At 45.0% G+C, this 127,996-nt stretch overlaps 13 protein-coding genes and 1 non-coding gene across 17 annotated transcripts; 4 read left to right on the top strand and 10 right to left on the bottom strand.

Moving 5' to 3' along the window:
• Window positions 1–6,952: 6,952 nt before the first annotated feature.
• On the bottom strand, window positions 6,953–14,251 carry LOC117856960 (heme A synthase COX15). The gene is made up of 7 exons (XM_034739414.2): window positions 13,895–14,251; window positions 13,036–13,352; window positions 8,842–9,067; window positions 8,525–8,770; window positions 8,306–8,416; window positions 7,763–7,894; window positions 6,953–7,526 (listed from the first exon to the last, which is right to left on the bottom strand). The coding sequence occupies exons 1-7, from the start codon at window positions 14,135–14,137 to the stop codon at window positions 7,356–7,358; spliced, it is 1,446 nt and encodes a 481-aa protein (XP_034595305.1). The 5' UTR covers window positions 14,138–14,251; the 3' UTR covers window positions 6,953–7,355.
• Window positions 14,252–14,903: 652 nt separating this feature from the next.
• Window positions 14,904–19,698, bottom strand: LOC117856959 (CRS2-associated factor 2, chloroplastic). Its single transcript, XM_034739413.2, has 6 exons — window positions 18,857–19,698; window positions 18,055–18,182; window positions 17,127–17,352; window positions 16,222–16,349; window positions 15,921–16,101; window positions 14,904–15,604 (listed from the first exon to the last, which is right to left on the bottom strand). The coding sequence occupies exons 1-6, from the start codon at window positions 19,626–19,628 to the stop codon at window positions 15,165–15,167; spliced, it is 1,875 nt and encodes a 624-aa protein (XP_034595304.1). The 5' UTR covers window positions 19,629–19,698; the 3' UTR covers window positions 14,904–15,164.
• A 9,443-nt stretch (window positions 19,699–29,141) lies between these two features.
• On the top strand, window positions 29,142–33,248 carry LOC117857327 (pto-interacting protein 1). 4 transcript variants are annotated; one of them, XM_034739944.2, is made up of 7 exons: window positions 29,142–29,402; window positions 29,965–30,061; window positions 31,178–31,428; window positions 31,509–31,635; window positions 31,813–32,219; window positions 32,347–32,433; window positions 32,802–33,248. In XM_034739944.2, the coding sequence occupies exons 2-7, from the start codon at window positions 29,971–29,973 to the stop codon at window positions 32,967–32,969; spliced, it is 1,131 nt and encodes a 376-aa protein (XP_034595835.1). In that variant the 5' UTR covers window positions 29,142–29,402; window positions 29,965–29,970; the 3' UTR covers window positions 32,970–33,248. The 4 variants fall into 4 exon arrangements, with proteins under 4 accessions (XP_034595835.1, XP_034595834.1, XP_034595832.1 ...); XM_034739943.2 differs by having other exon boundaries at window positions 29,143–29,402; window positions 29,960–30,061; XM_034739941.1 differs by lacking the exon at window positions 29,142–29,402 and adding an exon at window positions 29,435–29,590.
• A 594-nt stretch (window positions 33,249–33,842) lies between these two features.
• Window positions 33,843–38,761, bottom strand: LOC117857326 (probable receptor-like protein kinase At5g18500). The gene is made up of 8 exons (XM_034739939.1): window positions 38,382–38,761; window positions 36,962–37,655; window positions 36,722–36,826; window positions 36,408–36,530; window positions 35,869–36,039; window positions 35,657–35,786; window positions 34,473–34,682; window positions 33,843–34,339 (listed from the first exon to the last, which is right to left on the bottom strand). The coding sequence occupies exons 2-8, from the start codon at window positions 37,630–37,632 to the stop codon at window positions 34,208–34,210; spliced, it is 1,542 nt and encodes a 513-aa protein (XP_034595830.1). The 5' UTR covers window positions 37,633–37,655; window positions 38,382–38,761; the 3' UTR covers window positions 33,843–34,207.
• A 7,708-nt stretch (window positions 38,762–46,469) lies between these two features.
• Window positions 46,470–52,150, top strand: LOC117858070 (suppressor of mec-8 and unc-52 protein homolog 1). Its single transcript, XM_034741056.2, has 15 exons — window positions 46,470–46,630; window positions 46,957–47,320; window positions 47,419–47,467; window positions 47,702–47,785; window positions 47,886–47,989; window positions 48,583–48,669; window positions 48,746–48,799; window positions 48,913–49,008; window positions 49,486–49,613; window positions 50,409–50,535; window positions 50,625–50,684; window positions 50,778–50,885; window positions 51,402–51,502; window positions 51,604–51,655; window positions 51,809–52,150. The coding sequence occupies exons 1-15, from the start codon at window positions 46,590–46,592 to the stop codon at window positions 51,905–51,907; spliced, it is 1,554 nt and encodes a 517-aa protein (XP_034596947.1). The 5' UTR covers window positions 46,470–46,589; the 3' UTR covers window positions 51,908–52,150.
• Window positions 52,151–54,171: 2,021 nt separating this feature from the next.
• Window positions 54,172–59,122, bottom strand: LOC117858966 (uncharacterized). The gene is made up of 7 exons (XM_034742127.2): window positions 58,962–59,122; window positions 58,722–58,796; window positions 58,586–58,643; window positions 58,053–58,108; window positions 56,596–56,658; window positions 54,935–55,000; window positions 54,172–54,717 (listed from the first exon to the last, which is right to left on the bottom strand). Exons 1-7 carry the CDS (start codon window positions 59,046–59,048, stop codon window positions 54,472–54,474), a joined length of 651 nt encoding a protein of 216 aa, XP_034598018.1. The 5' UTR covers window positions 59,049–59,122; the 3' UTR covers window positions 54,172–54,471.
• A 1,771-nt stretch (window positions 59,123–60,893) lies between these two features.
• LOC117858074 (protein transport protein SEC23 A) lies at window positions 60,894–65,640 on the top strand. The gene is made up of 5 exons (XM_034741060.2): window positions 60,894–61,660; window positions 61,891–63,711; window positions 64,358–64,474; window positions 64,949–65,020; window positions 65,187–65,640. Exons 1-5 carry the CDS (start codon window positions 61,211–61,213, stop codon window positions 65,322–65,324), a joined length of 2,598 nt encoding a protein of 865 aa, XP_034596951.1. The 5' UTR covers window positions 60,894–61,210; the 3' UTR covers window positions 65,325–65,640.
• A 619-nt stretch (window positions 65,641–66,259) lies between these two features.
• LOC117858073 (protein translocase subunit SECA1, chloroplastic) lies at window positions 66,260–77,083 on the top strand. The gene is made up of 19 exons (XM_034741059.2): window positions 66,260–66,742; window positions 67,486–67,765; window positions 68,211–68,314; window positions 68,410–68,589; window positions 68,909–69,127; window positions 69,978–70,091; window positions 70,347–70,460; window positions 70,802–70,969; window positions 71,517–71,692; window positions 72,391–72,457; window positions 72,603–72,749; window positions 73,502–73,597; window positions 73,686–73,754; window positions 74,016–74,117; window positions 74,876–75,127; window positions 75,239–75,306; window positions 75,431–75,548; window positions 76,035–76,274; window positions 76,647–77,083. The coding sequence occupies exons 1-19, from the start codon at window positions 66,341–66,343 to the stop codon at window positions 76,755–76,757; spliced, it is 3,027 nt and encodes a 1,008-aa protein (XP_034596950.1). The 5' UTR covers window positions 66,260–66,340; the 3' UTR covers window positions 76,758–77,083.
• LOC117858075 (pectin acetylesterase 3) lies at window positions 77,014–80,950 on the bottom strand. Its single transcript, XM_034741061.2, has 11 exons — window positions 80,550–80,950; window positions 79,788–79,870; window positions 79,438–79,567; window positions 79,260–79,333; window positions 78,784–78,870; window positions 78,567–78,697; window positions 78,358–78,472; window positions 78,101–78,178; window positions 77,911–78,016; window positions 77,652–77,803; window positions 77,014–77,551 (listed from the first exon to the last, which is right to left on the bottom strand). Exons 1-11 carry the CDS (start codon window positions 80,830–80,832, stop codon window positions 77,450–77,452), a joined length of 1,341 nt encoding a protein of 446 aa, XP_034596952.1. The 5' UTR covers window positions 80,833–80,950; the 3' UTR covers window positions 77,014–77,449.
• Window positions 80,951–96,416: 15,466 nt separating this feature from the next.
• On the bottom strand, window positions 96,417–97,880 carry LOC140222794 (uncharacterized; the record flags this gene model as incomplete). Its single annotated transcript, XM_072293927.1, has 1 exon — window positions 96,417–97,880. A coding segment is annotated over one exon (1,035 nt), but the record flags the coding sequence as incomplete, so codon positions are not given.
• Window positions 97,881–97,896: 16 nt separating this feature from the next.
• LOC117859071 (pectin acetylesterase 3) lies at window positions 97,897–102,769 on the bottom strand. The gene is made up of 10 exons (XM_034742244.2): window positions 102,322–102,769; window positions 100,065–100,147; window positions 99,815–99,944; window positions 99,662–99,735; window positions 99,276–99,487; window positions 99,033–99,147; window positions 98,742–98,819; window positions 98,525–98,630; window positions 98,247–98,398; window positions 97,897–98,145 (listed from the first exon to the last, which is right to left on the bottom strand). The coding sequence occupies exons 1-10, from the start codon at window positions 102,584–102,586 to the stop codon at window positions 98,044–98,046; spliced, it is 1,317 nt and encodes a 438-aa protein (XP_034598135.1). The 5' UTR covers window positions 102,587–102,769; the 3' UTR covers window positions 97,897–98,043.
• Window positions 102,770–107,209: 4,440 nt separating this feature from the next.
• Window positions 107,210–107,281, bottom strand: TRNAH-GUG (transfer RNA histidin (anticodon GUG)). The gene has a single exon. It is a non-coding gene; the product is annotated as a tRNA-His (tRNA).
• Window positions 107,282–107,559: 278 nt separating this feature from the next.
• On the bottom strand, window positions 107,560–112,552 carry LOC117858915 (protein ABC transporter 1, mitochondrial). Its single transcript, XM_034742069.2, has 8 exons — window positions 111,962–112,552; window positions 111,590–111,818; window positions 111,325–111,477; window positions 111,016–111,174; window positions 110,405–110,564; window positions 108,624–108,733; window positions 108,320–108,436; window positions 107,560–108,211 (listed from the first exon to the last, which is right to left on the bottom strand). The coding sequence occupies exons 1-8, from the start codon at window positions 112,498–112,500 to the stop codon at window positions 107,822–107,824; spliced, it is 1,857 nt and encodes a 618-aa protein (XP_034597960.1). The 5' UTR covers window positions 112,501–112,552; the 3' UTR covers window positions 107,560–107,821.
• A 3,303-nt stretch (window positions 112,553–115,855) lies between these two features.
• LOC117855404 (uncharacterized) lies at window positions 115,856–117,953 on the bottom strand. The gene has a single exon (XM_034737745.2). The coding sequence runs from the start codon at window positions 117,789–117,791 to the stop codon at window positions 116,208–116,210; it is 1,584 nt and encodes a 527-aa protein (XP_034593636.1). The 5' UTR covers window positions 117,792–117,953; the 3' UTR covers window positions 115,856–116,207.
• Window positions 117,954–127,996: the final 10,043 nt, after the last annotated feature.

Raw genomic sequence — 127,996 nt, 5'->3', positions numbered from 1 at the left:
GAATAGAAAGGGTATATATCTAGACATAAGTATAGATCTAAATGCATAGCTAAAACCATACACTTAGACAAGCTAAAACGATTCTATAGAGGGAGTATGAATTATGAACACCGACCATCTTCTAGCTGTGGAGTAAATATTTAGATTCAGAGAAAAGAATTATATTCCCTCACTTTTTAAATACATAATTTTTACATCTAATTAGTTAGTTTATCTTATGCATTTTTTTAACGGACCGGACAACAGAGCTGCATATTTTGTATTAAAAAGAAGAAGAAAAACAAATTGAGGATAAAATCAAATCAAGACTCCAAAAGTTGAGCAACAATAATACCAAAACAACACCACTAGAAACAACAACAGCTAAATTAAGCACCTCGCCGAAGGCGGAGCACCTCCCAAACCACCGCAGCAGCGGTCCGTCCCGATCCCCGGAATGACAGCTGCCATGGAGGGGGGCCAACAGCCGCGACGTGCGCTCACCGGACCAGGGAGCCGTGCACGTGTTTGGCCGGCTAGTTTCTTCACAAACTGAGTGAAGCAACGCACGCAAGTGTGTTGTTTTTTTTTTCTAGTGAGATTTCACTAAAATGACAAACCTTCCGCAAAATGAAAATACCATGGGACATGTCAGAGGACGTCGTCTGGCTGGTGAAACATGGTCCGCGGCGCCGACGGTGTGGTTCCTGATAGGTGGTCCCGTACAGGCGTCATCGTAGTACCTGAGCCTGTTCGCTTCATCTTATAAGCCGGCTGAAAAGCTGAAACGGCTGATTTGTTGTGAGAGAAAAATACTGTTTGGTGGCTGATAAGCCAGCTGAATAAGCTGAAGCGAACAGGCCCCCTTACTTCAGAAATAATATAGTTTCACTCCACCAACTTCATCCTTTTGCAGCTCCACCCCACCAACTTTAAGAAAACGTGAAGTTCCTGTACGTGTTTGGCTGATTGCAGGGCTCCCGCTCCAGAAATACGAGAACTTGCTATGAATTGTCTATTTTACCCATTATAAATGGACCCACATGTTAGTCTCTTCTCTTCTCTTCCCTCCTCTTTCGCTCTCTCGTGCACCTCCCAGCCAGCATCCGGAGCCACGCCGCCGGCGACACCTGCTGGGGCCGTCCCTCTCATCCTGCTCCTCCTCTCGCACAAGAACAGAATCTAACAACAAAGTGAAGGTCGATTTAATTCTCACCAAAAAGAATAACAAATAATAATAAAATCGAATTACAAGAGCCAATTATTTTAGATGCTGTCGCTAGCGGCAAGCAATCTTGAAATCCTTTGCTACGCAGGCACGAGCAAGATGGACAGTACCAGAAGAGCAGCTCGCCCGCCGTACCACCACTTTGCTCTCTGGCGCACGGATCCATTCGTTGGATTTTGACTTAAGCGGAAGACGGCAGGAGTGGCACATGGCCGGCGGTGAGCAGGCAGTGCCCGATAGTCGGCAACGCGATGGCGGGCATGGGTGGCGCGGCCCGTCCGGCGATGGTGACCCGACGGGTAGGGACGGCATGGCCATGGTGGGCAGGAGGGAGAGGAAGGGAGTGACGGGAGGATGGGAGCTATTGTTTTGTTTCGCGAACTAGAACAGGTAAGTTGTGCAATGAGTGGTAATAGCGGGTGATTACACCACAACTCTATAAGGAGATCGAAATTCACTGTTTTTGGAGCACTTTTTCAGGTACTCCAAGAAAAATATGGATCTGACCACCTGCTTCAGTTTTTTTGGAGCTGGAGTTTGTAGAGCTGGACGTGTTTGGCAGTAAGTTTTATAAAGTTGGTGGAATGGATCTGTTTTTTCTGAAGTGGAGTGGTGTCAAATACCCCCGCATCCACTCGCATTATCCACGTACTTCCAGCAGCTCGGATCATAAATCTTTTTATTTTTTTAAAAACTGGCATGGAACACGCGTCTTGTTTTTCTTTATTGTGAGGACGCGAGCATGTGATTGAGTACTGTACTGGCATCCATTCGTGCTGCGACGATAGATTATGGGTTACAATATATCATATTATCATGCTGCATCGCGTGCACCGACGATTTTGTAGCTGTAGGGAAATATTTAGCTTCCATCAGAGTGTGGAGAAAAAGAATGTTACTATGTCTGTTTAAAAAATACTCTCCCATCCCAAATTGTAGTTTAGTTTGACATTTCTACATTCATAACTTTTGATATACATCTTAGATATAATGCTATGTGTCAAGATAAATAGTAAAAAGTTATGAATTTAGAGCTGTTAAAATGAGCTTCAATTTAGAACGGATGTCAAAATGGCTTACAATTTAGGATGGATGTCAAAAAGCCTACAATTTAGGATGGAGACGATGTAATTAATTAACTTATCCTAAATATTATAGACTTAAAAATAAATATCTACGTCAATTCTCATTTGATTAGATTGCATTGGAGTCAGGCACCTATATACCCTCTTGGCGTGATCACAATAATTATATTGAGGACGCAGATATTCTTGAGAAAACGACTCATCTGTTGATGAAGACGACTTTTACTGATTTTAATTTAGCGACCACATCTGCTAACTAAGGAGCTCACCGACATTTATTTACTTCGCTTAATATACCGATTTTCCCCCTTTTTTTCTTTCTTCATGGTCAAGTCAACCAATGCAAGACAGTTGACTAGGTCAGTTGGAATTCAATTGCCCCAGTGAACCCAATTGAATACGGTTATTTTTTCTACAAAATTTTATTTTAAGTTCCTCGAACTATCTATGCCTCTTTTTTTTCCCCTCCACATACATTTCTAATTTCCTCATACTACGTACAAAAGCAAACTGGAAAACTTTGACGCTTATTTTTGTATATTTTTCTTATACAAGTTTAACCCTCGAATGCGACAATGATGAAATGACAAGACCGAGGCCGGATCCGAGTTCAGGTAGCGCGTTTGGCCGACACGGCAGACTTTGCGAGTGGTGGCGTGTTGGTTCCACTGAGCAGTGGCCCCGTACCGGCCATAACCGCCATGCGACCCCATGCACAATTGCTCTCGCTCACAGTTGTAGGTCCATGTCCACCAGCTAAATCTCATAATTCTCTGCGTCCATGGAGGCACATGGAGCCTGCCCTTCTCATTTTTTAATGGTGAAAACGCAAGCATGATTTAATATGATAACATCATGCATCCTGCACCATCGTAGGAAAATAATATATGAGGTCCCGTTCAGTCGATGGCCTACCAATTCTCTTGATGTCGGTGACCATAAAAATATATCGAGGGGGCTACTACCACGCGAAGAAAGGAAACGAAAACAAAACAACCGGAAGATTACTTGAAATCATGTGGTTCGCCTCTTCACTCGTGACCTGTAACTTTTGTTCTTTTGGGAGCCGTTCACCGTCACTCTAAGGCTATGTTTGGCAAAGCTCCTAGAGCTGATTCTCTTAATCCAGCATGAGCTCTGTCAAACAGTTTTTTAGAAAGAAGTGATTCTCTGCTGATTTTGTGAAGTGATTTTCTGAAATGAACTAAGAGGTCAGGAGTTGGAAAAAGTAGCTTCTCCTAAATTTGTGAGGTGATTCTCTATCCTGATTGTAAGAGTTTATACTAGAGAATCAAAGAGAATCACTTTCAGCTATAGAATCACTTCTCTCTGAGAATCAGCTCCCATCGAGAATCAGAATCAGATGGAGCTCTACCAAACAGACTCTAATTATACCAGAGCATATAGATATTATTTTGGGAACAATTCATCCAATTCCTAATTATACCGGAGCATATAGATATTATTTTGGGAACAATTCATCCATTGGAAGTGAGAGCCAAGTGCCACTTGGATGGATAGCAGAGGTGTACCATATATGTCCACCAGAGATCAAAATCTAGCTATGTCTGTGTCTCACAAGGACTATTTATTTGATGGTATGCGATGTGCTCATTGACAACGACGCGTCCACATTATGGATTTTGTGGATCTTAAGATTTTGTAGAGGAAAACTCATTTATTGGAAATGCTCTTTACTTTACTAAATTTTTAAGGGGTGTGTGTGGTAGCAAGATCTATAAAAATACATGAATCTGACTTAACGCTGATACTCGCATGGATTTTTGTACTTCTCATACCTTTTGCCCTCGTTGGAGAAGAGCTTCCCTGAACCTAATTTAATTCTGGGTTGCTGCATCAAATCCAAGTGTTACAAAAATAAAATAATTTGGGATTGAAAATCCGTCGACCAATAAATAAACAGATTATGTTCACATTGACCTTTCCCCTCCCCGCGCAGAGGAAGTAGACCAACCACGGCAGACAAAAAAGGAGGATGAAAATTCGACGTGGTGGCGACACCCTCTTTTCCTCGTTGGAGAAGCACTTGTCTGGCCTAACCCTGTTGCTTCTCTGAAGCATCTCTCCCCGGCTTGTGCAGTGCAGCTCAACTTTGACTTAACAACTTTTCCTCGTCAACCCCAAGGGCGAAGCTAGCGCTGAATTGACCGTGGTGCACTGCTTTGATGCACTGCTTAAGAGATTTGAAAATTTTTCTACAATTATATGATAATTTTAAGCCTAATTAGTGGTATAATAAAAATGTTACCTGGTGCATGTGCACCGGGGAGAGGCAATATGGCTTCGCTCCTGTCAACCCTCCTCCGATGCCGCGAGACCCCAACACGTCGTGCGCCTACGTGTGCGAGGCACCGAGAAAGCGACGGCCGCCACGCACCACCACGACGAGGAAGTAGGGAAGCATGCATAGGAATCAGGCAGCTGGGAAAGCAAAGTCAGGCGCGGGTGAACTAGTGCGCCGTTGGTGGTGGTGCGTTGTTGAACTAACCCGCGAAGCTGCCACATGCACACGCGGGTGGATTCAAGTGGAATGAGCTGGCCACCGGCCTTGACTTGACCAAGAAAGAGTTGTGCAGGCGCAGCTCAACTCCAGCGCTCTCCTCTGCCTCCGGCCTGTTCGCTTCAGCTTATTCAGTCGGCTCATCAACCACCAAACAGTATTTTTTCCTCACAACAAATCAGCCGTTTCAGCTTTTCAGCTGGCTTATAAGCTGAAGCGAACAGGCCCTCGTCTCCAGCTACTAGCCCGTCTGTTCTTTTCCTCTTTTTTTTTTTGAGCGCGAGCATGTAATGCACGTGACCAAACGTGAGAAAATTAAAACTTCATGCGACACGCCAAACGTGTCAAAGCGTCGCATTGCAGTTCGCTAGATGTTAAGACAGCTACTCCCTCCATCGCAAGTTGTAGGTTGTTTTAGCTCTGCATTTGTTTTAGCTCTGCATCTAGACATCCAAAACGGTCTATAATTTGAAACGGAGGAAGTAGAATTTTTTTTATGCCGCATTTTCTTGTTTGTCTAGGCTTCAATCAGCCAGCTCGCCACTGTAAGTGGGCGTTTTCTTCCGCTGATTTATTTTTAGCACGTGTCACATCGAATATTTAGATACTAATTAGGAGTATTAAACGTAAATTATTTACAAAACCCATTACATAAGACGAATCTAAACAGCGAGACGAATCTATTAAGCCTAATTACACCTAATTAATCCATCATTAGCAAATGTTTACTGTAGCAACACATTGTCAAATCATGAACTAATTAGGCTTAATAGATTCGTCTCGCCGTTTAGATTCGTCTTATGTAATGGGTTTTGTAAATAGTCTACGTTTAATACTCCTAATTAGTATCTAAATATTCGATGTGACGGATGCTAAAAATAAGTCAGTGGAAGAAAACGGGGCTAAGCTTTTAGCTACATGCATTTAGCCCACTGGACCGGTCCTGCCAACTTGGCAAATACCCAAAAGCCCAGGCTTCACCAACCAAATAGTAGTTGCGCCGCTTCTCCAGAGTGAGCCTACCGAAGGATGACTACAGCACCTGAGGCATCGCTCTATTCTTCATAAAAATTCACGGGGGAATTCAGAAGATAGCACCGGTATGTCTTGGTGTTCAGGAAACAGCACCAGTTCTACGTGTCTTCATAGAATAGCATCACATGCTAAGCGATGGTTCATGAAACAACACTACTACTTATTTCCTCTTTTATTTCAATATTTCTGTTCTTTTCCATCGAAACTAAAAGGCCAACTTGCCCTTCCTCTTTCTCAACTCGTTACCCAGCACGCAAACTCATTTTACTTCGAGCCTAACCACATCCGAGATGGTATGGCCGCTAGTGGCTGCTAACAACTCTAACCCCTAAAATGAGATCGGAAAGAAGCAGCGACGTGCATGGATAGAGTAGGATGGGCGATGATTGCATGGGCAGTGAGCGGAAGTGTGCTGGACAACACAGGCGCCCATGGGCAGAATGACGCCGGTAGCGCACGCGGTTGTGAGATTGATGACGGCGGGATGGTCAGGAACATCGCAGTGGATGGTGATTGGTGGAAGATACACTACATCTGTAGGATGAGTTCACATCCCGATCTTGATCTGAGTCTGTAGTTTTGGTCTCAATTGGTGTGTCAGCCTCAATTGGTGTGTAGGAAAGACGATGAGTTTACTTTGCATGCTTAGATTTCAACCTATATACAACTATTCTTGATGATGGGAGTAGAGTTGAGTTGGAGGATAACTATTCTTGATGATGGGAGTAGAGTTGAGTTGGAGGATAAAGAACATGTGTTGTTTGTAAATATTGGCGGTGGAAAGTTAATCTAACATTTAATTGATGATCTTTGCAAGGAGGTAGAAAAGGGAGGCCAGCATACTTGAAATGCAGCAGGGGCAGTTTGATCTATTTGCAAGTGAAAAAAGGACCCGAACCAAATAAAAGAGTGAGAAAAGTTGATGAAGTGCTATTTGAAGATTTATGTGGCAAAACCAGTGTTGTTCAATGAATTCATAGGTTTGTAGTGCTATTTCCTGGACAATGTGAGAAATCAGTGCTATTCTCTAAATTTCCCCAAAAATTCACTTGTGCAGAGGTTAATCACATAAGGTATTCCATTATATACAATCTAAAATTCTGAAGACATCAACATGGGCAAGCTTCGTTACAGCCAAATGCGCTGTGATCAATCAGATAAACATCTAGGATCCAGATCAGCCTTGGCCTGGTACATAAGAATACAAGGGAACCGTGGCTGGCGTATAATCTCAGGGTACAAATCCATCCGCTTCCATGGGTACAAGACTTCAAGAGCTCACAGCTCAAAACAGAATGTGCCAGAAAGGAAATGTTAGAATATGAAGAAAGAGTCTGGAAATGTTTCTAATATTTGGCACTGTAAAACGTTAACAACACTTTATTAAAATAGTAACATACTTTTTCCCGGCAAAAAAGTTTCAGTAGTCAGGCAGTGCGAAGAAACTAGGGCACCGATTCATGTTAGTAGGGTAAATTGTCGGATGAAAGATTTTCAAGGCATAGTATCAGGTTGATTTCACAGCAGTTGCAAGTGATTTAAGAAGAGCTGGTGATGGCCTTCTTAATGTGTGAGTAAGAAGTATCATCAGTGACAATAGAGTCAATGCTCCAGCTTGGTGCGCTGTGCCCAAGGAGGTAGGAACATACATCAACAGTGTAGATATGCCCAACGTAACCTGAAATAAAACGTCTAACATTGTTAGATGTCCTATGCACAATGCACTAGTATAGGTCAATCTATCGAGTAGTTTTTAGGTGTTGATTGTACTCTTTCATATGCCTAAAAAAAATACACTCTTGTGCTTCATCTGACATACAGATTGGATTGCGATCATCAATGTGTTACATCAGTTATGTGCAGAAACTACCAAAATATCACCCTTGCATAAACTCAAGGAGCTGGATTTATTACCTGAAGAGCAGCCATTCCAAATGTGCTCCCGATCAGAGACTTGATTGCTGGATGCATGTCAATTTTCCTGGCACCCAGCCATAATCCACCCACAGACAATAATGTGGCTGTTGCAAGGATTCGGTGATTGAGCTACAAAAATGGGAAGAGCTTGTTAATCCACAGGACTGGATGAAGAATTCTTGACTGACACAATTCTTGTGATCATGCACTTAAAAATTTCTTGTGATCAGATCACCAATGCATGAACAAAAGAATACGTGGCAAGATGGTGATCTGATAACAAGAAATTAGTGTCTATATGACAGTTATTGCAAAAATTGTCAATGAATTTTATTGAGGAAGAAATAAACTGTTTGGGTTAGTGTAAAATCTATTGGCTCTACTCAGAACGAACTACTGATTACAAAGCAAAGAGACTGAACCTGCAAATCCTAAGGAATAAAAGGCCTCACACAATATGATCTTTTGGAGCGGAACTTTTTTTTCCCCAAATGAGAACATGAACAGATCTGTAAAGTTATAATTAGGAGGAGAAGATACCTGCACAGTAGATGTATTCTCAAAAAAATTGCGTACGAAAGGCTCCATGCTAAACACATCTTCAGGAATCCAGGTGTCACCCATCTTTGGGAATGAATTGTATGCATGCCCCTAGTCATTGCAATAATAAAAATTAAACATATAAAACAAAAGGTATACATAGTTTTCAAGGCAGAAAACACAACACATATAGAGAGGAAGGGAGGGAGAGCGACGTACTGCATCATTGCCTGCAACAAATGCTCCAGATATGGCTGTAATGCCTACGACAGCACTGACAGGAATTGCCAACTTCCTAATTTTTGCTGCACCATTTACCCAACTCATTGAACCGGTTGGAGGATCTGGCATCACTACTGACAAAGCAGTCCACAATATACCACAGTAGATAGCAAATGCAGAGGCTAGATGAGTTGCCAACCTGTAAGGGCTAACCCTTGGCTGAACATACTCAGATGTTGGTTCCTGAGGTGGAAAAGAATTAGCGAAGCTCCAAGCCTCAAATTAGTTCAACATAAAAGACGTTGTATAAATACCTCAAGACCACTTTTCACCATCCACCAGCCAATCAGTCCTTGCGCACCACCAAGTGCAAAAAGTGCCGAAAGCCTGAGCCCAAGTTGGCGGGTAACATACCCTTTTGCAATAAAGTATGCAAAAGGACCCGCAAATAGAAAGCCCAAAGCCCTTCCCCACATTCTGTGTGCATACTCCATCCAGTATATAAATTTGAAATCTTCAAGGCTCATTCCTTTGTTCACCCTAGATATTTTCACAAAAAGCCGCTATTGCATTAGCAGAAATATGATGCAAAGCAGTATCTCGCAATGGAGGGAACATACAAGGAGCAAATGAAGGAAACACATATGGGATAGTTTTAGTTGTTGAAGGAAAATAAATAAAGATTTTTGAGAGTCCATGTGAATGACTTTTCGTACATGGCTACCAAACTCATCAATTCCTACAAATGCTGACCATTTTGTTTTCTTTGATGTGCTGTGTTGTTGATGACGATGTTCTACGCTTTCTAAAATTTGATAATATGTTTTGAAAGCAAATATGGCTAGGGAAATTGTAGATTGATTATGGAGGTGCATAGCACATACACATATATAGGCAAGGGTCCTAGGGGTTGGTTTATAGAAACAGCACCAATCAAGGAAACCCTTGCCTATCCTACAAGAAACCCAAGGGGGGTGCGCCTAGCCAGAGGCCGGCGGCACACCACACGGCCCAAAGGGCCTAGCCGGGCACATGGCCCTCTAATACATTCTAACACACCCCCGCAATCTAATCGTCAGTGCCATGAACGTTTAGACTGGACTGAAACTTTGTGAATACAGATGAAGGCAACCCTTTGGTGAAGACGTTCGTGTGCTGTGAGGATGTGGGAATATGCAGAACACGAACATCACCCATGGCGACGCGCTCTCGAACAAAGTGAAGATCAATCTCAATGTGTTTGGTGCGCTGATGCTGAACCGGGTTGGAGGACATGTGGACCACGCTTATATTGTCACAATAGACCAATGAGGCGCAGCGAAGAGGGGCATGGAGCTCCAGGAGGAGCTAGCGCAGCCAAGTGGCCTCAGCGACAGCGTTGGCCATGGCGCGATACTCTGCTTCGACACTGGACCTGGAGACAGTCGGCTGACGCTTGGAGGACCAAGAGACGAGATTGTCACCAAGGAAGACAGCATATCCGAAGGTGGACTTGCGTATGTCGGGACAGCCTACCCAATCTGCATCTGAGTAGATGACCAGTGAATCCTGGGCAGAGCACGATCGCAACAGAAGGCCGAGGTGAAGAGTGCCGCGGATGTAGCAAAGTATACGCTTCAAGGCAGCGAGGTGTGGCTCCTTGGGATCATGCATATGGAGACACACCTGTTGGACAGCGTATGCAATATCAGGTTTGGTGAAGGTCAGATACTGCAAGGCCCCAGCAAGACTGCAAAAATCCGAAGCATTCGTGACTAGAGCACCGAAGGACGCTGAAACCTTGGGATTAGCGTCGACTGGAGTGGAGTAGGGCTTGCACTTAGACATGCCGGCACGATCCAAGATGTCCACCATATACTGGCACTGGGACAAGAGAAAGCCACCACCATCGACCAGCTGAACACACATACCTAGGAAGTGGTGAAGAAGCCCAAGATCCTTCATAGAGAACTCCTGCTGTAAGGCCTGAATAATCTGACGAAGTAAGTCATGCGAAGAGGCCATGAGCACAATGTCATCAACGTAGAGCAGGAGATAAGCTGTCTCAGTTCCCCGGTGATAGATGAACAAAGAAGTATCTGACTTGACCTCCACAAAACCGACAGACTAAATATAAGTAGCAAAACGACTGTACCAAGCGCGAGGTGCCTGTTTCAGACCGTAGAGGGACTTGTTGAGGCGGCAGACGAAATCCGAGTGAGCAGAATCCTCAAAACCAGCAGGTTGTGCACAGTAGACTGTCTCTAAGAGAGTGCCATGAAGGAACGCGTTCTTGACGTCAAGCTGATGGACCGGCTAGCGACGGGAGAGGGCCAAGGATAGCACGGTGCGGATAGTGGCCGGCTTCACAACGGGACTGAATGTCTTGTCGAAGTCCACGCCGGGCCGCTGGGTGAAGCCGCGAAGTACCCACCGTGCCTTGTACCGATCGAGAGAGCCATTGAACTGAAACTTATGCTTGAAGATCCACTTGCTGGTGACAATGGTGGCGCACGACGGACGAGGAACAAGATCCCAAGTGTTGTTTCTTAGAAGCGTTGCATGCTCATCTTCCATAGCCACCCACCAATTGGGGTCGGCAAGGGCGCTACGGAAGGACTTCGGGATGAGCGATGACAGCGCGGTGTGGAACAGGGCGGGAAGACGAAACCCGAGCTTGGCGCGCGTCGTCATGCGATGCTGATTGACGACGGGCGGGACGACCACCACCCCTTTGGGCGAGCGGAGGCGAGGGCCGTCGATGCGGAGCGTGTACTCGTGATGAAGCGCTAGCACAGCAGGGTCGGCCGCTGCGCCGAAGCCTGGAAGAACCCGTGGCGCAGGGGCCACGGGAGATGGAGCGCCGGAGGCCGCACGTGGCGGTGCAGGAAAGGAGGCCGGCCCCGTCGCACGCTGCAGGGCAAGGGACAGGGCGCCTGAGGACGCCTGGGCAGGCGGCGATGGTGTGCCGGGTGAAGAAACGGGCGCTAACCCAACCGGCGGGGCATCTGGAGAACCTGCAGGCAACAAGGTCTGTGACGGTCCTATGGGAACCGGTACAGGATCAATGACATCCTCCAAAAAATCATAGGCCGCTAAGGGGGTTGGGGACGGGAGCTCAGCAAAAGGGAACACGGATTTGTCAAAGATGACGTGCCGCAAGATGATGACTCGATTAGAGCGAGGATCAAAACAGCGGTGTATCCAAGGAAGACACGAGGCGGACCGGGGCGCCAGTTTGTGGCTGGCAGTGGCAGACATATTAGGATAACACTTGCAACCAAAGACGCGGAGATGGTCATAGGACGGCGATGCGCCATACAGGGCCTCGTGCGGTGTGGAGAAAGCAAGGGTCTTGATTGGCAGGATGTTGAGGAGGTATGTCACGGCGGAGAGAGCTTCAACCCAGAATGTGGGGGGAAGACTCGCCTGGAAGAGGAGGGAGCGGAGAATATTGTTCGTGGTGCGAATGATCTGCTCAGCTCTGCCATTTTGAGGGGACATGTATGGGCATGACATGCAAAAGTGGACGCCGTGTGTGAGGAAGAACGTGCGGGCGCTGTAGTTGTCAAACTCACGGCCATTGTCGCACTGGACATGCAAAAGTGGACGCCGCGTGTGAGGAAGCAAATATGGCTAGGGAAATTGTAGATTGATTATGGAGGTGCATAGCACGTACACATATATAGGCAAGGGTCCTAGGGGTTGGTCTATAGAAACAGCACCAATCAAAGAAACCCTTGCCTATCCTACAAGAAACCCAAGGAGGGTGCACCTGGCCAGAGGCCGGCGGCACACCACACGGCCCAAAGGGCCTAGCCGGGCACATGGCCCTCTAATACATTCTAAGATGTTTAAAATTGTCAAAGATTCGGATATGAGAACAATGGAGATTTTTGGTTTGATGCACACGGTATTACTAGACTTTGGCAACTTTGAACAGGTTAGATCTTCATTTAGTTTGATGCCAAACATGATCCATTTTATTTAGCTCTTAATCTCATTCTTTTAGTCAAGTGGACATGAACATGGGCAGCCGATGCCAGTTTCAGTGATGGTCAAAGTCACGGCCATAACAATAAGAGGTCAAAATGGAGGGGGATAATTGGATTGGATGGCAAAACTCAGTCAAACCTTTCACAACTTCTAATACCATAAATTGTGTCAGTTAAACAGGTCTGGAGAAACATTCACTAGTAAGAATGTGTCTTTCCATACATTTCCAGTGACCCATCAAATTTATTATGCAATTTAGTAGTGTTATTTGTTTATGGATTCCTCAATTAACAGGAAAGTTGTTAAAAACTGAGGCAAAGTGCAGTACAAGTTCAGTAGCACCAAATTCTTGAAGGTGGTGTTCCATTGAGATGCTAGCATCATCTGAAAGGATAATTAAGTAGAATATGCAAGAAAAATTAAGTCGTTGTGCACCATGCAGCAGGCCATTGCCTAGTTTCACTAGTGTACATCTATAATAGCAGAGAAAAGTAAGGCAATATATAAACAAATGGCCGCAATTGCATCCTAACCTCTTGTACTCAGGAGACTGCTTGTATTTCTCAAATTCCAACTGCCACGCAGCGTCTGACATTGGAGGTATTTCGCCTGTGAACTTCCAGTCAGTCATTGACAGCCCAGAACGTGTGAGGCGAGTAATCCCTCCGAGTATGACCAAGCTGAACACCCAGGCAGCACACCCAAAGAGCCATATCCCAACTGCCTTCTGGGCTTGTGGCCCTTTTGTAACAAGCAACTTCAATCCTGAATTTGCTGCTCCACTGGCCACTGTTGAATTCAGTGCTGCTGCAGTAGTTGACATTTTTCTTGTGCATTGGCCGAACAAGGTCTACAATGAGAAAAACATTTGAATTCGCTGTAATTTTGAAAATTCCTTGCAACATGCCAAGGTAAAGCAATGAATGCTATATTGCACTGCATAACACATTTTCCAAAAGATCGAGAAATGGATTCTATAGATGATGTGTGAATTTCAAATATGAAACAAAATGGCACCGCATAAAAAAGTTCATCAATCATTTGTATTTGTTTAGGAATTGGAGCAACCGAGGTCCGAGGCAACGCTTCCTTTGGAACATTTCCTTGTGCAGAGGTTAATCATATGCGCTATTCCCGTCCAATCTAAAAACGCTGAAGACAGACATGGTCAAGGTTCATTATGGATAATTCACTATATCAATGAGATAGACCTCTCGCCCAAGACGATCATATGCTAGTCGAGAACATAAATTTGTCAGCCAATATATCCTCACAGGGTGGCGGCGCCCCGAGCCATTTCCCGCGAAAACAATCCAATCACAGAAGGGACGGCAATTCCTCGAAACTGACGGCATGGAGAGAGGCGTGAGGAAAGCAGATAGGCCCGCTCACCTTCGGAGCGAAGGAGCGGAAGGCGTGGAAGGAGGCGAGCCGGGAAGCGGTGGAGCAGGCCCCTGCTGGCCCCGGCCTCGGCGGGAGGAGGCAGCCTCCGCCGCCGCCGCCGGAGGAGGAGGAAGTGGGCCCAACCCTAGGCGGGGCCAGAGCGGGAGCGCTCCTCGGAAGGCGAGGCGCCAGCAGGGCGGACGCCTGTTCCCTGCCCCGCCGGAGCAGCGCCGCGGCCACCCTGCTCCCCATCAGGCGGGCGGGCGCGGGTTCCGGTGACTGCCGCGGCGGCTTTGCTCGCCGGGGTTTAGAATTGTGGCGTGCCTTCTGCAGTTGCGCGTGGGGTTTAGGGGGGCCCACGTCTAGGAGGCGATTAACTACTTGCGGTGTCACACACGGTTTTGTGCTAAACTCGGAGGTTAACCAACTGAAAATCTGTGATCTGTTGCAGGGCGGGAGAGGAGCCCACAGGAAGAGCGTCGGAGTGGCCCGCTCGAATTTTCTTTTATTTTTTTTATTTTTAAATGACTTACAATTTGAAATGGATGGGGTATTTCATAACTCTGGAACTAATTCGTTTAAAATACATTTAGGTATTCTAACAATCAAGTGAATTTTTTTTTGACATGCTGCGCTTTAACCGGAAATAGCAGCAACCTCTACAAAAGCAACAAATCACGCATTAGCTAGCGATACGTTCAGCGGCATGCTCCCAATCGGGTAGCTAATAACAGAGAAAGCACATCACCTTGAATAAATCAGAAGACCTATCCCAGCCTTCTCTCCTTTTGGTGACACATTCAGAAACCTCATCTCAACTCTCAGCTCACTACATTACATGGACTGATGGACCTTAGTACTCTACTGAAAACAGTCCACAAGTATACATGGTCCTCTAATCCATGCCCAACTGGCTCTAATTTTAACCAAGGTGACTTAAGCGATGGCATCCATAGTATTGGAGTCGCAGCATTTAACACAATTGCACAGTTGAGACAATCACAAATTTGTCACACAATTGCACAGTTGAGACAAATCACAGATTTGTCATTGTCATTCATTATTGATGGTGATGATGGTAGGTGCAGCCGGTTCTTTACAAGTGGTGCATACGCACGCCACACGGCTAAAGTTAATTCCTTTACATCATATTGGCTGGCGAATCGCTGAAAATTCTCTGGAAACGGACTGCGATTGGAGCACAGAATGCTTATACAATCCAAGAATGCAATTTGATCATCAGCAGTTAACCCCCAACGTACTGGACTGCTATTCCAGTTCACTCACTGTTCAGCTGCTCTATCATAGTGTCGATCGGCAGGGATCCCAATGGCACCGATGACTCCAGACGCTCAAGCATGTCGAGTTCAAAGTGTTCATCGCTGCTGAGATCAGGTGATTGCTCAAGCTGTTCCTCTTGGTTTCCAGCAATGCTTGTTTCAGACTCATCGTTTATGTATTCTGCACTTGGAGATTCGGTGTTCACCTCACAATTGGCCACAAGCAGAGCTGGAAATGAGTGCTCCACTGCCTGAGATGTGACGCTGAACTCCTCAACCCTCGTCAGGAGTGAATCGGGTGTCAGATCATTTGCTTCGGCATCATCCAGCAGCAATGCCAGAGACAAGTCCACTGCACTCTCCCACAATTTAAACATTTTGGGCCTCAATACTTCTCTTACTGTGAATTGAGTGTTGGCATCAGTGGCTTCATTGACATCTGCAAGCAGTTTGCCTCATTATATTAATTCCAGAAGTACTAATTGATAATATCAACAGCTGGAGAAACTGAAATTGTTTTTTCGTGTAATGAAAAAGAGCTCGAAAAAGAATGGGCATCCCATTTTGCCATGCTACAAATCTGAGTGTACGTTTGAATAAACAGCATTAAGCATCTGACAAAATAAGTGCAGGAAGATATGCAAAACGCAGAGACCTCATAAAAATCAATGACCAAAATGCTCCTCCGAACACAAATGAGCATGGATATTAAAGAAGCAAGAACAAGGTAATCCCCGAGGGTTATGAATGCATACCTGAACCACTTGCATCAGAAGACATTGTCGGATTATTCTTTGGAACTTTTGGTGTCGGATTATTCTTTGGAACTTTTGGAATGAGAGTCAGAGGCTTCGAGTATCTGGATTTCCATTCTTTGCCTCTGTACATTAATATCTGTTCATTATCGAATGATAAAAGAACACAGGGAACAAGATCCTGCAAATATAGATATGTGAACAATTTTAGCTAAGGGGTCAGAAAGAAGATATATACAGGATTCACTTCCATGATAGGTAATGAAATGAAAACTGTGAAATTCATGGGGATGAATAGGACCCTTAGTTTTGCTCCTATCTTTTTGTAGTCGCTTGGATTCAAACCCTCACAATCAATCTTCACCAGGTCATTTCCTTCAAAAGCATCTCGCACATCCTTGACAAGAGTGATATATATTCCATTTTTTGCTGCAAGATGCAGGATACAAAATAAGATGCTTTGGCAGTAGCATCAGCATATATTTTTCTATGTTCGTTTCAATATGGAGTTAGATGCAAATAATCCTTCTTTTTCAAGAATATAAGGACAATTTCGACAAGACACAGTGCCCAGTGAACAACTTGACAAACACTTTAGTACTGTAAATCAAAAGAATAAAATTGTTACATTTATAAAGTACTCATTGGCGCTCTAATGATACTATTTTTCATGAAAAAACTCTAAAAAAATTAGTCCATATCAGCGATTGAAGCTAAGGAAGTTTGAATGCTAAAATAAGTCATATATTTCTAAAGGAGGGCCTAGCACTTTTAGTATTAATTCGCATGCTCAGGAACTTCTGTCGAACTAGAGAACAGGTTGAATAGAAATCTTAGCATTAGCCCGTAGCCACATTCCAGATATGCATGGCATAAATGGTACAAAATCTTGCAAGCAAATACAAAACAAATGAAAAATCAGGAACCATGTACTAGAAGCCCATCCTAGACGATTAGGTTTGTATTGTGGCACTTGGTTATGCTTAAAATGTAATCTAGTACATGGTGCAGAGCAGGATTCAGGTTCCTACAACGAATAGGCCATTCCCCATACTGCTTTTTGGTCAGAAACAAGAAATTTGTAAAAGACATAAAAACAAATAAAAAGGCCATCTGGTTTTGCAACAAGTATGGCCTGGTCACTTTGCCGGGTTTGAGAATCTGAACAATTATCCATAAGAATCAAGTGGACCAGTAAATTAATACCTAGTTTACAAATTGGCGGCAGATTCCGCCCTTTGCTTCTCATTTCATCTGCTTCTTCTTTTGTAAGCCCTTCTGGAGCTTCCTTGATGAGTTTTGGATATACAGGAGTAGCAGGTTTCCAGAGCATCAGGGGATAGCGAGGACGAGTCCGTGGGTCATAATGTCTTCCTCGATATAGAAAAACAACGCCACCTACTCGGTGAATGACCTTTCCTCCTGACTTTTCCTGGAACATTATAGATGCTACTATGTATGACAGTGCACTATAATAAAATCCATATGCTTGTATAATTGTATTGGAAAAAATACATAAGCATGCATACATGACAATTGAGGTCTTGTTCCATGAGAGGCCAACAGGTATACATCCCTAACAATAGACAAGCTCTTCTTAGTCATTAACTCATACACTGGTCTGGTCAAAATATAAGTATAGTTACACTACTATACTCTGTTGTTTTGAAGGCTGTTGGAATATAAGTGAATTCCCCACCTTTCCCAGTTAGCTCAGTGCATGCAACTCAATAAAGGTATACCTATTGCTCGTATTGTCCTACTTTCGTACATTATTGCTAACCAAATAAGAAAAAAGAGAACAATGTGTAGTCTAAACAAGAAGGAACTCACTATGATCCTAAAAGCTTTCACAACTCTTGTGTAAGTACCATTTGAGTCATATGCAAGTTAGAACAGAAATAAAACAGGACATGCTACCATTCTTTTGAAATCTTTTTTTAAAAAAAAACATTGTAGCGTACTGGATACCATATTTTGCATTCAAGTACACATTACAGAATTTAGTCTACCTTGTGCAAGGGAAAATAGTTTTGCACGGAGCAATGGCATCTCCAGATGCCTGGGATGCAGGAACACATGTGGATGTGCACAGTTGAACATTTATGTACAATAGCAAACTGCAAATAGATACCTCAAGGTGATAACAGAGATTGTTCATATCAACAGTTGGAACGCCTCGGCATCTAACTTTGCAGACTTCCTGCCGCCTCCAATGACAATGTATCATTTCCAACATGTTGTGAGTCAAGCCATCTCTTCCTACAGGAAATTGATCAGGAAATGCATAATTAACTCTACACTCCATCAGCAATGAAATTTATTCCCAAAGGAAAAGAGAGATGAAGATTTGAAACAACCAACCCTCCCACAAGCAAAAGACAGTTATAACCGAATCTGTTCCACACAGTGCACCACGTTGGATACAGACAGGCCAAAACAACTCTCACTGGCTAAATAAAGCTAATAGTACTGCATTTCAACATCCACTTTACAATATCTGTACCATTCCCTCACCAGGAACCAGCCCCATTGCTGGAAAACTGCCACCTGGACTACAAGATTCTTTCTCTAGAACCATCTAACCAAAACACTGTCAATGACCGCCTACAATATGAGCCTAGGGATTTGACTTCAAATCTTGCAGAAGAGTTGAGAAGCCACAAATTTAGTTGCTCGTGTTTAAGTATGAAATACATTGCCACTTTTTGAAGAGAAAAAACTACCCATTCAGGTTATTATTGGTGACCTTTGCTTCAAAGTCAGCTTTGAAGTGTATTTGATCTCATGCTATCAGAGACTTCTGCGGTTATGCCTGATTCTCCCATTACACTCTCCACATTGGCCAATTTCAGTCTAATCTTAAGTCTAAACGAATAGAGTCAGAAAAAATCAACTGTTTTATCTCTTGGAAATGGCAGTCAGTGAAGTTGTACCAATGTTGAGCTGTCGGTTGTGCGAGATGTGAGGCTTGACGAGCGCACGCACCTCGGCGGGGGTGAGCGGCTCGCCGAGCACCTCATCTCTAGTCCTGCCGTCGCCGGGGCTCACCCTTGCCAGGTCCATCTGCCTCCTCCCCCTGACCTCCATCATGATCCCGTGCGGGCTCACCGTCTGCGCCGGCTCCTGCCCGAGCGGCGTGTGCAGCCGCACGCCCCGGCGGCGCGCCTTCTCCTCCTTGGTCAGCAGCGGCGCCTTGCCCGTCCAAGGCCGCGGCATGGTCGGCGGCGCGAAGGGCAGGAACGCGGGCTCGCGGATGGCGAGCGGCGGCGCGCGCGGCGCCTCGGAGTAGCTGAACTGGAAGTCGAACGGCGCGCCGGGTAGGCGGAAGGAGAGGCCCGAGGGCCCCACAACGACGGCGCGCCCCGAGGCGGCATCGGCAGGGTCGGCGGCGAGGAGGGCCTCGCCCTCGCCGGCGGCCGCGACCGGGGGCACGGGCTTGCGGTACGCGGTGCGGAGGTGGGTCGCGCGGAAGGCGGGGTTGTTGGTGGTGGTGGTCGCTCTTGGACCGCCGTCTGTCGGCTCCTGGTCTTCGGAAGGCTGCTCGGCGTGGTTCTTGGGGTGTCGGCGGCGAGGGGGGACTGGCGGGAGGGGAAGGGACCGGTGCTGGGGGTACCGGCGGTTGGAGAGTGGAGGAGGCGGGGCGGAGAAGAGGTTGACGCGGCCGGCGCGGGAGGGAGCTGGCCGCTGCGGTGGCGGTGGCGGCATGGCGGGAAGTGATGCGGCGGTGTCGGGGAGTGGAGGAGAAGACGACGAAGGAGATAACGAGTGTAGATATTTTTTTTGTATATTTCCTCTGTTTCAGGGGCTTTCTTTGGTTTTCACGGAAAAATGGATCCTGGTGTCCATGAAGTAACGGTACAATTGGCGTTTGATTTGAAAACTCAATAACTTATCCCTTGTGAAAGCAAAGTTCCCTTTTCAAAAAAAAAAAGAAAGTAAACTCTCAAAAGATTTTATCACTTATATAAATCATATGTTATCGTCATATATTTTTCTTATGAATTTATTAGTCCCAAACATTTAAGATGCAATGTACTCCCTCCGTTCCAAATTATAGATCGCTTTGGTTTTTTAAAATTTAGAGACTTTTTTATGCACTTAGATATGCCCTATGTATCTAGAAAAGCTAAAACGATAATATCGATGATCACCCCTACCTGGCGCGCTAGATGGTGTCTAGACTCGTCAACCTACCAAGGGGTATCCCGATGTAGTAGATTGGTTGGTGGTGGATCGCCGGACCTGAAACTTAATGGTAAAAGCGAAGATACAAGACACATATTTATAAAGGTTCGGGCTGCCAGAGTAGCGTAATACCCTACGTTCTATTTTGGATGTTGTATATTACGCCCTCTCTTGAGTGTTGTTTGGTGTTCTTGGTTTTGAGGATGTCCGTCGATCTAGATACCCCTACCCTCCTAACAGCAGGTGCCCGCATCATGCCATGGCGCATTAAATGTGCACCATGACGCCCCTGAACGGTCCACATGTAACACCCGTGGAAATCACCAACTAAAATCACCCGTTAAAAATCGCTTTTAAAATCTTTTTACCGTTGAGCTCTCGGAAATCGAAAACCTTCCCGGCGATTCCGCCGCCCCGGCACCCAAGCCGATCTTTTTATCCGTACTCGTAATTTCCGCCGCGTGCCGTCGTCAGACGCCGCGCGCGTGCTCCGACCGTGTGCCGCGAATGCCGCCGGTCCCTCTCTTTTTCTTTCTCTTTTCCCCTCCCCTTTTCCTTTTTCTTTTTCCTTCTTCCTTCCTTCTTCTTCTTTCTTCTTCTTCCTCCTTTCCTCTTCTCTCTCCTCCTCTTTCTTCTTCCTGGCACCCGGCGCCACCTTCCCCTGGCGCCACTCCTCCTGGCCGGTCCCAACGCCATTACTCCGGCGCCCCACCCTCCTGGCGCCATACCCCTCCGTCGCCCGGCCCCTTGCACGCTCGAGCCCGCGCCGCCCGCCTCGGCCCCGCCGGCCACGCCGGCGCCCTCGGGCCGCGCGCCGCCCCGCGGCGGCCCCGCGCCCCGCACCGCCGGCACGTCCCTACGCGGCCCGCCGCCGGCCCCTACCTCCCCGCTCCCGGCCCCTACCTCCCCGCCACGGCACGCCACCGGTGCCGTGCCACCGGCCGCCGCCGGCCCTTGCCAGTCCCCTACCGCCGGCGCCCTCCCCGCCGCCTATAAAAGCAGCCCGGCTCCCCACTCTCCACTCACCAACACCACCACCCACCACTCCCCCTGCTCCCAGCCGCCGCCGCCGCCAGCAAGCCGCCGCCCGTGCTCCTCCGCCCGAAGGCCGCCGCCACCCGACCACCACCGGCCGCCCTTCCCCACCTTCAAGATCGCACGGTAATGGGCAAGATGGAGCCCCCCTTCCTTTCCTCCGCCTCCCCGGCCCTCGGCTCGCCGCCGGCAGGCCCGGCCGGCCGGCCGCCGCCGGTCAACCCCCCACCTCCCTCTCCCTCTCCAAGTTCCTGGAGAAGGAGATAGGATTCCCTATATTCCCGATTTGACCTCCAAATTTTCCCAAATTACACATAGGTCCTTCCACCTCTCTCAAAGGCTGTTTCATAGATCGACCCCTCCACCTCCAAAAGTATTCACAAATAGGTCCCTGGTTTATTACAAATCAGTCCTAAACCTCCTGTTTAAGCCCCTAATTCATGCTTAACCCGTCATTTCATACGCCAAACTTCCTCCAATTGATCCCAAATTTTTACCACGTCATCCTCCGGAATACTTTCGCCGATCCATATCCAAATTTCCCAAAAATAATCTTTCTACCTATTTTCCGTTCATGTTTTCTGTTCGGAGCTCACGGTTAAAAACCGATCTTTCTTTTATTTATTTGTGTGTCCGTTTGTGTGTGCCGTAGATCGCGGATTGCCCGAGGAGGATCTCGAGGAGGAGTTTGACCACGAGCCCGAGCCCGAGGACCAGCAGCACGAGCCGGAACTCCCAGAAGGCTTTGAAGATGGCAAGTCCAATCTCACCCTTTGATGCATACTTAATACCTAGTTTTTCAACCACAACCTATTGGCCGGTTTTACAAAATGCATATTATTTCATCGCAAGACATGGTTGGATAGCCACCCCTTGATTGTTATGAACATTCCTTGTTACCCTATGGTTGTCTCTAAATATGACTCGCTCTATTAAGTCGATAACCACCGCTAGAATGCTTAGGAAATTATTACTTAACTACAATCATTATTACAATGGTGTATTCGGAAAATAAATGTGTGTGTGTGTATGCAAGTGAGAAAAATGGCTTTCCGGGTTCAAAGGAAAAGGATGTGTAGACAGGATGGATGGGTATTCCTTGTGTGGGATGCCAGGGTGTTGTGCTCGTACCTTGGTGGTTGAGCAATGTCGGGAGATATCCATCTTGTCGTGGTTAAGGACCGAGTTGATGTGTCATCTTGCCTAATTCAACCATCGTGCAACCACTCGACCGTTGTATGGGCAACGGCTTAGCATAAATCCCACTAGCTAAACTGTTAGTCTTCAGGGGTGCTGGTGAGCAACGGGAGCCCATGGAAAAGGAGTAAGATCTTTGTGACTTAGGTCCCGGTTACGGTCTCGTGGATGAACCGTGAACCCCTTGGGTGCTTCCGTGAGAGCTAGCCAGTCTTAGCTAAGGTGGGTAATGGCTTTGTTAGGATCCGCACCGGCACTAAGGTGATCGTGCTACGGTACCCTACTTGTGGGAAAAGTGTACAACCTCTGCAGAGTTAAAACCTATCCGGGTAGCCGTGTCCACGGCATTGGACGAGTTACGGCTTGGTCACATAACTAGTACTTGGGCATGGATGGTCACAGGTGTGTGTGTGTGTGTTGGGTTTTGGAAGTGTCCGGCAGTTGTGCCGTGAGCTATGACGGACAGGGAGTCCGATAGTAATAAAACTTGGATCCTTTGTGTAGGATCAACCCCACTCCATGTTCGGTTACCAAAGAAAAGCTTTACAAAAATTTGTTTGAAAACGAGCCTATGCATGTGTTGAAAATCTAGCTTTACTGCAAATAAACTCTAGCCTATCCTTGTTTTATCCTGTGCATATACTTGCTTGCATCCCCCTCCGTGGATGGGGTTGGACTTGTTGAGTACGTTCGTACTCACCTTTGCTTCGTAACTACAGAGGAAGACCCGGACTTCATCGCCGAAGACCTTGAGTAGAGGTTGTGTCCACACCCAACGCTGCTTGTGGTGTTGGCCTTTCCAAGATGCTGCTGCTGCCGTGTAGTCCCGAGTGCTGTCTTTTGGCAGTCGCTTGGTTAGTCGTTGTTGTTTATTTACTTCTTATCGATGTGTGGCTTTCACGCCCACTCCCCCGGGAGTTGTACGGTAACTGAATTATCTGTCGAATAAATGTGTTATCAGCCTCCTGGGACTGATATTTGTATCACATTTAGTCTCTACTTATGTGGGGACGCTTCAACCCACCTGCGTACGGGAACGTGACCGAGAAGGGAGGCCGACCACTGTCCAGAGGGTCCAAGGGTGAGAGGGCCTGGGAGGCCACACCAGGACGACATAGAAGGGCGGAGCCACCACGGCCTGTACGCACTCCTGGAGCAGGACGCCCAGATGTCATCATGACCATTCCCCATGTAATGACTCATCGAGGTCAGGGCGAGGCAGTCACAGCTGGTCTGGTACAGACCTGATTGCAAGGTGGGACCCAGAACTTGACCTCACGGCATTGAGTGGCCATGAGGGCGCCCAACAGGTCGGGAAAAGCTAGGATGGATGGCGCGCCTCATCCTATGCCGTTGACTCAGAGTTTACCTACCCACTCTGGGTACGATCGTCAGCTACAGCGCCCGTCCGTTCCCTGCCACAGGGTTAGTAGGCGGGATGGAAGCTCATTCCGGCTCTGGCCATGCCGGGCGTGAGCACTCCATGCCGCACAGGAACTGCGCTAGCCGTACGGGCCAAGGACCAGCACGGAGGAACAGAACAAGTGGGCCCCAACGGAAGAGGTCCACCACCGGCACTAGCCCGAGCCCGCCTCCCGACCACTTCGCAGGGTCGGGGGGCCCTCCTTTCTTCAAACTGTCACCCGATCCCTAGTCTACCCTATATAAAGGGAACCAGACCTTCTCCTCTAGTCTCTCGACCCTCAGACACTCGCACACGCACACACATCTACTCACCCACATCACTCGAACGCTTGCTTGCAAGCACCCCGTTGTAAGCCCCTTGCACACTTGAATCAAAGACTCCTGCCGAAACTGAGTGTAGGGATCATCCTGAACTAGTATAAACTTTGTGTTCTTGAGTGCAAGCCATCGAGAGTGAGGGAAGCGTAGCATACAATCACTAGTTGGCGGTACTAAACACCGACACTAACATTACTCAAAGCCTGGTCTTATAACAATTGAAATTGATAGTTATTCTAGAATGTTGAGGTTAACTTTGAATTTTTGACAATAACTTTGAAATTTTGATGTTTTAGAAAATATACTTCCATAATATGTACCTAAATAGTAAATACACTATAATAAAAAATATATAGTTTTCAAAACTGTAAACTATGTTATTCTCCAAAACATTAATCTTTTGTGACTAAGGAATTTAAGTATTCAAAGGTTAAGTTGTAGAAGGATTTTTCAATTGCGATAAAAAAGCAATCCAGATTTAGATATATCAAATGCCATAGGAAGCCATCATCAACTCCAGTAATTTTGACGTAGGACAAGAGGGAGTCTTGCAGAATGTTCCTTCAACTCCTTTTCAATTGTGATGGTCAACATTTTAATTTGAAGTAATTAATTTAGATTGCAAATAACTACTTCAAGTTTTCAGTAAAAATGATCAAAATGAATGAAACTCTTGTTGCTGTAAGAGGTAATATGCGAGGCAAGATATAGCGAGTACCATGTCACACGAACTGTGCCCATACTTATTTCCCAAAGAAAAAAAGCGTGCCACTGTGTGGGGTGGCATGTGTGTTTTTCTTTTGCGATCTTTTACCTCAATTTTGAACCAATTATCTTTTGCGGGTAAAAGAGAGCTTGATTAACGAGACATGAATACGTGCTTATTAATTTTGGACCAATATTTATCAATAATTCCGTTTTTGTCCGTGGCCATTGTAGCTGGTTCATAAGCCAACAGTGATAATCTATCACATCAATTTCATCAACTAAATCTAATGACTCAAGTTAACATCACCCATCGCGTAGCACTAGCAGTAGCAGGCGGTCGTCCCAATCACCATCACCTCACAGTCCTCACCTAATGAGAACCATGTGTTACACACATAACCAGATTTTCTTTCTTACTTACTTACACTTGTGTTGGGTGAGGCTGTACTGTTCATTCAGAGTAGCAATCCTGGGTGTCCATAACTATGACGACGAGGTTAGTCTAAAGCCTACGGCACATATTTTTCGTCATGTGTCTCACACTCTCACTCTCACCATTGTCTTGCAATTTTAACTTGCAAGGAAGGCCACCTCTGTTGCAAAGCGAAGCAACCAAAACCTAACAGATGCAGACCTAGACACCAAACCTGCGCGTCCATCTGGTGCAGGCCCTTCAACTTCAATTCAATCTGTTGATTGGTCTTGGTCGTACGTGGATAGCACTTGCAGCAGAAGCGGCATGGGAGTTGTGCATATTTCCTTTTCTTGGATTGCAAGTGTGCATTGAACTCATGTCAAAAACACACAAAAAAGGGTTCAAGAGATGGTGTATCTAGCAACTAATAATCAAGTCAGGTAGCACTGCAATGCAAGAATGTCAAGAGATGCATGAGCTAGAAAGGAACAAGAATTTGCCCACACCAGTAATAATATGCACTCGTTCAAAAATTATTTTCTCTTGAAAATCATATATATTGTTTCTCTTCTTTCCTCTTGATTTGGATTAAAAAAATCTTGTCTAAACGATGTGATATCCCTAGCAATTCCACTGATGAACTAAAACTTAGAGTACTACATCCGTAACCAATCAGATTTTCAACAAATCATTTATAATTATTAAAATAAACACATGGCTGGAGACGTAGTTGTCAAAAGTAAGCGGTTTTGATTATTTAGAGTTTCAGAAAGAACCTGGAATTACAATCATTGAAGTGATTTGCCAGTTTTCTATTGCTTCAAGAGTCAACGTGGAGGACGGTTTCTCCTATCCTCCCTTTTCTTTATCTTTATCCTCCAGGACATCAAGAAATTAACAAACCTACCTAAAAGGTAGAGGACAAGGTACGAACAAATCTTCATCAACTTTGCTGGAGCACGTAAATAAACAAACTAGGACATTTCAGCTGCTGCATTCAGAATACATTCCTCGTCATTCTAATTAAGGAGATGAAATCTGATGTCTGGTGCTGCACCGTTACGAAGAGCAATGCTTGCATTTGTTTCAAGAAAAGATCAGGAGAAGGACATCCATGATATAGCTTATTTTTAATGCCGAGTAAATTAATCAATAATCATGTAATTAACAATCAAGGCATCAAGAAATTAGTTGTCGCGAGGAATAAAGGTCATCATTATTGTGATCCTTTTCATACATGAACCTTTAGCAGTGAGATTTAGTCGGCGTGCTTCTATGCACTTCATAAAAACGTTCTCACATATGTAAGGTTTCAAATGAAAAAGACAATGGGCAAAAATGAGTCCAAATACATTTGATCAATCTGTTAAGAGGCATTGGACAATTTCATTTTTTTTCAGAATTGCAACTTACACGTGCTGCATGTAACAAATGGCACCCAATTTTGTGGAAACATATTGATCGAGAAGAAGAAGTGACCAATGGAAAATCATAAAATTTGCAAAACTTCATCAGCGTGGATGCTAGTTATGCTTGAAAATAGTTTGAAACTTTCAAGAAAGCAACTATATGATCTTAATATTCCAAAATGTGCAACAATAACCACCTTTATAGTTTATACAACAATTAATACCAAGATAATACTCATATATGAACAGAACATTTGAAGACATGCCTCATTAAAAAAATAGGAAAAAGTCTAAATTACTACCCTGAACTCTGAGCAAAGTTCAGATAACCCCTAAACTATCAAACCGTTTATTTAACCCCTCTGATTTGCAAAACCAGTTCATAATACACCTTTTGTCCCTAATCAAAACCGGTTTTATTGCTTACGTGGCAGTAGTTTAATGCCACTTGGGTCAATTAATCAATCCACGTCAGTTGTTCATCTTCTCCTCCATTACGTTCCTCCTTCCTCCTCTCAGCCCATCGCTCTTGGCCTGCTGCCCCCGGCCCTTGCTCGCTCCCATTGCTGCACCGTTCTCCAACCAGAGGTGGCGTCCTTGGCCCGCAGCCGAACGGAGCCGCCAGAGCAATCACGACCATTGTCTGCCGGCTGCCGCAGCCGCTAATCTTGGCCGGAGCCCGAGCTCCGCTCATTGCTTCTGCCTTTTGATTTTCAGTAAATCGCGTCCAATTCATTTTCACATTGCTTCTGCCTTTTGATTTTCAGTAAATCGCGTCCAATTCATTTTCACGGTGGAGTATCAAAGCTTGAAATGATTCGTATCAATGATTTTCTCACGTTACATGTCAGGAATTAGATGCTTCTTTTCTCTCTAAAAAAAAAAAGGATGCTTCTCATACTGCTTGTCTTATCTAGGTACTTGACTCCCGATCCAATTTTATTTGAATTAAAAAGCTTGTCTTATCTAGGTACTTGACTCCCGATCCAATTTTATTTGTTCAAGAGTGAAGGCTCAACAGCAAGCGACAACTCCCCACGGTCGTCGTTGGCTTGCCACCCCCGGCCCCTGCTCCCATCGTTGTGTCCCATTCTTTAACGCGAAGCGGCGCCCTTGGTCCACAGCAAATGGAGCCGGAACAATCCCTACCAGAGCTCGAGCTTTGCCTGCTGCAACCGCTAGTCCTGGCCAGAGCTCGAGCTCCGCTCCATGCACTTGCAGCTCCTTCGTGTGGAGTTTGAGATCCAAACTTGACGACATCGAACGGACGCCACTCCAACCCCGACGCCACCGTACGCGCAAGATCCGTCCACCTTGAGCTACTCCCCGCTTGCGCCAATTCATGGTCACTTTCGCCGGAATCAAACCATCACTGCTGGATTCATTCACCTAGCACCCCGATTTGGGCTGCCGCCGCCGCAAGATGCTCCTCCGGTCGTGACCTCACACCGCCCCGAGAGCTCGCACTACTCGAGCGAACCGGCTATGGCGCCGCCGATCGTGTCACTATAGTGTGCAGAGCTCGCTCCTGGAACTTTTTCCACATAACGCAACTGAGGGGAACCTTTACTAGCTGACCGAAGACGTTGATGAGGGCCTTGAGCTCGACCACTCCACCCTGCCCTTGCACGGCGAGCTTGAGGAGGTGTGCATAGGCTGAGGTGCTGGCTTGGAGTTCGGGTCCTAAGGATGGAGGCGGAGGCGAGAGGAGGAACGAGGAATGGATGACCAGCAGAATCTATGACGTGGATCTATTAATCGGCCCACATGACATTAAATCTGCCACGTAAGCAAAACCAACTTTGATTCGTGCTAAAAGGTGTATTGTGCTGGTTTTAAAAACCATCTGAACTATGCTCATAGTTTAGGATAGTAATTTTGACTTTTTCCAAAAATACTAGTACAATAATCAACTATGCTCCAGCTTTTGGTGAAGACAAAGGGGTAATTTCAAAATATCTCCACCGCCAAAACTAGAGAGAAGCCACAAAACGATTTACACTAAAGAAGATGAGCCAAAAAAATGACTTTATCGGTTTCTCCCTTGAAATCTTCAAGCATTAAGTGATTTAAAATTATTGCCATTGAGAAATCATTTTACCAAACATTTTTCCAAACAGCTTTAGCTTCACTAGAGAAGCCGCTTCACCGTAGGAGTCCGAGTTGGAGCTCTATAGGAACGAGAGATAAAATTGGTGCAAGATCTGGCCATAAATTAAGGAGGAGTTACTACAAACGAGAGAAGGTGTGAATTATACATAGACAAAAGAAAATGAGGTGAATCGGATTAGAGAGATGTAACAAATGTATTATTTTGTCTTTTTGTCTAGCATCAGTCTATGCGACTGTAGTTTTTTTAGTCCACGGACTACCGGAGTTGTGGCAGTACATGCACGCCAGCCAGCAAGGTGCCAGATCAGCAGCAGTAAACCTTTTGCATGTACAGATGTGACTATGCGAGGGATGGCAAGAATAGCAAGAGAGCGAGGGCATTCCAATTGGCGAGCGGTGGTAGCGGCAGCCGAGAAGCGGGCACACAAATAATAAAAACGGAAACGGCCGAAGCGGAGCCAACGAGTAAAACCACCCGGAGGCCAGGCCGGGCCAGACAGGCAACCGCGCAACAGAGGAGAAGGGGAAGGGCGGCGAGGGAGGCCTCCGCGTCGTGTCCCTTCCTCCTCCTCTCTCCTCCGATTCGCCATCCATCCATTCCCCTCCATTGTTCTTGATTCGATCCGGTTCCAGATTCCCCGAAGGACGACACAAGGTTGGAGGAGAAGAAGAAAGGTAATCGTCATCATCTTTTTTTCTCGTAATGGATTTTTTAATCGCGCATGTCAACTGGTGAACTCCGCCGGATTTTATCCCCTCGTACCAAGACTTTTGGGTTGTTTTCGCTCATTGTTCGTGCTTGCGGGATTTTGTCGCCGTCGGCCTGGGCGGCCGACCCTCTTCTCCTCGATCTCGCCGGAAAGGTGGGTGATAACCGTCGGGTTCTTCAAATGGTGATAGGGCTTGAGGAGGAGGAGTCCCCTGTTTCTTGCTTTGCTTTTCACCTCATCGTGTTCCCAGTGATGGCTGTTTAAAGAAAAACCTGAGTGAATTCGTCGCATGGCAGATTCCGTCAGTGTATTCACATCATAATCGGTGCTGATCTTCCCCTTGTTTTTCCCCCTAAGATCTTCTCTCTCTTTCTCTTCTCGTTTCTTCCAGCGCCAAATGTCGAATCTTGCCTGCAGACGTAATCAAGATGCAGATACTTTTGAAAAGACGTGAAATGCAAATGTTTTGCTCGTTTTGATTAGATACAGGAGTGATCTAAATGTCTGTTTGTATAATTCAAGGATAGGGATCCATGGGATGCTTTTCATGCTGCTCCGTGGTGGACGACGATGTTGGCAAGAGGAAGAAGCACGACGATGACTATGTCCCTCTCCCTGCTCAAGGTTGCCACTTCTTTCTCTCTTTTCTTTATGTTATCAATTTCTTGCTCCATGGTTGCAGTGGTTCATTCGTGAAATTCTGTTAAAGAAATGATTAGTTTTCATAGAACCAAGGCAGTGATTTCACAAAGTATTGTGCTATTTCACTCTCTCATCGAACAATGCATATAGCAATCTTGTAGTGTCTGTCTTCCTTGACGTAACAAATGCAGAAAATTCTTTGACGTAACAAATGTAGTTACCTGCCCTCACATTAGGTTGCTCAGCTTTCTCCCTTTCTTATAAAGAAATGGGGAATGATAAATATAGCCTGGCATGTTGCTGGGTCGTCCACCTAAGTCTGACTCTAAATTTATCATTGCTTAATTATTACAATTGACAAAGGCTTGGTGTTCCTTTTGTATTACATTAGTTGTCTAATAGGTCGCACAATTAACTCAGCAAGGTTAGTCTAAGAACCAACACAGTGCGATGCTCTTTAAAAACCGTGTCCTATTTAACCAGCTAGATGTTATTACAAACTCATAGCAAGTCAAAATTTCCATACCATCTGTGTTTTATCCCTACTGCTTTGTGGTTGTAGTTGACTAAAAACTTCTTCTGGTGTGTCATGGGCAGGCGAATCATAAGGATAGGGATAGGAGAAGAGGACTGGGATATTAGATTGATTGCTTGCCTTTGATTGATATATCTCCTCTCTCTCTCTTTATATACAAAGGTTTACTGACCCCTAACCATTATATCTAATCTTATCTCTAACCCCAGCCCTAATTGAACCAAACCCATAAGGCCTGGTCAGGCCGACTACCCATAACTGTGTCAATTGGTGTATAAGAAAATCTATGTGAACCAGCCTGTCGTACTGAATAATTCTGCATGTGATTGCAACTATTTTGACTGGGGTACTTATGGTTTACTAGTGCCCTATGGTAAAAAAAAAAAATTGTGCCTCCTGAACACACAAGATGTTTTTTTAATTTATTTTCTAGGTATCATTTGATTTAGAGCAAACCTAAATGACACGTGAATGAACTTATTTGGTAAAGTAACACCGAGAGACAAAAGATTTCTTGAGCACTTAGCATATTCTAATCTTTATTTCAAATATTCCCAATGCAGTCAATAACTATGGACCTAGCCGTCCCCCAGCCCCAACCTATGTCACCCCCACAGGAAGAGCTCAGCCAATTGCAGTGCCAGTCATTCCCCTGGAAGAGATGAAGGAAATCACAAAGAACTTCAGCAATGATGCTCTTATCGGAGAGGGCTCATATGCTAGAGTCTACTTTGGTGTGCTGAAAGATGGAATGAAATCTGCGGTGAAGAAGCTTGACTCCAGCAAACAGCCTGATCAAGAATTCCTTGTGCAGGTTCTGTTTCCATTCCTTTATCTCAGATAATATATTTTCTCTTTCAGATGTCCCAATTTTCACTCCTATTTCTATTGCAGGTTTCAGCTGTCTCAAGATTGAAGCATGAGAATGTTCTTCAACTTGTTGGATTCTGTGCTGAAGGGAACATCCGAGTTCTTGCTTACGAGTACGCAACAAGGGGCTCATTGCATGATATCCTCCATGGTATGGAAAATAAAACCTTCTATTTATTGTCATATAAGCTGTATTTCATTGTGATTACTTAAAATTTTACTCATGTAACATTAGATTATACATTTAGATATGATGAACCTGTCGCTGATGTGCAAGCCAATCAGACTTAGCTTAATGAGCTGATATGTGCATGATTCGTAATCACAGGTAAAAAGGGTGTCAAGGGAGCCCAGCCAGGGCCAGCCCTGTCATGGATGCAGCGGGTGAGAATTGCCGTGAGCGCAGCTCGTGGGCTGGAGTTCCTCCACGAGAAGGCAGAACCTCGCGTGGTCCACCGCGACATAAAGTCCAGCAACATACTGCTCTTTGACAATGACGTCGCCAAGATCGGAGACTTTGATGTCTCCAACCAGGCCCCTGACATGGCTGCGCGACTTCACTCCACTCGTGTTCTTGGCACCTTTGGTTACCATGCACCGGAGTACGCCATGACTGGACAGCTTAGCACGAAGAGTGACGTCTACAGTTTTGGAGTCGTGCTTCTAGAGCTTTTAACTGGCCGCAAGCCAGTGGATCATACTCTGCCACGTGGCCAGCAGAGCCTTGTGACATGGGTATGTGCCTCTTCATTCATCAATGAAATGCCTTGTGTTTCTTATCAAAATAAAAATTTCCTATGTTTTTTTACAATGATGAAAGATATGAAGCTAACAAAGTAACAAAATTGTTGGTTATATGAAGGCTACACCAAGGCTTAGTGAAGACAAGGTGAGGCAATGCGTTGATCCAAGGCTTGATGGTGAATACCCTCCAAAGGCTGTTGCCAAGGTAATAAACACTTATTACTCCCTCCGTTCCAAATTGTAGGTCGTTTTAGCTTTTTTAGGTTCATAGATACTATTATGCATCTAGATATAGTCTAAGTCAAAACGACCTACAATTTGGAACGGAGGGAATACCAAGTTATTCTACTTATACAAAACTAATGCTATTACCGTGCAAACCTGAAACTGAAATTTCACAGCATGGTACTAATCCTGCTTCGAAAAGCACTGAAAAAGAGCATTAGCTATCATCGAAGAACTTTGTTTCTAAATCTTTTTGCAGTATGTTGCTTTGATTGACAGAAATTTATCACAACAAATTTGTATGCTATGATAATAACCATGTTACCCATGTTTTTCCTTGTTCACCAGATGGCTGCTGTGGCTGCCCTGTGCGTTCAGTATGAGGGTGACTTCCGCCCCAACATGAGTATCGTCGTCAAGGCCCTGAGCCCCTTGCTGCACAGCCGGTCGGGCAACCGGCCCTCTGGCTCGTCGGCCTCTACTGCCGCCACCGCTGCAGAGCGCCCTGGACTGTGATTCCTCGCTGCCAACGGTCGCCACGGATGTGAAGATCCCGTGATGTGACGACATGGGTTCGGGAAGGAGACCATTGCATTGTTGTGTCTTGACTCAAGAGTCTTGGCGCCGACTAGAGCCTCTGCGGCTTGTGCTGTATATTGTTGCCAGCGATCGATCCCCTCTTGTGTGCGTGTGCCTTGTCATCAACATGTTGTAGAAAACGGTGAGCGATGGATGGATGATATACACTGTTTGGTCTCTTTTGGAATGCAAAAATGTAGCACTTGGCTTCCTCTATCTGCAGTTTCTCTTTGCTCTGTCATCTGGTAAATTGGCCTTTTCTCTAGCATATGTAACAGAAAAGCACGCAAAAAAACTGAATTCCACTTCAATTAGCTAGTGTATCGACTGTCAACACAAGATAAATGTTCTCTATCGGGTGTTTCTTTAGCTTTCAAGTACAAGTCAACTCAGATGTGATGTCTGTAAAAGTAAAAGAAACACATGACAAATACAAAGATTGGTAAAACGAAGAACAGGCAACATTAATAACAAGTGACAACTGCAGTTGGTTGTTTGGCGTTGCTGTCCAATGGATGCATTCTTTTAAGGATTATTGCAATGAATTGCCAAGAATTTTGGCCACACAACTGTACATGCTTAATAAGCTATAAAGAGTGACTAATTTCTTGATGCTACCAAGAATTGTAGTACGTCGATGATTCACTAGTTTTAGCGCAGTTTCCTTCACGGAGACATGGTTCTTTTAATAAGGTACTGAGACATGGTTGAGCCACCCAAGATATCAGTACTCTGACTACTGCCCTACTGTGACCTGTTTCGTATTTCTTTTTATCTTTTTCGATCGTTTTGGCCAAACTGACAATAATATTGTGCGCTCAATGGGAAGGATGCTTTTAATTGCAACATTATCATTACAAATATTACGGGTATTCCGCCAGTATTCATGATGCTACGCCTGTACACACTGTTAAGAACTTACAGCAGCAATTGTCGAGATCACCAGTAAGTACATATAAATCGATAAGTAAAAAAACAATACCTTTCTCTACAAATAAATCATAAACCGTTACAACCAAGAAAAAAGGAAAAAGAAAAAAGTAGATCTTCTTTCCTGAGCTCTTGTGTATTCAAGCTTCAGAGCCTTCAGTTACCAATTCGTCAGCAATGTAAAATGGAAGAAGTCTGGTCCATGCAATGTACCAAAGAATGTAGTACGAGAAATGCCAGTGCGCTCATTTTGATGATGATGCTCTGCTCCTGCTTGGTTTGGAATCCGGATTATCACTCTTCTCCGTGTCGGAGTTGTTGTCCCTTTGCGAATCCATTTCTGTGCTCCCTCCACGGTGGTGCTTAGATCTTCTGTCCTGCTTGCAAGAATTTGTATTTTCAGCATGATAAGAATCAAGGGTCGACTAATATTATATATGAAGATTGAACCAGCATTATATGAACTATGAACTAAAAAAGGATCTTGTTTCCTTTTCTGATAGTACATACCCCTCGAGGAATTGGATCATCTGATTCCAGCATCCGGACAACTTGACCCATCTTCGGTCTCTTCTCTGAATCTGGATCCACACACCTCAGAGCAGTCAACAGTGCACGCTTGAGCGCTCTCGTCGAAGGTCGTGTCTCTATGGTGGGATCGACTACTTCCTCTGACCGCCTGCTAGCAACCATCATTTTTAGCCAATCAACCAGATTCACCTGCAAATGGCAAAAGTATCATATTTGGTTAGAAAATTAGAAGATATGATTTTCATGTTTTCATGAAAGAAACTACATAATGGAGGGGAAATAGATATGTCCTTTGTCCATTGTAAGTTTTTACTGATGTTGTGAACCACAGTTTAGCCTGGATGTGCTATTTAAGCATTTATGACCTCTAAATGTTACAATAATATATCCATTAATAATGGTTACTGGTAATATTAGTATATGGAAACTTACTAGATTAAGTTGGTTCTATCAAGAAAATATTTGCTATAAGTTGGTCTTTGAGATTTGACACATTATACCTAGCTACAATGATCTGGTACACTGACTCAACAATCTATAACATTGCTGGTAGTTTTTCCTACTCTAGGATAGCCAACCACTTCCTCTGAACCAAATAAGTTAAAGATGCCAATTATGTAAAATCAGTGGCAAGCTAGCAGTTCAAACAAGAAATATGAATGACACGATGCATAATATCTACATGACGAACCACAAAATTTGTGTTAGAAATTTCTTAAAGTAACATCCATTTCAGCAGTAAGCTATCTTATATGCCATGCATCACGCATGTCTTTGAATGTTACCACGCTTTATTCAGAAAAAAAGTAGAGGACGATGACCGAAGGTTCAGATGAACGAAATAACAAATTTTAAGTCTAGTTAACATCACAGCTTGAGTGCCAATGACATAAAAATTATGTTCTACCATGAATCATGAGAAATATAAATAAGAAACCACAAATTGAATTACAGGGGAATAACTGAATGTGCAGAACAATTTCTTAGCCAACACTAAGCATTCCAAATCAAGTGTTAAAGAAACAAAATTGAACTTTGGGTATCACTCAATTTGGTGGGATAAGTAGCCTAATGCTTCAATCCTAATCATACCTAGTAATTTAAGCTAGGTTTAATGTATAGATTAACACTAAAGCAAAGTATATTGACTAACTTATCAATACCTCATTTGCTGGGCGACCATAGTCAACGGGGTCCCTTCCTGTAATGGCTTCTAGGAGAACAACTCCAAAGCTGTAAATGTCACTCTTTTCATTCAGGAGTCCAGTGTTTGCATACTCTGGCGCCACGTACCTGCAATCATTCAATACAGAACATCATGACTTAGTACTAATATACATTCGTGGAAATCTTGTTCACGAGTTACGCAACATACCCAAAGGTTCCCATAACTCTAGTGGTGACATGACTCTTTCCAGCACCGAGAAGCTTGGCTAAACCGAAATCTGATACTTTGGACTCAAACTCATCATCAATCAAAATATTGCTGGATTTGATATCACGGTGCACAACTTTAGGTTCAATCGCCTCATGCAAGTAAGCAAGCCTGTGGACAGGTACGAACAATTGTTGCTGTCATTTCAAGCATTCACATGAAAAACTGATGAGTAGAGCAAAATGTTTTCATTTCTGAATTGACAATAGGAGAAAAACATATGATGCAAGTGTGAAAACAAATGAGGAAATAGAGATAGTGTTTGGAAATTTGCAGCTTAATCTCAGTTATACATTAATACTCATTTTAATAATATTGAGTGATATTATGATATAGTGTAATTACTATAACAGAACTACCTCCAGGTAGAAAGCTACTGTGATTTGGAATCTTTATAAAGAGACTATTCTAAGTTGGATTGAAAAGATAATGTGAATGATACAAAAGTAGCAAAAAGTTAAAGAAAAATGTGCACTAACGCTTTAGCTGTCCCAAGAAGAATCTTTATGCGGGCCTCCCATGTAAGGGAGCCACGCTGACTCATAGCTCCATGAAGCCATTGCTCTAGGTTTCCATTGTTCACATACTCATAGACAAGCATCCTGAAAATTCCACTAGGAAGTTAGGAAGGATGCCATAAAATACCACATAATTATTGTATTGAAAGATTCAAAATTGTAAAGTGCATGAAAAGGCATGGAGATTTATTTTTGGGAAGACATGTAACAGGGATCTATGAACAATGTGGATGGTAGTTGTAAGAGGAACACAAAACTAAATTACAAGATGTTACCTTTGAGTACCCTCCACACAGTAACCCAGAAGCCGGACCAAGTTCTTGTGGCGAACATGACCAATAGCCTCAACTTCTACTCTGAATTCCTTCTCAGCTTGACCTCTATATATTCACAAAACATCAATTGGTGAAACTAAATGCACTATTGAAGTAGAATGATAGCTAAGGAAGACAAGATGTGGGGAGCATAAACAGAGCAATTGAACTGACAACTTAGATTAGATAAGCAAGGCTTACAGGTTATTGAGAAGCTTTTTGACAGCAACAGGAGAACCATTGATGAGCTGACCACGGTAAACTATACCATATCCACCCTCACCGATAATGTTGTCCTTTGAAAAGCGATTGGTAGCAAGTTCCAGATCCCTTAGTGTGAACCAGTGACCCCAACCAAGGTATGAGAACTCCGGCAGACCAACCAGAGGTGAAGGAGCGGTTATTGCATGAGCTGAAGCCTGACGAAACGTCCCTGAGCCCCCTTCCTCAGCTGATTGGAATCCTGCATCCTTGTCCATGTAGCGGAACGACCCCGAGTGGCTCTCATCACCGCGCCTCGATTTGCTAACGCCAAGATGGGCCATGGCCTTGTCCGAATCACGGTCGCTACACTTGTCTTGGATAGTCAGGAGGACTCCATCATGGGCTGCGAAGTCGCTTGCTGGCACTTCCTCCACCCTCACCTCCTTGATTTCCTTGGAAATGGCAGGGATTTGGGTGATTGGGATATTCGCAGAGGCCCGCCTTACCCTCTTCTTACTCCGGATTGTAAGCCACACAGCAACAAAGAAGACAACCACCATGAAAACTCCCAAAGCAATGCATACAACCTCCCATACTTTGAGATGCAAGGGGCCTGTGGGCGCGGAGAGATGATCCTTCAGAGTAGGGGAGGCTGTAGGCGACTCCATTGCAGGATGCCAGCTTCCTGCTCCTACAGACGAAACAAATTCAGTCAATCAAGTTAGCTGCCCATCTAGCCCAACAAATCACATCACAGAATGCAGGGAAACGCTAACGAGCTTACGGCCCTCCTAGCCTAGGATCGAAATGCAAATGCATGCATCTGCAATCCACGGAACACGCATATAGGAAGGACAGCTTTCCTTGCTGGACTAAATGGGAGCAGTTAAGACGAGCAGTACAGGGGGGGAGTACATCATCGTGGGCTGGAAGGGAAGCAAAGACAAGGTGTTTACTGCAGCTGTGCTCCAATCCAGTCCATTGGTGTACAGGGGATAATAAATTCCCGCGATGGCGATCACAGTACGGGTCGTGTACCGGCACACGCAAGGATCAACAGCTAGCACATTTAGTTCCCCATCGAGTTTGCGGCTGTGGCGGCGGTGGGGAAGCCACCACGAAAAATAAAAAGATCCTTTTTCATTTCTTTTTGAAAAACAAGATACACTAGCACCTCAATTTGGTCCCAAGAAGCCGAATGGCATGAGCTATTGGTGATCTTGAACGCTGAGGAAGAAGCAGAAGGGCCTAATCAAACCATGGATGGAGCCCTTGCAGCACCAAAATCAAAAATAAACTGAATGGGGGTAGAGGGAAGGAGGGGGGAACGAGAGATTTGGATCTGACTGAGAACAAGAACTGCTAGCAGAGCAAGGGAATAATCCGCCCAAGATTCCAACAACGAAGGCCAACTTACCAGCAGAAAAAGAACGTAGCCGACGCCCGAGCGGCCGGATCTCCGCTCCAGCAGGCGACAAGAGGCCGGAGGATCCAGCGGCTCGAGAGAAACACACACACGCCTCCCAACGGCGGCCTCCTGGCACTGTGCGGCGGAGGGAGGGAGAAAGGGAAACGGAGGGAGGATGGAGATATGCTTTTTGCCCGGTGGATGGACGGATTGGAGCGGTAGGTGAGTGGTATCTGTGGAGTATTTCGGCGCTCGCTTGCTTGCCTTTTCCTCCAAAGAAATCCGCAAATGGCGATGGCACAAAACGCAGGCGGCGAGGGTGGTGAGCAGCGCAGAGGCAGCAGGCCAGCAGCAGGCAGGCAGGAGTTGGTGCTGGCTGCTCCTTTTGTTTCCCTCTTTGCTGCTTGTTTTTTTCTTTCCTAAAGAAATTGCTAAAAAGGTGGTGGATTAGTGGGGGATTAGGGAAGAGGTTAAAAGAGGCAGGTGGTGGCGCGCGGATTAGCGACCGTTCTTGAGCTCGCCTGTGACGTGGAGTTTCGGGGTCGGTGAACGGACCCCTACGGACAGCTAGATACATGTTGGCGTGGGAAGCGGAGCCGGCAGCCAGCAGGCCGCGTGACATGGCGCGGTGCTCGCTGTCTTTTCACGTCGCCTCCCGCGTGCGTGGAAACGCAAATGTGACCGTGACACAGGGAAAACTAAGGGCCAGTCTGTCTCTGCTCCAGTTTCGACTTATCCAGAGCTCGAGCTCAAACTCTTCGATAAAAAACGGCTCCACTCCTACAGAGCACTAGCCCTACCAAACTGACTCTAAAGCTTCAAATACATATAAAAACCTATTAAAATTTCTATGCACTAGATTTTTTTATGTGTTGCTATCTCTACCGCAAAAGAGTTTTGCACCCTAGGTTCCATCCTATAGTTCTAGGAAAGGTAAAGAAATGCGGAAATAAATGAGGTAGAGAAAGTAAACTCCTGACATGATGACAAGGTGATTTTACCACTAATCATCGTAGTTGGAGCCTCTCTGAAAGTGAATGCCCGTACAAGGGCGTAAACTCCCCGGTCAAGTAACTCTGTAGGATAGTCGATGGGCTTTCCCCACATGCTAGTGAATCTCTGCCTAACCTCTCCTAGATGCTCCTTGCTGCTCTTCACTTGGCAGAGCTTCGGCAAAACGCCTAGAGCCTCTCCTCCCTATCACAAGCACCGACACCCACTCCACAAACTCGGTTGGAGGGTCCCGCAAGACTTACAAGCCCCGGATTTACAACTCTTTGTGTGCACAACCACCGATACAAAGAAGGTGTGCAAACCTCACCTAACTCTAGGCTAATCCCTAAAACAATGCACTAAAAGGCCTAAACTAGAACTAATCAAGACCTAAGCCTTATGCTAATTGTCCTAACCTTCTCTTAAGCACTTTGGTGGATAGAGCACTTGTGTGTATGTGAGAACCAAGCCTATAGCTTCGCCAATCTCGAACACACTTGAAATGACCGGGCAAAGGGGTATTTATAACCCCAAACCAAGAAACTAGCCGTTGCAACTTTCTGAGCATCACTAACTCATTCGCTACCATGGTTAGCGTAATCACCGCATAGATGGGTAAGGTCCAAATTTTACTTCAAACCTTCTAGAGCTAATTTTGAGCCGATGCTGAACCGAGCTGACGATCACCAACTGATTTGATGATGATTACTGTTACCAGAGTATGAATCGGTGGTAACAGTGTATGCGCTCTCAAGGTGACTCGGCAAAAATTATACATGTAATCTAACCGTCAGCGGTCCATCCCTCGTTGCGAATCATCTTCAACTCCCAGCTCACAAATGTTTTCCTAAAGAAATTTCATGCTTTCATTCAACAAAAACATGCTTTGAGCTGCACATCCTTTGTTTTTCAAACGGAAAGTGACTTCCATTACCCAACAGAGCTATCCATTGTCATCTTCTACAAAACAAGTCGCAAATTATCATCTTTTCTTTTGCAGAAGCATTACTGCGAAAACATTAAGCACTAGCAAGAAGAGTCATTTTGCCACTTGTAGCTCTATGCATAGTTAGTTTTACCCTATGTTGCACAGATATGGATGCGTGTATCGGTATTGCCTGATACGGATATGGGATACGCGATTTCCCCAAAACCCGATAGATACATTTTTACTATTTTTAAAAATAATTAATATAATACTTGTAATAGCAGAAACTATAAATAAGCTTGTGATTATATTGTTTTGCACTAAGCACAAGCACAAAACACCATTAGAGCACAACGCTGAGTCAAGAGGCTACACGAGGGGATAACAAACAAAAAAAAGGCAGAGGCAAAGCAATAGGTGAGGGAGCAGCTCAATGTATCGTGGCGTATCCATGACGTATCGGTATCGGATACGTATACGGATATGGCACCTTCCCTAACGTATCGGGGTAGCAGAGGTTTTACCTGTGGTGGCACTGGAAAACAAAGCTTTACATTCTTAATTAAATTCCGTCAAAACAATATTTCTTGACAAAAAACTATAGAAAATTGCATATTCACTCTGCAAATTTGGTGTGTAATGCTGTACACTGTTTGACACCCTTTTCCTCATAATGGAATGACAGGACGTAGCTCTACGCATTTAAGAAAATGAACTAATAAATTAATATAGACACTCATCGATCTGTCATATTAAGGAAGTATAGGTTTGGAAATAGTTAACTTCTATTTTAGCGTCAACCTTATTAAGAGAGAGAATTATTAAGAAACCACATTCTGCTTCCCACGTGACTTTTCCTTGATGTCTGATCTCTTGCTGTTAAATATTGTTACAGCTTTATTAAGGGTTGCAATTTAGTGCGCATCACATATACATATTGCTATCAAAAGAATAGGATGCTTGTTTAGGCAAATAACAGTACTTATTAGATGGGCGCGGCTATAATCCTTAAACTCATGGGAGCCCGTACAATAACAGTACTTTTCAGTCAGGGTTAGTTTGTACCATTGCATCGCAATAACAATTGAGGAATATAATGACTTCTTTGTCGAAATGCTCCCAAGATTCCTTTAAAAAAAATTGAAAAAAAAACTTTCCACTGTCCTGAGCTAAGGACGGGAAGGTAGCGCACCTTTTGGCTTTTCCCCCAATAAAACATGTAGAAAAAGAACACACCCGCGCGCACCTAAATCCATCATTTTCCTTAGGAATTGAAATGAAATAAGGACAACACCACCCCCAACTTTCTTGAAGGATGATGAACATTTCCAGCGATACTCCTTTGAAGCCTTTTCTTCTATATTTATTTTACTAAAACAAAAACTTCTATGCCTAAATCTTCATTGAAAAAGATAATACATTTCTTGAAACATTTAATAGATTACTTTTTGGATTTTTGGTGATCTTGCCCCTACTTTGAAGTGCAATTGTGTTTTTATCCTTATTTTTCTAACTTTGTGATTTTGTCCTCGACTATTCATAAGTCATTGTGATTTTGCCCTCGGTCTTTGCATATTTGCCCCTGTTTTGACGGTTAACTAGGGGCAAAATCACATTGACTTGTGAATGCACAATAGTCGAGGATAAAATCACAAAGTTAAAAAAAGAGCAAAATCACAATTGGGCAAGAACGCTCCCAACTTTTTCAGTAGGTCCTTGCATACCATGAATTTAGAGCAGTAATTGATCCTACAAATAAATCTAGACGCGCTCTTGATCTCTATCATGCATAATAAGCAATGTTAATCTTTATAATACTGTAGTTTTTAAAGGAAAACATCAAGATGTAGCCCATTTAGCTTCTATTTTTTGTGTAAATTTTAGAAAATTATCAAGAAACCACATTCCACCTCCGGTAGTCCGGTGTGGCTTGTTGCTAGCTGCAGTTCCTTGATACCTTTTGCTCTTCAACGTTCTAACAGCTTTCTCGTATCATAAGGTCTGATATATAGCACTTAAATTTTACCCGCAAAGAAAAAAAAAGATATATAGCCCTTAAATTTATGGGAGCCCATCTCACAATTGAAAGAGACAATAGTGAAAATTAATGTAAAGGAGGGGAAAAAATGAGGCTCATTTTTTTCATCATGGTTCGTTTGTACCAAAGCATAGCAGTAACATGAGATACCACTCTAGAAGAGCTCGGGTCGGAGAACATAACTCCATTGTTGAAATTTTTGGGAACCTCATAAAACAAAAAGGGGAAAGCTTTGGGCGTCCTAAACTAAGGATGGGGGAAGCAAGCCCTCCTTTTGCCTTTTTTTGCCCAATAAAACATGTTGAAAACGGAAACACGCATGCACCCACCACCTAGATCTTTCATTTTCCCAAAGGAATTGAATCGAAATGAAATAAAGACAAGAACAGCTCCAACTTTCCTCAAGGATGGCCAGCATTTCCACTTTGTATGCCTGTTGCTTGGATCATCGGTGGTGAAAACGACAAACTTTCCTGCCGGTCACAACGAGTACTACTACTATGCCGGGGTCATGCTTGCAGCCAACCAAATCATTGCCGACAGCAAGCTTTTTTAGCTACGTTTGTAGCTCAATAATCTGCAGGTGGCTGGTCATGATCATCCAAGGTGATTTTTCTCACCCTCTTTTTTGTGTAAATCAAACATGTGTTGCTTCCTCAGAGAAAAGGGTTAGTTTGAAGCCTTGTGCAAAACGAGACGTATAGATGCTTGAGAGAATCTACCTGCCAAGTGCCAACATCACATGGTGGTGGCGAGTTTGATCAGCCGGAACTAACTGCGCACTATCATGTTGGTTAGCCTGTCCGTCCTCTTCGTTTGCTAAAAAGCCCCCGGTTGAGCTGGGATCGATATGGTGGTGCGTGGCATTATCACATCTGGTCCAGAAGAGACTAGGCACCACAAAAAACTTTTGCTTAGCGTACGTACGTGACCTTAATGAACTGTACCTTTCTGCTGCGGCCTTCTTCGTTCCTAAGACTCTCATCCACTATGGGCTTCTCTACTGCGCTCCTCTCCCTCCACTAATTAATTGTACACTGTCTATTGTCAATTGTTTTTTTTCGGATTTTTATTGGTTGGCGGGCGAGAGTTATTAGATTGGAAAATTCATATGCTCGCCTATCTATAAATTTGGCATATGAAAGCTCAAAAACGTACGATAGCTGTTGCAGATGATTAATTTTAACTCAACGAGCCATATGCTAGATGCAAAATTAATCCAATTTCTGTTCCCTTGGCAATATATATCGCACAAAAGAGAACAAGACTCACTTCAGCTTATTCAGCTGGCTTATCAGCCACCAAATAGTGTTTTTCTCTCACAACAAATCAGCCGTTTCAGCTTTTCAGCCGGCTTATAAGCTGAAGCGAACAGGCCCAAAAATGCTAGAGTGACCCACCATATATATGAAATGAAGTGTCCATAGATGGTATTATTATACTCCATCCGTATTGAAATATTTGTCGCTGTTGACTTTTTCTTGCGACGTTTGATCATTCGGCTTATTCAAAAATTTGTTGCAAAACTACAAAAGAATAAGTCATGCTTCAAGTACCTTTGATGGTAAAGTAAGTTACAAAGATTTTGAATAAGGCGAATGGTCAAACGTCGTGAACAAAAGTTAACAGCGACGAATATTTTGATATAGAGGTAGTACAATTTACCTAATTATTAAGCAGCAAAAGTCCATCAATGTTAATGATGAAGAAACAAGCTAAAGCAGAATTCCGCAATGTTGTTCTCAAATTAAAAGAATCCAGAGAAGCTGTTTGGTAGGTTGATGGGGTTTAATTTACTTGCTCGCTGAAGCCAAATTATAAAAAGTACTCCTAAGCGGAGATCATGCCCACGTGGCACGCGTACTGTCAGTCCATGATCTAGACCGATCAGACGAGCCGGCCCAAAACATGTGCGAGATGTGAATGGTGACCCCGGCCCGATGATGGCTAGTTACAGGTCAGACCGTCCGAGGTATCCATCGGTCCGGACGATCGATCGATGATGGTGATTAACCAGAAGATCCATCGGTTAACCTGAAGCATTATATTGACGCGGATAATTAATTAAGCGCGAAGCGGATAATTAGCTAGTGGTCGATCAGCTACTCAGCTCTGGTGGGGAAGAAGCAAGTGATGGGTAAGCAACAGCGGCCGGCCGGCCGGCCGTCCTAGCGCTACCAGCACCATGCATCAGGTGGGGGCTCGCGTGGCAGCGGCAGGCCGGCAGCCAGCGTTGGTGGCCGGAGCGTTTGTCCACAAGCCAAGGCAGCTGACGGGCGGTCGGCAACGGCTGCAGCAAACGGAAGAGGGGCCGAGCTGTGGGGCATGGTAACTGGACGCGGAGAGGCACGTCACCGCAGCAGCAGGCTGCACTGCTGCGTAATGGACTGGGACGACGGGGCCGGGCGGCGGATGGCGAGGTCGCAGCGGAACACGAAAGCTACGTGCCTTGTTACTTGGCCTTTGTCCTCCATCGTCGTCCAATCTCCACTTGTCTAGTCCAGTCCGGTCTCCTCTCGGCCTGTCTGCCAATGTTTGCTGTGAAGCTCGTAGCAGAATCGGCCGTCCCAAGCTGAATATAATCACCCCTACGATCATACGCACGCACGTCACAACCTACCTCAAGGAGAATAAGGCGGCAAGTCACCTTATGTCCATTGCTATCAACGAGCTCGTCATTATATTTACCACTGGAGGAATATCGCCTCCGTTAAATTTTGAAATAAATCAAAAAAATATGAGCACACATTAATTCCTTCGAGCGTGGTTCGAATTCTAAACTCAGCATGAGTGCTCAATTTTATTTTGGATTTTATTTGGTATTCTTGCATTGATAAGGAGTATCCCATTGATAACAAGATACATACTAAGATGATTTTATCAATATCAAGATCCGTCGAGCTAGACGACATCAACAAATTATTTTTCTACCCTTTTTTTCTAAAACTTTCTGTAGTGCCACATTAGTAGCTATACTCGTACTCACCGAAAAAATTACGGTGCTCTTGCTGCATTTTCCTAAATTTGAGCTGAATATAATCTGAGTACAAAACACAAGCTAGGGAAGCTAGATCGTACTATGCGTCCGCCAATGCTCGATGGATGTAAAGTCAGATGTCACACAATAACCCAGGCACTAGAACTACAAGATTAGTTATTTTTTCCAACAGTCTTCTCACGAGTGGCTAACAATTTTAGCGTAATTGCATTGGTTGACTAACCACAAAACAGTGGGCAATAACATTGTGGGGGATTATGTTGTTGGCAATTTACCCAAACTGTAGGGAAACTAGTAGTTACTTTTTTTAAAAAAAACATTGGGTATTACAACGAAAAATATCAATGGATACTGCAATGTAGGCACTTGTAGAAAATTGTTGGGAAAAACGTTGGCCATTAGAACGAAAAATGTCGATGGATACCCTACAATGTAAGCACTTTAGAAAATTGTTGGGAAAGTTTCGTAGTGTAGGGATTGGAGAGCATTGGAGTTGATCGTTGAAGTGTAGGTTTCAAGGTAAGCGGAAAAGAGCAAAGGTTTAAAGATCCAAGGAAGGAGAAACAAGCTAGGTCAATACATGCTCGTACATGCGGGCTTGTTTGGTTGCTGCCTGCTAGGCAACTCGCTGGCCAGGCAGCACTATCCAACCTCAGACTGTCAAAATTCGACGCCTGAGATTGCTGCCTAAGCCAGACAGCTTTCTCAGAGTCTCAAGCAAATAAGTACGCAGTGTAGTAGGTTGTTACAGTGTGGTTTTCACCGTCCTGCTGGATGACGAATTGATGATGCACTAGTGCACTACACTTTCGATCTCGGTAGGGTCCAGCCTCAGCCGGCATACGTGTATTATGGATCATACGCGAGTACACATGTAGAATCTTTTTTCTCTCTTTTTTTGGAGGGTCAAATCCTTTAATAGAATCTTGAAGATTCCTTCGTGTTGAAAACACATACTTGTATATGAGATTTAAATGTAATATTTTTTGACGTGGATTTAGATGTATTTAGAAAACAGGAGTCTATAATGTTTGATTCATTTTTTTTAAGAAGGCGAGCAGCACTGCAACGCACATAACTCAGTGTCACAGAATGATGGGCCTAGATTCATAAGGCCCAGGAGGCCGTGCGACGTTGGCCCCATCAGGCTTGGGCTTTAGCCAACAGCCTTCCCCTGCCCTTCGCCTCTCCTGTTCCTCTCCGGCAGGTACTCCCGACCTCACCTGGTGCCGCCGCCGCCGCCGCCCGCAGAAGCCGAAGATGGCGTCGTCGGCGTCCACCCTCGAGATCGAGGCCCGCGAGTACGTACAAACTCCTCTTTACCCCTTACTAATCGAGGCATCCTTTGCACTAGCGAAACCACGAAAGGAGCAACCAGAGAAATCCCTAAACCCTACTAAGGCCTTCCGCTTGTTTCTCGAATCCGACCATCCGCGCGTGACTCTCTTTGTGTACTAATCTGGCCTCCGGACTAGTACCTTCCAGTCTAGCAAGAAATCGAACAAATTCTGAACCGTGAATTCAGACACACGGTCCTGAATCTATCCGATAACCGCCAGGCTCGCAGTAGCAGTAGTGTCTTAAGGCAGAGAAATGATTTAAGCAATGTTTTTATTATTGTGCGCAGCGTGGTGAAGATAGTGCTGCAGTTCTGCAAGGAGAACTCGCTGCAGCAGACGTTCCAGACGCTGCAGAACGAGTGCCAGGTCTCCCTCAACACGGTCGACAGCATCGACACCTTCATCGCTGACATCAATGCTGGGCGCTGGGATGCGGTGCTGCCCCAGGTCGCACAGCTCAAGCTGCCACGCAAGAAGCTTGAGGACCTCTATGAGCAGATCGTGTTGGAGATGGCCGAGCTCCGAGAGCTTGACACGGCCCGTGCCATCCTCCGCCAGACGCAGGTCATGGGCGTCATGAAGCAGGAGCAGCCTGAGCGCTACCTCCGACTTGAGCACCTCCTTGTCCGCACATATTTCGACCCCAATGAGGTTTGCAACTTGCTCTTCCTATGTTGTTCTTGTTATGTCCTTTTGTCCTCCCTGAGCTATCTTAATTTTGAAATACTGGAATATCACTCTGCCAACAGGCCTACCAAGAATCCACCAAGGAGAAGCGGCGAGCGCAGATTGCTCAAGGTGAACCTGCTGATTCTCTTACTTACATGTTGGGTTATTATTTGTTTAGAGTTAATAATTCTTTTAGCACTTATAAACAAATTTCAAGTTTTGAAACTGAACGAAAACTGATTAAGTATATAGTTGACTTTAATAAGTTGGTCCTATTTTCTCCAATTTTAGCTACCCTGGAAATTGTATAATCCTAATTCATAACCATTAGTTTCTCTTACTCCTTTGTTGTGCCAATTTCAGCTGTTGCTTCTGAAGTCTCAGTAGTCCCGCCATCTCGGCTTATGGCATTGATTGGCCAGGCTTTGAAATGGCAGCAGCACCAAGGTACTCTCTTTGCCGCACACCACTAATTGGCTTCCACCGTAATGCCATAACTGTCTTGAATTAATCTTGAAATCCTCTTCTTTTTGTTCCTATTGCATAGGACTATTGCCGCCTGGCACGCAGTTCGATTTGTTCAGAGGAACTGCTGCTATGAAGCAAGATGAAGAAGAGACATACCCTACTACATTATCTCATCAAATAAAGGTGATTTTGCTTCTGTTGTTGCTGTATTTACCCCTCTTATATTCCTTTTCTTTACTTAATACTCCCTCCATTCCAAATTGTAGGTCGTTTTGGCTTTTCTAGGTCATAGATATTATTATGCATCTAGACATTCACTATATTTAAATGCATAATAATATCTATGCACCTAGAAAAGCCAAAACGACCTACAATTTGGAACGGAGGGAGTAGTAAGGAGAATGTGAACTTCAGGAAACTGAAAATTTAAGTTGATGGTCTATATATTTAACATCTATCAGCTCCAAAAGTGTAAAGGGATAACCTAGAAAATAGTGGCTGTATTAACAGTGACTGCTACACTAGAAAATAGCTATATATTTGAACCAAGATAATCATAAAATGGAAAAATAAAAATCATTCGGACCACCGAACATAATCTGTATACTTGCTGGTTATTTGTTATCCTTGATGAAGATGAACCAGCAATGGTTAAGATGTAGTTTGAGGTTCTATCACGTTCACTTGGATGCTGAAAGAAAGAATCATAACCATATGAATGTGCCAGAGTCACTATCAGGCTTCTGTTTACTAATAACATTGAATTGTCCTTGCAGTTTGGGAAGAAAACTCATCCTGAATGTGCTCGATTTTCACCTGATGGTCAGTACCTTGTTTCATGCTCAGTGGATGGAATCATTGAAGTAAGTTGATTTCTAGTCTGCCTTTGCATGTCAGCTTCTTTGATGTAGTTTGGCTGAAGTTCATTAAATTTTTCAGGTCTGGGATTATATTAGCGGGAAGCTTAAAAAGGATCTTCAATATCAAGCCGATGTAAGGCGTTTTAAGTCTTATAATTTCATGGGAATCAATATTCCCATTCCATTTAATCAGATATTGATAAGGATGCTAATTTCTGCACGCTGTTTGTTGGATAAACACTCCAGGAAAGTTTTATGATGCACGATGATGCTGTGCTATGTGTTGACTTTAGTAGAGATTCTGAAATGCTGGCATCTGGATCACAGGACGGGAAGATTAAGGTTCCCTTGCTACTCAGCCTTATATTTTCTTTCATTCAGGATATATTGTCCCTCACCAATCTATGTTGTATTTAATATTTTTTTGCTCAGGCCATATTATGATAACTTATGTACTTTTTCTTGCAAGTTTATGTTTTTACTCATAAATTTCCTTTTGAGTTCCATTTCAGACTGTATACAGATATTTGCTATATATCAAACTGCTTTTCTTTAGTTCTGTTGTCGTTGCATTGGCATATATAGTATCATTTAATACATTTCATAGATGACACTTGTTCAAGAAAAGTTTCTTACCAGTACATGCTGTGATTATATACAGTGTCTACAACTATCTGGTAAAAAAAGTTTTAGTTGGTAAATATCTCACCAGTCATTTGGTCTAGTATCTGCCTAGTTTCTTGGTTCTTGTGTGACAAATGAAATTTCAATGAATGACTTGGTCTCCATATTAATCTGCTCCCGTTCATGCATTGCCAGGTTTGGCGTATACGAACTGGCCAGTGCTTGCGACGTCTTGAGCGCGCGCATTCGAAAGGTGTTACAAGTGTTACATTCTCACGTGACGGAACCCAGATATTGAGTACATCCTTTGACACTACTGCGAGGTTTCATACAACCATAAACTACTAGCCTAAATTTTTACTATTGCAATATCCTTATTCATATTTAGGCTTTTCATTCTTTTGAAAAGCATGGTTCAAGATGCTAATCGCTAGTTCAAGCAAGTTTCATGTTTTATCCCCATTTTTTCTGTTTGAGGGCATGTATCTTGATACAGTTTGCTGCAATTCTTATATGGGCCCTTCTTTTGAGTACTTGAATTAAGCTACACTGTAGGTTTGGAACATTATTATTATTGAACTACATGTTGAGGTTGTAGGCCCATTAGACATGAGATAGTGTAAATTTAGAAAATAAAAAAATTCCTGCTGATTAAAAGATCAAAACTGTTAAATTCCTTACCTAAACTGGGAAGCTGTACGCAAGTTGACTTTGTCAAATTAAAATTTTAAAACCGTATTTTATAGTGTGCAACTTCTGTCTGCATCCTTCACTCCATCCGTGTTAATAAGTTTGCTTTATTATGATTGAAACTTAAACACAAATCTGGATTTGAACTTTGGCATGTTTGAATTTGAAAGGATCTCCCTAAGTGTTTTTGAACTAAGAGAGGTCAAACAGTCAGATTCTTTTTCAAGCATTGAAAATATGGATATTTATGTCTACTGAATTGTGTTTGTTTCTGCAATGTCCTGCAGATTTCATTTTTTTTATATCTTTTGCACTTTCATTACTTTCTTTGGATTGGATTCAGAATTTCAGTTTCACACGTCCCAATTCTAAGCAGTTTTATTTCCTGAAAAGAATTAAAGGCTTACTCTCCCCCTTCATTTTTGCAGAGTACATGGCCTCAAGTCTGGAAAGATGCTGAAAGAATTCCGAGGTCATAATTCCTATGTGAATTATGCCATCTTTACAACTGACGGTAGCCGTGTTATTACAGCTTCCAGTGATTGTACTGTTAAGGTGCTATCTCATCTCATATATACAGTTCCACTTTCTATTGTTCAACAATTCATTGCTTTTGCTTATTCATTTATTGTTTCTTAATGTAGGTCTGGGATACAAAAACAACTGATTGCTTGCATACTTTCAAGCCACCACCTCCTTTGAGGGTACTAACTTTTTATGTTGTCCAAGTTTGACTCTTAAGCATCGTATAACCTTTGGTAATGCTTATTTACCCATATTTGTCCTTTTGTTGCCAGGGAGGAGATGCATCTGTTAATTCTGTCCATCTATTTCCCAAAAATACTGATCACATTGTTGTCTGTAGTAAGACTTCAGCAATATACATCATGACTTTTCAAGGACAGGTACTGTGAATACACCATCCCTTTTTTTATTCATCTTCTGTTTTTCTGCCTGCAAAATGGTGGGCCCGGAATCTAGTTAACCTCTATATTCTTCAGAACCATAATGTACTGTCAGGCATTAGTTATGTGTCCACAATTCCTGCATTGTATGCTTGTGGATGGTTTTTTTTATCGAACACGCAGGGGAGCTGCGTATCTTCGTATTTAAGAGAAGCTTGTGGGATGGTCTCATGCATTATTCACTTCTAATGCTGTATAAAGTAATTTATAGTTTTCCACCTCAGAAAATCCATTTCCTCATAGTACAAGCATCCTCTGTTATCTGATGATCCACCACTTACCTTTTTTATGGGAAATATTAGGGGAGAACCCTACTGAAATTTAATTGAGCGAACTGTACATGTTATGCTTTCATTTTTGTAACAATCTGAAAGAAAAAGACCAACACAAGGACATGTCAGCCATTTGAAATACTATTTCTAGTGCACGCTTATTGACTTCAAATTTTTTTTTCAGGTTGTAAAGACTTTCTCATCAGGTAAACGGGAAGGGGGAGATTTTGTTGCAGCTTCAGTTTCCCCAAAAGGAGACTGGTTGTATTGTGTTGGTGAAGATATGTGAGGATATCACTATAAACTTTATTTTATTATCTAATGTGTTGATGGGCGCTTCTCACATCAGTTTATAAAGACTTCTAAATGAGGGTTATTCTTTGCAGGAACATGTATTGCTTTAGCTACCAGTCTGGTAAACTGGATCATCTAATGAAGGTTTGTGAAGTCAAAGTTTCTCATGTTTCAACACAAATTTGTTAACCCTTTACATTTCTGGTCGGGCTGTATCGCGTTATCTAGTGATTTTTTTTGTGGGTAAAGTTATTCTAACGATAACACCTTAACACTCGTGTGCTTTGTGTTTCGCAGGTCCATGACAAGGATGTCATAGGAATTACGCACCATCCTCACAGGAATTTGGTTGCCACCTATGCCGAAGATTGTATGATGAAGATATGGAAGCCCTGATTTTTGTTTACTTGTCTGTATTAATCCTGTATTTTTAGGGAACATGGTTATCCGGCTCTGTCTGAAGTGCTAATTAAATAGGATGTATTCAGTTTTGTAATTTAGAGAACTGGGAGGTGCTTAATAGTTCATTATCGACTCCTTGGTGCATATAGAACCCAATGTGTTCCATTGTATCCTGTACTAGTTCTAGTATCGTTATAATTTGTTTACAGACAAAGCTTATATGATGATTCCTTTCAACACGCTCCAACTTAATTTTCTTGGCTAGAGAATTGGATGCTATTGCATCCACGAGCACAAAGCAGTTGAGAAACTATGTTTTGCAGTTGATCATACTGGAATAGTTGGACACAAATAGTTACAGTTCAGGGGTGTTTATTTCTTATGAAGTTCATAGGAATTACTCGGTAGCAATTTCAGAACTGACTGAAGGTAAGATGTGCCATTGCAAAGCTCTCGATTAAATAGTATAACGTACTACACTACTACCATCCATTCTTCGCTATGGGTTTGTTGAATGCTATGGTGGTTGCTCAACAGTTTTGGATAATTCAGTGTTCGTGGGAAGTTCAACAAATGGTCTTCTTTTTTCCACGAGAGCATTTTCATGAAAATTTGTATAGGTGATGTGCGATGTTCCACCATTGGAAGGGATGGTGCCTAACAAAAACATCTCTCAGAACATGGATCTCACGGAAACTGTTATAATTAAGGTACATTCAATCTGTAGTTCTAGAGGTCACATTGCAACTATAAATACACCATTGAGTCGATTACAATGCATAAGGACTTTGTTGTTCGATTCACTTTTGCGGTTTACACCGAATTCAGCATTGCATACAGACTAAGTCTCTTGGAGCCACCGGTAAGTGATACATACACCCATAGAGGAAACTGATGCTTAAAAATAATCTGAAAATGTAACTCTTGAGTTGGCATCTACTACGCATTTCTTGGTCCTTGCCAATGCCTTGTCCAGAGATTATTGAATCTTCAGCCGTTCTCTTTCTTTTCATCCCCAGCTGAACCTGGCGATGGTGTCGGTGGAGCTTCTTGTCCACTCCATCCCACTGGCGTCCCCCCTGATCTCTACTAAAACAGCTTCAAATACAAGTAAATAGAGTCCACCAGGAATACGAAGTCAGAGGTTTTGTTTGGACATCCACTGGATGATGGGACGGAGAAAAGCAAACAAAAAAATTAAAAAAAGAATTGATTAAAAATCTCCGGGCTACATAATTGTAGTTTTTTTTTTCACGAATGCATCATGACGTTTTGCCTGCCTGCTACAATATATATCCGAACGGATGCGGAAAAAAACATTACTACTGCCAAGAAAAGATAATAAGCAGGCAAAAACATACGAAAGGAAAGGAGAGAGAGAGAGATGGGCCAGCGGCGGCAGGGAGCCAGGGAAGAGGCAGTGCAGGGGAGGGAGCAACAACACCGGTGGGGGCGGAGCTCTCAACCTTTTTTTTTTTTTTTGCCTCAAAACCTCTCACAAACATGTTTTTGCAGTGGAAGCAACGGAGTTTTGTCTGTTGATGGCCCCATCCCATGCTCTGCCTCATCCCTGCCTCCAATCCAAACCACCTTCCCTCTCTCGTTACCTGTTTTTATTTACAATCTGCATACCAAACCTGGCAACCCGCCGACTCTAATGGCAACCCTAAGCTCCCATCATCTCCATGGAACTTTGGAGATCTATATATACAACAAGGCAACACTGACTTGCCGGCTCGGTGCGATGCAGTACAGTACTGCTACTCTTTGCAATTGTAGGCTGCAATGATAAACTGCCGGCGCCCATCAGTACAACTTGACAACGCACCTGGAGCTCTGGAGCGGAGTACACAAGCGCGGACCAGGCCTCGCCTCGCCAGTACAAGTGTACAACGCGTACTGCACACACCCCGCAGGCCGCAGCTCACCAAACCCTCGACTAGTCCTGCTCGTACGAACCGCCGGCAGAAGGCCGTGTCGTACATCATCCCGCTTGTCAAGGGGAACAACACAATCCGGGAAAACTGCATTGGTTGAAAGTATAGCTTCAAGTTTGCGAGTCTGGTTTCTGTCATTTTCGTCAAGTTGGTCCCGAAACCAGCCAGATAGAGTTTTCACCGGAAATATATGGAAGCGACTAAATGTTTACATCCTATGATTCCTCCCCCTCCCCCCCCCCCCCCCCCCCCCCCCCCCCTCCTCGCTACATGTTCCAATCTGGTAGAGGGGGTTGGCTCAGCAACCAACCGCTGGACGCGTTTGCTTAACCAAATCTTCCATCCATCAGATAAATGCAACTACTACTTGCTACAGTGTTCCTTTTACAGAAATAGAGGGTGCAGTTCATTAGTCGGCTCATGTTCAATCAAAAAGTGTGTAACCTTGGACAATACGTACAAGAGAATTTCAGCAGGGCTTCCGGTGCATATGGACCGCAAGAGAAGCCTAATTTCGCCTCTCGTCTAGCAAACCTCACGTGCTGCTGCTCCATCCATGCCTCCGTTGCATCTCTTCCAACAAGCTCGCGGTATCCATACCTGAATTCTAGGAAACCATTGTCAATCTTGGTCATCGCCGCTGTCGTCGTCATCATCATAAGCCACCAGAGAGCCCAGAGCGGCCTTGTTGGCATCCGGTGGTGGGTTTTGGTCCGCGTCATGCCCGTTCGAAGGTCGCTGCTCCTCAGGTGCAGACTTAGCTTCCGCATCAACCTTTGCCTTCTTGGCTTGCGGCTTCACGGAAATTATTACGTTTTTCAGGAGCGCAGGCTGGCTCCTCTTCGTAGGTGGCTTAGGCCTGCTCTCCTAAACAGGGATAGTCACAAGCATAGCTCAGGCTCAGCAGTACAGACATGTGAAACACATATTTTGATGTTCCATTCATAGGATCATGATGAGGAATGTAACTAAAAACTTGCATGGAAAGCAGTATAATTTGTGATATGGATATTTTGTTCATCTTAAAACTATGACAAGATAAAAGAAATACAAATTTCCTTTGCATTTGTATATTTCAGCATACCTCTGGTCTAGAGACTGTAGGAGCCTCAAGTTCATGAACTATATTGGATCGGGCAGCTACAGCCTCCTGAAAGGAAATACTCATAGGTCAGTTATGGGACCTTTGCTTGGTAGATGAAAACAGGTGGTCAATAATGGAGTAAACTGTCTCTTCATATAGAACCGATTGCTGAAATTTACTACTACCACTCATCCCAAATATAAGTCCATTTTTTTTTCTTGAACTACGCAGGAGAGCTGCGTGTCATTTCATTAAGAGAGAAAAGAGAGTACAACAAGTCCGGTTAAGGACTAAAAACTAAGCACAGAAACACACCCCCACACCCTACATACAGAAGCTTATAGACGCGCCAGAAAACAAGCATGACCTCGACCAAAGGCCCCCTAACCTAGGCTGCTGGGGCCTGCGACCTCACTAGGAGTTCCTGGAGTTTAGTTGCCCCAGCCATGCCCCAAACGCTAATCTCCTCAGCCACTGTCTGGAGCAGCAAGGAGGTGCTAGGTCTAGCATTCTCAAAAACACATGAATTCCTGTGTTTCCAGACTTCCCAGGTAACCAGGATAATAAGCGAGTTAAGCCCTTTCCTTATCTCCTTAGGCACTGAGCGCAATGCCTTCCTCCACCAAAAGGAAAAACGAGCCTCAGAAGGTGAGGGAATAAGGGTTGTCAGATGTAGACGTTGGAGGATCAGGGACCAAATCTGCCTTGTAAAAACACAGCCAACTAACAGATGCTGAATGGTTTCCTCCTGATCACAAAAAGGACAGGCTTCATGGTGAGGCAATCCTCGCTTGGCAAGACAGTCTGCAGTCCAACATCTATTGTTGATGGCTAACCAAATGAAGAATTTGCAACGAAGGGGTGCCCAACTCTTCCAAATCCTCCTCCAGGGAGCAAATTTAATGGTTCCTACAAAGAAGGCAGCATAGGCCGACTTGCTGCTGTATAAACCGTTCTGTGTGAGTTTCCATCTTAGTTGATCTGGGACATCTTGCAGCAAGCCAACTCTCTCAACATGGTCCCAAATCAGGAGATATTCCAATAAGACCTGAACAGAGAGTGCGCCTTTGATGTCAGCAACCCACCTTCGATTAACAAGAGCCTGAGAAACTGTCCGTCTTCTAATTATCCTTTTAGGGATGGCCTTGACCAGGTTGGGAGCCAACTCCTCTATAGTTTGACCATCAATCCACCTATCTTTCCAAAAAAGAGTGGAAACACCATTGCCCACAATATGGTTGACTGCAACCTTGAACAGGGCTGAGGAACTTTAATTTGGAATCCAGCCCAAGGCCGAGAAGGATCAGTTTTTTGAGCCCACAACCATCGGACACGCAGTGCCCAGCCAAGAGTCTCCAGATCAAGAATCCCCAATCCACCATATTCCAGGGGCAATATAAGTCCATCTAAGATTCACCTAAGACAAACCTTTTTGGCTTTGACCATCAATTTCTAAAAGAAATCATATAGATTGACATTACTAGAGTCATCATGAGATATATTTTCATGATATATATCTTTTCCATATTGGAGACCGCGCAATGGGCTTCTATTTGTTATCAGAGGAAGTAACTTATGATAAAACTGAGAAGTATGCACTATCAAGCATCTAAAGCTCCACAATGTGCTGTTCTATGCTACTGCATTTAGATGTTACTCACATGGAAACTGCGGAGTTGCTCCGCTTCTTCATTGGCCACTTGCTGTTCATATTCCCTCCTTGACTGCGCCAAGTAACATGAAACAAGGAACTCAGATGTAGCAAAAACCTGGACTATAATCTAATATACTTATGAACCAATATGTTTACATCCAAAATTCTTATTTATTCATCATATAGCAAATACAGGTTAGTACTAACTATGAAGATCATAATCAAAGTAACCAAGAATTAGACTTCAGATTATTTTCTTACTCTTGATCACAGTTTACAGACAATGATCTCATCAAGAGGAACATAAAAACATGTAATTTGTTGTTCCCCCTTAGCATACTCACCTGGAATCCCTTTTCAAAACATAAGTAATAGAGTTCCCATTTCAAATAATGTTAACCAGATTGTAAATAATATGGAAACTTGCAAATTTGCCATTACTTTGACCCTTTGGCTCGAATTTGCCATTATAAAAGCACCAATAGCAGATTTGCCACTGAAATCAGCTCATATACCTTCCATTTGCCACTACTTGGTCCATCAATTTTGAATCATTACTTCAACACCACAAAAGTAATTCACAAAATTAAAATTAAAAAACATACCCTAGCCCTGGCCTAATCCTCTCCTTCTGCTGAGCATTCAGTCTAGCCTGACCAAAACAGTGTTGATTGCAATGGAGTAGAATTTTTTAAGTCTCACCCTCCCCTTCCTAATCCAGAGCCTACTCAAAATCGATTGCAATGGAGTAGAGAGCAGTGTCGGTGGGGTGGGTGGGGGTGGGGGTGGGGGTGGGGGAGATTCAGCAAACAGTGCATTCATGTCATATTTGGGGTTTAAAATGGTAGCAACAGATTTCAATTCAGAATATGTCATTTTCCTAATTATAGTGGCAGATTCACAATACAGGTTTAGTAGAGGAACTCAGTAGTCTAGTTTGCTACTACTGCCGCCACCACATGTTAAACTTGCTACTTGATTGCACAATGTAGTAGAGGAGCGCTGTAGTCTAGTTTTAGAATTATTACAAAATATACTGATCATACTATGTTAAACTTTGTTCCTGCAAGTTTGGAAGGCTTTTAGTATTAATCCCATAAATGAAAGGGGAAGAGTGACAGAGCAATACAAAGTTCAGAAAAACAATATGCAAGCTAAATCCTTTGAATGAACAAATGAAGCTTCTCATTACCAAAGTACATAGCACATGATGGATCCAGCCACCCACAACCAAATTTTGTGTTCCTAGTAGGTGGCAATAAGGGCTGAGGGGAAAGCGCCCTTAAGGCTTAGCAGGTGTACACATAAAAATACATCAGGAAGGATGGAAAATACAATCCTACTGTTGCTAAATATTTCAGTTTAGTGATATGTAGCCAGCTATACAGATAGGTAGAAACGTGCAGTTTTCTTTAGGAGCTTGAACTGATTTTCAAAGTGAGCTAGCTTACATTAAATGCTTACCGATGCCAAATTTTCGAGAAACTCTGTCTCATCCTCATCCAAAGCTTTTGGAGGTCCTGGTTAGAATGAGAACAAGAATATCAAAACAAGAGACATATTTCAACCAAGTTCAATTTCAGTGTTCCTATTCCTACACTTCACTTATTTTACCCAGGAACAGCAATAGCAATGAACAGGTGGATAGCAGGTTAGAAAAGTTCGGTACAACTGCAAACTGTCTTCCAACTAATCCCCACTAGAACAAGGACAGAATCCTCTGTTACTAAAGGCAAGGCAAACAGTTGAGCGACATATGTAGTCATGCTACTACTACCCACATGCTTCAGTGATCAGTAAGCATTCTGGCTCCTACAGGTCATGCTTTAGCTGCAGCATATCATGGCAAAATCACACGTGTGTAATTGTCCAAGTTCTTATCATGAAGAGTGTAACCAAACACTCCACCTAAATCCAAACTACAGAAACTGTGTGCCCACATTGCACAAAAACAGACCATGAGATGGTATCAGAGGGGATGTACGTGGCAGACATACTGTGCTTGAAGCGCTCGTTGAACTCCGCATCCTTCTTCTCCTTATTCTCCTGTAGGATCTGCACAAGGGAGACATGAGAACCCAAATTACTTCAAAACAACGGGTGGGTCAAAAGGGTTAAGAGGGGCGGCCTCACCTGGAACAGGGGTTTGTCGCGCTGCGCGGTGCCGTCCTCCACCCGCTCCCCTCGCGTCCGCTTCACCTCATCGAGCTGCGGTTGTACACGACCACCAAATCTCAGCGATTACCCCACAAATTTCAGCGAGTGTTCTTCCTAGGTTTTGTAAATTCCCTATTCTACTTGCTAGGGCTGGCGGTAGGCGAGCGAGGGAGCAAGAGTGGGAGGGGAGAGGAGAGGAGAGGTCGGGGGCCTTGCCTGGTCCTCGGAGATGAAGTTGACGAGGCGGATGGTCGCCGGCGCCTCCGCTCCCTTCGAGCTCGGCGTCGTCTCCTGCGCGGCCATGCTCCGCCGCTGTTTTTTCCTCCCACCGCCGCGTTCTCGTTACAGGGTGTCTCTCTCTATTCGCTGCGCGTCCTCTCCAGGCCGTTGGATGGTGATATCGTTGGACAGGATCCTCCACCCTGTACGTGTGGATCCGATCCCACGTATCGGGACTCAGCAGCAGTACATCATCGAGTTCCGATAATATTGCTGATTGTGTATGGTATTGAAAAAAATTACGTAGTTCGTTCTAAATCATCTAGATATACGTTATATCTAAGTGCATAATAATATATATATGCATCTAGAAAATTCAAAATAACCTATAATTTAGGATGGAGAGAGTAGCTCATACAAGCCAAAAAGAGAGAAGATGAAAATTATATGATTTGAGGGAAAACACCTGAGACGGAAGAGTATGTGGTGTTGGTGGCAAATTCCAAACAAAAAACATGTTAAATGGGTTTTAAATTTAGTAAACGCGGAATTGAGAATGAAATAATAAATTTGTTAGTATACGATATTACGATAGTTTAACATGCAATAGATAGCACGACAACAGATAAATTATCACATATTTTGTGACGATAAATGGCTAGTTGGTAGTTTCAAAGAAAATTGGCAACCAAGTATCTATAGTGATAAAGGGTTAGTTTACTTGACATTTCTAAAACTCTTGCCCACGAAGCATCAAGGCACGTGTAAACCATCTTTGTCGTAGGTTGACTATAAAACCTAGGGTCCACCTATAGTTTTCGAGACGATGGAGATGAAGGTGGAAGTTCGAAAATTATGGATGGAAAACAAGTAAAAAAGCCATAATAAATAGTTTCATAGTGTTTTGGTCTTCAAAATTTAGAATTTACTATTTTTCTTCTCCTCTTCGATATTTTGTATTTCCAAATATTTCTCCAAAACCACTTATACCCTTCAGAGTTTTTGAAGTCTCACGGATGTCGGTTATCAACATTTACCACTTCAACATGTGCTTTTTTTATACAATCAAATTAAGCCAAAAATATCCGGATGTTCACAACATACATTACTGCCTGGCTTAATTTGATTATTAGCAAATATATTCAATGGATAAGGTACGACATGATCTACAACAGCTAGTAATTTTGTTCTCACCAGAATTTTCTACGGTCCAACAGATAAAGTGCATGGATAACAGTACCATCGTGTTGGGTCGTATATCTCTACATAATTCGAGATTATTACTTTTTATGATTTGATTATTTCATTTGTGTTGGCTAAGTGCACCTACACAGTCTTACAATACGAGCCACATGCTCCCTCTTGCATTATGATGTGGGGTGTACTTTTTTATTGGATACAATTTGAGATTATTATTGTTCCTCGTAGTCGTACAAACCCAACCTCTTCTTCCTTTATAGATTGGTGAAATTAAATAAAGCACATAAGTCGTGACACGTGATTCGTCTTGTTGCTCTAAATCTATTTGTAAATGCTCGTAAGACATCAATACATTATGCATTTCGCATTCGCTTTTATGTCTACGTTGTCTAAAATCGTACACAAACATATGCATAGGATGACCAGCAAAATCACACTAAAAAAGTCCTTCTGCATTTAAATCAAAAGAAAGATACTATCCATCGTAGATGTACGAATGCGTGTCATGTGCTCTTTCAGAATGCTTGGTACTTGTCATTGTGCTGAGCCATATTGCCTAGCAGTATTTGCCTATGGTGGCTGCTCCTACTCCTACACTACTGGCAAACGGCAGAGGATCCTGCATTGCACGCAGAAAGCAAAGGTGACCGTTGACTACAGAGTTGACCCATCTTCCCCAGCCGCAAACGGTGGAGCCGTAGGACCCCGGCCACGCTCGCACCTCGCAGGCAGGCAGCGAGCGCGCTGTCTGCTCTACTCGTACTCGTAAGCCAGGGAACACCCGCGAACCCCAACCAATAGCGAGCCGAGATCCAGCCGCAGTGACGTTGATTCGATTAACAACAACCCGAGCCGGGAGCAAATCCGATCCCATCGCAGCCCATCTCCCACCTCCACCCTCGTCTTCCTCGTCGCATTCCCCGCCCGGATCCCCAATTCTCCGAGCCCGGGCGCCTCCCCACGGTCTCCTCTCCTCCCTCGCGCCCCCTCCAGATCCGCGCGCCGCCACCGCCGGCGCCCTCACCGATCCCCAGCGGCGGCCCGGCATGGAGGAGACGCCGCCGGGGCAGCGGCCGCAGCCGGCGCACGCGTCTCCTCCCTTCCCCGCGGCGCCCTTCACCCCGCCGCCGCGCGTCTTCTCGCCAGCCCTCGCCGCGCGGGGCCCCGCCAGCCCCAGCCCCGGCTCCGGGCCTGGCGGCCACCACGCGCCGGCGCACCTCAGCACGCCCCCCGGCCCGCCCGTCTTCTCCTCGCCGCTGCGCCCCGCGGCCGTGCCCTTCCGCGCCACCCCGGCCTCGCCCCACCCGGTGCCCTTCGCCCCCGCGGGGAGCGGCTACTCCTCGTCCTCCTCCGCCACCACCGCCTCCCTCCCCACCTCGTCGGCGCCGCACTTCCTCAACGGCGCCGCCACGCTGCACGGGGATCTCGCCCCCGCGCCGTCGCCGCTCCAGGGGGACGGCCTCAACAACCCCTACGTCCAGTTCTCCGCGAACAAGGTACCGCCTAGCTCTCTGATCCTCGCTGCAGTGATGAATGCCCTTCTCCTAGAGCTCAACTGCAATGTGCACACCCAAACACGGCACCGTTTGGATCGAGACCTGAATGTAAAGCTGGAAGCAAATCCACATTCATTGATAAAATTATACAAATCCCACCCCCACCCACACATCCACTCGCAAGGTTTTGCAATCCACACCTGATCATGGTGTGCCTTTTGTAATTGTAGGTGCTGAAGCAGAAGAAGCTGCTCAATGCCCTAAGCTTGGGGTTCGGAGTTCTGGTTTCTCCGGGGAAAGAGGTGTCGCCTGGGCCAGAGGTCGTGGAGCGTGACCCCCGCCGCTGCCTGAACTGCGGGGCCTATGTCAATTTGTACTGTGACATCTCGATCGGCTCTGGGCAGTGGCAGTGCGTCATCTGCCAGAAGATCAACGGCAGTGAAGGGGAATTCGTAGTCTCCAGCAAGCAGGACCTGCTCCAGTGGCCGGAGCTAGCATCAACGACTGTGGATTATGTTCAGGTGGGAAACAGGAGGCCAGGTTTTGTCCCTGTGTCTGACTCAAGGGTGTCTGGCCCCATTTTTATTCTCATAGATGAGTGCCTCGACGAGGCCCATCTGCAGCATCTGCAGGGCTCCTTGCATGCTTTTGTGGATTCTCTTCCTCCGACAGCAAAGATAGGAATAATCACCTACGGGCGAACAGTCTCGGTGTATGATTTCTCAGAAGGGGCAGCTGTGTCAGCGGATGTGCTACCTGGAAATAAGTCACCTACACATGAGTCTTTGAAGGCACTAATCTATGGGACAGGGGTTTACCTGTCTCCTATACATGCTTCGCTGCCTGTTGCACACACAATATTCTCATCTCTGAGACCCTATCAGCTGAGTGTGCCAGAAGTGTCAAGGGATCGGTGCCTTGGTGCAGCCGTAGAGGTTGCCCTTGGTATTATTCAAGGGCCGTCAGTGGAGTTGTCTCGTGGAATTATCAAGAGATCTGGGGGCAATTGCAGGATCTTGTTGTGTGCTGGTGGCCCTTGCACCTTTGGACCAGGATCTGTGCCTTATTCGGTTAAACATCCGAACTATGCTTACCTGGAGAAGATAGCTATGAAGTGGATGGAGAGTCTTGGGCATGAAGCACAGAGACACAGTACTGTCGTTGATATCTTTTGTGCCGGACAGTGTCCTGTGAGGGTTCCTGTTCTGCAACCACTAGCAAAGTGTTCTGGAGGTGTGCTTTTACTTCATGATGACTTTGGAGAGGCCTTTGGAGTCAACTTGCAAAGGGCATCAACTAGAGCAGCCGGTTCCCATGGCTTATTTGAGATCAGGTGCTCAGATAATATGCTTGTTACTCAAGTTATTGGCCCTGGTGAAGAGGCGTCTCCTGATTCCCATGAAACATTCAAGCATGATAGTTCATTTTGTATCCAGATGCATAGTGTCGAGGAGACACAGAGTTTTTCTGTGTCTATGGAGACAAAGGGTGATATCAAGAGTGATTTTGTTTTCTTTCAGTTTGCAGTCCATTATTCCAATGTGTATCAAGCAGAAATCACTCGGGTGATCACTATGAGGCTGCAGACTGTTGATGGTTTGTCTGCGTATCTGGCAAGTGTGCAGGAGGATGTTGCCTCAGTGATCATCGGTAAAAGAACCGTCTTGCGTGCCAGAACCGCCTCTGATGCTATTGATATGAGGCAATCAATTGATGAAAGGGTAAAGGACATAGCTCTCAAATTTGGTACTCAGGCCCCAAAATCAAAGCTTTACCGTTTCCCAAAAGAACTAGCATCACTCCCAGAGTGCTTGTTTCATCTGAAAAGGGGGCCACTTTTAGGTAGCATAATCGGACATGAAGATGAACGATCTGTACTTAGGAATTTGTTCTTGAATGCTTCATTTGATCTTTCACTCCGTATGATGGCACCTCGGTGCATAATGCATCGCGAAGGTGGTACCTTTGAGGAATTGCCGGCATATGATCTTGTCATGCAATCTAATGCTGCAGTGGTGCTGGACCATGGAACTGATATTTTCATTTGGCTGGTATGTTACTCGTGATCCATCTCCTGTACCGTAATCCCAACCTTGTAACTTGATGTTTAGCTTACTCCTGTTGCCTTTGCCTTCAACACTTCTACATAGCCATCTTTTATGAATCTTGATGTTAGGTTTTGATCACCAAACACCAGTATTGAACTTTAGATGGCACATTTTTGGCCTGCATGCACTGTACGTCTGTACCTGTTACTCTGTTAGGATGTCTTTGTTCTTGATTGCCATATTCGAACCATGTACATTTTCTGGACAAGTAAGGGGCCACAGTGCAACATAGCAGTGTAATTTCGTAGTCGACAGTTCACTTTCGAACCTGTAAGTGTAAGGTGAACAAAGACGAAGGGGAACTTGCACCCAGGGTTATGGTTGATGTAACAAGTACTGAAGAATGTGAACCACTTAGTGTGAATGTAATGTGAAGATTAATGAACTGAAATTATTGAATTATCACTTATAGATACAAAAAAAAGGAAACTAGTTCATGCTTAGAAGCTATAAAGAGTGCATCGCGAGACTAGGACGTATGGAGGATCTTGTTTTGAATCTTTTAAGGCATTTCCTTTATAACTTGTTCATTTGTTGTCATTTGTCAAAGAACAATTTTTTATTTAATTGTCATTACTTATCTTTTCAGGGTGCTGAGCTAGCAGCCCAAGAAGGGCAAAGTGCAGCAGCTTTAGCAGCATGCCGTACACTGGCAGAAGAGCTCAGTGAGCAACGGTTTCCAGCTCCCAGGATTCTTTCATTCAAAGTCAGTTTGCTTGTTCTCATTCTTCACTGTTATTTCTAGCTGCTTTTCTTCTTGTGATATCTAGGCAATTTTTGCTGTGAGTGCACTTTTATACTGCCTGTACCAGAATTCATCTAATATCTACTACTTCACCAATAGCTTGGCTGTCTTAACTAGCCTGGACCATGTCTGTTGGGTTGCAACTTATTGATTATAAAGATTGGTGCAAGAATATTGTTACATTTGTTCATTTCAATGTAAATCTTTAGTTTGCTCTGTAGTGCTTTTTGCTATGAAATGCTTACCAGTTCATATGACATTTGGCTGAACATAACTGTGGCATGGGAGTTTTGGTTGCATCAACTGGACATTTCTTCAAATCATTGAATCTTTTACTACTTGTTTAATTAACTAAAGTAGTGTGAAAGATGGCTTAAAAAGGGGCAACATGCTTTTCTTTTATAATTGACTGTTCTTTCTTATATTTTGGCACAGCAAGGAAGCTCTCAGGCTAGATATTTTGTCTCACGCCTTATCCCAGCTCACAAAGACCCTACTTATGAGCAGGTATCTGTTTCTGCTAACCTTGCAATTTGGTTCACCTGATTTCATTGCAATTTCTTTCGCTGATATTTATAACCATGGCTAGCCATGTGGTCCTTGATAAAGTAACTGAAATGAGCTGTTCTGCTGCAGCTCAGTTTGTTAACAGAAGAATTATTGCTTGTTTCAGGAGTCAAGGTTTCCACAATTACGGACGCTTACCCCTGAGCAAAGGGCTAGGCTAAAGAGTAGCTTCATCCACTTTGACGACCATAGTTTCTGTGAGTGGATGCGCAGCCTCAAATTGGTCCCGCCAGAACCAAGCTAACACAAATAATCAGAGCAGTACACATGGAAACGGTGGATTGCTACAGAAGCCATAGCGTGCCTTCAGAAAGTTGCCCAAACGATAGCTGAGATCTTTGTGAGCAAAATTGTGGCGTCGTGACTCATGAGACATGCCCGAGCCGATCACATGTTTGGTTTGGTGAAGCGCCATTTAGGGTGCTGTAGAAATTGTATGATTTTGCTTGATTCTTTTCCCCCCATTTTGACCCTGATGTGGTAGAGTAAGTTCATAAACGGTCCCTTGTCATACAGGCTGAGAAATTTACACAATAAGAGCATCGCAGATGTTACATGTATACTATTTGGCGGGTGGTGTCACTATTCTTTGAAATCCATTCATTTATGGGAAGCCGCAGCCAATGTCTTTCTGGAATCTGGAAGGATCAAAGAGTGCAGTATAACTTTGCTATTAGTGTTTACAATCTAGACTAATTCCATTCTTTTTTCCCTTTTGAAATCAGAGGCAGTTTTGTTTACTTTATTTATATAATGTGTCTGATGGTGGTCGCCTTTGTGAAAAGAAGGGCCATGGAAATCATGGATTATCAATTTGTCAAAAAATGTGGGGACATACTGGATTCTGCTTTTCCAGTTTGAATCTGTCCTATTCTCACATGCTTTTTGTTGAGGTTTTCTGCTTGTCAGTATAAATTCGAATTCAAATCTGAATTCAAGTTCCAAGCTCAGCTGCTGTGGCTTAGGGCTGGAGTTTGGGCCTAGTAGGAAGAGCAAAGCGTCGTGTAGAAGATCCAGGCCGGGGGACTGACACGATGGGCTCGGTCAGTTTTGGGCCCAATCACCACCTTCTCTCTCTACATGGGCTCGATTAAGATGGGCTCTCTCCACGGCCCACCTACTTCCTTATCCATCGTCTCCTCCACCTCCATCCACACTCCACTGCCACGCCAGAGCCGTTGCCCACCACCCAGAGCACGCGGCGGCTTGTCGCCGTGCGCGCCACACGAAGCGCCGGAGAGAAGCCATCCAGCGCGCGCCATGGCCACGGCGCCTCACGCCTCGGCGGCCGCCGCAGCCGCCACCCCCGCGCTGCGCTTTCCCCACCCTTCGTCCGCCACCGGCCTCGCCTCGCCTCGTCACGCTGGGGGCTGCGGCGGGTTCAGGGTTCAGTTCCACCCCACCCGGCGGGGCTGGGGTATGCAGGGGTGGCGGGAAGGTGGCTCCCACGTGGCGCGCGTGGGGGGTCTGCTGGGAGGCATGTTCGGCGGGGGCGGCCGCGACGACGGGGAGGCGACGCGGAAGAAGTACGCCGACACCGTGGCGCGCATCAACTCCATGGAGCCCGAGGTCTCGGCGCTCTCCGACGCCGACCTGCGCGCTCGCACTGCAGCGCTCCAGGAGCGGGCGCGCTCCGGAGAGTCCCTCGACTCCCTCCTCCCCGTGCGTACCCAAAGCGTTACGGATTCTCGCATCGCATGCTTTCAGTTTCAGTAGTGTCAAAACGAAAATGGAATTTTACCACATTATGATATTTGCAGTCTGCGATCAAGGACACATCACAATGTTTCAAATTGTGATATTACAGTCTGCGATCATGATTGTAATGTTTTAAAGAGGAAATGGAAAAACCGTGCATTTCTGTTAACTAACAGCAACAGAATTAGTTCGACGTTCAGAGTCACTGAAGTATATTATATTGAAAACTTTGCCTTCAATTTATTCTCGGATCAGATTGTGGGGGTACGAGGAACACGACTGTACATAAACCAAACAAGTAGATCAGGAAAACAGCACAACAGAGACAGCAATTGGGTACAGCAATAGCACCTAGTAAAAAGTAATGTAGATATTGTTTTTGCTAATTTATGTAACATAAGAATAGTACCTGCAAATGTGAAGTTCAACATACACTCTTGACACGTAACTGATCCATTTTTCTTGAGAGATGGAGAAGCTTTTGACGTATGTGAAAATTATCTGTGAAGAAAAACAACTCTCACCAATTAGATGAACCAACTCTCACCGAGATTATGTATTAAGATGCAATATTCAGAGGATAAGTAAATAGAGTAGCTCAATATTCCTTTTTCATTTGCCACTACAAGATAATCGAAGACATGTTAAGCATGGCGACTCATGTAGAGTGACACCTCAAGATGCAATTTTCGTTATTGTTTCTGCAGGAAGCATTTGCTGTTGTGAGGGAGGCTTCCAAGAGAGTTCTAGGCCTTCGCCCCTTTGATGTTCAGTTGATTGGTGGCATGGTTCTGCACAAGGGGGAGATCGCAGAAATGAAGACTGGAGAGGGGAAGACACTTGTGGCCATTCTGCCAGCATACTTAAATGCTTTGAGTGGGAAGGGAGTGCATGTTGTCACTGTAAATGATTATCTTGCAAGACGTGATTGTGAATGGGTTGGTCAAGTTCCCCGATTCCTAGGACTGCAGGTTGGCTTAATTCAACGTATGTCATCACATCACATTGTTCATTACTGTTATTTGTTCCATCTCCGGTTGCACATATAGTTCTGTAACTTCAGTTTCCACCTTAATATTAAAAACATAAATTAAGGATGCTTCTTTACTAATATGAGCACTAGCAGGCAATAGGTTCATAGAAGCACCGGCATGTATTTGGAACAAATGAAATTACATAAGCCTAAGAGGATGGCTTGTCTGAACCATGAAAAGCCTAATAACTCCTACTGTGAATATTTAACTGGGTTATTACCATTCTGAGTTGTAGCATGTGCCTCCATGCACTATCATGTACCAACTTCATATGTCCTAGCTGAACTAGCATTTAGTTTACCTTTTTTTTTTCTTAACAGAGGCATCATTTATCGGTTCTGTTTCTTTGTTCGCTAGTGATGCTTTCTTGAACAGAGTCTCACTCTTTATTTTGACAGAGAACATGACACCTGAGCAAAGGAGGGAAAATTACTCATGTGATATTACTTATGTCACAAACAGTGAGCTTGGCTTTGACTATCTAAGAGATAACCTTGCTATGGTATGTGTTTCCCTTTGTTGGAAATTCTTTGCTATTAGTCAAGGAACATGGATCATCAGATCTATCTGTAATTAACAGAGTTTTCATTATTGCAGACTATAGATGAGCTTGTCTTGAGGAACTTCAATTACTGTGTGATAGATGAAGTTGATTCAATCCTTATTGATGAAGCAAGGACCCCGCTTATAATATCAGGCCTAGCTGAAAAGCCAAGTGATCGGTATTACAAAGCAGCAAAAATAGCTGAAGCTTTTGAGCGAGACATTCATTACACTGTGAGCAATAAACTAGCTCTTAACCCTGTTAAATCACTTCTGAATGGATATTCAATATGGATTGATTATGTAACGTTATGTAGCTTTGCACTTTCGATATCTTTTAAGTCCCATGTACTCTAGCCGTCTGATTTCTGAAACTTTTATTTTTCCTTCCTATTTGAGATTAGAAATGTGCATGCTTGATTTTTCTAATGCCATTTTTCTAGACACATAAAACATATGTTTCTTGCATATGTCTATCACCTTGCCGTAATCTGTGTTTATTCGTAATTTACTAGAATATAATTTCCCCTATTATGAATGGTTATTTCTTCAGGTTGATGAAAAGCAGCGAAATGTTTTACTTACAGAGCAAGGCTATGCGGACGCTGAAGAAATACTGGACATAAATGATCTGTATGATCCTCGTGAACAATGGGCTTCATACGTTCTAAATGCAATCAAAGCTAAGGAGCTCTTCCTTAAAGATGTCAATTACATAGTTCGTAGCAAGGAAGTGCTTATTGTGGATGAGTTCACTGGCAGAGTTATGGTGGTGAGTGTTTCTTGTTAGTCTCAGTATCAAAAAACATTTTAACGTCCATATGACCTGAAGTCCTAAATAAATGAGTACATACTGTTGCATTCTAGTATATTCATCACACTATGCTCAGTCTATTCATGTTCAGGTATCAAGCAATTCTTTGATACCCATAAGATAATTTTTTTTCCCGTTGGTTGTTATATTCTTTGGTCTTTTATATGACAAGAGGGTACCATTGGAGCTAAAAGGCAAGTTTTATAGGACAGCAATTAGACCTGCAATGTCGTATGGTGCAGAATGTTGGCCTACAAAAAGACGACATGTCCAGCTGATAAGTTTTGCGGAAATGCGTATGTTGCGTTGGATTTGTGGTCATACGAGAAGGGATCGAGTCCGGAATGAGGATATATATGATAGGTTAGGGGTAGCACCAATTGAAGAAAAGCTTATCCAACACCGACTGAGATGGTTTGGACATGTCCAATGGAGGCCTCCGGAGGCACCGGTGTGTAGTGGAACCCTAAGGCGTGACAGTAATGTGAAGAGAGGTAGAGGAAGACCAAAATTGACATGAGAAGAGGCAATAAAATGAGATTTGAAGGGATGGAATATACCAAAGATTTAGCCCAGGATAGGAGTGTTTGGAAAACAGCTATTCATGTGCCTGAAGCCTGATTTGTGGCTCTTGTTGGGTTTCAACTCTAGCCTACCCCAACTTGCTTGGGACTGAAAGGCTATGTTGTTGTTATATTCTTTGGTCGCAAACTTTGACTGGTGTACTGAACGTCTGCTCTCCTGCATGCTTGAGAAAAATATCTCACTAGTCTAGCTTTCACATTTGAGGTTTTGATATTTTTGGCAGGGCAGGCGATGGAGTGATGGTCTCCATCAAGCAATTGAAGCAAAAGAAGGTGTAACTATACAAAATGAAACAATAACTCTGGCATCAATAAGTTACCAAAACTTCTTTCTTCAGGCAAGTGACAATTCATTTGATTGAAACCTCCAATTGTGAACATCTACTTGAAAATAAACTCATCTACCAACAAATCGTTGATTCTGTTTCAACTCTAATGACCGCTAACCACATTGCTGACCCCTTTTTTTCATTGTGGTAAATGCTAATGAAATAAGATTATGTCTCAGTGTGCTGGATAAACAACTTTCTCCTTTTCTTTGTCAATATGTTCAATCTGTTACTTTCTCAAGAAACTAATATACTCTGTGACAGTTTCCCAAACTATGTGGCATGACTGGAACTGCAGCTACAGAGAGCCAGGAGTTTGAGAGCATATATAAACTAAAAGTTACTGTTGTTCCAACAAACAAGCCAATGATACGGAAGGTACTTTCACTTTATTATTATGATAATTTAAAACGTTGTAACAGTTAAATATCTGTCCTTATGTGAGTTGAGGCTTGGTCATGGTGTTGGTCTAACTTAATTGGCCTATGTCGGGTCGTTTTTTTATGCTTAGGTGATTTTTATTTGCTTGTTTCTGCAATCTCTCTATTCTCCTAGGTGAGTTAGAGGGATTGCTTGTAAGAGACCGGGTTTCTTTCTTTCTTTCTTCTCTCTTTAATACATAGATACGCAGCTCTCCTGTGTGTTCAAAAAAATATCTGTCCTTATTTCATTTGGACCTCGTTTTCAGTGAAAGGTTGATTTTACTTCTTTTGTTGCAGGATGACTCAGATGTTGTTTTTAGAGCAACAAATGGAAAATGGCGTGCTGTTCTAGTGGAGATATCGAGAATGAATAAAGTTGGGCGTCCTGTGCTTGTTGGTACCACTAGTGTTGAGCAAAGTGAATCTTTATCAGAACAATTGCGTGAAGCTGGGATTCCTCATGAGGTATTCCTGTTAGTTTCATTAACAATAAGAAATCCTTCAGTTTCCGTTGAGGAATGCCGTCCTTAGTGCTCCGTGCTCGCAGAGATTTTTTTTTTCACACTTGATCAAAGTCCTAGTCTAGTGTGAAATGACTATATATATCCTTTTTTTTAAAGAACAAATCTAACTCAGAAAAAATGTCTTTCTGAATCGATACAAAATAGAACCTCAAATTTCTATCTTCCTTGACTCCATATAGTTAATAATTTATAATGCTACTCTATTATGCGCTTGTAGTAGTAATTTTTTATTGGAAAATTCATCTTCTTGATGCTACAGCTTTGCAGCTTAGGAGAATTTATACTTTTTGGCCTTCAAATCTTTGACTCAAGATTTTGAATAAACTAATTTTCCTCCTTTCACAGGAAGCCAATGAATAAAAGGAAACTGTTTAAAAGACAACTAGCTGTAACCTACTAAATGCTTTGAGTTTCCATCCTAAGGTTCTCATTTCCTAAGATGTCCAAAGCCATCTAATATTTTATTGTCTCTGCAATTTCTACTGAAGGTCCTGAATGCAAAGCCAGAGAATGTTGAGAGGGAGGCAGAGATTGTCGCTCAGAGTGGACGCCTTGGTGCTGTGACAATTGCCACCAACATGGCAGGACGTGGAACTGATATTATCCTTGGTGGCAATGCAGAATTCATGGCCAGGTTGAAGTTGCGTGAGATCCTTATGCCAAGGTATCAATATTCGTTGTCAGAACCCCTAATAGTATTCTTCAGTAACTCCAATACATGGCTTTAGTTTTAGAAAACAATGCTTTGGCATTTCTCTTGTGATGACTTATGCTAAGCTGTACAATATACTGCCATCTAATTACCGGATCCTGTAGTTGTTATCTGTCAAGGAACTGCACTCATGAGTCATGAACAACAAAACTTGGTTCTGTAGCTGCGGTACTGTATCGAATTTTAAAAGTCAGCCTATGTTTATTTCTCAATAAGTTTGTCATTATATTTGTAAAGAGAGATTGAGTTGTGATCTACATCTATAATCTTACAGATATGCTTCTTTTTTTCTGAGAGAGCTGTATCTCTTAATGAGGAATCTCTTACCCATAGCAGCCACTGCAACGCAGCCACCCTGTCGCCTGTCGGTGTTTACTCCTAAAGATCATTATGGTGGCCTTGACAATGGTTCTGATTTGTATGCCAGTTTAGAGTTCAAAATCCCATAGCTTGAAAAACTTCATTACCTTGAACAAATTAGAAGCTACAATGGAACTACCACGCCTTTGCAACAGACTTCTCTGGGAAACTATGCTCATATAGACAGACATTATTGTTTTCCAGTATACATGTATAACTGAATATAATCCTCACATTTTTATTTAAGATTTTAGGTTTTCTTATGCACCTTATGATTCCAAATGTTGCAGAGTCGTCAATCCAATGGATGGTGTCATTGTATCAAAAAAGCAGATGCCACCAAGAAAGACATGGAAGGTAGATAACAGGCTACATGTTCATAGTAACATGAGACAGCATGTGATTTTCTCGATATTCTGGGACTTTGCATCGGATAGTTGTATTATGATTTAATTTGTTATAAAATTGACCTGATGACTTATTGCATTTATTCTCCTCTCAGACAAACGAAAGCTTGTTCCCATGCGAACTTTCAAAAGAAACATCATCATCTGTCAAAGATGCAGTTGAAGTGGCTGTCAAAGAATGGGGAGAGAAATCGTTAACTGAGCTGGAAGCAGAAGAGCGGTTGTCCTACTCATGTGAGAAGGTAGGCCTATGCAAGCAATTGTAGGTCAAACCTTAGTTTGTGTTTATCTAAATAGTCAGTTCGGTAAGGAATCGCAAATGTTTAAGCAACGTTTGAGCTGATTCCTCAGTATCAACTCCAAATGATTCTCTTGCATGATTTAAAAAAAAACATATTAGGGTAACACCATCTGGTTTCCTGCATGCCGTATCTTGTATGTCTGGCAGTGTATTGATGATAGATAACAATATCAGACATCTGAAAACCTTGTCATATTTATGATTGTATCATGGTATATTTTGTTTATCCTTGAGTCTCATGGTTTTAAGTTGTAACTTGTAACTCATAAGTACATCGACCTGCTTGATTCGTAGAGCTCAATGCAGTCACTTGTCACCACACAAGATGTTGTAACTTTTGCTGCAGTACGTTTCAGATTTTAAAATATCGGCCTTCACAGCACATTCAAATGTCAAAATTACATGTCCAGAAATGTGAATGATTGGAGGCTTAGAAAATAGTTCGTGATCCTGAAATAAAAACTGGAACAAATATATAGGAATATTGCAATACCTTCTGGATATTTCAAGAGTCTGTTCAAGCTGCAGGATGTTTTTTTACATTGGTGCCAGTCAGTACATAGTTTGTGTTAGCCTTAGCACTTGTATACCAATGACGAACCTGATTTTAGACTACTACACATTTTTCTGGGAATGTTCTATTAAAACTTTTTTGCCTCTTGGAAGACTTAACTGTCTTTCTTTATATGTCAGGGACCAACACGAGATGATGTAATAGCGAATTTGAGAAATGCATTTATGAAGATATCAGATGAATATAAAGTTTACACAGAGGAGGAAAAGAAGAAGGTTATATTGCATATAAAAGTATTCAAAGCTCTGTCTGTTGCTATTGAATATAGCATAGTGCTCATGCGATCATTGTTTTTTAATTCAGGTCATTACAGCAGGTGGGCTTCATGTAGTAGGGACAGAGCGCCATGAATCACGCAGAATTGACAATCAGGTAATATGATATTGAACCTACTGCTGCTAATATATAGGGGTCAACCCAAGCTTTATTTCTTCTTCAGTGGATTGCTAGTGTATTTGTTTCAAGCTAGATGTAAACAGTCAGCCTTAAAATAATGTTATATTTCATGCCAAAGCCCAACTGTGCATGTTTTTAATTTGTGCAAAGCTAATAACAAAGTAGTTAAGAAATCTATGTTTGTTGCAATCATGGCTGGGAATGATTGAAACTCAATTGCTTTCTCTTTCTGTTTAGCTTCGTGGTCGAAGTGGCAGGCAAGGGGATCCTGGAAGCTCTCGCTTCTTTCTTAGTCTTGAGGATAATATCTTCCGGATCTTTGGAGGTGACAGGATACAGGTTTGTGTTGTTTTGTCTAGTTCTATATACATGAGAAATGATATCAATGGCTGACCTGTGCAGAAGTACATTAGTACAATATTGCATTCAAAAGCCCCTCGTTTAGTATTCCCAATCTTTGTGGTGATACAGACTGCACTTTTATTAAATGCTTTTGACAAAGTTGAATGTCTGTATTAAGTTGCATGTTATATGTTTGAACAATTATGAATACTTTATTCATATCCTTGGAATGGAATACACTCAAATCCATTCACTGCAAAAATTTCCTAAGGATAGAATATGATATCATAATATTAGTAGCAATCATGGGTCCAAGTGTATCTTGCTCCATATCCTTCTACTAACTATAAACTGGCTGCTGTCCAGTGAGAATACTACTACAAATTTTGTATTTAACGTGTGTAAGCCTGCATGAGTGTGTCTAGTACAGGCAAAATTACTGTTTCACTCGCTACTTATTGCTTCCTGCTGCAACATGTACCCTGGGCATGGCTTATTCATATTATACTATTATTTCAACATTTTTTGAGACACCAGAATAAATCTAATGCTAGTCCCATCCACTTAGGCCTGATGTCTTGGTCATGTTTTAGATTTGGTTTGTGGTGCATTTTTAGTTTGTTTATTTCCTGTGTGTGTGTGATGTGGGCTAAGGTTGGGAGCTTTTCCTAACCTTTTGTACTTTCATTTCTCTCTTAATGAAATGACTCGTCATTTGAGAAAAAAAATCTAATTTGCATTAAATTTTCGTTTAGGGTCTGATGCAAGCATTCAGAGTTGAGGATCTTCCTATTGAATCAAAAATGTTAACAAGGGCCCTAGATGAAGCTCAGAGGAAAGTTGAGAACTACTTTTTTGACATCAGGAAGCAATTATTTGAGTATGATGAGGTGTTGAATAGCCAGAGAGATCGTGTATATGCAGAAAGAAGGCGTGCACTAGCATCTGACAGTCTTGAGTCGCTAATTGTGGAATATGCTGAATTAACAATGGACGACATATTAGAGGTTAGTCACAGTTACCATCTGACAGTTACCTTCTAATATTGAAGCTAAACTTAATACTTTATAACCTGAACCTGAAGTACTAATGCTAGAAAATTCTTCTCTTGTTGGTAGGCAAACATAGGCCGTGATACTCCAAAGGAAAATTGGGACCTCAGCAAGCTCATAGCTAAGCTACAACAGTGAGTCTTTCGTATAGTACATATGCTCATAATGCAGATGTATTTGGTCAGTTAATTTGTTGGGGCTCTATTGACTGGTGTGCTGCCACCTCCTTTGTAATGTTTTCTGTTTATTTTCTGCTAGGTATTGCTATCTTTTGGATGACTTGACACCAGAATTGTTGGAGAGCAAAAGTTCAAGCTATGAGGATTTACAGGAGTATCTTCGTAAGCGAGGACGTGAAGCGTACTTCCAAAAAGCTGTTAGTTGTTTGTCTTTTGGCTTTCATCAAAAGTGTTGTCACATGGTTGAAAGATCATCGGAGGACTAATGCAATATATTTCTTACAAACACGGTGAAAGTTTAAGCAGTGCATTGCATTTAATGCATTCTGAATTACCCATACCAATCTACCAGTGGTTCTTATTAAAGGGGCAAAACCAAATCTCAGCAGAAAACATAGCTAGATCTAAGAACATTTGATAATCTCATGACAGCATGCTATGAAAAAAAAAACAATGGAAGTTTTCCTTTTCGAAATGTAACTTCTTAAAAGTATATTCATGTGTCTGAAATCTGCATTTCATCATTTCAGACTGTAAAACTCTTCAGTTGAAATGTCACAAGCTATTTTCTTTGAAATGATGTTTGAGACCATAATAGATTTGATGAACTATTAACCATATCAGGAGTGCAGAGAATAGTGTCATATGATTCCTCATTCCATGAATTTTATGCTTCATGTCAGGAAATTGTGGAGAAGCAAGCTCCTGGCTTGATGAAAGAAGCTGAGCGGTTCCTAATTCTAAGCAATATTGATAGGCTCTGGAAAGAACACCTGCAGGCACTTAAGTTTGTGCAACAAGCTGTTGGCTTAAGGGGTTATGCCCAACGAGATCCCCTTATTGAGTACAAACTTGAGGGATACAATCTTTTCTTAGACATGATGGCTCAAATCCGAAGAAATGCTATTTATTCAGTTTATCAGGTTTGTCCATCCACCCCTCCCAAAACAATCCTCTCTTTGAGCATGCTATATTTTGACCCCTTTAAGTCACATTTCAGCCAGTTAGTTTAGAGTCATGTGATTACAGCTCCCTTGCAAGATGTTTTCTTGGGTTTAATCAACAGCCAGTTCCCCTTTATGTAGTGTCAACTAGATCTACATACAATAAATACTTTGAAGTATCATGATTTGCCTGATCACATGCTTTTTTGTACATGCAATCTACTTATTTATTTATCTTTCACATGCCTATTTTTTTGTATATCTAGCAGGCTAGCACTGGTATCATTAGTTTTGCTCTTCAATATACTTGCCATAATGTACCTTATGGTTCTATTCATTCTTTTTCGACAGTTCAAACCAGTGGTGAAAAACCAAGAAGAGGAAAAACCCCAAAATAAGGGGTCCAAAAAGAAATTGGACAAAGGTGCTAACAAACTTGGTGCTGCCCAAGCGGCATCATGATCCACCTGTGAGAAATGTTGCCTTGCGCAAAGCTGTATTTTAGCGGTGGCAATCTCCCATGTGTATATCCTCTCTTGCACTGTATCACTGTATGTGATAGTTGACATTTCAGTGCATGAGAAATGTGAGGAGCAATTCATGATGAGTGAGATGTGGAGACTTCTACTGGGACACAGCTTCAGTATGTAACTTTTTACTTGAATTGTGAGTCCTGCTGGCAAATTTTGCACTGCAACCAAGCATACTATTCATAGTATGGATAACAATCACATTTTATTAGTTGTACAGAAATAGAATTTGCTGTAGCAAGAGTTTTTGTTCCTGTACCCACGGTTTTGTATAATGTTGTGATCCGTTCTTGGTGGTGGAAATCACATAGGCCTCATTTACAAGTTTTTGCAGGGTTAACATGAGCAGCCAGAAATAATTCTAATCTGGATAGCATTTCACATTTGCTGGTAGTGGCAACTGTAAGAATGACAGATAGCGAGAGTACCCAGTCCATATGATTCCATGTTGTGTTCCAATGGATGGATCTGCATCTGTTTGCTCTTGAATCAACTGAGAAACTACACTCTGCTTTAGAATTCTAATGTTTTTTTTTATTTCATTTGCTTCTCGAATCAATGTGATGCACACTCTTTCGAGAATCCATATGCTGTGCAGACTGCAAAACTGAAAGTTGGATCTCCTCACATGATGTGGTGGCAAGTTTTGTCGCAGGGATAGCGGCAGTCGATTGCCCTGACTTCAGCTCGATTGTAGTACCAATCGCCGACTGATTTCGCAATCCCCTGCACGCCAGCATGATGAGCATGAATTCTTGTATCCCCTTTGAAATTCATCTTCTAAATAGAGAATTTCTTTTGTATATAGTGCGTTGTCACTTGTTACCTTGTTTTGAATGGTGGGGGAGCCACCTGGTACAATGTTCCAGGTGCCCAGCTGCTCGGACTGGCAGTGCGCAAAGCAGGAGCTTATGAACAGCCCATTGCTCCTGGACCGGGAGAAGCCCTGCACAGATGACACTATCTGGTCCCTGAAACCTACACTTATTTTGCAATATTCTCAGTTCATAGTATTCAGACCATATTACTGCATGAAGTTCAACTTATAGAAAGGTGAGTGCATGTACGGTAGATAACTGTTCAACCTTGCAGGACATTCATTTGGGATGCATTGCAGGCTGAACGGTTGGACTTGCAAGCCCGCCAAGAGCCGCTGGGATCAGCTCTGTTCGGAGCCAGGCTCAGCGAAATCTGATCGACCGATTGCATTTGCAACATGTGAGTTCATAAATGTTAGAGAGGGCGCTATCTCCATACAATAAAGTTCATGTTTACCTGAATGACGTCGTATGCTGCATTTAGGATGAACATAGGGGTCTTTACGCTATCGATTATATTTTGCGGGAAGAAGCACTGCATCGACATGAAGTTAGGAGGTTCAGCAGATGTCATTCACCAGCTTGAACGAATGTGTATGTGTATGTGTTTGTGGTCATTGAACTTTTTTTTTGTTAAAATCAGTAGTTGCTTGATCTATGTGCAGGGACAAAAAAATGTGAGAGGGGAGGAGGAGCAGCTCAGCAACAGCACACCGAGGTGGCGTCCAGACGGGCGGTGCAAGCCGGCGGCAGGTTCTGAGCTATTCCCTGCATGGCCACAATTTCGCCGAAGTAGGATCTCAAGCTGCGGCCGCCTGAGATGTCCACGCTGCAGCAATGCGAAACCTGTTAATCGGCTTCTGAAGCAACTGCCTGTGATCCATATGCGATCGAGCATGGAAGGAAGGTTAAACCACACGCACGCGTCGAGGTAGAGGCCGCCGTCGGAGAGGCACTTGACGGTGGTGGTGGTGCCGGGCGGGAAGAAGGCGCGGAGCTGGTCACAGTGCAGTACCACTGCCAGGCCACCCGAGGAGCAGCCGGTGAGCAGCACCTGTTTGATCGGTCCGGCATGCACACAAGTTAGGTTGATTGGATTGAGGAAGGTTGGTTAAATTGAGAACGAAAGATCAGAGGCACCTGATCTGCAGAGGACATCCCAATGGAGAGGAGGTGCCTGATGACAGCGTTCCAGATGCGCTGGCCCCGGAAGTAAATCCCAGACTCCTGGAATCGACTCGAGCAAATCGATTAGTACTCGAGCTGATGCTTAATTTTCTGGCATATTATATTTTACTTGGTGAAATATAATTGACAATGGAAATGAACACTTGGCGTAGGAGACAAATAGGTAAACTTAGAACAGGAGTTAACTGATGATTGATGTGTTCTTGCGTGTTTCTTGAGCTGTGTCAGGGCCGAATCATGGCTTGGATGGAATGCATGCTAGTTTTACAATCTTTGTATTAAATGATTGTGCGAAGTTGGATGGTAACTTGGATTTTCCTGAACATTCAGGTAAACAGGACGTTTTCTTTGAACAACGGCTTTCAAAAAGGTTTCGACAAGAAATGGCGCAGAATATAATGGATCAGAAACCTTTCAAAAAGGTTCACCTTGTTGTACGCGTCACCGGCAAAAGATCCACCGTCACAGTAGCGAATCTTCACCCGGTTCCAGTTGTAGAAATCTGCAGGTATATGCAATTTTTTTTTATCAGGAATTCAGGATTATCGATTTAGAATTGAGATGAACAATGGACGAGACTGTGTAGGAGAACAAAAACGGACGAACCAGGATTGACGGCGCGGCTACTGCTCATGATGCCAGTGAAGGGGATCGCCTTGTCCATGTGATCCGACGAGCCCCGGCCGGTGCCCTTGCTGAGCCGGCATGTCCTGGCGCTGTTGCACCACGCGCCTCCCTGCGCAGCTTCCATTGTCAGCATATGCATATACGCAAGCATCCGTTGATTGACGGACATGGGTTTAGTAGTACTGCAGTCACAAATTTTGGATCGGTCTTTCGAAAAACACAAATTTTGGATCGCAAGAACGAAGGGAAAAGAAGATCCTTGCTTACATTTGGAATATACACGGATCAAATTTTGAATGGGGCAAATAAGTATATACTAATAAACAGACCTCTAGGTTCACAATCCAGCTTCTGCTCCCTGCTCCAGAGCCAGGATCCAAGTTGTAAGCTGGTGGTGTTCCATCCATGCACACTGCACATATGTATCATATATGTAGCATATAAGGTATCTTTACAAATTACAATGCCCCAAATGAATTTTACTATCTGACATTATTTCAAACATTGGTTGTATATACAATATGTAGCTCATTTGTTCTCTTTGATCTTGTACCAATTACTTTCCGTCGATGAGATGCTTAAGGTTGTGTTTGGTTGCCTGGCTAAGTCCCTGACCAGGCTAGTCTAATACAGCTTGTGATTGTTTACTTGCCTCTTCAGAGTACATAGCCAGGCCAGCGCAATGCAAAAAGAGCACCTAAGCCAGGCTACACTAGTACGACCGAATCGGGCGTACTAGCTGAGCCAGGCTAGATCTTAATCAGGCTAGATCTAAACCATGTAACCAAAACACTGATGATTTGGCTGCCCGTTAATCACCGAGCATGCAATTCTTGCTGCACATTACTTAGTTGCTTCCATTGTTAACCCGTAATTTCAACCCCAAGAGAATCAGTCTCTAAACTATTCCAATTACTAGCTCGAAATAGCTTCAACTTCAACTGCAACTGCTACTAACTGCTCCTAGCAAAGATCAAATTCCAATGGAGGCATCAGCGATCGAAAGGGCAGCGATATGATCTCAAGCCAAACCGGCCTCCATCCTGAATGAAGATCAAATTAAGGAGCAATGCAGCGTACTACGTACATACCGGCGCCCTCGCTGACGGCGGACTTGAGGATGGTGATGGGCACCATCACCGACGCCGCGCGCCGCCGCGTCGCCGGACCGCCGGCTTCACCGCCGCTCATCAGCTCATCCGCCGCGGCCGCCGGCGAGGCCGAGGTCTCCGCGCAGCAGCAGCAGCTAACGCCCACGAGAACGACGACGGCAACAAGAGCAGGAAGCGACGGCCGCCGACACCTCATCGTTGATCGATCGATGCCGATCAACGGACGGACTGCGCGGCCGCAGCTGCGTGCGTTCAAAAGCATGGAACGGTGAAAGCACGCAGCTGCAGGCTCAGGAGCTTATTAGGTTGGGCGGAGTGGAGTGTAATGTAATTAGCGCGCGCGAAGCAAGGGGATTAATTATCAGGTAGAGTGCGTAGAGCACTATGCAGGAGGGAATCAGAGAACAAGTCAACACTAGCTACGCTTCGATCTCTGAGCCGACAAGAGAAAAAAAAAATACTCTACTGATGCGTCGCTGCAGATGAACGTGCAGGCCATTTCACTTTGTCAGCGCAGGGATTAGATAACTAGATGGGCAGATAGAGTAACATGATCGGGGCCAATATAATCGGAAAAAAAAGCGTGTTACTGTTATGATATCAGGTCATCGCGTGGATACTGAGATATCCCCACTAAATAATAAGCACGGGAAACAAACAAGAAAACAGTAATAAGCACGCATAAAGGTTTCACGATACTTATTACAGGAGAACTACAATCTTATTACAGATAGGGCCTGAATCAAATGGGAAGCTCTGACAGTCAACTGATTTTGGATGGATTATTCCTCACGAATATCTGAAAAGCTTTCAGACCCTCAATACGAATGCTACAATCTTATTACAAGTAAGGCTGAATCAAATGGGAAGCTCCGACAGTCAACTGCTTTTGGATGGATTATTCCTGACAAATATCTGAAAACTTTCAGATCCTCAACATGAATTATTACTCTCATAATTCGTTGTCAGAACCTGGAAAACAACCCGAGGCAAGTATGCGCGGTCAGTAGATCATACAAGAACATTATTGCATCAGTTCTTGTTTACTTGGCATTTATGCCATTTACATGGTCTCTAACGAACACGCTTGGATAATACTTTTGACAGCTATTTCTTGGTAAACGTTCATATAGAGTTATTGATGGTCTCTGATGAACAAGTTTTACTATTACTTTTCGGTTTCACAACTATTTCTTGGCAAAAGTTCATATAAATTATGGCAACGTAATAGCTTCTTTGATGCATTTTTTAGAGCAAAGGGCACACCCCATTTTATAGGTGCTTTGATGATGAATCCACCAGTATCATATTCATGTGCTAAATCCAAATATAACCAGTGGTGAAAGTTTCTAAAGTTTGATTGCATTCTATGACTTCATCTATTTAAGAACAGCTAGTGGTAGTAGCATAAACAGCAAGTACAATAATTGTAACCGTATTATGGATAGTAAGGGGGTGTTTGGCAGTACTCCACTTTAGAAAAAATAGCTCCACTTCATCAACTCCATCTTTTATCAGCTCCACTCTAACAATTTCACAAAAATATGGAGATGATGAACATGTTTGGCGGATAGGCAGCTCCAACTCTAAAAATAAAAAGTTATGTTATGAATGGTCCATTCTACCCTTATGAGTGGGACCCATATATCAGTCCCTTCTTCTTTCCCCTTCTCTTCCTCCTCTGCTCACCCTCGCCAGCAGCTCTGCACGTGACTGCCGAAGCCATGAGTCCGCCCGCCCGTCCCTATAGGCCCGCCCGTCCCTATAGGCTCGCCAGTCCTGGAGACATAATAAAACAATTCCATCGATAATCATGCTCACAGGTAGAAAATTGAAGGTTTAGCATGAGCAAGGGTGCCTTATTGCTTCATTGCTTCATCTTGTGCGGTTCTTTGATAATTAAGTAGATGCAGCACGAGTCCACAAGCAGTACTAGAGCAGTACTAGCTGCCCGCTCAGCGAGCCCGTGGCCCTGGGCGCTACCCCTTTTGTGGCGAAACCGCCCAACTTAAGCTGGTTTAAGTGCGCCTAATTACTGTCGGAACAGCAATTATCCGAAACGCACCTAAAACAGCCTAAGTCCGGTAGTCCGTCGAGTGTCCCTAGGACTCCTCGAAGGATCCACGACGTGTCTCATAGCCATACATCAGGATAATATCCGCGATGGGATAATATCAACAAACATTACATTTTTACATACATATAAAAGGTACGAGTTATTACAGGACATAGGTTGAAACAAACTTAGTGATGCAGTGTTAGACAGAGTTCTAAGATTTAAACATAAATAGTTTAGGAGAAGATGCGCAGATAAAACTTTTTCTCTAGGGCATTGTGAGACTCGGGTCAATACCCTAGGGCTTCGGGGTCTCCTCCTCTGTAGAATCCTGCGGAGCTTCTGAAAGATAGCCACAAGGGGAAAAACCCTGAGTACGGGGTACTCAGCAAGTCTTACCCGACTAACCAAAATAATAGTTTTCTTTGGAATGCATGCCAGCTTTTGGGTGTGTTTGGCTAACACAATTTTTGCCGAAAAGCTTACTACGAGTAATGCCTTAGTTTTATCTTTTATTTGGGTTAAGTTATTACCTAACTATTCTAAATGATAACAGAAAGTAAAAACAATCATAGCTGTTAAGTCATACATCAAATGTTAATAGAAGGATATATATATTGCATAAATTGATACTACGATGCTCAACAGTGATCAAGTGCATTCATAACCGAGAATTGCGGCGATCCGGATCTAATTACATCCTGCAGGAGAGTACCCTGATCACCAGCGTTATACGACTGTCCAGGTCGTATCTAACAACCTCTCGATTAGCAAAATCAATGATTAGGAATACGACTACCCGGACCCAGGGATGCACCCCCACATGGGACCCCACGTCTGGCCCGATCACCATGTGAGTTTCAGGCTATACCCCTGCCAATCTCCAGCACGTCAAGCGCGGGTACGAAGTATTCCTGATCATAGAGTTTACTAACCTACTGGGCTTTATTGGTCCCATACCCAGTAAGTGATCAGATGCTTATCACTTGATCAAAGGTTAAGACAACGAATCGGGCCTTAACCAAATTAATCTTGCAGACAGGACTACTCCTCTAGTTTCTGTCCGCGTTCAACCTTCCAAGTTATCTTCCATAAGCAGCATGTATGACTCAAAAGTTTTCCTTAAGGTTGTTAAACCAAGCATTTAAGCAACTAAGCATTTCTAGACTTGGGTTATCTTCTAAGGTTTGAACAAGTGGCAAAGATGTCCTTAAAACAAGGCATGATCATACACAAGAATGGGTTTCAAGCAACTCCTAGACTTAGTGCATACATAAAGCAGATAACCGATACTTGGACACATGAAAAAAAAAATGACTCCAAAATAGATAGGTATAAATGCACCGGGGCTTGCCTTGTTCGTTAAAAAGATTAGTATTCTCTGACGGGTGGGCTTCACAGGGGACTAATTCAAAAACTTCTTCGGACTCCGAAGGTCCTTCTGAAAATTCCCAATATTCTCCTTCTGGTGCTTCGGGATCTATGGCATAATACATGCAGGGGTTAGAAATGCAACATTTTGAATAACAGACTATACAACTTTCCTTCATGATAAAGTTGCAAGCCAACACACATAAACCCAAAAAGATTAACCCACAATTTTATTTTTCTTATTTAACCCTCCTTATAGATTTTTCTTTTATCTTTAGAAAAAGTTATAATTATTTTCTAACTTGAAAATCTAATTTCTTATGAGTTAAGGATAATTTGTGATTAATAAAATATTATTCATATTTTATACATTTTATAAATATTAAGTATCTATTTAATTACCTTACAAGGAAGGCATTAAATAAATACCCAAATTTTTATTATTTTTCTAGGGTGTAAAAATTTTAATGCATTAAGGAAAATAAAACAAGCCTAACAAAATTGGTTTCACTAATTTTGGACACTCCTAGAAATTTCTGTGATTAAAATGGTGTAAAACGGATTTAAACTAATTACTTTTCTAAAGAAAATCTAATTTTTCCGAAAAACACCCGGATAAACTTTTCTCACCCAGCCCCACTCTACCCTCTCTCACGCGCACTGGACCCCACGGCGCGGACCCCACCCTTCCCTATTCCTTTCTACCCGCCGGCCCCTTCTCCCCCTGACGGGCCCCATGGGCCGATTCTCTTCTCCTTTCCCTTTCTCTGGCCCGCCATCGGCCCACGGCCTACTCTCTTTTTTTCTTCTTCTCCCGCGAGGCCGGCCTGCTAGCTGCTCTGGGCCCCCCGGCCTTTTTCCGTTTTCGGCCGACCGCGCCAGCTCCCTGGGCCTCCGCTGCGCCGGCCCAACAACCGACCGCGCCCCGGCCTCCTTCACCCCTCCGCCTCTCTGCCTCGTGGGCCTGCTGCTCCAGGCTTCATCTTCCTCCCGCCAAAACACGCGCGCGCGACAGGGGGCGGCGGGACTAGGCCAAGACACCACCTCTACACCTTTACGCACCCGCGTGCGGCAACAGTTCCTCGGGAGATGGCCGGAGCCATTCCCTCCACGGCGGCAGGCGGCGACACCTTCGGCCGGTCGTGGCTACACACGACGACGGCGCAAACTACTCGAACGACTGCTTCTACACCATCCTAGTACCCTAAGGACTTGCCTACGACTACTCAAGAAGGAAGAGAAGCAGCGCGAGGTGGTGCTCACCGTGAGCGGGCGGCGCGACGACGGCGGACAGAAGTGGCGGTGGTTCAAGGTGTGACGGCGAAGAAGCTGGGCAATGAGTTGTTAAGGTTGCTGGTGGGGTGTAGGCAGAGGTGTGGACGGAAGGAATCGACGGGAGCTGCGGTGTGGCGGCGGAATTTTGCTCGACGGCGGTGCTTGACAGAGGAGACGCTGGCGGCGGTAAAAAGGACGGCGGTGAAAACGGCGGCGCGGGAGCGGTAGATATTCAAGCGTTCACCGCGCGCATGGGCGACACCGTGGCCTACCCGTAGGCTTATGTGGTGAGGAGGTGGCCTAGCTAAGCGCGCTGGCGAGCGACCGACGATGGCGGCGGCGACACGTCCCGCTGCTCTGTCACCGCTCCTCCCCTTTTCTTTTTAACGCCCGAACTTCAGAGCTGAATTGCGGTCGATCTCCAATCCGACGGCCTCCAAGCGCCTTAACAGAAGTTGAAGATAAACTCAAACCCTTCATCTTTTGTTTTGGCTCTGACTCGAGATAATCATCAAATACAATTGAATTTTGATTTGTTTCTCGGTTTCCTCTGAAGTTTACTGAAATCGACATTCAGTTCGTCAGTTACTGACAGTGACATTGATCTCACTTGGTGATTCGATTTAGTGATCCAATTCCTCTTCTTCCAGTCCAATTTCTTCCTAAAGGTGTTCTACAACATCCAAAGTTTCCATTTTGCCCAAGAACACCTACCCTTCTTGATCTACATTGCTCTGAATTCAAATTCAAAGTTGACCCTATGCTGTCGGTGTCAGTTAACTGTGACAATGAGCTGACTTTGAGCTTGAATTTGAATTCCTTCCTTTCACTGACCCTGGCCAACAACACCCAAATTTTGTAGTACAAGGTTCATACTTCAATATAGTGTAGTTGTCCTGGTGCACTTATTTGCAAATTTCCTCAGAATTTAATTTTGAAAACAGACTCTGCTGCTGTTTTTCTGAACTTCTATTTTCGGACGGTGAACAGTAAGGGCAGTTTTCATTTTCTTTCTCCAATTCTTCTGAGTATTTAGGATCAAATCTTGTTCCAAATTTTTGGTCCCTAAGTTCTAGTCACTCTTACACTTCTATTTCATATTTTTGTCGAATTTTTCTGAATTTCAAATTCAAAATTCAAATTTCGGCCAAATTTGACCCGAATTTGATTTTCTGGCCAATTTCTTTTCCTTTTCTTCTTGAATTGCTTCCAATTTATCAAAGTCACTTTAATGCCTCAAATGGCAGCTGTTACACCTTTGGCCGCTGCTGAGGCAATTGTTGGGGAAAACTTAGCGCGACCCCCTTGGCTGCCTATGATGTCGATGCGGGGAGAGGTATTGGAAGGAGAGAGATTAGCACCTGAGCGACGCGGGATTGGTAGGATCGACCGATTCCAGCACTCCATTTGCCTATTCGCGGGGGCTCAAGGGTGGCAGGCAGGGGAAGGATGAACGCCTGATTGCGCGGCCTTGGCGAGCGGCCTGCAGGCAGCATGAAGGCCATGGCTAAAGACACAGGGGCCCATAGCGGCGGCAGTGGCGCGGCCTGAACTTCAATCTCCCCCAAAGGCCATGGCCTGACTAGTGCGCCACTCCCCCTGTTACCAATCGCCACCGCCTGCCTCCAGTCATCGCCATGCCCGGCTCCGACGTCGAGCGGCTGGGTGGCCTCCCCGCGCAATCCAGCGATGGCGGCGCGTTCCGGCCGTTGGGGTCGGGACGTCTGCGGCGGGTGACGGCGGCTTCCGGCGGGCTGAGCAGCAGAGTGAGGAAATGGCAACGGGGAGTGGATAGAAAAATTAGAAACCGACCGGTAAGCTATCTATGTAACAGGTGTGGTAAATAACCTCGAACTCTACGAGAGATTTGAAACTGGTATTTTTAGAGCACCTCCTGAGATACTATATGAAAAACATGGATCTAGTCCTTAGCTCCGTGTTTTTCTGGAGCTCGATGTGTGTGTTAAATAACTCCAAACTCTATGAGAGATTTGAAACTGGTTTTTTTGGAGCACCACCTGAGGTACTATATGAAAAACATGGATCTAGCCCTCAGCTCCGTGTTTTTCTGGAGCTGGACGTGTTTGGCAGTATGTTTCGTGGAGTTGGTGGAGTGGAGCCATTTTTTTTTCTGGAGTGGAGTGCTGCCAAACACCCTCTAAGAATGAGGTATTTTTTAGATTAAGAAAAATATCCGGTCTTAGACATTCAAAAGTGAATGTCTACAACCACAGCGAAACAAACCTGACCATGGCTAGCCGGACAATACATGAGTACTTAGACCCTAAACCTCAAAACGAGGAACACAAAGACAATAAAAAAAGAGACTAAGAAAAAAAAAGTTAGAAAGATTAAACCTCAAAAATGAGGAACACAAAGACAATAAAAAAAGAGACTAAGAAAAAAAAGTTAGAAAGATTAAGCTTCAAACTTCTTCTATACCCGTGCTTCCACTTTGTTTTGATTTGATCCTTGTGCAGCACAATGATAATTCTACAGTCGATCGCGCTTCTCGCTGTGAGCGGTCGATGATCTGTCGAGAGGCACGTGGGGTGGCCCCACCAAGCTAATCACACACTCTATCTCTATCCACTTCTCTCGGCTCCCATTTCCTCCTCATCTTTCTTCTTCCCTTCTCACTTTCTCTTTCTCCAAGGAGCGGCAAGCGGCGGCTCATTGTGTGGGGCGACAGGGACCTTCCAGCTGCCGCGCGAGTTGATGCCACGATTGTCACAGAGAGAGGCAACGTAGGGCTCCCACGGTGACACACGCTGGCACGCGGGCGAGCAGTCCCACGCCAATGCTCGGGCGCGGACGCGGTGGCGAGCGGCTCCCCTCATTGGTGCGTGGGAGTGATGGAGAGGAGCTCCCCGGCGGCACGTGGCTCCCTTGCCGGTGCACGGGCGCAACGGAGAGGAGCTCCCCGGATGGCCCGGTGTGGCGGTGGATAATTTTTTCTTTTTTGATATGAATTTTCTTATGCAAAAGTTGTGTACAAAATTTTTCATCAAGTTTTTTTAGATTTTAGTTTCCTTTTCTTTTTTGGTTTTTAAAATTTTTTGCATAACTTTGTTTGAAGTTTTTCTTCTTTTTCTTTTGCTTCAAAATCTTTTGCGTTCAAATTTTTTTTCTATTTTCCATTTTTATTTTGTTTTACAAACTTTTGTTGCCGTGTGTTCCAATTTTTTTGGCATAACTTTTTAAAAGTTTGTTCAAAAAATTTTAAAAACTTCTGTCACATTTTTTTTAAAACTTCTTGAATTTTTTTTGAAAAATTGCTTCTATTTTTTTTGTGTTTCAAAATTCTTGTTTCAATTTTTTCATATATAAGTCTTTTTTTTATATCCATTGATCTTGTTGTGGGTGTGTAGCGGTATCGAACGAGAGTGCTCGCACGATGCCAAAAAGGAATGATACATCTAATGATGATTGGTGGAAGAAAAAGGGAAAGAAAAACCTCTGGCCGGAGATTGACCAGATGGAATCAAACTTAGGGTTGCCCGTAAATTTTCTTTGTCCCTTGTGCAACAACAAAATCCATACATCTGTTGTCTTCTTAGAAACTATTGATGTTAAGATCATCCTGCCACGCATATTGAAAGACAAACCAGGCACCAGCAACGCTCCAAGCTCACCATGGTTCTGCCAACCCAAGGACTCTAAAGCGACGCCTCAAGAGGAAAGCAACGTTAAGATGCTGCCATCGCTCGAACAATCGAGTCGGTGTTGAGGTCCTCACAACAACACCTTCAAGAAGGAAAAGGATGCCTGTAGCACCATCATTGCTGGCAAATGGTCAAAGACCAAGCTAGGCTTTCACTCAAGAACCTACACCCCACATGACAACCACCAAACACTGTCGGCGTTGTCGTAGCTGTACCACCATGAGCCACCGAGCACCAGTCTGGCTGCCAGCCCAACTCCCGATCTGCGCACCGCCTAGGGTCACAGATGCAAGGAAGTGCCTGACAGGGCCGAACATCGCCTTTACCCCCGGTGGGCTGTCGTCGCTGCCATGGATGGGCACCCCAACAGGGCGTCGCCCATAGGAGCCACCATGGACGAGCAGGCGAAACAATTCGCAGGGGCACTAGAAACGGTCGGGACAAAGCCAGATTTGTCGCCAAGACCACCGGCCAGCTGCCATGAAGCGCCGGGAAGGAGGACCGGGAGAAGATGGCACCGAATCGCCCCGCCACCACCTTCCTCACATCCGCGTGTTGGTATTTTTAATGTTCATGAATAAATCCGCAAGCGTACGGAATACCGTTGTAGCATTTCAGCCGTGAGTATTCAGGGGTATCGTATTTATTTATCCCAAAGGAAGGCAGTGACCAAAAGAGCTACTATGTTTATAAATATATATTAATTGGGTAGACCAAAGCTCAAACAGGGGTAAGAATAATAGCAGGGTAGTGTAACACACAAGAGAACCAAACTCAAGATAAGATAGGCTAAAACTAGGGTGAAAGACAAAGAGATAGCTCTAGATTCATATTTACTTTCTATATACTGCACAGCTCATACTAGTATACATAAACACATTTAGGACTTAGTTCTATGCACCCAAGCACTACGGGGAGACAATACCCTACCAGTCTGCCGACGTAGTTACTGCTAATTTATGAACTCTTACCGCGTACCCGAACATGGAGGATTCCAAAGGACGGACAGGGCTATCACCACATGTCGCCTACCCCTAGCAATCCGTGGGGCAAACTCATATTCAATAGCACTCATACAACCCAAGCACTATGCTTGCATTGATGAATAATACTCTAACCCCCCTAGGACTCCCACCCGCCGGATGGACAAGCATAGGGCCAGAGCAACCATAAAGATCATTGGACCAATGCCGTGGCATAGATCGACTAGGCTAAACATGCATTGCATATGAAACATATATAAATCATGGCAAGGGCATATGACTATCACAAGAGCATATAAGCTTAGCATACTAGTATGACAAAGGGTATATGACTAGCAAGGAAGCATAAGAGCCAAACACAACACTATATAAAGAAGATGATTCTATTGATAAGCATAAAGTCACACAAGGAAATAAAGATACGTGCGCCATACCTTCAGCTCCAAGAGGACATGGAATCTGAGTAGAGCTACTCTAGCCTAACTCCACTAGCTTAGAGACTAAATAAGGAAGAGAGTAATTCTTCTTGGTATGTGTTGGAAAAGAGAGCACACCCCTCTATTTATAGGTCCATAAAGGTGGTTTACATGAGAAATATTCGGGGGAATCTCCTCTAACCGATGTAGGAAAGCCATCAATCGCCGCCACGCGTCAGCTGGGGACGAGGGGAGACAGAGGTGGTTCGGCCGATCCTCCTCTGGCCCCATTCGCAACCGTCTTCATCTGGTAGACTTCTAGGTGGGTCCCAATGATGGTTGTGGGTGCTACCAGCCTCGGTAAGGCAGTTTGTTATGGTTTGTGGGCCCATGGATCCGTGTGCTGCCCCCTGACGATCTCTCATTGGTTGGAGTTGTGTTATTTCACCATGGGAGTATTTTTTCTCCTTCCTTTTGTGTTATTTCACCTGCACTCAAATAATCTCCAAGGATATATGGAACTACATTATTCTAAATCAAATGTGCGTGTAAGAAATGCTAGTTCTCCTTTATTCTTGAGAATATTGACAGTCATATTTAATACTTAATGACCGTCAACACCGCGCGGTTCCGGTAGCATGCCCGGGCGGCGGTGCAAGACGAGGAAGAATGGGCTGGCTGACGGCGGCGAGCACCCCTATGCCTGAAGAGGGGAGGGAGGAAGCTGGCCAGTGGCGGACGTGTTGCCCCTGGGATGCGAAGAAATCCTTGCCGCCGGCCATCCTTGTCTCTGGTCAGGCTTGCCCTGGCGGCGTTACTGGGTGCCACCGCCCGAGTCATCGCAGGGGCAAGATCCGCTTTTTCCGGAGGTTATCAGGCCAAGAATGAGACATGTGTGGTCAAATTTTGGGGGCATGCTTTGCAATGAACTTACCAACCCTCCACAGGAAGAAACTAGCCAAACTTGTTGCTAAAACTCCACAGACAGACTAGCAAAAAATTTGATTATAGGGTAACAGTTTACAAGATTGATGCATGCACACTACATATTCCAAACTAAGCATTCTGAATGTATTTTTTTTTGAACGAAATTCAGAATGTATTTGAGACGAAAGGGTTATGCTGTCTGGAAGCTCATCAGAAAATAAACCTATCCATAATAGCAACGAAATGAAAGCACAACATTAACAGAAATAACCGAAATAAAAGTGACATCAATCCATGCCCAGTGCGTGTCACCAACCCTTGCAAAGGACAGGTGGTTCCAAGGCATGTGCAGGATCATGACGATGCAGTTCCCGTTGGACGGGTCAGCGGACATGGCGACCCTCAAGTAGAAGTAGAAGCGGCCTTCTTCTAGCGTGAGATCATCTGGCTCAGCCTGCATGTCACAGTCACGGTCTGCAAGATCCAGTTCGAGAAGATGAAACCTATCAAGAGAATTCCCTCTGTAGTGTAGCGACCTCGCACGTTCTTGATGGTTAGAGGGGATGGGAGTGCTATCTGGGCACGAGTAGAAGCTCGGACCTATCGTTCGCTGTGGCAAGCCAGCCATGGGAGGAGCCCATGACGAAGCGGCTGCGGAGAGGCGGATCAGGTAGCACGACACGATAGAGCTTATGATCAGAGAGCCTGTGCATCGTGGCTGTGTGCGGATCACTGTCGGAGGAGGAGTAGAGCAGTCAAGGGCTCTGGTTCCTGCAGCAGGAGGCAAGCCGACGGGCCTCCAGATAGTTGAGCCGCCAGAACTGGCAGACAGCACGGACGCTGAGCAGATCCAAGACATCTACCGCAAGAAATATGCGGATGAGCAGATCCGCTGGGAGTTGGGACCAATCGTATCCAGGTGCTGAATCTGGCGGCGTAGTTTCTTCTCGCCCTGGCGTAGTTTCATCCATGGGCTTTGTTCTTTTTTATTTAGACCAATAAGGAGCATAATCTCAATCTTTCTTGAGCAGGGAGAAGACGAAGAATCTAATCGAAGAACGGATGGACGGATTGGATAAGAACCCCAAAACATAATTCTTGGGTAACGCGCGCGCTGTGGAGAGGAACCTAATCGGACAAGGATTAGGTTCCGGCCCGGATTCCGAGCCCATCCTGCGCCGTCGTCCTTAAAGCAACCCTCCGCCTCATGATGATGGATCGAACCACGACCAAAGCAGCACACGCTTCTCCTCTTGACACGGCACCATGGAGCAGCAACAGCAGGAGGAGATCAGCGAGAGCCACGTGCAGCTGCTGCCCGACGAGATGCTCGAGGACGTGCTCCGCCGCCTGGCGCCGCGCGGCGTCGCCGTGTCCCACTGCGTCTGCAAGGCCTGGCGCGCCGCCATCGACGCCCACAAGCTGCTGCGCCCGGAGCTCCTCCCGCGCTCGCTGGGCGGCATCTTCGTCGACTTCAACATGCTGGTGCGCCCGGAGTTCCTCTCCTCCTCCTCCTCCTCCCGCGTCTCCGGCGACCTCAGCTACACGCCGAGGCCCAAAACCCCTGTCGTCGACCACTGCAACGGCCTCCTGCTACGCTCCAGCGACGTCGTCGTCAACCCCGCCACGTGGCAGTGGGCATACTTGCCCCCGCGACCGCCTCCGCACATGAGCACCGCCGGGGCCGGGGTTTCTTCGCAGACCCGTACCTCGTGATTTGACCCGGCCATCTCCCCGCACTACGAGGTGTTCCTGATGCCCTTCGTTGCCCCGCGGGCTCGCTTGGACGATGCCATGGCGGGATCGGAGTGGCCACCGTCCTCGTGCGAGACGCACGTCTTCTCGTCGAGGACAGGACGCTGGGAGGAGAGGTCGTTCGCTCGGGAAGGAGAGCCCGCAGGGACCGTCGCCGCCATGAAGAGAGCTTTCGCGATGGAGAAACGCTACAGCGTCTACTGGCGCGGAGCTCTCTACGTGCACAGCCAGAACGATTTCATCTGCAGGGTATCGGTGGCAGACGGCAAGTACCAAGTGATTAAGCCGCCCGCGGAAAACGACGATGATCATCCTCAGGCACCTTACCTGGGAACATCGGAGAGGAGGGGTGTACTTCGCCGTACTCGATCGCAAGTTCTGACGGCTCCGGGTATGGATCCTTGACGACGAAGGATCTTCTGGTGAGATGCAGTGGGTGCTCAAGCATCAAAGCAACAACCTTCAGCAAGTGTTGGCGAGCCAGGACTCGTATCATCAGCAAGATGATGGAGCCTGCTGGTGCTTCAAGGATATTAACCATTACGCTGAATACCCCGAGGATGACGGCGATGAAGAAGAAGAACCCGTGCTCACAGACCACTCTTACGTTACGTTACTTGGGCTTCATCCTTTCAAAGAGATTGTGTACTTGAACAGCAACTTGAGCAGTGGACTGGCCTACGATCTAAACACTTGCAAGGTCCAAGACTTGGGTAACATGTGCACGCATATATACGGGCATCTTTTCCATACACGCCTTGCTGGATGGAGAATTCATTTACAAGCTCAACTTAACACATGGATGCCCACTCAAGTTTTCATAGGGATAAGTGGAGCATTTGTAATTCTTGCCAAAAAAATGAAAAAAAGAATATCATGTACAAGGATAGTACCCACTACCTGATACCCGTGTAAACTTTTTTGCCCTTTGTGTAATATATAGTACAAGCAATTTGTGTTACCAACTTAGTATGCAGTGATTGATCGAGTGTCCTCATGCTCGAACCTTGCGTTTTGCCATGCAATTATATTAAGCTGCCGTTAATTACCGCATAAGGATAATCTAATACGTATTGATCAAGACTAGATCCTTCCCTTGTTAGATAAATACCCGATGGAAGAGGCTCTTCTTAACTGCAATTGGCGCGTCAATTTGTGAACCGCAAGCGTACGGATCATTGTAGCTTTTCCCTTCGAGTATTCTATTCAAGGTTTTTCAATCCATAGGTCGGCGGCGAACTAACTAGGTTTTCTATCCAGCTCAACGGATCTAATCCTACCTTGAAGCATAGATTGCATATGAAGGGTAATCTTGATGTAAAGATGAATCATGAGAATACAGGTTGATCGCATCCACAGATATAAGATAACACCGCTAGGGGCACCAAGAACCTATCATCTTCTAGTTGTAGTTCTAGCTAATAGGCAAGCACAACATGCATCTCATCCAAAGCAATCTTTAAACTACTACCTCCGATCCACCTCCCAAAAACTCTCACCTTACACAAGTCAGATCCTATCACGATCCTCTCTATCGACACAGGAAGTTTAAGGGCACGAACACAGGTGAACATATCTAGCTACCAAGAAGGATCACATACTAGATTAAATCACCATGATTACATAAAGCATGCTATGTAGTCTAATCATGAACTAGACTAAGGAATAAGCATATTCATGATAGATACAAGAGCATATATAAAAGGAGGCAATAAGTCGCTAACAGATCGGATGACATGAAGAACATTGCTCATATAATAGATGTATTTAGATCATCACCTTCGAGTATATACCATTAATAATCACAACTAGCTCCTGAACTCCACCATGGCACAACCGTGCAGGGGGGCCATGGCGGCTAGGGTTGGCCTAAGCCATCTCCTAGACAACTTCGAAGACTTCTAGCGGCCCTCAGCTCCTGCTGGTGAATGCCTTGGTTTCGTCGAGTTCTAGTGGATGGATGATCCATTGAGGGCATCTAAGGGGTCATATTTATACCCTTGGGGAGCCTTGGGGCGTGCTCTACCTTCCCTTGCATGAGTAAGCAAACTTGATTTCCATAAAATCTGACTCGCCCAGAATTTCCTTTTACGCAACCCTTCTTCCTAACATCATATCACCCACGTCCAAACTCCAAATAGAGCAAATTTGGTGCCTAAATTGTGTAGCACAAAAAGATTTTTCAACTTTGGTATTCATTGCTTTCCCTGAAAACAAAGCTAAGGTCCACAAAGTAGCAACACAAGATAATTTGTTTGATTTCGGACTTCTCTACGTAGCATGTATTTGGGGGGGCTATATTTTCTAGCTCCATAATCCAAATTATGCTTTCCATATGTTCAAATTGAAGCTCTCGAAGGTGGATACAACTTTGGCAGTCAAATTTTCTTCATTAGAGGTAGTTTAGATCTTCAAATCTGTACCGAAAGATCAAGCTATTTTGGGCTGCGCGAATATCTCTAGGGTTGACATGATCTTGTGGATAACTTTCCAAAACTCCAATTTTTTCATGCTTAAATCTCCTTAGCGTGAGGTTCATTAAATATGGATACCTAAGGACCATGAATTGTGCTATGAAAGCACACATGGCCCATTAGATGATCCATGGGCTTCCTCAACTGAGCTCGATTCCTTTGGGCTTGCACTTCTAGGTGGGCTTTGTGTAAATCATCCAATTTGGTTTGTATTTCCTATCATTTTGCAATATGATACAAAAAGACACATGCGAATATAGGGTTATTTGAGGTGCCAAGTGACGGGTTAGTATAAGAATATGCATGAAAATACTATTCAAATGACATTAAAAGTACGTTACTAAATGATGGAGAAAGATCACTATAGACTGTCCCTGCATATGATTTCTCGAAATAATACAACCGTCTCGCACCTGACAAAAATGCCATGGTGCCCTCGGTGTGTTCTAGCAAGTAGAGAAGTTGATGAACGTTGGGTTCCCCCGTTTGGCGGCCGCTCTTGTCGCAAAGCTATGGTTACAGTCTTACGGAGGGAGGAGGGAGAGACTGGGACGAGGCTGGGCTGCATCCTGGCCGCCTTTTTAGGCCCAGATATGTTGACTAGGCAAGTCGTGTGATTCGTCTATTTTTGTAGTTCTCGAGTGCTAAAGTAAGACCGCGTTGCAGCTCAAGTTGAAAAATGAACTGTTCTGCTTTTATTATTGTGTCACTCTACTTCTTCATTGCGTGTCCGTCCGTATTATTGATACATCTGTTGATCTTTGTGCGACTCTCTTTGGAAAATATCAAAGTTTCTTGAATCACTTGACAAATATACAAATTTCTCATACACAAAGTACTTGCAATAAAAACATAGAAGCTAGATAGCATAGCTGGTGGAAGATCCAACGACGGTGTGTATGCATATGTGAACGCGCAAGGACATAGGAGTTTGCATGCCAAATTGTTGCATTGTCATAACTCATTACCCTAGTACATACATCATACATGCTATTGTTCAGACGAGCATCTTGACTGAAGTACTGCTGGTAGTGGATCTTCCATCCAACAAGGCGTGTACGGAAAAGATGCTCGTATGTATCCGTGCTGCCCAGCGATGCAATGGTAGTACTCGGGGAGCATGTTGCCCAAGTCCTCTACCTTGGAGCTGTTGAGGTCATAGGCCGTGCTGTTCAAGAACACTGTCTCCTTGAACCGATGAAACCCAAGTAAAGTAACATACGAGTGGTCTTTCACCTTATTATTGCAATGCACAGGTTCTTCATTGTTGCGATCTCCATCGTAATAATCTTGTTGGGTATACTCTGGACTCGCCAAGAGGTGCTTAAGGTTGTTTTGATGCTTTAGCACCCATTATTCCATACGACCAGAAGATTCCTTGAGGATCCAAACTTTAAGTCTGAAGTTGAGGTCGACCACCGCACAATACACCCCATTCTCTGATCTCCCGAGATGAAGCTCCGGATGCTCGTTGGGTTCAATGCCCATGGGGTGCTTGATGACTTGGTACTTGTTATTACCATCCGATGTCGATATTCTGCAGAAGAAATCGCTTTGGCAGTGCACGTAAAGCGCTCCTCGCCCGTAGACGCCATTGCGCTGCTGTGTGGCCCTAGCCAGCTGCATCTCAGCCATGGTTCCTGCGGCTTCTCCTTCCCGAACGAACGACCTCTCCTCCCAGCGCCCAGTTCTTGACGAGAAGACGTGTGTCTCCAACAATGGCGGTGGCCATTCCGACTCCTGCGCCACGGGGTCCAGGTCGGCCCAGCACAGGACAACGGGGATCAAGAACACCTCGTAGTGGGGAGAGGGTTGGGTCGAACACGAGGTAAGGGAGCTCGTAGTAAGCGTCCTCCGTCGCGGTGCGCGGGGGTGGCTGCTCGGGGAGGTGCGCCCACTGCCGCGTGGTCGGGTTCGCCACGCAGCTGAAGAGCAGCACGAGGCCGTTGCAGTGACCTTCGACCGAGGTGTCCGGCGCGTAGTCGAGGTCGCCGGAGACGGTGGCGGCGGCGCCACCGCTGCCGCAGGATGGGGAGGAGAAGAACTCCGTGCGGCCCAGCATGTTGAAGTCGACGAAGATGCCGCCCAGCGAGCGCGGCAGGAGCTCCGCGCGCAGCAGCCGGCCGCCGTCGATGGCGGCGCGCCAGGCCTTGCAGACGCAGCACGTCCTCGTGGAGCTCCCGCACCAGGCACTTCTCGCGGTGCGCCATCGATCTCCCGATCTTGATCTGCCCGTGGTTCTCCCTCGATCTCCCTCGGGAGGACACAGGCGGTGGATTTGAAGGCGGCGCATGTGGATCGTATTCCGAGTCGGAATTTGAATTCGGTTACGTTCCGGACAGCTCGGACTCGGATATCGATCGACAGGGATCTTTCTTCCAGGCCTCTTCATTTTGACTCTCTCTTGTATCAAGATATCGTTCCTTTTAATGGTTGCATTCATTTGCTTTCTCTGTTTCACAAATCAACGTGATGTACACTCTCTACTCTCTTGAACGCAGACGATGTGTGCACAACACAAAAACCACAAGGTACAACAACAGGATCTTTGTCATATGATGTTGCGGCATGTTCCATCGCATGGGTAGCGGCAGTCGATCGCCTTCACTTGAGCTCGGCCGAAGTACCAGTCGCCAACTGATTTTGCGATCCCCTGTGCACAAACAGCAACATAAGAAAACATGCTCAAATCTTGTGTGCAAACATTCAATTTTGTTTGTATGACTGTGAAGATGCTATCACGGCATTGTTTACCTTGTTTTGAATGGCAGGGGAGCCGCCTGCTGCGTTGCTCCAGGTGGTCGGCAGCTCGGACTGGCAGTGCGCAAAGCAGGAGTTGATGAACAGGCCGTTGCTTCTGGAGCCAGAGAAACCTTTCACGGATGCCACCATCTGGTCCCTGAAATCTGCACTTTAAGCTGGGAATTTCAGAGAGCTGTTCCATCTTCAGAGCATCGGATCATTTTCTGATCAACTTGTAGACGATGTAAATCGGTTTCATCGCATATATGCAGGTCATCTATTTGCTTAACCTTGCAGGAACGTTAGCTGGGATGCGTCGCAAGCAGAGCGGTTGGACTTGCAGGTTCGCCAGGCGCCGCTGGGAACAGCTCCATCGGGTGCCAGGCTCTCCTGGATCTGATGAGTCAATTACAATTGCTCAAACAACGTGAGTATTAGTGTTGACGATCAGGAGGATGCAAGCGATGTAATTTACTAGGTGGCAAAAGGATAGTGATGTATAATTACCTGCCAGACGTCGTACGCTGCGTTTAGCAGGAAGATGGGGGTGTTTATGCCATCGATCACATTTTGAGGGAAGAAGCACTGCATTGACATGCACGAGGAGGTCTAATAATTCAGAAAGTGTTTATGATAATTCTGAGCATTTTGCCGGAAGAAGAGCAACGACTTTTTTTTTAGACGTAGGAAACCGGCCTCAACACTCACGAATGAGTGTCTGCAGCCGCAGAAGAGCAACGACTTAGATTTTCAAAAATTTAAGACTTCGTAAGAGTTAAGAGGGGATTAGCAACTCGCCGAGGTGGTGTCGAGACGGGCCGTGCAGGCCGGCGGCAGGTTTGGAGCCACGCCCTGCATCGCCACGATGTCTGAATAGTAGGACCTCAGGCTGCGGCCGCCAGAGACATCAGCACTGCATCCATGCATCCAAGCAAAATTGTTGGGTGCTTGTTACCGTGTGATCCATGGTAACACTACTAGCCGATACAAACAGCAGAGGAAAAGGGGAGTGGCACTTTAAATTTAAACTGGTAGACGTACGCGTCGAGGAAGAGGCCCGCGTCGGCGAGGCACTTCACGGTGGTGGTCGGCGGGAAGAAGGCCCGGAACTCGTCGCAGTGGAGTATCGCCGCCAGGCCGCCGGCGGAGCAGCCGGTGAGCAGCACCTTGTCTGCAGAGGCCATCCCGATGGAGAGGAGGTGCCGGATGGTGGCGTCCCAGATGCGCTGCCCCCGGAAGTAAAACCCATTCTCCTGCAAAATCTCAGCTCCACCGAATCAATTACTACTTGATCACCGACTAATTCTCACTAATTTGATGACCTATAGCTAGGCAGATGATAACTCGTGAGCTTCCAGTGAAAGAAATTAACAACAGAGAAATGAAGAGAGATATGTATAGGCTATGCGTAGGAAGATCTGCTGTGCCTTGTCGAAGCCTTCGCCGGCGAAGGACGCGCCGTCGCAGTAGCGGATCTTCACCCGGTTCCAGCTGTAGAAATCTGCACGCGCGCAGGACGTGCGCATTGATCATCAGTAATGCGTTGCAAACGCTGCAAGAACCTGTAAGGTCTGACGGACCAGGATTGTCGACGGGGCTGTTGCTCATGATGCCTCCGAAGGGGATCTCCTTCTCCATGAGGTCCGACGAGCCTCGGCGACTGGTCTTGCGGAACTGGCAAGCCCTCACGTTGTTGCACCAACCGCCTCCCTGCATGAGCGTTCATCGACACACTTGGCCAGCGAAATCAGGCGTCTATGCACATGAGAGTGCACGGTACTGACTCAGCATAGGAGTATTGAAAATGCAGGTACGATTTGGTGAACTGACCTCAAGGTTTACAATCCAGCTATTGTTTCCCGCCCCCGAGCCAGGATCCAAGTGGTAAGCAGGCGGTGTTCCATCCATACACACTGCACACGGACATGGTGCCGTTACAGAAGGTTTAAAATCAGTGCCATTTGTTAAGTATCCTTGGCGGTCAACATGCATCACCTAAAGTTCCAAAATTGCTATAGGGATGCCTGATTTTGTTTCGATTTCAAAGGAACTTTGGGATGCCAATCCTACTTTTTAAAAAATCCCGTACAAGAAAATTCCATCCATCTTTTATATAACTATCAAATGGAGCCTAACGGAGTAAAACGAATCCATATTACCATTTTACCACTGAGGTTTCCTCTAGCCAAGGCAGGGGCGTTCGAGGGATAAGGGTACTCACGGGTCCCCACTGATCAGGATACTGATCGACCCTGATAGATGGGCCCGTCTGACCATGCCGTGCGGGTTAAGGCATGAAGACGCGTGGAGCACAAGCTAGGAGGCAGAACGAATCAATTCAGCTCGGATATTACGGGATACTTGTTGTAAACCGATCTAGATTGCTTTCCATGTAAGAACCGATTAGGATTAGATCCTATCCGATTATAACCCTAGGTCGTCAACCTATATAAGGCGGCCAAGGACGTCCCCCGAAGGGAACTCATCCCACCTCACGTCAACTCTTCGCACCTACCATCAGCAATACAATCCATCAGAACACAGGACGTAGCTTATTACTCTACGGAGGTCCGAACCTGTTTAAATATTGCGCCCCTGTGTTACCATTCGAGTTCTTGGTCTTATGATCCCCCCGCCTACAAATCTACCACCTGGGTAACCCCCTGGTAGACTGTCGGTCACTAAATCTGATAGTTAGCGTGCCAGGTAGGGGTGATCGTGAGATCCTCCCTAGCGAGCTCGATGGCATCTCATCCCATTGTCATCTTCCCTAAGAGCATGAAAACTTCCTCGCCGATCTGATCCAGCCCCGCTTCGGGAGCATGCCAGTAGACTCCAACTCCACCATCTCCGTCGCCCACTCAGCGCCCATCGCCAGCTCGTCATCCGTCGGATCTGCATCGACGGAGCAAGGTCTCCACCCGAGGATCATCAGGTCGCTTGCCTAGCAGGTCGGCGATCTCTCTCTCTCTCTCAAAGAGGATCCCTGGCATCCTCGCGGCAACCCGCCCACCTACGTCCTCCGATCTAATCGCGCGGCTAGATCGCATCAGCAACACAATTGTTGAGTGCATCAATCTCTCTGAGGCGGCACTACGCCCCATAAGGTTGGTGCCGAGCCTTCCCCGCGCCCCTTTTGGCCTGAAGAACTTGGTTGCCGTGCTTTTCGAAAAACTCACGCAGTCGTTCCAGATCCAGTCTGAAGACCCATCCGAACCTACCTAGTTTTCGGACTGTGGCGAACATCCAACACTCATGGCGCTTCTACCCATAGGATATAAAAGCTACTTGTTCTTTCAACTTTCTCATATTGAATAAATAGATACCTTCTCGCTTTCTTAGCCGATCTATTAATCACTCTCGAGGGTTGTCCGACCTGTTCGATAGACCACACCCTCACCTTTACGCTCGGGACTTCCCGCTACGCGCCGACCTCCAGGTTTGACTATTGGCACTCGGATCTTCTTTCGTCCCGGTCCCGGTTTTTTAATCGAACCAGCCACATATTCCAAAAGCAATGGAAAGAAGCGTAGGTGAAAGGAACAGCCAAAATGACGAGCCACACACTGGCTCGTGAGTCGTGACGGGGGTCACTCACGGGTGCAACGTACGCGACGCCTTTTGGAACCACACGCGCGTGCATGCGGCGCTCCGATCCGGCCGTATCATACCGTCCACGCGCCGACCGCACTACCGAAATGGCAGGGACCCAATCTGCACAGTGCGCGCATGCAAGGCGACAGTGCAACAACGCCTAGCTGCATACTGATCGGAGATGGATGGATTTGGACAGTGATGTGGACACAAATAAAGCAGGCAGGCAGCTACTCTATCTCTCCTCGTCGTGCATGAATAATGGATCGGATCGTGCTCGAGCAAAAAGATTTGCATGCAAATGTGTTGGATCGGACATGCATGAAATTCAAATCGGGGCCGCCCGGTTCGTTCCACATCTATCCTGTCTCTCATGCCAAAAGCCTCTTGACTGCCGGGCTTGCATGCGCGTGTGAACCGAACAATCTGGTACGGAGAAGATGCATGACGGCTGATCGGAGGAGGAGGAAGAAGGAGAAGCGTGCATGCGTACCGGCTCCCGCGTCGACGGCGGACTTGAGGACGGTGATGGGCACCATCAGGGGCCCCGCCACCGCGGCACGCCTCCTGGTCCTCCTCCTCCTCGTCCTACTACTGCCGCCACCGGCGCCGCCCTTGCTGCTGATCAGCTCATCTGCCGCGGCGGTGGCGGCGGCCTCAGCGCAGCAGCTTCCCACGAGCACGACGACGACGACAAGGACGAGGAGAAGCGGCCTTCTGCAGAACTTGTTGTTGGCTACAACCCCAGCTTCCCCCATGGATCCTCCTCCTCTTCGTGTCTCTGCTGCGATGAAGCCGTAGTAGTGATGGAAGCTTTATATTTAACGCGCGCATAGCAAGGGGATGACACACCTAGCGGACCACCACACCCAGCGACAGCACACAGATCACCATGTGTAGCAGGTAGCGCTAGCCAACAAATCCAGCACGCAGGATTCGATTAAATTAGTTGAGCAAATTAAATACCGTGCTTCCATATGTGAGGATATGGATGCTCATTGCCTGCACAAATTAAAAGAGAGATATGCAAATATATCTGGATAGATTTCGTGTTTTATGTTTACATACATGCACAATGATTTGCCCAAGAAAATAATTTGATTTGCCAGATTATCGCCGAAATTCAATAATTCGCCTGCTGACCCATCAATCCAGCCAGGAAATCAATCAATCGAATTAAGACGCATGCACATGCATGTGCACATCACTGATACGCGATTACGGCAGGTAGAGCTAGCACAGTGGAGAGAGCACAGGAGATGGGACAGGTACGTGCAGGACCGTGCTGCCTGTGGCAACGACCACATCCAGCCGTCGTGGCGAAGCCGCGGCCAAAAGGGAGGCAGCAATGCAAGCAGCCCGTGCGCAGGCAACCGTCGATTCGGACGGCTCACTCACCGCCTCACCCGCAAAATTTGAAAGCCGCCATGATGAATACGTCTTCCTCTCAAAAAGCTAATTAACTCAATTTCATCTAAAAGAAACAGCTAATTAAATCTTTGATCTCGACGTCTCACTCGCCACTTCGCCATGCATATATGGTGCACAGCAGTGGCGGACCCAGCGATCGAACCGAGCTCGGGCGGGAAGGACCGCTCTCTTGCAATCTGCCAAACCACTAGCTTAACAATACATCCGACGAGTAATACATGCATGTACAACAGTCCAAGCTAACATGATGCAAGTAAAAACTGTGGAACCGTACTACTCATACCTATGCATACACATACTCTTGTGGGTATGCGATGACGGAGCCCGGGCAGCTGCCCAGGGTGGCCGGGCCTTAGGTCCGCCCCTGGTCCACAGCTCTCTGCTTGTCTCACTTTGAATATGGCGCAAACAACGAGCCCACCGTTCTAAAAATACTGTACTAGCTTTCACTAGTTTGGAGTTTTTCCAACTCACAAATGCATATCATTTTCTTTAAAGTACCTTGACACATTTAAACTTATAAATGACAATATCTCTCTTTGAATAATTTATAAAAAGAATATTTGAAAATTGTATGGTTAGATTTGTGTTCAAATATTTTTTTCTCCCTCCAGCACTAGTAATTAATAAGAGATCTCCCGAGAACCATAATTAATAAGTTTAGAAGATTTGGTACTGGTATTATAATACAATTCCAATGTCAATGTGTAAAGAGGTCTTTTAATTCAAGGGGAATAGGGACAAAACTATGCGATGGGTTAATTCAATTTAGGTCCCCTTTACATTTATAATTGAGGAAAAATATAGGAATTATGTAGAATTTGATTTCAATAGGAGTTTGTTTGAGACCAAAATTGGCATTATAGGAGTTTGCTGTCTGAATCTGGGCAAATCGATCTACAGACCAGTCAGACCAGTTTTAGAAACATTATCAAATCTCTGATTAGACTTCATATTGCGTAGATCTTGTTGAGATGATCAAAATACGTATGTGGAACATCCAATGTGGAGTCCGGATGAGAGAGTTATGGCTCTGGTAAGATTCAGCCCTATGCTGACCGATCAAACCAGTTGGGTTGTGCGGTCGGACCGGTTCGACCAGGCTAGTTCGAGTTAGGTGTTGTATTTTGACACGGGATTTGTATAACCTTCGACTCCTACTAGAGCAAGACCTTCCCACCCTATAAATATGAAGGTCCACGGCCGATTGAGGGCAACCCAATCGAGCAAAATATTTACTTTACTTTTATCGCAAACCCTAATCTTTTCCAACCCCTTGCTTTCCTCTTTCGTCTCGACAGTGGCTAAGAAGGTTCTGAGTAGCCTGCCGATCTCAGAGCAACCCTAGGCGCATGATCCCTGACGGGGTCCCTCCCGGACTAGTGATCTTAGGTTTTCACGTCGCCCCTGTGCAAACCGGTCTGACCGGCTTCCCTGACCGGTCTGACCAACCGAGGGCAGGAGCCACACAAGGAGAGTTTTGTCGACTGCGCGATCTAGCGCATTCGGTGTTGATCAGAAAAAAGCATCAGCAGAGTTTTTCCTATGAGTTTCTTTGGGATAAAGAATTAAATCCTGTCGATTTCTTTGAAATTCATGTAAATTGAGCTCTTTCATGTGATTTTTGGAGGGAAATATCCAGGAACTCCAGCCTTATGAATTTCTTACTTTTGTGTCTTAGGATTCCTTTACAGCATCCAAGATTCCAAGCGCATATCTTTCCCGCGTTTTAAATTCCTATAGGATTTCAACTTCAAGGCACCCTATTCTTTAAAATGTCGTTACAAACAAAGCTTATGGAACCAGGAGAATGCCCGCGTCGCTCCTCCTGGGGCGACACGGGCGGAACCCGAGCGCCCCACGCTGCCGCCCTCCACGGCCGCTCCCGCACCTCGCCGTCGCTCGAGTGGCCGCAGGAAGTCCGCACAGCTGCAGGGAAGGCGACGGTGGGGCTCCCCTTTCCCATCCCCGGTTGTCTTCTTCCTCCCTCGACCTCTTCTCTTCATCCTTGGTGGCTGCGGCGGGGGCCTCGATGGAGGCCAGCTACGGTGGCCTCGCGGCCGGATCCACCCTGCTGTGGCTGGATTTGTGACCTCCGTTGCCATATCTACAAGTTGCTGGGGATGCGGGCGTTACCCTACTGCTGGTGGAGGTGGACGCGGATCTGGCCGAGCAGGCGGTCGGCCTCACTATCGTCTAGCGCGTCCTCGTGACCCATGGCCCGAAGGTGGCAGTGCTGACCGTCGGCACCCATGTGGGGCTGCTACGGCCGTGCACGGGTGCGTGGCGCCCTGTGATGGTGGCAACACCCGCGTCGGGCGCGCGCGGGTGAGGTGGCCGGCGGTGGCGGCATCGTCTACAATGACTGGAAGTCTTGCGGGGGCTGCTGCTGCCGACCATGGTGACGGTGGTGCTAGAGACTCGCCCAAGTTGCTAGGCGGCGGCTCCAGCAACGGCGTCGAAGTTGGCACCCCCCTCGTCCCCTTCCCTCTCCCCCTCCTCCCTTCACCCCACCACGCCATAGTCATCCCCCGGTCGCCCTAACCCTAGCCGCCGCTATGGCCGCGCTCTGGCCCTCCCCGCCAATCCACCCGCCCTGGCCTTGGATCTGCGCTCCCAAGCCGAATTTGTCTCCTCTGAGCCTGGGGTGACCCTCCACCCCTCCGTCGCATCTACGACGGCCGCTCTGGCATCGACGGTGGCAGGGCTACGGCATGCGCGAACCACGCGTCCTGCTGCAGCCCGGCGTCCGCGGGCTTGCCCACCCGTGTGTAGACACCCCGGCCGTTGATGCCCTCGTTGTCTTGCCTCCAAGGGTGGGGTGACAGGGAATGCGTGGTTGTGGCCTGCCTGGAGAAAGAGGCAGTCTCCTAGTCCATCGGTCACCAGATCCGTTCATCCCGATGGTCGACGTGGCCCAAGGTCGCTCCTTCTTCCCTCTCCTCCTGCAGCAAGGGATGCTTCGGGCTGCTCGTCAACGGGTCCGCTCCTTGCCGAATCCATGTTCTGTCCAGGGCCACTGGGTGGCCCCTAGGTCATTCTCCCCTGCTGCTACTAGGTCGTCTCCCTCATCGGCAAGGTCGTGGTCGTTCTCTACAAGGTCGTGGTTGCTCTCTTCGAGGTCGTCTCTCCGCTCCATGGGCAAATGGAGGCTACTTCCATCTACTGGTTGTCCGTGGCTGTTGCTGTCGTCTGGTTCGAAGGTCGTTTTGGCTATTTCCTGTAGGTGTGCCTCTTCGTTAACTGGGCTACCCGCTGTTGTTGCCCTCATTTGAGCCTCAGCGATGTGTGGATTTGGGTTTGGGGGCCATGGTGAAACTCTACTTAGCATTTGCCGATGCCGGCAACGGTTGCATCTACGGATATAGTTCACCTTGTTGGGGGCGTTGCTGAAGCCTACAACCCAATTTAGCTAGGTGAAGACTTGGTCTAGCCCTTGGATAGATAGACGATGGCGGCGTCTTCGGCGTCGTTTTCTTCTTGGAGGCATTGTCTTGCTTGACCCTCCACACTCCACCTCCGTTGGGCTCTTTTGTTAGGCTTCCTGTTTGGGTACCTTTGTTGTGTGTCTCTGTTATAAGTTTCTTTCTGTTGTTTCTTTGTTAGGTCGCGTGTCTGTCGCCACCTTGTGATCTCTGTTATATCTCTGCGCTTGGGTTCTCCATAAGTTGCATCATTGTAATTCTCTCCTTCTTAATGAAAAACGTGCACGTCTTAATAAAAAATATCGTTACAAGAATCCACGTGATGGCAGTTCTAAAGCATCAGCTGAAACAGAACTATACGAACACAAACAAGGTGTCATGCGAAAAGAGAATAAATAACAACTTTGCAAAAGTGAAAATAATGAAGCATCAGCACAATGCGCCAGTGGCCCATGAACTTGGCCCAAGTGCACCGTGGGGATTGTGATACAGAGAATAAAAAAATTTAACACAAAAAATTAAATCTGTGGCTGCTGGGATTCGAGCCCAGGTCTCCACGGCCACAACGTGGAATTCTCACCACTAAACTACAGCCACAACTTGTGAAAGATTTGCATTTGAAAGTAATTTATAACTATAATTAGGACTTGAGTTACAAGGTAACAATCATGAACCATGCGCGGTTTCTGAATGAATCATCGTCTGCAACCAACCAATTTCGATTACCTGGTACTCCCACCGGTTCTAAATATAGGGCATTGGGACAGCTTAATTAGCCCATGTGAAACTGGAGAAGAGATACTAGAGAGTATTACATCAAGGCTCGGGTGACAGGAAAACTCAGTTACAACACAAAATTGTGCGGACAACACCCAAAAATAAACTTTGTTCAATTGCCTTTATTGCTCCGCTAAAAAAACTTGTACAAATAATACCACCACTTTCCAGTGAAATGCTTCTCTTGAGCATATTGTACAGTCTCCTACTTAGCTCATCCAAACAGACTTTACAAACCAAGAACACAACCTCTCAGCTTTTTTAACACCAAATATGAATGTAAGGTGACGGCCAAGCTCTCTAGAAAAATGAGCTGCAGCCAACAAGGAACTATTTGGCAGGTCCCCAACATGAGGTAATCTATGCAGTACTAGCAGCTACATCGGTATAATCGTTACTGAAATTATATTGCTCATAAACTTGGAACAACATCTCTCTGCAGGGCACGACTGCCCCTATCTTGATGCAAGCCAGGAAGGCACCTGACAGCTTTCTATGGAGGCTGTAAACTTCATCCGGTGGTGGGGTCAGCCTGTGCTTCAACATGGTAGCCCCGAGATTGGAAACACTATGTGTGATATTGTTCGCTCGAAAATCATGGCCGCCTGGCTTTGAGAACGGCACACCAACAATGAAGGCTGCTTGGACATGAGCGTCCAGCATGACTTCTGGTTCCTCACCAGTAAGGAATCCAAGTCTGCGGGACATCTCTAAGACACCAGCCCGATCTTTGTTTGCACAGGCAACGACCTGAGCAACAATACAATAAATCAGACACCAATCATCTTGAAAGCTAATATGGCAAAATTCTGATAATGGATTCGGTAATGGAAGGGTGCATTGGTTGTCATTACATACCATACGTAGGTAATCATCTACAAAGCGCTTTGGAAAATCACGAGCTGCCCCAAAGTCAATCAGATTGAATTTCCTTGTAGCATCATCATACAGAAAATTACTCCAATTTGGATCAGTCTGCACCAAAAGAGTAATAAAAAGGTCAGCATAAAAAGAGCAGTGTACATGAGGTTTTTCAACCTTGACCATGTGTACTATAAATTAGCAATTTATGGGACTTTAGCATGATGCAGATTACACAGACAGCAAGCTCTAACTATAAGTTATGTATGAATTTAGCAGATGGAATGAAGTCGACGCATGCCTGCATAAATCTGAAGACAAATAGCTCCTTTACTGTAAGCTCAAGCAGTTTACAACCAACATAATTGCGGGTTTCCTGGCTTAACTGAGCAACCTTATCAATAGGAACCCCTGTACAGAAGCAACAGGTAGATGCAGGAGTTAGAATCTCCCAATAAAAAATACTGATTCTCAATTTCATGAAGAAAACGGGACCAGCAGAAGACTTCAAATACTGCTGCATAGTTTGACGCTAGTATTAGAAGTATATTTAACAGGTTTTAGTTCATCAAAATAGCTTCATTACTGATCAAACAAACATAGGATTCATTTGCCATGAAGCAAATAATTAATCTGCATAAACAGCATAGTTTTATTCTTCAATGGTTAATGAGCTTATTGCCGCATATCTGAAACCTGAAATATGATAGCTTTATTCTATGACCATAAAAAGCTATTAAAGCATAACTCTAATTACAAAATTTTCACATAGACAAACTACTGAACAAGGCAATCCTTTTTATTCAAAATGTATGTTAAAGGTCTAATATGTTCAAGCTCTCTGTAGGAAAGCATACAGCAAAATAATTCAGGCTTTAATAAGAAACTCCATTAAAAAACGGACACAGATCATGTGCAGTGGTAACTACCACTGCAAGATAAGCAGTACCAGCATCTGATCCATCCAAGGGACAAGCAACGGCTTGGATCACAACCTTTGTTTTCTCCTTTTCTTTTACATTGGTGTGCTGAATTCTCAGACATACAGAGCACATATGCATTTTCATACTACTGAACAAGTCTTTTGTTGTGAGTTACTACATCATTCAACAATAATTAAAACCACACAAAATGTTTCAGGGATGTGGACAACTAATTGGCTATCATCCAGAGGTAAGACACTTGTTCTCCGACAATTTGAGAGTTTGCATCACCCCGTGCTACCAGCTTCCAATGGCACACCAGGTTTAATTAAGCAGGACCAAGCGGATTTGCTCATTTAGAGCAGCAATTCGGGTGTGCAGAAACTAGTTGACTAACGCGCTGGAACAAGAGTTGGACCATAATACTACCAGGCAATTCCTCAAGCATCTACTAGGTGTCGTCCATGACGCCATCCATCGTAGCTGCTAGGTGCTTGCCAGAGCGCTCGGTGCCACGGAACGTTGCACTGGGGCACGGGGCACTGCACAGCACCGGTCTTCTTCGACGTGCGCGCCTTGCTCGGTGCCGGCACAGAAGTCATGGCTTCTCCACGAGCAGATGAGGGAGTTTGATGACGGCCGCTCCGGCACGCGCGGGAGGAGTAGCAGAATGTCCACGAGCGGCGGGAAGAGGTGCTGGGCGAGCATTGACTCCCGCGACGGCGATGGTGTGGCACTGTGGCGTCCATGGCAGCGTCGGGTGAAGAAGAGAAGTGAAGAGAAAAGGAGAAAACAAGAATATGATCCAGGCCATTGCTTGCCTATTGGATGGTTTGGATTGCAGTGGCAGTTACCACTGCACCTGATCTGTGTCCTTAAAAAACATGTTTGCCTTTCTCTTTGGTTGTGTCGTTAGTTTATAAGACATAGAGGTACTTCAAATTGTCAGTATGCCAGCATTTCATGCTCAACATTTACACAGCAAAGGAATTTGAAATGGATAAGCCATACAACGCAAGAGTAAAGAAATCCCATGTTTATTTATGGGATTACACTCGCAGCTGAACATATCTCAAAAAATTCCCTATCACTTAATCTGGTAATATTAAACAATAAATACACAGGGCAAAAAAAATCATAGCATCATTGCTAAAAATACCTGGAACAAACTCTGAGGTCAGTACTTTCTTGCTAGATAGTTGATCAATGACCTTTGGGACATAATAGCCATCACTATCAGATAGCAATTCTTTGTAACGTTTCTGGTTACTTGCTTCTAATACATAATCACACTCCCTTGCTAGCTCTTGCTTTGCCACCTGAATTATATAACAGGATTATCATAGAGCATATTCTCTGTATGCTAGAAATTTGCATCAATATTACAAGACATTTGGCTCTATTAGAAGAGTAGAAAGTATCAAATGATCAGTATGTGTAGTTGACCCTTAAGATTATAGAATGTATGAACAGAGATTGTAAAGAGGAGCAACTTGCTGGATGCGACTCTAAGAAATTCCATAATTCCTTTTGAATTTTGTTTTAATTTGTATATTGAGTAAAGATCAACATTGGTCCATCTCATACGGAAAAGATCTTAACATACTCAAATGTGCAGTACTTCACATTACAATCCCATCTACATTTGCACGAAAAATACAATCTTGACAGAAAGAAAAAGTGTGCCAAAACTGCAGGTAGAAATACTATGAGAAAGAAACAGAGTGAACAATCCATATCTCTATCAAAGTAATTGAGAAAAAGATTTACCTTCATAGCTCTATCAAGAAAAAGACCTTTAGGGATGAGGTTTGTGTAAGTTAGAAGTAGCCTAACATTCTCAATATCACTTTCTATACTATCTGCAACCCCAGGGTATTGTATTTTCATGACAACATCTGATCCATCCTTCAAAACCGCTCGATGGACCTGGTTGAAAGAAAAAGAAGCACTAGATAAGCAAAGGACATGGCTCGATAGTGAGAGCAGCACCCAACAACACATTTAGTATCAGATTGTGCTTGAGGTAAATGCTCAAATTTCACATTCACTCCATATAGAGTTCCCTGCTGAACCAACCTGCCCGATGCTAGCTGCAGCTAGCGGATCATAGTCAAAACTTCTCAACTTGGAGGACCAGTTAGGGCCAAGCTCAGCATCAAGGACTGAATTTAGCTGCTTCCTCGGCATGACATCAGCACCTTGACGAACAATATCAAGAGCTGCCAATACCTACATTAAGTTGGCCAACATCAATTTGATTGGCAGATCACAAGAAGATGGTAAATGAAGCGTAAAACAATAGTGAGGAAACAAAATTGTAGCATTAGATTCAAGATAATACCGGTGGGGGTACAAGGGATTCATCCTGGATGCTCAGCATCTGTCCCACCTTGAGTGCCGCTCCCCGCATCCGGCAGAGTGCAAGGGCAATACGCTCAGCATTCTGATCGGACAAGAATGGCGAGAGCGCTGACCGCTTGCCATCTGTGTCAGCCGGTGTGCCATACACCACCCGGCGGGCCGACTCCTGAAGAGTACCCCACGCTAGCCCAGCGCCCAGTCCGGCAAACCTTAATTATCCCGGCACATCACCAAAAAACAACACGATTCACTCGTCATCTATCCAATTCAGATGGATGCATATACAAAACGTAAAACAAACGTGCGCTATTCCAAATTTCAATTGAGGCGGGATATGAGCTTGATAGCTTACCCGAGGGCTCTGCTGAATGGTGTGGATGGAACCTTTCGCTCTCGCAACTGCCTCCTCTTCTCCAGTGGCGCCGGCGAGGGCAAAGGGGGCGCCTGTGGGGGCAATGGCGAGGGCGGAGGAACCGCAACAGGGTCCGGCCTGGCCGCCGTGACGGAAGCAGGCTCAGCGTCGACGGGGGCGGTTGAACCAGTTCCGGCGATCTCCTGTGTCCGCGCGGGGTGTGCGGGCTCTTGCGCCGGCTGGGGCGGGGGCGGCGGCCGCTCCGACGGGGGATCTTGCGGGGACGCAGCGGCGTTGTCGTGGGTGAAGTATACGACGGAGGAGGACGAGGAGGAGGGGCGGGAGGACTCGGTGGCGGGGTGCAGCCCAGCGCCTGGAGGGGGCTGCGGGCGGCGCGGAGTGCCCTTGGTGAGGCCGGCTAGGTCGGTTGTGGCGAGGAGCGCGGACCTGAGGACGTCGCGTGGGGAGGTGCCCCGCGTGGCCTCGCGGGCGACGAGGGCCGCGCCGTCGAGCAGGCGCCGGAGATCCCTGGACGCCATGGGAGAAGGGGAAGGAGGCGTGGAAGGCCCCTGGACCAAGAAGAGAGAATGCGTGGAGGCGGCAGGCGCGGCGAGACGACACGGCCACGACGGCACCGGTTGTTGTTGGGCCCCTCGTGAATTTCACTTTATGGGCCGCCGCCTACGTGGCTAGCTATTAGTTAGGCCCAGCCACACCAGTGGTCTATTTTTCTCCACGAGACCACGAAAGAGTCCTCGCCTTCCGCTCCATCAAAAAAGGCTAATTAACGTTGCTATTTTGTCTTTGTCATTAGCAATGAGAAGCATTCTTTGGTCAGAAAAAAGAGAAGCATTCTAAAAACCGGTTGGAGATCGTGGACTAAAAATTAATCCAATATTTGAATATCAATTAGGATAACTAAACATGAACTAATTATGAAACTAATTGCATAAGTCACAACTAATTGATGAGTAGAAGCCATTGATCCTAATTAGACCTTGGTCTATGTTTACTGTAGCACAACATGAGCTAATCAAGATCTAATTAGGATTAATAGGTTCTACTCATCAATTAGCTACGACTTATGCAATTAGTTTTGCATTTAGCTCATATTTAATCATTCTAATTGATATCTAAATATTGAACTAAAAATATCGGAGGGCTCCAAACAAACCTAATTAAAGGCTACCTCTCACGACGTCTTTGTGAAACCAAAAGGCTACCTCTCACGACGTCTATGTGAAACCAATCTTGGCATGCTCATTTCTCATAAAAGAAAATCGTGATATGCTCATACAGTCATATTTCTTCACAATCACACTCATCATGCTCTTTTTTTTAGATGTTGATTTGTTTGTTTTAGCTTGAGGTTATACTGAAATTCTCCCGATCAGTCTTTAAATTGCTAGTCATTGACTAGTCAACTGCAACACGCAAGAGGATGCGTTGGAATTGTCCCAGTTTGCTGTTGAGTCACTTGATGTGGACTCCATGGATTACAAGACGCTCATCGTGCTCTAGTGCTACTCGAGCAATATCAGAAAAATATAGGGCACAAAAGTTGCACACCGTCTTCATTAACTTTTTCAAGACCGAAACTAATCAAATAATTTGATCGATATTTAACACTTCAGGGACCAAAATGACATTTCTGGCAAAGTTCATGGCGTATTCGGATATTCCTCTGCATTATGAATATGAACCATGCTTAAACTTGTTCCAGAATCTTTTCTTTTAGAAAGTAAGTCCTAGAATGTACATTTAAGCTTCAAAAACTCCAAAATGTGATATGTACATTTTTTTATTTCGTTGTGCAACCAAAAAGGTTCAGTACACATGCACGCGAGAAAGTTAGGTGAAAAAACTACTTGGTACCTTTATTATATTTTCTGCAAAAAAAAGTGTCTCTAAACCGGATAAAAGAGATCAAAGTTGAAATGTACTTTGGCCCCCAACTGTTCTATTTTCTCTCTTTACTACCTTGATTAGTCTCAAAAGCAAGCCCATTCTCTCTACACCTCAGCCCTAATCTCATGAAAATTCAACTATACTAAAGATGGATTCTTGGGTTGTCAAGTCCAATTTCTCCATGTCCCCTTTCCTCACAGCTAGAGAACACTAAACAACCATGCTACTGGAAAAAAAATAGTACTGATGCTTTTCTTGAAAGCTTTATGAAGTTTTGAGATGAGGTTATTGGTTGAGAATAGTTTACATTCTAATTCCTAAGTCAAATACCAATCGGAAATAATTTCAGTACTTTTTCTTGTCTAGAACTTTTTTTTAAATGAAAGTTTAAAGCTATTGAATGTCATAGTATTGGAGGTACTCAAATTAAAGTATGCATGATGTACATGCAAACGGTTTGCCATGTCTACTTTTTGCTTCCTGCTCGGCCGGTGAGGTTGAGACATTCGATTCCTTTTCTTATAGCTTTTGAAGGAATTTAAATCACATTCTTCTTATAACTTGTGTTAAATTTCCACTTGAACGATTAATTATAACAAAATGCCATTTGCAAACTATTCATGGAAGCATACAAGGGTGCGATGTTATAAATGATGATACTCTTCTCTATAAAGTTGGTCAAATTTAAAATAGTTTGACTTAGACAAATCTAGAAGTGTTTTTTTTTATGGAGGGAGTAAGAGAAAACTAAAATGGAAACATAACAATCCTTAAAGAATTCATGGCCTCCTTGATTACAGAAAGAGTCATAGAAATTTTGGAGAATTCTCGACTTGATTTACAGCAATCTGATAATCAAGAAGCCAAGAATTCATGGCCATGAATTATTCAGCGCACTAATCTCGTACTCCCTCTGCCTCCCCCTCCCCCACAAGGGAAGCAGGGGTGGACCTAGAATTGCAGCTTTTTTTTTTGAAACTAAAATTGCAGCTTGGCCAGGGCTGTTCCAATAGAAACTGATCTAGTCGGGAAATACTATGTCTTTGCTTTTTTTTTCGGAAGAGAATTGACACTTGTGGGACATCCTGGGAACAATGTCTTTGCTTGCCCACTAGTACTTTTTTTTGTTTGCAGTCCATGGCATGGTAAGTCATGTAATTATGAAGATATTTGACCCCATAATGATAAATTAACTTGCCTTGAGAATGGCATGGGTATGTGTGTATACTAGAGTATGCAAATTGAATAAATATATCAAATCCAGCCATACAGCGATAGAATATGTTTAATTTTTCATATATTGTTTTTTCTCAAAACGTGATAGAATCACGATTCTACAGCGATGCTGTCAGTAAAAAGATTTGGATCGCCGGCAGAACTGCCACTGGATGAATACATCGATTCCTCGCCGGTGCTAGGAATGGCGGATGAGGCAGGTCGCGACGGACTAGTTCGTTGGCCTACCAGTAGTAGTACTACTGTTTTCACACTGTTCCATGTAAGGTTTCTCAGGTTCTGTGCGTGCGCAGTGTTATCGACATCTTTTACTTTTTGCGGGCAACTTGTGTCAACATCTGCACGACTGCACAGGCCAAAAATGGCAAATCGAGCAATGGTTAACAGAAGCAGCGAACAGAGTATCAGATTACGCTACAATAAATGCTCAGGTGCAGACACAGGAGAGTCGAGCAGACACGATAAATCAGGGTATTAAGGACGTGTTCGGATCCTCGGTAGGTTACGTCGGAGGTTCGGATCCTCGGATCCTAATTAAAAGAGCTAAATATAATTTAATTGTAAAACTAATTATAGAATTTTCACAAGATGAATCTATTAAGCCTAATTAATCCATCATTAGTAAATAGCTGTAGCACCATATTATCAAATTATGGACTAATTAGGTTTAATAGATTCCATTCCATCTATACAATTAATTTTATAATTAATTTATATTTAATACTTTTAATTAGTATTCAAACATATCCGTTAAAATTTAGCTCTGGTATCAATCAGGGCTAAGCAAATCAATTAGCGCATCGCTACAAGAATTTAGCTGACTCTGAACTTACCCCCTTAGCTGACTCTGAACTTGAAGCCTGCATTGACACAGCCACGCAGGGGCATCCCCATCCCCTATGAACAGACAGACACTGACTGAACTCCTGACACGCACAACTGCTACGGCACTAGTAGACCTGAAACTCTGAAACTCGAGCACTATTCTGCTACTGTCTTTTTCGTCCAAGAGAACTGTTTCTAATAATAGAACTAGAGCTTTCCTTTTTGAAAAGAACCTCTACCGACCGCTACCGGTAACGGAAAGGCCACGCACGCGCAGCTAGTTGGGGTGGCCGGCGGTGGACGGGCTGGACCCGATAGGCTGCTGGTAGTGCCCCGCCCCCACGAGCGGCGACGCGCCGGGGTGGTGGTCGACGGACGACGAGTTGGCCTCGGCCATGTCGAGCTCGATGTCCCTGTGGCGGAGCATGAGCAGCATGCGGCGGCTCTCGATGCGGCGCCGGTCGTTCTCCAGCCGCGCGCGCTCCATGTCGCGCTCCTTGTTCGCGCGGAACCGCTCCCACTTGAGCCGCTGCTGCTCCAGCTCGAAGGCGCGGGACTCGAGCGCCACCTGCCGCTCCTCCACCTCCACCGCGCGACGCCGCACCCAGCACCGGGCCTGCTGCGGGTCCGCCGCCACGGTCGCCGCCGCGAGCTCGCTCCTCAGCTGCTCGGCCGCCGCCGACGGCCTCATCGCGCGCCTCCCGCCGCTGTGCGGCTCGTCATCGTTGTCGTCGTCCGCCGCGCCGCTGTCCTCGCCGCCGCGCCCGCGTTTGTTGCCGTTGTGCTGGTGGTGGGCGCGGTGGTTAAGGGGGTACGCGTGGCCGTCCTCCTCGTCGTCGCCGTAGTCCTCGTCCTCGTCGTCGTCGCCGTTGTTGCTCATCAGGGCGTCGTCGCTGTCGCCGTCGTCGTCCGCGGAGGAGTCCTTCGTCCCCGCCGGCGGTGACGGGGCCGCCGCCTGCTGGGGCTGCGCGTGGCGAGCGGCGGGCGCGGGCGGCGGGTGGTGGAGGCAGGCGGCGTCGCCCGGCGCGGCGGCGTGCGGCGGCGCGTGGCCGCCGCCGTTGTGGTAGGCGCACATCTCGCGGAAGAAGAGGTGCTTGGAGCTGAGCAGCTTGCGCGCCTCGTCCTTGGCCTTGGGCGAGAGGTCGTCGATGGCGTCGAGCAGCGCCGGGTTCTCGACGACCCGGCACGCGCGGCCGCGTCCCAGCAGGTCGACGACGCGCTTGTAGCGCTTGTTGAGGTCGTTGAACTTGTCCTCGCACTGCTGCGGGGACACCGTGAAGGTCTTCTCCATCATGGCCTGCGACACCGACTTCCACTTGCCCTTCTTCTGCTGCTGCGACGCCGCGGCATGGCCGTGACCGTGACCGTGCGCCGCCCTGCCGGGCTTGCCTCCTCCCGCGCCGCCGGCCGCCGCCGCCCCCACGCCGTCGCCGTCGTCGCCGACGTTGTACACCACCGTGATGAGCAGGCGGACCATGGAGTCTGTCCACTTCATCCGCGACCACGGGCAGCCCGCCGCCGCCACCATCTGCTGCTGCTGCTGCACCTTGCCGCCGCCGAAGCCGTTGCCCACCATGTCGTCGTCGTGCCCGACCCCCGCCGCGCCCACCACGCCACGCGACGACGACGTGTTGGAGTAGGGCGAGAACGACGACGGCTGCTGCTGCTGGGGCCTCACCGGCGCCGGCTGCTGCAGCTGGAACCCGCCGTGGTGGTGCTCTGCCGCCTGGTGCTGGAACGCGGCGGCCGGGTGCATCTGCTGCGGGGCGAGGTGCATGTCGAGCCCCAGCATTGCCGCCGACCCCACCACGCCGCCGCCGCCCCGCGGCGCCATGCCTCCTCCCCCGTCGCCCCTCTCCATCGCCACCAGACCCCCAATCTCCAAAGCCACCCGCACTCTCTCTGGCTCTCGCTCTCTCTCTCTCGATCGCTCTCGGCTCTTGACCTCTTGTCCGTGGGAAAACGGCAGCGGGGAGGGAGTCTTTATGGGGTGGCAGGCGCAGCCGTGTGGGCGATCGCCGCCGGTTTCGGCCGTGCGGCTGCGACCGCCCCCCGCGCGGGTTTTTCCCCCGCGCCGCGCCGTTTCCAGCGGTGGGAGCCCACAGGGCCGCGAAACCGCCTGGGATCCCATGCGCCCACGCGCTCCCCTCGCGAAACCGCTTGTGCTGCTTGCGGTGGCCGCAGAAGATCCCAGACTGCCTGCGGAGGACTGGATTGTGAAACAGCTGCCGGAAGGGGGCTGCCCCTGGTTTTGCTCTTACCACCGGAGAGTCTCCTTTCTCTTCGCTGGTTTTATTTTTTTTTCCCAATGAGAAATTAGGTTGGCGATTGCAAAAAAGACCCTACTGTTGCTAAGGATCTCACCTATTTATTGTTTTCCTTTCACGCGGTGGTGGACTTGCAAGCGACAATCACATTGACCTTGTCCAACGCGTTCGTTATAAGATTTTGATACGCTTGCATTACAAGTTGTAATCTTCATTATTTCAATACAGCAAATACAAATGTTCTCTCCAAATTTCTGCATTTGGGCTGGCCAAAACCTCAATATGTTTCTTTTTTCCCCATTTTTGCAGCTTTTTGTGTCATTTGGTCGTGAACTCATAATTTGTGTAGTTTGTACCCACAGGACGAATGGAATGATCATGGTAGAACCTTGCTGCAGCGAACACCATATTAGCTTCATCTTGCATGGTTAACCTGTGAATCGCCACTATTTCATATTTTCTTTACTTATGACAGTATTCGCATATAAATAGTTGGAATTGCCATTATTTTTTAGACATTTGCATAGAATCAATGAAATTCCAGTGACTTTTAGGGTTTTTGTCCCATAGCTTTAGTTTGGGCTCGGCCGTCGGTTGGCTTAATGTGTCATCCAAGGTAACTACGGATAAGTGTACGGTTCAATTAATGAGATGAAGAATATACGACAAAAGTGCAGCATTCATTATATATATGTGTGACAAGTTATCAATATCATTGCTTACGACAAACGAAATTATGGATTGTCGTCTCCTGCATTGTTTCATATGTCCGTACATGCATTGATTCAAAGTGTCTTCCAAAACGGCCACTTATAGTTCAACTAGTTTGATGGAAAACATGAGACAAAAATGCATCTTGCACATTTTATTATATGCGCGGCAAAGTATTAATACTACCGCTTGCCGCCAACATACCTCTAGATTGTCGCCTCCTGCATTGTTTCATACTTCTGTACCATGCATTGATTCAAAGTGTCATGCAAGGCAGTTACGGATAAGTGTACGATTCAATTAATATGATGAAAAATATGAGAAAAAAAATGCAGCATGCAGATTTGTTATATGCACAACAAAGTATCAACACCACCGCTTGTGGCACGTTCCTCTAGATTGTTGCTCTTGCATTGTTTCATACTTTCTAACCATGCATTGGTTATTTGGTTCAAGGCATCATCCAAGACAACTACAAATAAGTGTAATTAATGCAATAAAAATATGAGAAAATATCAATGCTATCGTACTTTTAGAGCAAAAATGGACGCAAAACGGGTCATTTTTGCGACCAACAAATCTCTAGATTGTCACCTCCTACATTATTTCATACTTCCCTACCCATGAGTTACTATCATGAGACACTTTGATGAGGTAAATGGGTATGTACCGTTCTTCTAGCTACTACTCCCTCTATTTTTATTTACATGTCACATTTGCTTTATCTTAAGTCAAACTTATCCAACTTTAACTAAGTTAATAGAAAAGGTTAACAACATATACAATTTGAAATATATTCCAAGATGAATTCAATGAAACAAATTTGTATTGTAGATGTTTTTATATTTTTTAATAAATTTTGTCAAAGTTGGATAAATTTGATCAGGACAAAGAAAATGTGACATGTAAATGAAAATGGAGGGAATACTAAGATTTGGATGAGAACATGATAGTTCTAAACCTGCACAAGATTGATTGACACCATCTCTTGGATGTTTTTTTTAAAAAGGTGTATTTTTCATCCCTCAAATATTATACAAGTGTGACATTCATCCCTTATATCTCATAGGTTTTGGATGCATTTGCATCGCTAGTCTCCATTATTTGCTACTAGATCTGTGTCATACGGCCTCCTTGGATAGAAGCAACTAGATCTGTTCTATTCAAACTCCTACACTTGCGCTGGCCAAAAACTCAATGTGTTTTTCATTTGTGCTGCCTTCTCTGCCTTGTGGTAGTGAACTCTCGATCTTTGTACCCACGAACAGAATTTTCATTGTAGAACCTCATGTGAGGATGCAAGATTAACTTGTCATGGTTACACGAACTGTCACTATTTCATATTTTCTCGCTCATGACAATATTCTCCTATAAATAGATGAAGTTATTATAGGTTTTCAAGTCATCATCATATATCCCAATATCTGAGTAAAATCTATGAAATTCTAGTGACTTTTTAGGGGATGGGCCTACTAGCTTTAGTTCCGACTTGACTCGTTAGCTTAAGGTGTCATCCAAGATGAAAGGAAATAAGGATAAATGTACATCCTATTAATGCGATGAAAAATATAAGGCAAAAGTGTAGCATGTGCATGCGCGACAAATGCATCAATAATATTGTGTACGACCAATGTATCTATGAATCGTTGCCTACTGTATTATCTCATACTTCAATAACCCTGAATTGGTTTAAGATGTCATCCTATGGGACTATGGATAAGTGTACGGCCCAATCAATGCGATAAAAAAATATGAGATAAAAGTGCATCATGTACATTTGTGTATATGCGTGGAAAAATATCACGTATCTCTAGATTGTTGCCTCCTACTTTATTTCGTACTTTTTCATATCCACCTTGCACTGTTGCAAATTGATGCTATCGAAAATAATTCATTAAAACACGCAGGGCTTTTTTAGCAATTACTTAAAAATGAGTTATGCAAAATTATAGCTGTGTTCACGTGGTCTTGCGCACGTGTTTTGTTGCAAAACCGGCTCCAGCCATCATATGCCAGTCAACGGTTTTATAGAAGAGAGGAAAAAGGAAATGCTGGAGAGATCAGAGGTGGCCACCAAGGCGTTGGCTATTGAATTCGGGAACAGCAGAGACCATATAGAGACAAAAGTCAGATGCTAGCGGTGTACTCGGATCCTCCTCCTAGTGACCTAGTCCTTTTCGTTTCTCCTTTGCTGTGTCTTCATCATGGACAGTCAACTTAGGATCCTATAAAGTAGAGATGACCCAGTACCTGAGCTATAAAATTCCAAATATCTTCAAGCCTACGGGTGAAACAGGAAACTTTACAAGTTTTTTCAAAAGAAAAATCTACAAGTAATAAGCTGGATTCAGACATATTAATTCATACTTGGTAAAAAAAGAATAGAAATGTTCAAAGGATTGTTCACTCTTCTCTCAACTCCCGCAAGACGTCTAACTCAAAAGTCAAAGGAGTTCACGTTTTCCATCCTTTGAACACCAAACATGACCCGTTACCATTTGCTCCACACCACATTGGTTTAGTTGGTCTAGCATCTATGAGTTCATATCTTGTTGAGGTTCCGATCTAGAAGCTATCGGTTCAGTCCACGTTTGGAATGCAAATGCTATGTTAAAGTTCAAAGCAGCTTTACTTTAGGAAAGTTTGACAGCTTGCTGAGTTTGATTTGGTAATTTAAGGGTGTGGAATGATGTTTATTACATCCAATCAAGATTATAGAAAGAGAAACGGGCCAAAAATAGTACATAGCCTAGCTTTATGAGTGGATCACACGAGCCCAACTAAACAATGGAAGAAACTGCCCACTAGACATAGAGCAGGCCGCTTGGCGAATGGCGCAAGGTCCAAAGAGGAGAATTAGCCCATATACATACATTGCACGGTCGGCTGGGGCCCGGGCGGTCCGTCCTGCAGGAAATGGTATGTGCTGGGTCTAAACAAGAGAAAATAGACGTTTAGAACAACTGCACAAATTAAAAGGTTTCCCGCACTCTCCGCGTGGTCCATTGTGTGATATCCATCTATATGACTTTGGTCCACTATTCTCGGAGTACCATTTTGCTCTCATCTATTTATCTACAATACTTCCTCTATCCCAAATTATAAGTCGTTTTGATATTTTTAGATGTATAATTTTTACTATGCACTTAGATATAGCCTATGTCTAGATGCATAATAAGTTTCTTTCTTGGTCTTCAAATCAAGCAATTGAGGGAAAGCACATTTATTTGCCAATCTAAATATGTGAAGGATTTATTGAAGAAATTTGGTATGGAAGATGCAAAGCCAATCAAGACACTAGTGGCTACAAATGGACTTCTTGATCTTGATGAGGGAGGTAAACCGGTAGATTTAAAGCTTTATAGATCCATGATAGGTAGTTTGCTTTATCTTACCGGATCTAGGCTCGATATCATGTTTAGTGTATGCATGTGTGCAAGGTTTCAAGCTGCACCTAAAGAATGTCATTTGACTGCCGTTAAGCGTATCTTGAGATATTTGAAGTTTTCTCCAAATATTGGTCTTTGGTATCCAAAGGGTGCTCATTTGAATTATTTGGTTATTCGGACTCCAATTATGCCGGATGCAAGATTGATAGGAAAAGCACCTCCGGTGGTTGTCAACTTCTTGGAAGGTCACTTGTTTCATGGTCTTCAAAGAAATAAAATTCAGTGGATCTTTCCACCGCCGAAGCGGAATATATCTTGGCGGGTAGTTGTTGTGCTCAATTATTATGGATGAAGCAAACTCTTCTTGATTTTGGTGTGATAATGAAAGTGTTGTGAAGATTGCCAACAATCTGATTCAAAATTCTAGAACTAAGCATATTGATATTTGGCATCATTTTCTTAGAGATCATGTGAGCAAGGGAGATATCAAGATTGATGGAATTAGTATTAATGATCAATTGGCGGATATATTTACCAAGCCTTTGGATGAGCAATGGTTTTGTAAGTTGAGAAATGAGCTTAATATTATTGACTTCTCAAATGTGGCTTGAAAGTGAGTACATGTGTTTGCTTGTGCATATTGCATTCATGAGCATACCTTACTAGTATTTTAGGTGCATTTTTTTAGCTATTTTTGATTCCATCCTTTGCCATGCAAAATTTCAATGAATTTTAGTTCAAGACACTCCTACTACAATTTTGATTGATTTACTGATGCTAGTGGAAGTTTTGAGAACAATCGTGAGCAATGATCCCAAGTTGAATCTCAAAAATCATCTCAAAGTGACAGCTCTCGGGTCATTCTGGATAGTCAAAGTCAGACTGTCCGTGGGTAAGAGGCGGACCGTTCGTAGGGCATTTGTTGAAAACACAATTGTTCTGGACATAATCTGGGCATGAAGCAGTCGAGAGAAATTTTGTTAGGCGGACCGTCCGCAGGTGATAAATGAAACTTGACAAAAACAGCTTGGGTATTGGTGCCGCCAAAATCTCTGAGGCGGACTGTCCATGATTTGGAGGCGAACCGTCCGTGCCTGTCGGGCGAGAGTGGACCCGTGCAGGCCAAGCCATATCTGTTAGCCTCCTATCTCTTTCGTCCAAAACCGAGCAAAAAGCCTTCAACCTCTCTCTCTCTAGGTCTTGCCCAAGAATAGGACCTCTACTTGGGGGACAGATTTGGTGTGTTCCTCGGACCGTCCGAGCGCATCCCCGAACACTCTGCGTGATCCTCCACCATGTCCTCTTGGTATTTCGTTGAATCCTCTCTCTATTTTGTTGGATTTCAAGTTTAAAAGAGGTTAGGGTTTGAAGTGGTGATCTAAATTTTGTCCATGAATTCATAAAATTGGTTGGTGGAATGTGTTGCTAGTCTTGTGGAGATGATGTGCTCAAAATTTGGTTGGTCAATTCGGTCTATAACTCGAGATTCATTGGTTTGAAATTTGGAACTTGTTGTTCATGCTCGCTCCCGAACAGTAACCGGCGAACGTTCCGCCAATCATTGTCGACTATAGCAAGGGCAGTAAATTTTGGAGCTTCACTTATTCATTTGATTCACTCTCATGCTTCCATATGTGACATGTTTTATGACAGAGATGCGCTGCGTCGAGTGGTCAAAACTTTCACTCACAAGATCAAAGTGGGAAGTAATTCAAAGAGGCCAAGAAAAGATGATGATGATCCTAAGGATGTTGATTATGATCCAAATCCAAATGAGTTGGAGGCTGAATCCTTAGTGGCTAGTTCTGATGATGAGGATGAAGTGATGATCAAGGTTCTCAATGCTGGTTTCAAAAAAAATTCGGTCCCCTTAGAAAAAGGAGAAATTCCCAAAATTTCACGAATTTTGAATTTTTTTGGTGAAAATTTATTGAAATTTGAAAAGTTGGAATATTTTGAAAGGTTATTTGGTTGTGCACATAAACAATACTCACAACTTGGCTCATAGTCCAGTGGTTGGGTTGGTTTTCTTGAGCGTAGTGGTTTTGAGTTCGAAGCAAGCTTGGTGCACTTTTGTGTTTTATTTCGTATAAGGAAAGCAGACCCCATTTGTCAACAAGAGAAAAATGCCACAAAAATTAAGGCTAAAGTGTGAATCAAACCTGGGACCTCTCAGCGGGGGGAAAGAGACACACAATTGCACCACATCTTTCTATTTAAAAGTTTGACCATCTAGAGACTATATAACGATATTGGAATTCAAAACTTCCCAAATAATTTGGCCGATACTAAATTTTTTGTTCACCCTCAAAAAAGATGAAATTTTGGAGATTTCAATGAAATGTTGCCGAAATTGTGAACCCTGGTGATGATGGACCAAGGTCAAGGTGAAGATGAAATTATTGATGTCTTTGCTCACTTGGCTCCTAGAAAGAGGTGGACCTTGGAGACATATTCAAGGGAAAGGAGTCCTTATCAATATGGCATTCCTCGTGATACATACAACCTATTCTTTCACACTCAGGTACAAGAGGATGCTTTTTTTGGTCACTTAGTTGGTAAAACTGTCTTCAAGCATCAAAACATAGATTTTAACTATATGATTCAACAACCAATTATGTGTGATCTTGTGGATAAATTTCAAGCTCTTGGACTGAAAGATTTTCCTGAGCATATATGTGATTGGAATGAAACTATTATCAGTCAATTCTATGCAACTGTTGAGATTAATATGGATGAAGATAAACTTGAGTGGATGACCGGTAAAAATTAATATGAGGCTACATTTGCTGATTTTGCTGCTGTCAATCAATTGAACCATACTTTCATTTTTGATAAGTCTAGTCACAATATTATGTTGGAGGATCCATTTGAGGTTGATGATATTGTTCAATTGTATGAGCCTCCTAGAACTAGAATTGCATGTGCTCTTGCGAAAACAAATGGACTTAGGCATCACCCTGTTGTTATCAATAAGATTGCTAGAGTGAGTGTTCTCCCTAAAAGTGGAAATAAGGATGCTTTTATTGGACATTATAGAAACTTTGTTAATCATGTGATGTTTGGAAGGAAAATGAATGTGGTTGCTCTGATAATGGATCAAATTGCAAGCAAGAAGGTCAATATTGAGATCAACAATTATTTTGCTCCATATATCATGTCACTCATCAAGTCCAAGACAAGGTTTAGAGGTCCATGTGAAGTTGCTCACTTACCCTTCAAGCCTTTTAAAGTTGATAAAGTTTTTCTTCGAAGAGAAGTGACTCTGTTTCCCGATAATGGAGGCAATGTTGTTGAGGAAGGTGAGGGAGGTAATAATGCAGGTGGAGGTGATGCAAAAGTTGTTGATAATGATGCACAGGCTATGCCTTCTCCACCACCACGTATGGCACCATAATGGGTACCTCCAGCTGATTTCTTTGATCCATACTTTGTCACTATGCACCATAAGGATATGAATGCAAATCTTCTAAACTTTGGGCAGCAGATGCAGCGGGGCTTTAACTCTCAATTTGAGGCATTTGGATAGCAAATGGCCACTAGTTTTCAGACCATGCAGCAGAGCTTTCAGGGACAGTTGGATGCTGGTTTTCTAGCTTTTGGGCAGCAAATTCACTCCGCTATGTATAAGCCTGTGATGGAAAGATTGAGAAATGTGCAGGAAGGTTTTAACACTGACATAGAGGCTTTGGATGCTAGATTCAGTGACTTAAGCACTTCTGAGTAGCACCAGCAGCTTGTGGACATGCAGCAGAGGCTTGAGAATGATTTCAACACTTTTTCCTCCACTTTCTTGAGCCTCATCATCGCCCTCGGCCGCAGCTTCCATGGAGACCCTACAACCCTCAGCCATTAGAATCGTGGTGCACCCAGAACCTAGGTAGCCCACTGCATTGGTCACGGGGCCTGACGCTAACGGTTGGTGCCCTGTTCTCAGCCGGAAAGCGCGTGTAGCAGCAGGACGGCTTGCACGTGGACCTCCTCGCCCTGTGCTAGTTGATCTTCGAGGCCGATGTTTTAATTGTTTTGCCTCAAAGCACCGGGTGGCGTCCTACATGTGAAGTACAAGGTGCTTCCATTGTTGAGCGACAGGGCATCGCTCCTACTTCTACTCAGAGCGCCGCACTGATCGTCCGAGTGCCCCTCGCCGACTGGTGTGGCGGCCGGTCACCTCTCCCCTAGCTATGGCATCTTCTCCTCAGGCCCCCATTTCCCGTGCTGGTGTTGATGCTCCACCTGTGCTAGGTAGGATCGTTGATCGCGAAGGGTGGTGGCGCCAAGTTTGGAAGAGGCGTAGGAACCACGACACGTCGTCTTCAACCCCTGGTGGCTCTGGTGAGGCCCCCTCCCTAACTTTGAGCGGTGATGATTGAATGGTTGCAGCAGAGGGCCACTCTTGGCGGCCACATCGTGTGATCAATCATTCGGTCGTCATCACTCAGCAGGAGGAGGCCCTCGCCGTGTGAGCCCTGGTGGTGTCTATTGTCGCAGACAACCCCAGCGATCTTGCAGACACCATCGTGTCGGCGGTTGCTTAATAGTTTGAGATTGAGGCTAGCTTGCTAACCCTCCACCACCTGGGGATGGCGAACGAACTTCCTCTTGATCTCACCTGATGAGACATCGGCGGTCAGGATCTTCAACGATGGGCGACCGCTCACCATGCTTGGAGGAAGACTACACTTCATGCGCTGGACATGCTTCTTCACCTCTTCCGTCGGATCCCTCCCTGCAGCAGTGGAGATTGAACTTAGAGGTGTACCGGCGCATACTTAGGATATGGACACTGCAACACAGCTTCTCAGTGATTGTTGTCTTCCCTGTGACGTCCATCCTGCGACTGCCAATCAATAGAGCATCTTTCAGCTTGCTGCCCGTGTTCAAGTCCGGGTGATATTCCTCCGGAGATTGATCTCGTGATTCTAGAGCTAGAATTTGGGATCGGAGGGGTTGTGGTGGAGCGACGCTCGCTAGTCTACCCCATCGCAATCTCTGCAAGAAGTTTCGGGGTGCGGGAGGTGGCTGATGATCCCCCTTCATCACCTCCTCCAGCGGACGATGATCTTTCATGCCGACGGCGGCATCCACATCCGGCTCCTTCCCCAGCGCTGGCTTCGTGGGAGGCTCCTGCCCCGAGTGGGGTCCATAGGGATCCAGTTTACACGCGCCTGGGCTCAATCATTGATATCAACAACTCCACCCAAGGAATCACTCCGAGTCCAGTGCGCAGCGGCGTGCCCCTCGTTCCCAACAAGCCCGCTCGTTCGAAAACCGATGCTATCGAAGACATCCGCCCGTCGATTAAGTTCCCAGCTTTGAAGTGGTTGCAGCGGCGGACGCCCCATCTTCTCCCCCTGAATTGGTACTTAATGCTACAAAGGATCTTAATGGTAGCCCACCATCGGAAGCCATCAATTAAGATTTAGATGCGGTTGACACTTGCATCACTGGTTGAGGCTCTATGTCCCCTGCCAAGGGCATGGTTCTGATCACCGCACCCACCGTAGAGGTGTTCCCCCCTATGGAGGCAACGAAAGATTTGCTAATGGCCCCTGTGATCCTTGTGAAGACGGTCGAGGAAACTCCCGAAGCAGCTTCTCCCAAGACCGTCCTGCCGTTGTCTCCCGGGTTCACCACGCCTCTGGCCCCTACCACTCTTGCAGGTGCGGCTGTCGAGGCCGTGGTTCGGGACCTGGTGA

Source organism: Setaria viridis, chromosome 5 (assembly GCF_005286985.2).
Source record: "Setaria viridis chromosome 5, Setaria_viridis_v4.0, whole genome shotgun sequence".
In the NCBI taxonomy this organism is placed as follows: Eukaryota; Viridiplantae; Streptophyta; class Magnoliopsida; order Poales; family Poaceae; genus Setaria; species Setaria viridis.
The sequence above is the reverse complement of the archived record's forward strand: the minus strand, read 5'-3'. Positions and strand labels throughout refer to the sequence as shown.

Bases quoted from the DNA above. Each gene is read 5' to 3' on its own strand.
- LOC117858070 (XM_034741056.2), top strand. From the start codon at position 46,590: ATGGCGTCGTCGGCGTCCACCCTCGAGATCGAGGCCCGCGA. The intron at 49,009-49,485 runs GTTCCCTTGCTA...ATGCATTGCCAG, and splicing joins CACAGGACGGGAAGATTAAG to GTTTGGCGTATACGAACTGG. The intron at 49,614-50,408 runs GTTTCATACAAC...TCATTTTTGCAG, and splicing joins TCCTTTGACACTACTGCGAG to AGTACATGGCCTCAAGTCTG.
- LOC117857327 (XM_034739941.1), top strand. From the start codon at position 29,450: ATGTCAACTGGTGAACTCCGCCGGATTTTATCCCCTCGTACCAAGACT. The intron at 31,429-31,508 runs GTTCTGTTTCCA...TTTCTATTGCAG, and splicing joins ATCAAGAATTCCTTGTGCAG to GTTTCAGCTGTCTCAAGATT. The intron at 32,434-32,801 runs GTAATAAACACT...CTTGTTCACCAG, and splicing joins CTCCAAAGGCTGTTGCCAAG to ATGGCTGCTGTGGCTGCCCT.
- LOC117857326 (XM_034739939.1), bottom strand. From the start codon at position 37,632: ATGGAGTCGCCTACAGCCTCCCCTACTCTGAAGGATCATCTCTCCGCG. The intron at 36,531-36,721 runs GTAACATCTTGT...TGGAATTTTCAG, and splicing joins TGTGTGGAGGGTACTCAAAG to GATGCTTGTCTATGAGTATG. The intron at 34,340-34,472 runs GTATGTACTATC...TCTTGCAAGCAG, and splicing joins ATGATCCAATTCCTCGAGGG to GACAGAAGATCTAAGCACCA.
- LOC117858074 (XM_034741060.2), top strand. From the start codon at position 61,211: ATGGAGGAGACGCCGCCGGGGCAGCGGCCGCAGCCGGCGCACGCGTCT. The intron at 64,475-64,948 runs GTCAGTTTGCTT...ATTTTGGCACAG, and splicing joins CCAGGATTCTTTCATTCAAA to CAAGGAAGCTCTCAGGCTAG. The intron at 65,021-65,186 runs GTATCTGTTTCT...TGCTTGTTTCAG, and splicing joins AAGACCCTACTTATGAGCAG to GAGTCAAGGTTTCCACAATT.
- LOC117858915 (XM_034742069.2), bottom strand. From the start codon at position 112,500: ATGGCGTCCAGGGATCTCCGGCGCCTGCTCGACGGCGCGGCCCTCGTC. The intron at 108,734-110,404 runs GTATTTTTAGCA...GCTTCTGTACAG, and splicing joins GACCTCAGAGTTTGTTCCAG to GGGTTCCTATTGATAAGGTT. The intron at 108,437-108,623 runs GCATGCGTCGAC...CTTTTGGTGCAG, and splicing joins TTGTCTTCAGATTTATGCAG to ACTGATCCAAATTGGAGTAA.
- LOC117856960 (XM_034739414.2), bottom strand. From the start codon at position 14,137: ATGGGGAGCAGGGTGGCCGCGGCGCTGCTCCGGCGGGGCAGGGAACAG. The intron at 13,353-13,894 runs GTGAGCGGGCCT...TTCTCATTGTAG, and splicing joins TCCGCTCCTTCGCTCCGAAG to ACCTTGTTCGGCCAATGCAC. The intron at 7,527-7,762 runs GTAATAAATCCA...GTTTTATTTCAG, and splicing joins TTGGAATGGCTGCTCTTCAG to GTTACGTTGGGCATATCTAC.
- LOC117859071 (XM_034742244.2), bottom strand. From the start codon at position 102,586: ATGGGGGAAGCTGGGGTTGTAGCCAACAACAAGTTCTGCAGAAGGCCG. The intron at 99,945-100,064 runs GTCAGTTCACCA...ACGCTCATGCAG, and splicing joins GCTGGATTGTAAACCTTGAG to GGAGGCGGTTGGTGCAACAA. The intron at 98,399-98,524 runs GTTAAGCAAATA...CTTAAAGTGCAG, and splicing joins CCAGCTAACGTTCCTGCAAG to ATTTCAGGGACCAGATGGTG.
- LOC117858966 (XM_034742127.2), bottom strand. From the start codon at position 59,048: ATGGCCGCGCAGGAGACGACGCCGAGCTCGAAGGGAGCGGAGGCGCCG. The intron at 58,797-58,961 runs GCAAGGCCCCCG...GTACAACCGCAG, and splicing joins ACTTCATCTCCGAGGACCAG to CTCGATGAGGTGAAGCGGAC. The intron at 56,659-58,052 runs GTAAGCATTTAA...TACTTGGCGCAG, and splicing joins TTCTCGAAAATTTGGCATCG to TCAAGGAGGGAATATGAACA.
- LOC117858075 (XM_034741061.2), bottom strand. From the start codon at position 80,832: ATGCTTTTGAACGCACGCAGCTGCGGCCGCGCAGTCCGTCCGTTGATC. The intron at 78,017-78,100 runs GTAAACATGAAC...TCGGTCGATCAG, and splicing joins CAGCATACGACGTCATTCAG to ATTTCGCTGAGCCTGGCTCC. The intron at 77,804-77,910 runs GTTGAACAGTTA...AAATAAGTGTAG, and splicing joins CCAAATGAATGTCCTGCAAG to GTTTCAGGGACCAGATAGTG.
- LOC117858073 (XM_034741059.2), top strand. From the start codon at position 66,341: ATGGCCACGGCGCCTCACGCCTCGGCGGCCGCCGCAGCCGCCACCCCC. The intron at 70,461-70,801 runs GTACTTTCACTT...CTTTTGTTGCAG, and splicing joins ACAAGCCAATGATACGGAAG to GATGACTCAGATGTTGTTTT. The intron at 72,750-73,501 runs GTAGGCCTATGC...TTTATATGTCAG, and splicing joins TGTCCTACTCATGTGAGAAG to GGACCAACACGAGATGATGT.
- LOC117856959 (XM_034739413.2), bottom strand. From the start codon at position 19,628: ATGCCGCCACCGCCACCGCAGCGGCCAGCTCCCTCCCGCGCCGGCCGC. The intron at 18,183-18,856 runs GTACAACTTCAC...AATTTCCTGTAG, and splicing joins CAACCGACAGCTCAACATTG to GAAGAGATGGCTTGACTCAC. The intron at 16,102-16,221 runs GTCCTATTCATC...CTATATTTGCAG, and splicing joins AGATAGGAGCAAAACTAAGG to GATCTTGTTCCCTGTGTTCT.
- LOC117855404 (XM_034737745.2), bottom strand. From the start codon at position 117,791: ATGGAGAGGGGCGACGGGGGAGGAGGCATGGCGCCGCGGGGCGGCGGC.